Here is a 143837-nt window from a genome sequence, read left to right on the forward strand (position 1 = left end):
TGGGAAGCTGATTTCTTTCAAAGACAATAAAATGCTTTGTCGGACCATTCAGGGGACCAGCAACCCAAAATATTATTCTTAATAGGAAGTATAAGCTATTAAATATCAGATAAACTGTCAAAGTCAATTCAGAATGTCCATTTGACATAAAATTAACGTTGTGTTGTTTGGACGTTAAGGGAATGTTTATTAGATTTGGGATACCTTCGTAAACTCTGGAGCTCAGAATAATAATAAAATTGACTTTTTGTGTGCGCTGAAATTATTTATCGCCATTTGAGTAGTTGAGTCATCCATATGAAGCATTGCTCATTCTCAATTAAGCAAATGCATGTGTCAGTCACAACGTCAGTCTTAAAGAATCTCCTGCAGGTGTCAAATAATACGGGCTGTCCGTCTGCTGCTTGCTTGGCAACAATAAAAATCCCCCTCCTTTCTTGATTTGAAAAATATACTGCAAAATACATTTCTATCATCAGTCTTCAGAGATCATTTATCAAAATATTTTTGTATTTTATAACTTATAACTGATGCATTAGATATAGTTTTAGATTTTGTATTTTTGTAGTAAACCGCCTGCAGCTTTACTAATTATTGCCGAGTATAAAGCAGAATGCTAGAGCCCCCTTAAAAACAATGTTATTACATTTCACTTAATGTGTAACTGTTGGAGTTTGACTTTTACTGTTTTGTGAAATGTCTCTTATCTTGGGCAGATTTAGCACCAATCATTTTGCTTATATCCAAATATTACCCATATATCACAAAAGGAGTTTGTGTGTAACCATAAGATGGCACTAATGAACCCCTTAGGACATGGTTCTCAAATGAGGATAAAAAAGTCTTCAAATAAGATAAAACAAGCTTTCAAATAAGCTTAAACAACTGAAAATCAAGGTATTAAATTTACCCCCTTTTTCTTTTAAGAAATAGCATTCCCACTGTCTTGAAAAACGTGATTTTAAAAGTGTAGTTTCTAGATATGGAAAATTCATGTAAATTAATAAAATTGTATAAATCCATGGGCATTTTTATTAGGATATATGTTTTTGATGCCAAGCTAAAAAATATATTGTCATAAAATATTTATGATCACATAACTGGAGAAGTCACGTAAATTCATTGGTTAAAAGGAGAGGGATCCCTGGAGAAACTTTTGTCATTCTGAAACTCTTTAGTAAGAATTATTTTAGTTATTTATTATAATCTATGGATACTTCTATTAACATATTACATAGTATGCACAGGGGTCATTTGAATATTGTTGTGGATATTGGGGGGGCTTGGAGTCTCAAAGGTTGAGAAACACTGCATTGGGATGCAAAAAAAAACATACTGCACCAATACAAATCACTATGTACCCTTCATCACTCTGTTTACATTGAGGTGAAGGCACATTAAATTATGTCTTTAGTGGGGTATTTATTGAACCACTGTTAGATTACCCCTGCTGTTATCTTTATACTGACCACCTCCATATCCATATTTTGCATTTATCCTCGTATATGCACGGTCCAGCTGTCCAGAAAGGCTTTGCTGTGTGTTGCTGGAATATTTTGCGATGATCTCAGCCTCCTCCTCCTCCTCCTCCGTCTCCATGTGGCAGGGTCATGAGATCACACAGACTCTCCTCTTTCCCTGTCCTGTAATGTGGCCTAACAAGGGATCACTGTAGACTGATTCATTCCATCGGGGTCAAACCAGGGCATTCAGTATGGCACGTCTCACACATGTCTAAACATCACTGCCACTGAAATATATTGTGGTTGAAGTTTAAGTGGTTGTGGAGTGCATTAAGCACTGAGAGGTTCAGCTGGACTTTTTTCTAGTGGAAGTATATGACCGATTGAACTTTACCATACTGGCAAAAACAAATATTAAGGGAATCCTGAGAGCGAAGGTCCACAAAAGCATGTTATGTTGACCTTTTCCCTCGAGGCATCAGCCTTAGTAACCTGATCCTGTTTCAGATACAAAGCTGCACAAATAGAGTCCCTCTTATTTCATTAAAACATAAACTCTCAGTCATTTTCCCACTTTAAAAAACATTATTATGGCTGATATTTCTACTTTGTCAACAGTTTTCTTTTTATGAAGAGTAGCATTACACTGAAAGAGAAATTATGCTTTGGACCAATTTTGAAAGAAACATTAATTTGTCAAAAAATCTGTAAAAATGTACTGTATAATTTGAAAGATTTTTTTCTAATCTAAGAATACTTATATTTATTTTTTAAAGGTATTTTACCTGTATTTTGAATTTTACACATGCATTACATTGTTTTAGAGTTTTAGAGTTAATGGAAATGTCCGTAAAAATTAATAGATAATGAGCTGCCTGTAGTTTTTCTTTTATTTTACATATTTATTTTATTACAGTGAGCCATATATATTTGTCTTTCTTCATTTTTTTAACTGAACCTTAGATTTGATTTAATATTCATTAAAAAATTATTTATTAAGAACAAATACATTTATTCAAAAAGTAAAAGAAGATTATTTATTATAAAGACCATGCACTTGATATATATTGTCTTTAGACATAAGACAAAATATTACTTGATGTAGGTAATTGCATCCCAAACTTTTTCATTTGTGGGTGAGATATTCGTTTAAGATGAAACTAAAAACATTTTGTTTAATTTAGTTTACTTATGAATGAAGACAACTTTGAAAGACCTTCATGATTGAGATGTATTTTCAAAATATGCAGGGAAAAAACAGCCAAAAAGGTAAATAAAACCTGCAATAATTTCAGTTAAACTAGCCAATATGCCTGCACATCAGTATTCTGTAAAAGTACTATAATATGAAATACTGCACAGCAAAAAATATATATTTTTCAAAGTTGTTACTAAATAAAAGATTATTACAAGAAAATACTTTAGTTTTCATTTTGCAAGAAAATACTGTTAAAGTCTTTCATTTTTTCAGTGTGCTTAAAATTGATTCTTTTTTTTATTTCATTATTATTTTTCTTTTCCTGTGGGAATTATTTGCTTTTAGACAAACTGAACAAAACAGTTTTAAACTGGAAACCTTGATTTTCACTTAGAGCGATATTGAAATGCACTTTAAAGGAATAACACGTTCTTAACTTTTTTTCAGTGTGAGACAGTAGCTCTATCTAAACAGAAGTGAGCAATAATAATGGCATGTCAATTGCTCTGGAAATTTGATGTCACTTGAAGTATGATAAAAAGCCGTTTTTCTCTGACGTTGGCATAAACATAGACATCGTGGGATGATGCAGTCCAAGAACATCTAAGAATAAAATAACTCTTGACATTGGGTACTAAACAAAGTACATTTAGAATTATTTCAGCAGATTTCTGATTCATCAGCTGGACCGAAAAGATGCTCTCGGACTGTTTATAACAGGATCCATGCAACTTATGGAGTAACCATGAAAATTTGCTCTTATACACATAGCCCCTGTTATGTCTTTCCTGTGATACCACACATACTGTTTTCATGCCCATTAGTTTTCTTTTTAAATATTGTGTTAGAGTCAACATTACTGTTTGCTAAATAGTTTTCTGGCTTCAGTTAGCCTGCTCTTGGAAGCAGGAAGTAATGCCAGACGCTAAGGAGACCACTGGTACCCCAAGGAGAGTGGAAAAACACACTTAATTGTTTCCCCTTAAGGTAACCTATTCCCCATTCCTGTGGCTTGATATGGAAAGCTGTAGTGATACAAGATACTGCGTGGGCATTTTTCAATCCATTACAAATGATTCTGTTGACACCCGGGTGTTGAATCAGCAATGGAAAGAACGAATAATTGTGAAATGTGAAAAAGGCACTGAGAAAATTCAAAGGAGAGCTCACACTATATTAGCACACAATAGGATAGATATCAAATGGAATGGAATTGGGCATCTGAAGCATTGAGGTATCAAAATTCAAAGGGCAATTGGGTATTCCTTCTCCCTCTGGAGGTTTCAGAGCAAAGGAATGTGCTCTTCCCTGGATGAAGCCGAGCTGAACATTAAACACTCGGCCCCATGGCAACTTCTGGACACGGCCATAAAAAGTAATAGAAGAAACAGACCTCAACAAGGTAATGTGCCATATTTCATTTCTGACGTGAAATAACAAATACAAAATAGTGAGTAACTTAGACTGCCAATCATTGTTGAGTCTTTTTTTACTACAGATTAAACACTTTTTATGGAGATTTTCTTGTTTGTTGACAACGCATTAAACAGATGGCATTCACTGAAATGTTATTAACATCAGATAAGAATTGGAGACTGGATTTGTATTGTGTAAAATTTCAAAACCTGTAGAAACAAGAAAGATTTATGTTTATTATGTATGAAAAGGGAGATTGAAGTAACAGATTGGGAGGTTTGTTGCAAAAGGTTTCAAATAGTTCTCCAGAGGATGTCTGTGATCAAAATGTTTGATATTTTCCTCTTTGATCCTAGAATCAAATCAAAATGAGTCTCTCGACATGTGATTATAGCAGGTAAGTTATTCACATCTAACAGGCCACTCTGGCTAACATTCTGGAAAGGTTCTCTCAGTAACATTAATAGAACGTTCATTCAAAAGTAGCATTCCCATTATGTTTTCAAAATAATATAATGGAATGTTCCCCTTAATGTTGTCTTCAATGTCCACCTAACCAAGAAAAAAAAGTTTGTAAAATTTAAATAGTTGACGTAATTAGAAATAATTCATAACTTAATTGCAAAAAAGTGCAAAAGATTAATTAAACCCATGGTTAAACCAATGTCCAAACATGTTTGGCAGGCTGTATACAGTATATGATATGATATTTGACGTGGCAAGCATCTGCATCATAAAGGTCTACAGTAACATGCAGCATCCTGGATCCCTGCTGCTTTTATACAAGGAAAGAAAATCAAGATCGGAAAATAACCCCATTATGGTTCAGGTAGGATGTTCCTGTTATTCAATCAACTTCAAAAACAAAGTCGTGATATAAAAGTAAGGCTTTAATGCACATGCAGCACAACAAGGGAATATCCCTCCTCAAGCCACTCAGGAGGAATCACCTCTCTAAATACCACACAGCTAATGGAGCATCGGCCGCTCTAGAGATATGAGGAGCGCTCATTAACCACTGCTGCTAGATTTATAGGGTAGCCCCAAAATAGACCACGTGCCAGCCTTACTGTAAAAGAAAATAAGAAAGAATAGCCTTTCCAAACATAGACCATCTCCTGCCATCGACACAATGTTTACTTTAGATCATCTCTTGTATTTTTGGCAAAATCTGCTGTATCAGCATTATTTAATTATGAGTTTCTCACTTATTTATTGGTTTACAGTAGTGGATTTGATTATGTAACTAGCCACATAACTCCCACGCTACACTGTAAAAAAAAATCTGTAGTTTTTACTAAATAATTCTGGCAGCTGTTGCCAGAACAATTTTGTAAAAAATACAGAAAAACACATTTACAGAACAAAACAGGGAAATTTGAATGTAAACCAGTAAATTCAACAACACACACTGCTATTAAAAACATACTGACGACCACCATAATAACGCAGGTGGTAAACGAGAAAGCCACGTGAAGAATCAAAGCTCAAAGTTATTTTTACTTCTAAAAACTGTCAAATTAACAGCATTTTACTGTAAAATTACATGTAATGTCTGGTTAGATCTTTTACAGTTTTTCCCTGTATATAGTACAGGAACTCACTGTTAACATATTAACAGTTGTTTCTTTCAGTAGCATTTTTACAAAATTTTACAGTTAAAATTACACTTATTTTTTACAGTGTACATTAAAAATGCTTAACAAATTAACTGATGGAATTAAATGTTATTTTTGAAACCGAGTGTTTATTGTCCCATTTCCTCAACTGGATTGGAAACTTGACCTCTTTATTGTGCAATTAAATGCTTATTGGAAACTAATTTAAAAGAAAAGTTTTGCAGTAAGGCATTCTGCAATGGATTTGATGCACAAATGCCATTTGTGCTGCTTTTGGGGGAAATTGAAGAAAAGATAATGAGTTTTCTGGCTTTTTGGGGTTTAGTTTAATAAATTAAAATATTAAAAAGGCATTCTTTGTGTTGAAAGTGAGTGCCAATGTTTTGAAAAGTCTAAGCACACCTAAACCAGACATAGGTGTTTTATTAATGCTTAAATTAAGAGTGCTTTTGAAGTATTTTGATTTGACTGTTCAAGTGATGTGCGAGCTATTTTGGTGAGGTTTATCAGGTAATATTATAGTTCCAGAATAGGTGTGTTTCTTTCCTGTAATTCAGTCTTTAGAGGTCAGAACTGAGGTCCATTAGACACAGCAAGTATGCAAACCAACAGATTTGAACAATTGCTACCATATCCCATGCTATTTAAGAATTCTGATGCAATCAAAATATGGTGAATTATCAAGGTATCACAAATGCTGGGTTAAAAATAACCCAATGGGGTTTTTTTTTTGGGGGGGGGGGGGGGGGGGGGTAATGCACTGCTGGGTAAATACAGGAGAGGACACATGCTGGTTTGCTGATTTTACCCAGCAGGGGTTACACATTTAACCCATATGGCAGCTCATATTCCCTGCTAATAAGCTAGTTTTACCATATGGTTATTACATTTATTTTATTTAAAGAAAATATTTCTTTTATCGGATTGCAATTTGTTTTTGTAACGACTAATTCATTAAAATGATTAAAATAAAAATAAATCAAGTATCAACAGATCATTATTTTTTCCAATGTATATTTAGACTACAATAATGCACATTTGCACGACTATTTTTAATGATAGTCTACTACTGTACTTTTACATATAAGAATAGGTTAGGCTATTGAAAAGGCTTTATAGAAGCTATAGGCTATATTTACTTCATTTTACTTTCATTTTGCACTCAATTACTTTATGCACAGTTGTCGGTTTAACTATATTAAATAATTATAGGAGTATAACATACAGTATAGCCTATTACAAATAAAATCTTTACAAGTGAGTTATTCTATTGAGTGTTATAAGTCATGGTGTGAGTGAAAGTGTCGTGTTTCTGGTCGTCTCAAGCCCCTCCCTGAGCACCGGGGTCTCGGTATTTAAGCCGGACTCTGCCGCGCGCAGCGCCGCTCTGGAGTGCGCTTGCAGGGACGCGAGATGAAGCGCTTAACTTTGTGTGCTCTGGCTATCACCTTAATCGCGACCGTTTTCGCCGCGAAAACCCCGTATCAAGCGGTTCTTCAGCACAGCAGGATAAGAGGAAGAGCTCATGGGTAAGAGCAGTTCCGCAGGGATCATATACTCTTGATTCTTGCATTGATTATCATAAAGGCAGATAACTATTGTGTGCACTAAATTTGATTTGAAACACAAATAAAGGCCTTCTGGTTTAAACGCAACCCTACATTTGGATAATTTTCCCAACATCACTGAAAAACTTTTTCTTCTTTAGTGCATGCATTGAGCATTTGGTGCATGTTAGGAACATTTAAAGAAAGCTGTTTTTATTTGATTTGTGTTGCAGCACCAATGTTTGTGCTATGCAGAAGATTCAAGGAACAGATAAGAAGTACTTCACCAACTGCAAGCAATGGTATCACCGCAAAATATGTGGCAAACCAACGTGAGTTACCACCGATATCTTAATAAATGAAAATATCTATCTATCTATCTATCTATCTATCTATCTATCTATCTATCTATCTATCTATCTATCTATCTATCTATCTATCTATCTATCTATCTATCTATCTATCTATCAGGATAACAGCATTTTTCAAATATATTATTTTACTGTGCTAAACGTATATGAACCAGTGTACTGGATTCAATGAATAGCTCTTAGATCAAATACCATTGTCTTTTTAAGTTGGAGAGGAAAAACTCTCTCAGGACATAACTAGATGGAAAATGTTTCACCAGTTGTCATGCAAGAGTCTTTTCCCCACATTTATATAACTAGATTAAAGTTTATTACAGACTATTTCATTTAAACTACCTGAATGTGCTGAGATATTTATGTGAATAAACTTATATTGAAAAATAAAAGATTGTAATCACCTTTCTAACTGTAAGGAATTTAAAAAGCATCATCTATATGTGCTTTGATGAGCAGGACAGGATGTCATAAATGATTACTATTATCCAGGGGGATTCATCACATATATTCATATTCTAAAATAGTAGCCTTTTGAAGTCCTGAAGAGGAAATGTCTTGTTAAAGTGTTAATGAGTGTTAACTAGTGTTTCTACAAGCTTTCGCAAGTTGTGTGTTGAAGAGCACTTTGACATCTTTCAGTCAGTAGTATATATCCATCAGCTGTGTAGCTGGTAAAGTTATACATTTATACATATAGACACATGAAGCATTTTCTTTTGTATCTAGCAGCTATATAATGGAACAGTGAACAGGGTATTTGAGTTCAAGTTGACAGTAGATATAGAAGAATGTTGTGTAGTAATGGTTACCATATGTCTCTTGGTAATTGGCTTCAGTCTTCGTGGGGTTAAATTGACTAACATCCTGAACAGTGCATTAATGCGAGGCTGACAAATCTGAGTGCCGTTCTGTCTGAAAGCTCTTCAGTGCACTAAGACCTGGATCACAATTACAACTTTGTAGCAACGCTGTTTGATTGACAACCACTTGATGTCCCCACAGGGGTAAAGGGTGTTATTGGTTACACGAACATACCACAGACAAATATATTAGAGTTCAGGAGGAACCGCATATTCAGTGTCTACAATGCAGAAATTAAACTTTAAATGATAAATTAAATCACAGATTTAATAAGGGTGTAATTGAAGCTGATGTTTTGGCACAGGATATGGTGGATGCTTATTAAGCATGCTGGAATTTGGAATTGAGTCTGGAATATTTATGTGCGTCTAGATTTGGAGACATTATGAAACAGATTAATGTTGCTTACATAAGGTACACCAACAAGTGTTGGGGGTTGTTTAGTGTGCAGAAGGTATCCTAGTGTATTCTGGTTAGGTGAGACTTTGTGATACCCTATATCATGCATATAAATATTCAAATTGTGAAATATTATTGCAATATAAAATAACACTTTTCCATTTGAATGTATTTTGAAATGTACTTTATGCCTGTGGTACAAAGATAAATCATTACTCCATTCTTCAGTGTTACATGATCCTTCAGAAACCATTCTAATATGCTGATTTGCTGCTGAAGAAACATTTCTGATTATTATCAGTGTTGGAAACAGTTGTGCTGCATTATATTTTTGTGGAAACTTGCGGGTGCCTCTTTTGATCAATTTAATGCATCATACTGAATAAGAGTATTAGTTTTTCCCCAAAAAAAGGTCTTACTGACCCCAAACTTTTGAACAGTAGTTTACATTTTTAAAAAATTTAATGTTGTGGGAGAACGACTAGAATTATTTTGTCTTTTTTGCCCCATTTTGTCTATTAATTAACTGATTTTGCCTGTTATTAGTCATACATTGTTATTTTTTCTTTCATATGCCGTCTGTTTGGCAATCTGTCGTCTGCTCAAGAACTAGATTTAAAATCGCACAGGAAAATCTTGAGACACAGAAGGACTTGTTTTATTCATCTCCCCATGTTTAAACAGAGTTTCTTTCATAGCCGTCCTCAAGAAAGCAAGAAGGAAGTCAGAGTTGCTGTGGGTGCTTGGATGCTTTTAGGAAATGACTTCAGTTGGGACTCCTGAAAGTCTTGTACCCCCAAACACACACAAATCATTGAGACCAGATCTCAAGGAGTTTTCCATTCGATTTCTGTGAGGAAAAAAATGTTGAACCTTGCAGTGAAAGGATTTGCCTTACTCAGTAAAGCCCAAGGTTGGGTTCTGTGACACTTAAGTTTACTTGATTTACAGAGTTTCTTTGGGGTTTCGAAGTTTGGGGTTGGAGGAATTTTGTGGGAACAATTGCACTCTTTGTATGATTGGTTCATAAAGGTCAGTGCTGTGGAACAGGACGTTTCCAGGTCACTTGAGGAGAGACCAGTAACTTTTTTCACAAATTACTCCCCAGTGCTCTCTTTTTGCTAGCCTCCTGGTTCAGGCACTTTATTTCCACAGAAATATTTTTTGCTGAATATCAGTAATTGTAATGGTTATATTGATATATAATGGTGATAATATGATTGGATGATTTCAGCAAACCTTTAAAATATGATAAACATTTATGCCTTGTCTTTGAAATTATGCCTTGAAAATTATATTGGCACTTCTGATATAAGGAAGTGAGACATTTTAGAAGAAGCAAATGATGAATCAGATGACCACCCAGATGCTAAATATAGATTTCAACATAATACAGTTGTCACAATGCTTACTGGAACCTCTTGTCTCACCACTTGAAAGTGCACAATATGTAACTTATGTGGCCTAGCTGTTTATTTTGTCAGAAATCCATGGCTACCAGCTTTGCTTATGTTGGCAGAGGACAAACAGGAGTTGAGTTACCATCTGTTTTGATAATCAGTTCAATCTGCTTTCCTCTTCCGTGTGTTTTACAAGTCTGTGCCATGCCTGAATGTTAGGATTGTTGCCTTTTGTTTAGATTTGCCTTCTAGCTTTCCACTCTATCTCCATCTAAGATGCTGTGGGTTGCTCAAGATTGTATGCTAACAATTTGTTGAGATTAGTAAGTCAACAAACTTAAAAAAAATATAACTCAAATTCCTCCTTCTCTAAATGAGCATACCATGGAATATATCATCAAAGTATCCTCAAGTGTTCTTCACCAAAATATCTTATGTCAAAAAACTGTAAGTCATCATGATATGGGAAGAAAAAGAATTATGCAAAATAAATTTATTTTTCATTGAAGCCTATAGTCTAGTAATGGCTCTGAAATAGATTTAGTAGTCATTATTTAGTCTCAATACAAGCACTGTGTCATTGTAAAACCCTTTTTACCCTTATGAAATAATGCAATGTTTATTTCTTGGACAAACAAACCTTTTTTAGTTGTGAGTTAGTAATAGTGAACTGGTAAAAAGTGATTATGCATATAAATATTAACTGCATTAGTAAGAGATCATAAAATTTTTTCAGAAAAGGAAACGTCTAAGGAAAGCTATATGTCAATCTTCAGTAACCCAATTATTGCACCTTTGCATGGTGGTTCCTAGGAATTTCCCATTGTTTTTATTGGCAGAACTGCTGGTGTTATACTTCCCTCTCAGGAGTTTCCCTGGCCCATACCGTACCTCTGGATTCTTCAGCTACCAAAGGAAATTAGATTTTATGATCCTCTAAGACCAACTCCAGCACAGACCTTATTTATTATGGAAATACCTGGCACAAAATAAAAAGAAGAAGTACAGTATAGCTTAAGCCATGCACTTTAAAACGCATCGAGGAGTGTGTTGCTTGTCACAGTCCTTCAGCCCTCACAGTAATAAAGAGAGAAATATAGACCTGATTTCCTGTAGAAGTTCCTGAAGAACTCCCATTTCCGATGGGATCTGTACAGAATCTTCTATGAAATCCAATGAAGTGATATTTTTTTAAATTTCTTTGTAGGGTGGTCAGCTATGAGTGCTGTCCTGGTTATGAGAAGGTGATTGGAGAAAAAGGCTGTCCAGCAGGTACGTAATGATAAATTGTGTGCATAAAAAGAGGTTTGTTATGGTATAACAATAAAAAAAATTGATTTATTTTCAAAGCCCTACCTCTGGTGAACATCTATAAAACCTTGGGTGTGGTTGGAGCCACTACTACCAAGATGTACTCTGAAAGAGCGAAATTGCAGGAGGAGATCGAAGGTCCCGGCAGCTTCACATTCTTTGCTCCAAGCAATGAGGCTTGGGCTGCACTTCCCATTGTGAGTTCCCACTAGTGCATCTCCATAGATCATGTAGAAGAAATAAAGAGTTTCCTGTCATTTTAGGCAAGGCAGTGTTCCCAAAAATCATTATAACTCTAAAAACAGCAAAAAATATCAAGATAAACTCAATGTCATTTCAAAATGTGTTGTAGGAAATTCTGGATGCCCTGGTGAGCAACGTCAACATTGAACTCCTCAACGCTCTGCACTACCACATGATCAACAAACGCTTGACTTCTGACGATCTTAAGCATGGCGTTTCGTTCGCCTCCATGTATCAAGACTTTGATGTTCACATCCACCATTATTCTAATGGAGTAAGTCCAGTTTGGTTGAAACCATCAGTGCTGCTTGAACCAACAAGAGTCTTGTTTAGATGCTCTCAATGGAAATATGTTGTTTACCTATGGTTATTTAATGCTGTTGAGATTTGTGTCAACTAGTGTATATTCCAAGTGATTTGCTGTGAGGTTTTGTGTACTTTACCAATCATAAGTTTTGTTGCAGATTGTTACAGTGAACTGTGCAAGGCTTGTGAAGACAGACCAGCATGCCACCAATGGAATTGTGCATGTTGTTGACAGAGTCATCACCGCCATTACCAATAATGTCAACTCTTTGATTGACACCGATGATGACCTGGACACTCTACGGGTAGATCTTATATCGTTATTGGATCGCTGGTTCAGTAGGCATTTAGTAGTATAAATAGTGCAAAGTCCATTGAACGACCTCCTTTGCTTTTCATTTAGACTGCGGTTGCTGCTGCTGGTCTCACCAATCTGTTGGAGAACGAGGGTTCCTACACCATCTTTGCTCCAACCAATGAAGCCTTTGAGAAGATTCCTCCAGAAACGCTGACTAGAATTTTGGGAGACCCTGTTGCTCTCAAAGGTACTTTTGCTCTTTTTCAGCATGAAGCAATTTTCATTTTACTTCCAAATATGATGCATTTCTGAGTGAAACTGGATATTGAAAGAGAAAAAATGGTGCGTGGGGTTTAATTGTATCCATTGGGAATTGGCTGGATTGTGAAAAGTAGGCGTTTGTCTATAGCAGAATGGAGCCAGGTGGTTGGAAGAAGCCACTGAAAAGTAAGAGGGATTTGTTCGTAATGTCAGCCAAGCAGGAAAATCGTTTCAGAATCCAAGCAAGCTATTAGACTGTGCTAAAAGATTATGAAAACAAACGTTTGGTTAGGAATAATGCATACTTGAGAATCATGCATAATAAGAGCAGAAGCATGTAGAAAAAATAGGAACTATTTGAGTTCATGTAAGTGTAACGCCATAAAATTCCCAGATGTTGCAACAACAGTTTCATTTTTGTTTCCAGAACATTTGTCATGGTTTCTCCAGTAGCACAGTTGTGCTGATATTGTCATCTAGTCATCATTTTTTGGTCCACTTTAGATCTGCTGAATTACCACATTCTGAAGAACCTGCACTGCTCTGAGTCCATTGTGGCTGGAACACCCCTGGAGACCCTGCAGGGCACTGTGCTGGAAGTCGGCTGCGATGGCGATGAGATGACCATCAACGGCAAAGCCATCGTCACGCAGAGAGACAAGCTTGGAACCAATGGAGTCATTCACTACATCAACGAACTTCTTATCCCTGACTCAGGTTTGATCTTTAAAAGATCTTAGGGCCAGATTTGCTAAACAGGGCAAATTAGTGTGAGAGCGCAATCCCATAAAAGCACAGATGGGAGTGGAAAGTTCAACGCATGAAATAAAGAACACAGACACAGCCGGATCATATTTCTATAATGACCAATGCAATCTAACAAGAGCAGCGCACATTAGCATCTGGTTTAAGACATGCTTTTTTGGCTGTTAAATTACGGCATAAAAACCAACAAATTGGTTTTTGGTTTTAAAAACCTTAGTAAAACTTGCATTATTTTTTGGTTTACTAAAACATTATTTTTTGGTTTACTAAAACCTTAGTAAAACTTGCATTATTCATTTAAATACTCTCCTACCATAAATTTAGCTTCTGAGAGGGAAACAAAAAGTAGGTTTGCGCTGATGGAAGCTGTTAGTAACTCTGGCCTAAATGTCAATGTCATGACACACTTTTTTAATGTTAATTTATTAAAAAATGATAAATATTTTAAAAATTCAATTGATACATACAATGATTTGATTACACATATTCTATTATATACATTATATACATTTATATGTATTCATTTCTAAATTAATTCATGCTGATTTATTTATTTGTCATTTATTTATTATGAGGGCAGAAAATCAGATAATAGGAACTTTTTATTATGTTCTGATAATTTATAATGATACAAAAAGAGCATAATACAAAGTACAAAAAGACACGTGTCATGGATTGTGGCCTAATGGATAGAGAGTTGGACTTGTAACCTGAAGGTCGTGGGTTCGAGTCTCAGGTCTGGCAGGGATTGTAGGTGGGGGGAGTAAATAACCAACACTCTCTCCACCCTCAATACCACGACTGAGGTGAGACCCTTGAGCAAGGCGCCGAACCCCCAACTGCTCCCATTGGCTGCCCACTGCTTCTGGTGTATGTTCACTACTGTGTGTGTGTTCACTGCTGAGTGTGTGTGTGTTCACTGCTGAGTGTGTGTGTGTTCACTGCTGAGTGTGTACACTTGGATGGGTTAAATGCAGAGCACAAATTCCGAGTATGGGTCACCATACTTGGCCTAACCTTTCCTTTAATGATTTTTTATAAATTAGCAATGCATGAAATATGTACATTTAAATATTCAAATTTAATGAATTAGCAATACATGATATTTGCATATTTAAATATTAAAATGTATTATTGTTATTGTTGCATACATATATATTGTACATATAATTTGAAATATTTTTAAAGCTGTACTGTTTTTTTTGTTTTTTTCATTTATTTACTTTTAGCCAAGACCCTCGTGGAGCTTGCAGAGGGATCCGTTGTTACTACAGCCTCCAAGCTTTTTAAAGATGCCGGTCTTACTGATCATCTGATTGGCTCCGAGGCTTTGACTTTATTAGCTCCACTGGACGATGCTTTTAAAGGTTGGATCACTCCATTTTCTTTGAGCTACAGTAGCAACTGTGCCTTAAGAAACTCTGAAATAACTGTAATTGTGTAATTTGTGTGCAGACAAGAGTTTGGCCATGACACCCGACCTGAAGAAACTGCTGAGAAACCACATTCTCAAGGAGAGGTTTTCCTCTAAGAACCTTTACCATGGGCAGGAGTTGGAGACGCTTGGTGGATTGAAACTTAGAGTGTTTGTGTTCAGAAATGTAAGTCTTGAATTATACATATGGGAATAATTCAACAGAAACACAAATCCAGGCAGCTATTTTTAAATGAAACATTGATATCGATCTATACTGAACAAAATCAATCAATATCAATCAATGAACAACAGATCAATGCTTTTCATTTTCATGACAACGGTGAAGGAAATAAATCCTTCTTGTCTACATCTTGCATTATGAAACTCCCCATTTCCCATCCCAATCCATCAAACACACATAAGAGCCACGTTTTTTATTTCTAGCGATGTTATAGCTGGCAGCGAGGCTGGTATAGTTCAGTCTGCGCTCTCACATTTCTGCTTTGTAATGGAATTCACAGACCACCGGAAACCTCTCCTTTGGATCACCTTAACGTTTTCCATGCATCATCTGTCTTGTGAGAAAAGTGAGCTTTGAAACAAATGTGCTGATCTGTATAACCAATAACCCTAACCGTTTCACTTTGCAGAGCCTGTGCATTGAGAACGCCTGCATTGCTGCACATGATAAAAATGGCCGCTATGCAAATATGTTCATCGTTGACAAGATCCTGGCACCCCCCATGGGAACTGTCATGGACGTCCTGAAGGCAGATGATCGTTTCAGGTAAGCATAGTGACGAAAATCCTCACAGTGATGTTTTAACTGGACAGTTAAATCAATTCCGGTATCAATTTCTCACTTGAATGTCATTCCAAACCAGTATGGCTATCTACTGTATATTCAGTGCTAGGACATAAGAACATCTTGAAGTTGAATCAGATGTGGCCCCACTGATGTGAGTGGCATTTGGTCAGAAGACAGTTGCGAACAAATTGCATTTGGTGTCAAAAGGCACCAGCAAACCAAAGCTATTGAATGGTATAGTCTAATTTTATGATGTTTTTACAGTGCTTTTTGGAGCTCGACGGCCCAAATGCCATGTGCTTTTCATTATCTGGAAACAAGACAACATTTTTAAATTCACGTGTTGTATTCCACACAAGACATATAGCTGTATGGGCTTGGAACAGTATTATTTTAGTATCACTGAGATACTATTTTAGTTTATATTAATATTTTGATTCACTTTTTAATTTTATATTTTCAGTTTTTTATTTTTAGTTAAAGTTTTAGTAATTTTGTAATTTTTTAAAAATATGTCTATGTTTTTTATTCTATATTACTATTCTATTATTATTTTATTCTGTATTTATACATTTCTATATCCATTTTAGCTTTTGTTATTTTAGTGCATTAATTGAAAACTAACTGAAAATATATTGATTATTATTTCATTCAAAATTATTATTATTTCATTATATATTATTTCAGTTAGCGTTTATTTTATTTCAAGTAAAGAATTATTTTTTATGGTTTTAGTTTTAGTTAAAAAATAACTTATTTAAAAAATAAATCTTCTATCGCCTAAAGATACACTCCTAATAATGTGCATTAATGACCTCTCATCCACAGCACTTTGGTTGGCGCCATTCAGAGAGCAGGCCTGACCGAGATCCTGAACAAAAAAGGGACCTACACCTTCTTTGCCCCCACCAATGCTGCTTTCAGAGCAATGCCTCCCGTCGACCTCAACAGACTCATGAGTAATGTCTACTGTGTACCATATGTGTTAGAAAACCAGATGTTCAGGGCATGATTACACACTAACTAGTCAGATTTGTTTTGATGGGAATTCTGTAATCAGTGTTTGTGTACCTACATCTGTTGTGTTCTTGCTATTTTGTACATAGGAGACCCCAAGGAGCTGGCAAACCTTCTGAGATACCACATTGGTGAAGAGTTCCTGGTCAGCGGCGCTGTGACCTCACACACCAGAGTGAAGCCCCTGACAGGAGATAAACTGGAGTTAGGCACTGTCAGTACTCAACAATCAATTTCATCTTATTATTAAGTCAACAAATGCTTTTTAGATTCTGTATCTTTAATAGAAGTTATATTGGTACACTGCTGTTCAAAAGTCTGGCGCTGGTATGTTTATGAAAGAAGTCTCTTATGTTCACCAAGTATGCATTTATTTGATCTAAAATAAAGAAAAATCAGTAATATTGGGAAATATTATTACATTATAAAATTCTGGAATTTTCAGCATCGTTACTCCAGTCTTCAGTGTCACATGATCCTTCAGAAATCATTCTAATATTCTGATTTACTGCACAAGAATCTTTTTTTTCAGGATTCTTTCATAAATAGAAAGTTCAAAAGATCAGTATTTATTTAAAATAGAAACCATTTGTAACATAAACGCGATAAATGTCTTTGCTGTCACTATTAATAGCATTCATTTCTTCTTTTTGCTTAAATCTTACTGACCCCAAACTTTTGAATGGTAGTGTATATTTATATGCTCAGTTCACTCAAAAAAATAATATTTTTTGGCATTATTTAATTACTCGTGTGTCTCATTTAAAATATATGTGCTGTCATTTAAAAAAAAAAAAAAATTATATATATTTTGTGTACCATAAACAATAACACGAGCTTAACTTTTGAATAATGGAAGCATAATTCTTGCATTTCATTCTGATCTTTTTATCTCCTTCAGCGTAACTCCACCGTATACGTGAACAGGGTGCCTGTTGTCGAGACTGACCTGATGGCTACCAATGGAGTTGTACATGTTGTTGATGTAATCATAAAACCACTGCGTAAGTCATAAACCAGTTTTTCTTAAACTTTATGATAAAAGCAATCTCATTTCAGAGCTTCATAACAGTGTGATATTCCACTTTGTTGTAGCTCCTAAAATTATGAGTGACCAGGCTGTAGGCTCAACAATCAGACGCACCTCTGCTGCGAGGGTTAGTATATCATAAACTATTATTTACTAGTAGATCAGTGTCAATATTTAATAACTTGTTTGCTAGCTTTTTGTACATATATTTTTGTGCTTGTATTGTCAAAATAAATGAAATATATCTTCTCAATTTTTGATCCCAGGCTGGGACTCAAGTAATGAATAATGGTACGTATGCATTGTTCAATAACTTTTTTCCACATTAATGCAATTAATGAACCAGATATATTTCCAAATGTGATTGCACTGGGAAAAAAATGAAAGAGAATGAATCTTAATATACGTCTTGCTACATTACAGATGATCTCTTCCAGAAGGTCCTGAGAAGTTATACCAGCAGAACAATGTCTCGTGCCCCGTAAACATAGCTCTACAAAGTAAAACTGTGGTTCATTTTAACCTCACCACTTCAAAAGGATGGGAACACACAGTGGAGAGATAATTAAAGGCTAAGAAAATCCAGGCAACAAAGTACATAATGCTGAAAATGGAAAACAGTTCAGCATTGCAAGATTGTGACTTTTTTCGTGTGCCAAAGACCCTTGGATGAAGAGCGGTGCTTTCAAAATATCACAGATTCATGACAGCAGTTTGTTATGGCACTTCATATGTTTTGGATATTCATTCGACTTCTGTTTTGGAATTTCAGTCTGAATTATTTAAATCAGATGTTGGTTCAAGACTTGCTGTTAACATTTTGTATTTCTTTTTATTGTTTTTGTAATGATTTGGTTGTATTTGATATACCTGTAGCATGTTTGCATGGTTCAAGCTGGAACAAATGCTATTTGGGCACATAAAAAAATAAAAAATAAAGAAAACAGACCAAATTTATGTCTTCATTTCCCATGGTCTATAATGTAAACTTGTGCAGATTATTTGTTATATCATTCCAAAGATATTTTGTGAAGAACCAAAGATCACTGTCTGCATATTTCTTAATAAAAATGACCATTTTGTAGCCATAGAGTGCCCTTGAATGTAGTTTGCTCTGTCTGTTACAAGCCAATTTGTCGGTTCACTGAGCTGAGTTCACAATGTGGTGGATTGTCATAATGTGGTGATTAATGTGTGGCAATTAAAAGTCTCACTCAGATGTTCATTTAAAAGTCTGCTTGTTCTCATTATTCATGACTAAATAATTTCTCCACATTCCCTGCATGTTACTGATTGAAGTCCCCCTGCAGTCACTAATTTTATTTGCACTTACAAATTGCTTAAATAACATTAAATTAATGTATCCTTACAGGATTATGATCCAAATAGGATCATTCATTTACATATCGAAAAATTCAATAGATTTTAAAAATGGTCTGTTTTCATGGCAAGAACAGGTTGAAATCGGGTTTTTTTTATTTTTATAAAAAGCTATAGACCTATAAACAAATGAATCAACATTAAAAGTGAGATTAGAGAATAATTTATTCAATATCTAAGTGCAAATAGCATGTTTTTTAGCTATCGATGCTATTTACACTAAGTTCAAATAGCTATAGATTCTATTTACATTGTTAAAATAGCAAGATTTTCTGCTATTTATACTACTTATTGAAAATAGTAGCAATTATCTGCACCTCAGTATTGTAGTACATAATAAAACAGTACGCAATAATAAATTATAATTTTAATTCAAATTATTAAACGGATGCCACCTCATTGGGACAATAAAGCTCTCCTTACACCTACCCTAACTCTACCCGATACTTTATTTTCAACTTTTTGATTATTTCGTTCAGTTTTATTTAAAATAAATGCATTTCTGATGCAATATGAGATTTGAAAAGGGAGAAAAAAAAAGTACGGCAAAAGGCAGGCTCAAACTCGGGTCAGAAATAATGCTTCATTATCAATGCTTCATTAATAATAGGCTACTTAGTAAAAAGATGCCATTAAAAACATATTTAAAATATAGTATCTTTATGTTGTTTCTACATTAATTTGGACGTTCAATGTGAAATTATGACAATATAAATATGCGGCTAATCATGATTAATTACAGAGAAATGTGTGATTTATTATTTTTTAATCAATTGACAGAAAGCACTAATGTTAACCTTTTATAGGTTTTAGATTTCTATTTAATTTCAAATTTTATAGGGATGGCCCCTACCCCCTTGGCCCCCTTCAAATTTTCAGTTTGATAATAAGACCCTCAAATGAAACTAACTGAATAGCCCTGCTCTAATCCGTTAACATGGGTGTGGAAAAAATACGCACCACATTCACACTGCAAACTGAGTTTTTTCTTGTAAGTAAAATAACACGCGCGAACATAGACGCATTTATGTAGATCGGGGATCGGCGCATTCCCTTCAAAATGAAAGCAACTTAAATCCTCTGCATCTTCAGCGGCTCAGATGTCTGGAGAAAATGACGACTGCTATATTCATTATTACATCCAATAGTGAAGTGACATTCAGCCAAGTATGGTGACCCATACTCGGAATTCGTGCTCTGCATTTAACCCATCCAACGTGCACACACACAGCAGTGAACACACACACACCGTGAACACACACCCGGAGCAGTGGGCAGCCATTTATGCTGCGGCGCCCGGGGAGCAGTTGGGGGTTCGGTGCCTTGCTCAAGGGCACCTCAGTCGTGGTATTGAGGGTGGAGAGAGCGCTGGACATTCACTCCCCCCACCTACAATTCCTGCCGGCCGGAGACTCGAACCCGCAACCTTTGGATTACGAGTCCGACTCTCTAACCATTAGGCCACGATAACTAAACACTTCAATCGCTTAATCGGATACATCTTGTCTTCCCCTGTATCGGAGTCGACACAATGATGGACTGATGACAGTTTACTCAGGGCAGGTCTAAGTACACAACTACGTCATTCAGACAGGAATCTCAGAACAGCCTGATTTGAGAAAGGGGATTTTAAAAACCACTGGGTGGATTTTTATCATTATAGGATGGTTGTGTACACACACTTCCAACACACATGTATGTTCAAACAACTTGTATTTTGCATCCGATGACCCCTTTAAAGGTACACTAACATGTACAGTAACTTAAAGCTAGCACACATGGACTAAAAGCAATAACATTTTTATTTTAATTTCATGGGGTCTTTAAAAGTTGTAAAACCTATTTAATTTGTTTAATCATCAACTCACAATTATATGGTTCATTGCATTTTATTGTTTACATTTAGCATTGTATTTTTCCCCCATACATGAGCCTATCAGAACAGACTTGCCATTTTTGGATCCCAACCAACCACTGGAATCAAAACAAGACTGCTGGAGCTTCTGTAATGACTTTACATGGAAAGATGCCTTTTGTTTAAACCTGCCATTTTGCTTTACTGTGCTTGTTATATCACCGCATACACTCTGGAAACATTTGAGGATGGTAAACAGAGCTTCTGTACCCTGCAGCGGTCCTGGGATGGGATGGGATGTCTCAAAGCTGCCCAACAGAGCTGGAGTAGGAAACATATGTGCACAGTACCCTTTCTCAGCTGGCAGCCCAATCGAAACATTCCAGCAGCATTTTGCTCCCAGAGCAAGATACTGGCAGCCTATGTTGTGTCGCAGAAGGCAGTGGGGTTTAGTGCTATTGGAACTTGCTGGCAAACACGCTGCTTAAGTTATTATTACAGTATAGGCATGTAGCAACCAAAGGTCAATGTGCTGAAAAATATTCAAGATACTCTCATCTCCTCTTGCTAAACCATGTTTATCCACGCCGTTAAAATCATTACACCACTGCACGGAAACAAATGTCAAGTCTAATAAGTCTACATCTGTATTACATTCAGAGTTACACTGTAGGATGCCTGAGACCTTTATAAATAGTTTCCCTTTAGTATCAATCCAAAGTAATCAGACATTTTTTTCTTGTCCACCCTCTAAATTTAAATCCGATTATCGGTTTTGGTAAATTGTTGTTATCTGGCATCATCAATGCTTATTTACACACCAATTGCAACCAAAATGCATAAATCTTGTACATTTTATTGTAATTTTTTCTTGTCCACCCTCTAAATTTAAATCCGATTATCGGTTTTGGTAAATTGTTGTTATCTGGCATCATCAATGGTTATTTACACACCAATTGCAACCAAAATGCATAAATCTTGTACATTTTATTGTAAAGGGTCTCCTGTACGGCCTCCAGCACACCGACACATGGCTATTGTAGGACATCTTTGTCTGTGAAGGACCTTTCTAATGGGAAACACATGTGTGGCCATTAATGTCTCAATATAATGGGGTTTCACTCTCTGGATATCAAAAATGTGTTTAATGTGGTTCCACATCTACATTTACTGTAACTATTCAAGTCAAAAATATATAATTTGTCAGATTGAACCTGACTTCATTAGGTTACACCATTTTTAAAGGAATAGTTCACCCCAAAATTAAAACTGATGATGAAATGATGATGAAAATGTACTCATCCTCAGATGATCCAAGATGTAGTGAGTTTGATTCTTCATCCAAACAGATTTGGAGAAATGTTTCATTGCATCTCTTGCTCACCAATGAATCCTCTCCTCTGCAGTGAATGGGTGCCGTCAGAATGAGAGTCCAAACAGCTGGTAAAAACATCACAATAATCCACATCACTCCAGTCCATCAGTTAACCTCTTGTGACGGGAAAAGCTGCGTGCTTGAAACAAATTCATCATAAAGACATTCTTAACTTCAAACTGTTGCTTCCTCTATCCATAATATTTCTTTCTCCAATAAAAAAAGAAGCCGTCTTGTCTGAATCAGGCAAGAAATATGCACAGATCAAGCACTGTTTACAAGAAAAAATCAGTCCAAAATCTAAACAAATATGTCAACAGAGGACAATAGGACAACAGAGGATGGACTTTTTCACTGGAAGAAGTGTTATTGAGGATTATGGACTCATAGATTGGCCAGAAGGGATGGTTTAAAGTTAAAACACCTTAATAATGTATTTGTTTATTACAAACACACAGTAGTCTTTTTGCTTTTCAAGACGATAAAAGATGGACTGGAGTGGTGCGGATTATTGTGACATTATTACTAGCTGTTTGGACTCTAATTCTGACGGCACCCATTCACTGCAGAGGAGCCATTGGTGAACCAATAATGCTAAATTCTCCAAATCTTTCCCGATTAATTTTCTTTTTTGGTGAACTTTTCCTTTAAGGGTAAGATCAAGTTTTATAAATAACTGTTTAACGTAACAACTATACACTCTGTTCACTTTTTACAGTATATTGGTCTTTACTGAGACTTTCCAGCAGAGCAAAAATATCAGTGTTTGGCAACTTGAAACTTGCTTGGAAAATGCACAATGAAGTCAGAGCTATTCAAACATAAATGGAATTTAGGGCAGTCATTTCATGCTAGTCATAAGTTTCAAATTAAATCTTTGTATTGCATGCAGCTGTTCTCTTTTAGCTAGAGTGACAGAGTGAGTTTTCATTGATGGAAAGGCTTACAGTAACAAAACCCAGCCAAGCTTCAGTGTTCGTTCAGAAAAGGCAGTGACATAGAAGAGACAAACTGTTTCGATTTGTGAAACTGAAAAGAATAAGTCCTTCTTCTGTCCTTACAGACAGACACAGATGTTTTGGGATCTGGGTGGATGACTTTGACAACACACATGACCTGCTCTACATATGTTGCCCTCTGATTTGGCCTTTTGCTGTGTGGGCTTGACCCACAATAGCTCTCTTATATCACATGCAGGACACCCAGTGAGAACAGATTGTAGAACCAGGTTTCTAGTATCCATAAAGCTCACAGCTTGTGAAAGCCTGAGCCTTGTATGAACAAAGTCTGTGAAGATGTCTTCTGGAGACACAAAGTAAAACAGGAACAGAAATTAAACTTAATCACCTTAAACTGCACAAAAAACATCTCGCTCCACTCAGGAAGAGCAATGGTTCATTTAATACTACTGAATACACTTGCTGGCCTCTGACATTGTTGTTTGTTACTTCAGATGTCTTCAGCTGTTCAAAAACATTGTCCAAAGTAAACATGAAAAATAGTATTCTATCTTGTATATGCATTTTTATGTGTAGATTAAAACCCAAATTTTAGGAACTGTTTAAAGAGTTGTTAGCATAAATGTAAAAGATGTTTTAAAGAATTTAACAGAATAGATGAAAGTGTTCTTTTTTATTATTATTATTTTTTTGAAGAGAAAGACTGACCCCTGGTGATTACTTTAGGATGTGTCTGCGTGTTTCATTAATCATTAAGTTAGAGCAATTTATACTGTATATAAAAAGCCCTAATAAACTAGGTGTTTTCCTAGGTTTTATTTTTTTATTGATATGAACATATAAGCATGTTATTTTTAAGCAAATATTTCTCACGTTTACATTATAGGTGTTCTTGAAATGAATGAATGAATTATTTAATTAATGTTTTTAAGTAGTTATAAAAAAAATATACACACAGCATAATCTGCTGGTGGAGCTACAAGGATAAAGTGTAACAATGTGAGCTGTGATGGTCAGTCTGAGGGTCTTAAAACTAGACCACTGATGTATTTTAAACAGGGATAGAGAGCTAGTGCATAAATAGATTCACAACTAGGATGTCAACATAATGTTCAGATAAAGATTAATTACACAAATTTGAATCCACACTTACCCCTTGGCTCACTCATGACAATATCAAGATTCTTCATTCATTCACTTATTGAAAGACCTTAGAGAAACCTTGAGAAAAACTCTGGATGAAGATGTTTTCACATCTGTACAGTCAATTCAATGCAACTTAAAAAGCATCATATAGTCTGAAACGTACTGTTAAAACATATTATTTATCTAAAAACGTTCTCCAAGTGTTACCTATTACTAGATTAAACATACTACTTTTCATTTTCATAAAAGTTAAATGAATAGTATGCTTATGTATTTATTGTAAATATAATTGTATACATCCACTAAAAGATAGATAGATAGATAGATAGATAGATAGATAGATAGATAGATAGATAGATAGATAGATAGATAGATAGATAGATAGATAGATAGATAGATAGATAGATAGATAGATAGATAGATAGATAGATAGATAGATATAGTCTGATTATAGATAGATAGATAGATAGATAGATAGATAGATAGATAGATAGATAGGCAGGCAGGCAGGCAAGCAGACAGACAGACAGACAGACAGACAGACAGACAGACAGACAGATAGATAGATAGATAGATAGATAGATAGATAGATAGATAGATAGATAGATAGATAGATAGATAGATAGATATAGTCTGATTATAGATAGATAGATAGATAGATAGATAGATAGATAGATAGATAGATAGATAGATAGATAGATAGATAGATAGATAGATAGATAGATAGATAGATAGATAGATAGATAGATAGATAGATAGATAGGCAGGCAGGCAGACAGACAGACAGACAGACAGACAGACAGACAGACAGACAGACAGACAGACAGACAGACAGACAGACAGACAGACAGACAGACAGACAGACAGACAGATAGATAGATAGATAGATAGATAGATAGATAGATAGATAGATAGATAGATAGATAGATAGATAGATAGATAGATAGATAGATAGAGTCTGATTATAGATAGATAGATAGATAGATAGATAGATAGATAGATAGATAGATAGATAGATAGATAGATAGATAGATAGATAGATAGATAGATAGATAGATAGATAGATAGATAGAGTCTGATGATAGATAGATAGATAGATAGATAGATAGATAGATAGATAGATAGATAGATAGATAGATAGATAGATAGATAGATAGATAGATAGATAGATAGAGTCTGATGATAGATAGATAGATAGATAGATAGATAGACAGACAGACAGACAGACAGACAGACAGACAGACAGACAGATAGATAGATAGATAGATAGATAGATAGATAGATAGATAGATAGATAGATAGATAGATAGATAGATAGATAGATAGTTGGGAGAACTAATTCATTTGAATATGACCTCGTGTGTGTGCGCGAGTAAGCATGCACCGCGTTACTCTCTCTCTATTGGTTGTTGCACTGCTGAAGTTTTAAAAGCCAGACAGAGTGGAGCCAACTTTCGTGACGTCACGTGACCGTAGCACAACTTCAGGACAGCGGTTGTTTAACATAGCAACCAGCTGTATCCTTCCGCCTTCATATAGACTATAGTCCTAAATGCATTTGGTGGTTGTTCATTGTGTCAAGTCCGATTGTGTGCTGTACACAAATTAGGCTGTTTGTTTTTTTTAGATAATATTCACATAAATAGATACAGTATAAAAAATAAGCATTTTTGTCTTAATCTATTAAAATAAATCGTTAAAACAGATTAAATCAACTACGTAGCCTATTTTTTATTAATCTGCATACGCATTACAAGGTTGGCCATTTTGGATTATTGCTATTATTATTATTATTATTATACTATTTATTATTATTTTTTAGATCTAATAATGATTTCTGACTGTTGGAAACATGAAAACCATGACAATGTTTTTTATGTAGGCTATGCACAAATGTTAATATCAATCTATATGTGCTCCAGCACTGTTTTCTTTTTCAGTAGAATCACAATCTCAATAAAGGCAACACAGAAACAAATAACTAAATAATGATAATAATAAGTAATAAATTCAGGGCCAGATATAGCAAGCTAGAACAAATGAACACTTATAACATAATAGGACACTGTAATATTGTAATAGAATAAATAATATAGAGTTAATTTAATCACTTACAGTTACATTCACCTTCATATACCTCACCTTCACCTGATCTCATTAGAAATGGTACTTGACTGTTAGTAAATGCCGTCTAATGTTGTCCATCTTAAAACCACTATAGGGGAACCATAATACTCACATAATACAATACTATACTCCATTAATGACAGACATCTTTTGATGATCTCAAGTGCATCTGCAGGCACAGAAGAGTAGTAGGTTGTCAAATGGGCGGATGGATATGCACTCATGTGATTCGCCTCCAGTCTGTTTGACGCCAGGAGAGACGAGGGAAAGAGAGGCAGGAAAAAACTCCTTCATGTCTGTGTCTGTTAAACAGAGCAAAGGTCGACAGACGCTACACCATTTCATGAAAGGTATGCACTCTAATGATAACACATCTAGCCGATGAAGACGGTTCAGTGGTCACTTATCAACTTTATTCCAACAGGAATGGTGTTTTTCCGCCGAGAAGTGATTGGAAAAAGTTTTTCTTTTCTTTTTGTGCGGATGAGGCGAGGAAAACACGTGAACGAAGTATATTTATATTTTCTAAAAGCAGTGTTTAAAATATTTAAAACGGATTATAGACAGTTATTTTGAGGTTGTAATGGTTTTTTTGGGGTTAATTAACGTTAAACCGCAAACTTAACGGCTAACTGGCTATGTAGCAACTCGGCTAGCAGTAAGTTTTCACACAATACAGAAAAACAAATGTAACCAAATAATATATCGTTGTAAGTTTCGAAAGTTATGAAAACGGGTAATTTTATAGTAAAAGCGGTTTGAATTTAAACCGAATATCCATGTTTTGAACTCAATCCCACAGAGTTGCGGCTAACGTAGCTTAGCTTCACTCCTCGTTTATTCAGCTAATAAATATTTATGATTTCACACGAAGTCGCGCGTATTTACCTACAACCCCCACGAGGATGAAATAAACAACGGTGTACTTTAATAATAATCGGTATATAGTTAAAGAAAGTGTCTGTTCATATTCTTGTGAGGAAAGATGTGCGTGTCGTGTCTCAAAACCCAGTGTGCTGCCCACTCAGACAGCATTTTTGGGCATTATATTATATTATAGTCTCTAAAAACTGGTGTTCTGCCTCTGCTCGGACTTTCTAAACGTGTCTGTGATGCCCAAAATGCTGTCTAGATGGGCAGCTCACTTGGTTTTGCACAGTCAGCGAGACTGTCTTCAGTTATATTCGTTTAAATGCCTTGGAAACACATTGTTTATGGTTTACCGACTGTATCTGATGGGTAAAGTTTATATTTTAGCATCTGTTTGATAGTAATCATGGAGAATTTGAGCTGTGTGCAGTCTTTGGAAATATCCATAGTGTCCTGTGAGCTGTGATCATCCTTGAAACATTTGGAGAAAGATATTTTGAAGATGTAAATAGATGGTTTGGGCATTTGTTTAAAAGTTGTTTGTGTGCTCTGAGACTTGTTTATTGCTGTTTTTTAATCAAGCTTTAGAATCATAATTTTTCCTTGACCTTGGTGCACAGAGATAAATGTTGCACATTGAATGATATTTTCCTAAGTATCATTATAGCAGTTCTTTGTAGAAACACATTTGAAAGACACCGGCTTGTTTTTGACCTTGACCAAGGGGAGGTTTAGATGCGGACAGGCATGTTATATGAGATTGAATGCCTTCAAAGAGCAGCATCACCATGTTTCCTACTAATTGTTTCACTTCTGTTTCAGTTTTTATAACCATTTCTTACTGTGTAAGTTGTTGTTGTTGTTTTAAAACGTGTGCTTGGCTCAGTGTTGATGTCTGTGTAGGTTGTTTATTCAGTTTTAGTTATTTTAGTACTTCATACTATATGGAAATGTAACGTAGTTGTTTTTTGGTGTTTGGCTTAGTGTTATGTTAGAAGCATTATTATACTTGTGCATTTTGTTGTTTTAATGTTTTGAATTGTTTTAGCTTATTTTTTTGTTTTCATTTACATGTTTAGCATTGAAATGTTGTATGCATTTGTCAATTTTATTTAATTAGTTTATTTTCTTAAATGTGTGTGTATAGTATTTAGAGTTTTGACTTAGTTTTAGTTACTTTTTCGGATAAAAGCGTCTGCTAAATGACTTAAAGTTACTGGATTTCATTCTTCGCATAATAAGATTCTGGTTTATCAAAGCATAGCATTGCTTTATTTCTTTGATGGTGATGCATAAATGATCGCTTGTCAATACGACTGAACTTACTGTTCTTTTTCAGTAGTCTTCCATATGAGAGATCAAATTTATCTGTAAATTGAAAGGCCATATGTATTATGATTCATATTCATAGCTCACTTTGATGTACAATACGTACACTTTCTTTTTAGCAGAATAAAAATGAAATAAGTCTGGATTGGTAAGCATTATGAACAAGATTAAAAATATACATAACAGAAAATATGAGTGTGCCACATGATTGTTTTTTTTTTATTTTTAAATAGCTGCTTAACATGGTGAGAAAAATCCTATGTTTCACATAGTGAATCTAACATTGTAATTAAAAATTGGTTGATATACACACACGCACACAGCATTTCAAGATCTTGATCTTTAACATCTTAATAATGTTAACAGATTTTTTTTTCCAGATAATCACATTTTTTCATGGGTGGAGCCAGCGGTATTATTTTAATATTTGTTGCAATATGGCAGTAAGTCATATTTTGCTTCTGCACTGGTTGTTTTGAAGTTTCTTCTTTGCATTTTTGCAATAGCAGCATTTGTTTCCATTGAGAGCCTCTGAATATCTGCCAACGTGTAACATCTGTCCCATAGATGTTCATGTGAGCGTTCACATCTGTTGTCAATCTTGAGCTATGATCTGATCCTGAATAATATCGATTAAAATGAATGCTGCAGATGTATACCTTCAGAAACCTGTTTTTCTTAGTAGTATTTCAGGCATGGAGAACAATGGGCTGGTAATTGTTTATGTGCAGCATAAAGAGGGTCTATCCCTATTTGTGTCGATGATGTAAGGCTCCAGGGATGGAGAGACTGGATGGTGTCAAGCAATTAAACAGCCCCCTCTGAACGATTGCATCTTTGTCTTGGATGGGTGTGACGGCTCTTCTCCTTATTTAGAAAAAGAGATCTTGTTCTGGGCTTGTAAGAAAGACATATTTTTGATAAAATTGATAACTATTAACTGGTAAGGCCGTGCTTCTGTCTTGCATCTGTCGTGCTCTTAAATGTCACTGAAATGTTAGATGGCTCTTTCAATCTGGTTATTATACCAAATTGTATGCGTAATTTGATTTTAAGGATAATGCATGGGTTGAAGCCCACTAGAGGCATTGCGACTGCTTGACAGTCCTCGTAATAAATCAATTGATCCAGTAAGGAATAAAAGTACCTCTTCCTTGGTCTGGAGCTCTATTAGTGTCAAAATGTGACTCCATGATGATTTAGAAAGCTGATTTCATGTGTAATTTTGCAAATGGCACTGCTCTTGAATGTATATCATAATTATAAAGCAGCATCAAGATGCACATCTTATAATCATGTTGCAGTTATGGTCAGCCTCTTAACGTTAGTTTTTTATTATTTGGGATGAAACAGATGACTGTCAATTTTCATTTTATGTGCATATTAGCCTCACGCCAAACATTTCTTCTTTACTTTTAAAGCAAAATGTCTCTCTCCTCGTGAAATAAGAGCATAGAAAGAGTAAAAGCTTTAAGTGGGAGGCTTTTGTGACTGCTAGAAAAATCAATATGGGTAATGCTTTCTGTGCTTCTCATTTTGCAAATGGAGCAGCTGAGTGTAGAGGCAGGATGGAGATAGGGAGCAGGGAAGTGTGTGTGTGTGTGTATTGAGCTTATATATTGCTGATCGGAGTCCTGTACTTCCTATTGTTAAAGCTTCGCTATCATCGGTCCCTCAGCAATCAAGGCAGAGTGTGCCGATTACTTGTTTCTGCTGATAAGCAAGGCTTATCAGCTTTCCTGTAGCTCAAATAGTAGAGCATGGCGCTAGCAACGCCAAGGTCATGGGTTCGATTCCCAGGGAAAGCAAGAGCTGATAAAGAGTAAAAAAACTGTAACTTGAATGCATTGTAAGTCGCTTTAGATAAAAGCAGCGCACCTTCGACGGGTACTCTTCAGATTTTGGTAGCCCGAAAATAATTTAACTAGCCCAAATAAAATAAAGACCATAAATGGCAATCAAAAACATTTTCAATACACAAATATCAACGAATATCAAGGAAAGAGTTTTATTTTACTATTTATAAGGTATTTGCAGAATTCTTAAAAATCTATTTAAGGCAATTTTAAACATTATTTCTTATACCATTTAACGTATTTAAAAACCTTAAAAACTCTTCAATTTAGTTGTATCAAATTTAAGGGCCCGTCGGAGCAATGTTCCCTCTAATTTTTTTTCTTGCTGAGCAAAACTTTTCTCTATTGGACGGACATTTCGGGCACCTGAGCAAAAGCATTCTTTATACCAGACCTGTACAGCATGCACACAAAAGTGTGTAACTTTGATATTTGATAATATCAAAACTTAAATATTTGATTTGACCCTTGATGTAACTAAATGATGTAAATTTTAGGTTACCTGAGAAAACATTTTTACTGTACAATACACTGCAGTTCAAAAGTTTGGATCAATAGTGTTTTAAAGAAGTTTCTTATGCTCATCAAGGCTGTATCTATTTGATAAAAAATACTGAATATTATTTCACAAAATAATATTGTGAAATATTATTGCAATTTAAAATAAATGTTTTCTATTTTAATATACTTTAAAATTGTATTCATTCCTGTGAAGAAAAGCCGTATTTTCAGAGTCACATGATCCTTTAGAAATTATTCTAATATGCTGATTTTTAATCAATGTTGGAAACGGTTAAATAAGTACTGCTTTTTATTTTTTTTTTTATACTGTATTTTTTGGGACCTGTGATATTTTTTTTTTAAATAAAAAGTTAAAAAGAACAGTGTTTAGTCAAAATAGAGATTTTGTGTTAAAATATAAACTATTCAAAATTTTGGGGTAAAACATTTTTCTTTCTTTTTTAAAGATACTTTAAAAAAGTTTAAAGAGTTAAATTAACTTTATTCAGCAAGGATGTGTTAAATGGATAAAATTGATAGCAAAAACTTTTTTATATAAAAAAAAAATTCTATTTTGAATAAATTATGTTCTTTTAAACTTTATTAATCAAAGAAAAAAGTAACAGGTTACAAAAAAATATTAAGCAGCACAACAGTTTCAACACTGATAAAAAACCATCATATTAGAATGATTTCTGAAGGATCATGTGACTCTGAAGGAAATTCAGCTTTGATCACAGAAATAAATACTATTTTATAGGTATTAAAATAGGAAACCAATATTAGAAATTGCAATAATATTTCACTATCAATGTTTTTTCTGTATTTTTGAAATGAATACAGCCTTGATGAGCAAGAGACTCAAAGTCTAACGCAGAACAAAGTCTAAAGTCATCAAACCAACATTAGGCGTTCTAAGTTGGTGCTTTGAAGAAAAATAGACACGCAATGTCATAATTAACAGAAAAAAAAGATGAGAACGCATCCTTTCTGTAAACAATACACAACTTTTGCCTACATCTTGTGATCACTCTGCCAGGCTTTCAAACAAATAGGCTAAATCACATCATACACACGCTTATAATTCTTCATAAATGAAAAGAACATATTCAAATATGAGCCTTTGGCCTACTGTTAAATGCAACTGCCCTTATTATTGAATTTCAGTAGTCCCAGTTATGATTTATGCGCGTGATTCACGGAAAAGTGAGCAAGACACGACAGTCACAATATCATGATTATGGTAAAAAAAAAAAAAAGACATCTAACCATTATAACCAAATTAGGTTACATTTATTTTCATATTAAAAATCTCAACACACATCATTAGATATGACATTAACTTGTGTAGATTTATTTAGTGAAAAAGCTTGACTGCTTCATTTTGGCGTATATTTGTATAATTTTACCATCTAACTAGGGCTGGGTATAGAGTTCGATACTTTTTAGGCACCGACCGAATTGCCTCGATACCACAGAGTATAGAAAAACGTCTTGTCGTTCGGTACCAAATTTTGATACCTAAGGGGTCAATCTCATCAACGTCAGTGAGACCTGCAATAAACCTGCAGCACTAGGTGTATTCGACTAGAAGCGGTGCAGATTGATCAGTGTTTGACATCTGCGAGAGCGATTCGAACACGTACGAAGCAGTCGGCTCTCTATATCGCATGGTTTTGTTTATTGCACACAGACTGAAACGCATGAGCTCGCAGTGATTTCAGCGCCTGCCGTCTCACTAAATGAGGACATAAACACATGAACAAACATCTCCAGAACTGCTCTGAGAGTCACTTCATGAGCTTTTTACCGTTTGATTTGAGTAAAACTAGCGTCATATCATATACACGCATAACTGTAAAGGTATTCACGGCAACCCGTCAGAATAAAAGTTCAAAATAACAAAAATAATAATGAAACTAATAAAAACTAAACTCAGTTTTATAGCAAATTTGAAAACAATATTAAAATAAAATGAATTTAAAAATTCAAAACTATAGTAACCTTGTATCATAGTGTAGTCATGTAACTTTGGCATGGTATGTGTGAGGATCCAAGAACAGGGCTTTTTACATAGAGAATATCCAAAAACAGGAATTACGTCAGGGACAAGCGGTATGAAGTTGAATGCAGGTACTTTTTCCACAATAAATAGTTTTTTGTTTTTGTGGGGGTGACTGTGACAGGTGACTTCTCCAGTCTTGAAGACATTTGACACACTACGCATTTTTAAAGAAAAATGATTAAATACGTTTGAATGCTTTTTGCATTTTAAACCGTTCAAGTGCATATCTCCATATACTTATTAGTGCCTGCTTAGTATTACTGCTATTTTTGAAGGCCTAGTAGTTTTTTTTCCAACTGAAGCCGTCAACAGAGCCACTACCATTCAAAATGATTTTTTTTTTTTATTATTGCTTTATTCAGCAAAGATGCATTAAATGGATCAAAAGTCACATTACACTAACTTTTATAATATTACAAAAGATTTTTATTTAAAATAAATACTGTTCTTTTGAATCTATAATTAAAGAATCCAGAAAAAAAATATTAGTTACCGCAAAAATATTAGGCAGCACAACTATTTTCAGCATTAATAATTATAAGAAAAGCTGCAAATCAGCTAATTTGAAGGATTTCTGAAGGATCAAGACTGGAGTAATGATACTGAAATGTCAGCTTTGCATTACAGGAATAAATTACTTTTTAAAGTATATTATATAAGAAAGTTATTTTAAATTGCAAATAATATTTCATATTACTGATTTCATTGTATGTTTGATCAAATAAATGCAGCCTTGGTGAACATTAGAAACTCCTTTTTTTTAAAAAAAGGGTGCAGAATATCTTACCAACCCCAAACATTTGAAAAGTAGTGTATATTGAACTCCTAACATTACCTTTAATTCATCTGATGAACTGCAAAATTAGATCTGTACTCCTGGTGGAAGACAATGACATGTCAATTACAGCTTGTGCTATTACTGTCAGGGCTGGTTTGATTTGCTCCTGCTTCCGTTGTATATATGTGCCTGTACACGCAGTACAATATCGGGGAAGCTCTGTTGTACTGACGTTGGAGTGAGAAGAGATGACCTACTTTACTTACTGTTTGGAGATGTTTGGCTGCTGTTCACCCATCTTAACTGCGCCTTTGACTAACAATGATTACTGATCCATCATTCTCATTTTACATAAAGCATGGTGTGGTTTGACAGGACAAACACTGTAGTGGTCTGGGAGTGGGAAGTGCTTTGAATAGTAACATTTTGTCCCGAAGAGCCAATGGGCTGATGTTTGGCAGCTGAAGAGGTCAAGGGGAAGGGATGTGGCTACAGGAAGTGCCTCTCAGAGGTCTTATATCCTTTCTGTCCTGGTTACACTTGCAACTTTTTCAGCAGCTGTACTGTGCTCCGTTCATCTCACTCTGGGAGCTCCCCGGGTGGGCCGTGGGAGGCTGTTGCTTACAGATCCAGCGCAATGAGTCTGTTGTAGTTCATCATAACACATGACAGATGGGTGCATCCTAACAGTTATCTGCAAGACCTCAGATGTGTGCGTAAGTGATGGAGATTTACCGCCAATCACGGAGCCGGCTTTACTGACGAGATGCGCATGAGAATCGCATGCGATTTAATTGCACAGCCCTACTATGGACTATTTTTTTCTGTCCACACCAATTTTACGTTGAAATTTGTGTGAATGCATGAGGAATAGTATATATTTTACATCTGTGCTTCCCAACCTTTTTGACTCAAATGCTTCCCATTATCCACAACAATATTCAAAGGCCCTGTCATATAGGCTAATTGGTTTCCGCATCTGCTGTAATGTCAGTTTTGTTCTCAAAACATCTTTTTTTAATGTCCCGAATCTGGGATTGTTCATAGATTAAAATAAGTAAATAAAATAATTAAATTTAAATTCAATTTCAGAATTCTAAAAGTTTTAAAAATGTTGAAGTGAATTTACATGCCTTTTCCAGTTGTTTGTTTTATTTTATAGTATAAAAAAAAAATGAAGTGTGTATTCAGTGTAAAAATGCCTATGATGTTTTAAGATATTATAAATTTACATAAATTTTTCAGGTCTAGAAACTAAACCTTTCAAATTAGGTTACCTCATAGATTCTTCAAAGGAAACATATATTAATGGGGTGAATTAAAATAATAAATATCTTGGTTTTTCAATCGTTTAATCTTATTTTAAAGCTCCTTTTGTCTGGTGGGGGAACACTGTCTTACTGGAATATACTGGAACTGTTTACTGGAACCATTTTTAATCTTTTTCCACTTAATTTTAAGTTTTAAATGAAGTACAAATATTCCATGTATCTTGTCAGATGATAACATGTGGCCCTGTCCCACAAAACCAGTCATAAGTAGCATGAGTATGTGTAGCAATAGTCAAAAATACATTGCATGGGTCAAAATTATACATTTTTCTTTTATGCCAAAAATCATTAGGATATTAAGTAAAGATGATGATCAATGAAGATATTTTGTAAATTTTACTTTAGTAGATTTCAAAACTTAATTTGGTTAGTAATATGCATATTAAGAGCGTCCTTTGGACAATTTTAAAGGTGATTTTCTCAACGTGTATATATATATATATTTTTTTTTTGCACCCTCAGATTCCATATTTTCAAATAGTTGTATCGCAGCCAGATATTGCCCTATCCTAGCAAACCATACATCAATGGAAAGCTTATTTATTCAGCTTTCGGATGATGTATACATCTCAAAAATTGACCCTTATGACTGGTTTTGTGGTCCAGGGTCACATATTAGGTCATGAACGTTACATGCAAAAAAAAGAAAATAATTAACAAAAAGTATGTAGTATAGGAGATGGACAGTCCATGTGATCTTTGTCATCCTCATGAATCGTTAACATGCATTTTATTTCCAAACTGATGTCAGTTTCTCTTTTTTTGTTGCAGGTGCCCCTTCTCGAAGTGTCAGCCTCTGACCGCAGCCAGTATCTGGCATGGATTAGTTTCTAATATCCAATAGTCATCTCATCGTTGTTTTCAGCCGTAATTTCTCAATTGCCCTTTACACTAATTCTCGGAGTGGTTGTGACCCAGTTCCACCCCATTCCCGCTTCACTGCAGGCCTTCCTGAGCCCTGAGCACCAGCAGCTGCGTCCTGCCTCGACTTCCTGTCCTTGGTCGTGCAAGGCTAAGCTTGTCCACTCCCCTACCCCCCCACATACCCAAACACACACATAATTATCTTCCTGGCACACTGCGGGCCGCAAGCGCTTCAGATCCCGCTTCCTGGTGCAGCCCAGCACTATGACCTCCATGTCCAGTCTGTTCTCCTTCACCAGCCCGGCGGTGAAGCGGTTGCTGGGCTGGAAGCAGGGCGACGAGGAGGAAAAATGGGCGGAAAAAGCTGTGGACGCCCTGGTGAAGAAGCTGAAGAAAAAAAAGGGCGCCATGGAGGACTTGGAGAAGGCCCTCAGCAGCCCCGGACAGCCCAGCAAATGTGTGACCATCCCCCGGTCGCTGGATGGGCGGCTGCAGGTGTCCCACAGGAAAGGCCTGCCTCACGTCATCTACTGCCGCGTGTGGCGCTGGCCTGACCTGCAGTCCCATCACGAGCTCAAACCCCTAGAGGTGTGCGAGTATCCGTTTGGTTCCAAACAGAAAGAAGTGTGTATCAACCCATATCACTACAAACGAGTTGAAAGTCCTGGTAAGTCATGACTGATGCATTTATATTACTTCTCATGATAGATGTTTTACAACAAATGTTTTTTCATATTAAGATTTCCTTGGCACATTTAATGGAAAAGTGATAAAAGTACACTACAGGGTATTTATAGTTAGCTAAAACCATAAAAGCATTTTTGTTATTTGAAATGAAATAATTGTGACCAGGAATAAAAAAATAAAATAAATTATCATTTAAAAAAACGTACATTTATTTCAGCCAATTGCCAAAGCAACAGTTCTCATTTTATTTACTTTCATTTTCATTGGATCATTTATTTACTTGATGTACTAAAATTATTGAAATAATTAAAACTAAAACTGAAATTATAATATAGACGCATTTAAAAAAATAACAATAATAATAAAGAAATAAAAAATGTCCAAAAAAAATTACTAAAACTTTAAAACTAAATTTTAAAATGAAAACGTAAAATCTAAATAAAAAAACTGTAACAGTATTTCAGTAATAATAAAATTACACCTTGTATACTACTGTTTGAAATTTGGGGTTGTTAATTTTTTCTTTTTAATCTTATGTTCACTAAAGCTGCATTTATTTGATCAAAAATACAGTAAAAACAGTAATATTGTGAAATGTTACTATTTAAAATAATGTTTTATAATATATTTTAAAATATAATTTATTCTTGACTATAACATAATTAATTTCTTTCAGAAAATAAAAAAACTCCAAATCCCCAAACTTTCGAATGTGTTGTTTTGTTTTGTTTTTTTCAACCAGTATATCACCAGTCTTAGCAGTTTAATATTTTTTGTTGAACCATGTTAAAACTCATTTGATTAGTCACACATCATTAAATACTTATCAGCTGATTTCATCTATCTGCCAATGCAGTGTTCTTCCTGCTGATGTTGACGGCAAGCAAACAAAAAAACAAGCAAAATAACAGCGGATTGGTCAACATATGTCCCCTGCGAGGATATGTGGCCTATTATTTCCTCTGCATATCCAGAAGTATAGACCGTGTTGACTATCAGATATCCTTTGCCCCCAGAGGCCTTCTGATCTCCATAACCTTTGTTGCCCTCTGCTTAGATTGAGATGTGCGCTCTATTGAGCTTTTCAAGGGCAGATATCACATGTCACTCAGGAGAGAAAACACATTTCTGTTGAAGCCAGAAAACTGATCTGTTGTGCCTTAGCTATTACCTTGGAGCCAGAGTTGGCCAATCAGCACACAGATGTCAAGGATGCAGGGCTCTTTTTTTCTGCCATAAATATTTAAATCAGAATGATGTTTAAAATACTGTTATCTTTTCTCAGTGCTTCCTCCGGTGTTGGTGCCACGACACAGCGAGTTCAACCCTCAGCACAGTCTGCTGGTGCAGTTCCGCAACCTGAGTCACAACGAGCCTCACATGCCTCTCAACGCCACCTTCCCAGAGTCCTTCCAGCAGCACAGTGGAGGAAACTCCTTCCCCATCTCTCCAAACTCGCCCTACCCTCCGTCTCCCGCCAGCAGCGGCACCTACCCCAACTCTCCTGCAAGCTCTGGGCCATCCAGCCCCTTCCAGCTGCCAGGTACACACAACACCACTCATTAGAGCTGCACGATTAATCGTTAAAAGATCGCGACCTCGATTCAAACACCCATGCCAGTCCATTTTTAAATGATAACTATTTAAACCCATGTCTATTAAACCTTTGAAAAAAATCATACCGGAACATTCAAATCTGCGTCCGCGCTGCTGCTAACACAGAGATAGCAGACATGTTTAGGTAAGAAACAGCTTCACAAACAGTCTTTTCAACTACACAGTATTATTTTTGTCTTACAGCCATTCATATTATCACAGACACACTGGGATGAAAGTTTATAGTTCATATATAAACTTTGATGTCTATGATAGCGATCAAAGTAGAGCAAATGCCCTTTTAAAAGTAACTGGCGCTTCAAATAATGTTTGTCGATTACATTGTTTTGCCAAGTGACTTTAAAAAAATTATTTGTCATTGAATCATTCATTCAAAAACGCTTATTCATCCAGTAATGAAACAAGTTGAAGCATTTATTAGCAAGTCATTGAATCATTCATTCAGACCACTTTTTTAATACCGAAAACTATATATTTTAAATACGTATATTAAATTGTTTAATAATTCATTCAAATTAAATACACTTTTAAATAGACTGCAGCAATAATATTTTGTCACACATTTTGTTTAATTCAGAATCGTGGGAAAATCGTGATCTCTATTTGAGACAAAAAAATCTTTATCATCAATTTATCCAGAATCGTGCAGCTCTACCACTCATGAAATTGATAGATCTTTTGGGATGTTTTTGCCAATGGCAAACTGATGTGTTGATTTTCTTTGCTGCTGCGATTGCAAACGGATGTGTGACGCTGAATGATAAACCTGTGATATGACGGTGAGTTGTGCAGTGTTGATTGCTGTCAGTAAACAATGGAAATGCCAGCTAAGCAGCACACCAAAGCCCGGTGACTTCAGTCCTGCTGCTGGGTGCCCATCACTTGGCACCAGCCTGCGCTCCCTCTATTCTGTATCGAGTGATTTGCTGATGCCTGCATCCGTAGGCTGGGTGCACTCAGGCAGAACGACAGCAAATGTTTTATAGCGCTGTGGGTTAGAACTAAAGCTGGTTTTATTCATAGAAATTGCTTGATTCATCACAGCTTCAGATCTGCCTCAGCGATTAAAGTGGTGGAAGCACTTGAAGCTTTGACATTTACATTGTGAATGAATAACTGTTTTACAATATGAGCTGCTTTTTTGTGTGTTAATCACTAGTGCAGTCCCAACAGCATCAGCAATTCAATATTTAAACACATGAAAACGTTTGGCACCAAAATAAATTTATAATTTTGTTCAGCAAGAATGCATTAAATTAATGAAATTACAGCAAAGATGTTTATAATGTTACAAAAGATTTCTATTTCCTTTTTAGTCATCAAACAATCCTGTAAAAATGCACTGCAGTTTCCTCAAGAATATAAAGCAGCACAACTGTTTTCAACATTGATAATTATTAAATAAATAGAAGAAATGCTTCTTGAGCACCAAATCAGCACTGGATTAAGTGCTGCTGAAAATCCAGTGTTGCCATCACAGAATCCTGATAAGCAATCTGACAACGCTCTTCTGCTTTGGGTTCATTGAATTTGTCTGGAAATAGGGATGCACGATATTGGATTTTTGCCAATATCCGATATGCCGATATTTTTCGTCTAATTTTGGCCGATTCCGATATTTTCTTCTGTTTGGAGAAATGGTAAGAAATTGTTTAATTTTTAATTTTGGTTAGTTTTTAACAAGAACTTCTTTATTAGAATTAAATAAAAAATAATGACGGTTTATTGACAGTACATTGAAGCTTTGAAAATAACTATAAATAAATTATCAATTGCTGCACCCCCCCCCCCCCCCCCCCCAAATATGCATTAACCCTAACATTTTATTTTAGGATTTAACATTTGTAGAGGGTCTAAAACAAAAGAGTTGTAAAAATTCAGAAAATCTTTTAGAACTCACGATTTGTTTAAAAAATAAAACGCATTACACATTAATAAAGAAATCTGTATATATAAAATTATTTAATTTACTAGTGTCATGTTTGTTTGTTTGTCTTTTTCATTTAAGCTATAGCTTCTGACCATTAAATCAAAACATACTCATTATTTTGTGACATCAATTACTGCTTTATTTAATCAAGCACAGTCTAAATGTTATTTGTGTAGGCTATTTTACTTTTAATTTAATTAGAAGTAGGCCAACAGCGCCCCCTAAAGATTAAATCTCTTTACTGAACGGGCCTTAGGACCTGGGGGAGGCTGTCACTGCTGCCGCTGCACGTGCTGTTACTGTGCTTTCACAGATTAAGTGCAGCGATCTAAATCAGTGAATCTAATCATCATTCAGACAAAACTTTGCTTCAAGAATGAGCCACACTGCTGACGTGATCTAATCACTAGCACACCCTGAGCACATGCGAGTTAATGTATTCCTCTTATCTGCAAGACATATCGCATATTTTTTCATATCAGGCCAATGCCGATATTTACATTTAAAGCCATTATCGGCCGATTCCGATAATATCGTGCATCCCTATCTGGAAATTTAACTTATCGAGCCTTTTTAAAATACTTCTTGCATTAGATAATGTCTTCCAAGGATTTTGTTTAGAGCCAGAGGTGCTTTTTTTTTATTAGCCATAAACTCTTTCTGGAAGAGATTGCTTTCAAATATATTTTGCTGTTCTGCTTACTTTTTATTGGTAAAACATACTTCTAAAGCAATATAAGTGTCCAGATAATGAACAGCTCTGCCACATATTTAAACTTGCCCAGATGATAGTCAACAAAAAAAGTCAGCTTTAAATAGCTGTTGTTTCCACATCATGAATATCTGTATTATTGTACAGAGGTGGGTGTTTGATGTTAGGAATTTGCCAAATCTGACACTAAAAGGTTTCCATAAGATGCAAAGTGGCTTCCTGTAAAGAATCATCAGAATTCAGGCTCCAGGGGTTTGCAGTGGAAGCCCATTTGTTTGCAGCAGGCCTCATCGTCTGATCTCTCTGTGGTGTCTCTTTACCAGCTGATACCCCTCCTCCTGCCTACATGCCTCCAGATGAACAGATGGGACAGGACGGGTCTCAGTCCATGGAGACTGGCAGCAGCATGGTTCCTCAGAACATGCCCAGAGGGGGTAAGAAACTATTAACGTCCTATTCAGAAGTGATCCAGGTGTGATGTCAAAGAACATAAAAATAAACTCCCTCAAATCTGAGCATCGTCATGTAGCTTGTGAAGTATGTGTGTATGTCTGTCTATGGCATGTTTTATTGAGGAAATATTGGCCTTCCAGAAACAAACATTTGACTACAGCCATAAAAGTAAAAATATTTTGGCCATTCTTGCAGTTATACAGGGAATTAAGAGGTTAAAATTCACAACAGTCCAAAATCCAATTGCGGTTTTTATTTTTAAATATAGTAATTAACACACAGTTAAAAATTGATGTCTATTTAATTGTTTCTACTCCTATTTGTTTTTGAAGTTTAAACATTCAAATGGTGGCTGTCATAACTGGTTTCCATCCTGGATTTATTCAAACATACATTAAGACAAAAAATATATTGCATAGCTGCAGCAAAATTCTCCTCTCTAAGCAACATTGCATTATATTGTTGTATATATCTGTGGAGTGATTTTCACAGCATATTAAAGCGTGTTTTGAATTTTGTGATTGAAATTGACAGAAGAAAACTTTATATAAAAGTAACGATGCAAAGCTCATTGCAACTGGTGCATGGCAGGCATGCTACAAATGATGTTTAGTGAAGTTTTGTTCAAACATAAACGGAAAACAGCACGGACTAAAATATCTATCTCAAGATTTGAGAATTGATATTGGTTCATCAAAATGAGAATCAGTTTAATTTAAGAAATCTGTAGTATTACTGTAGTAAAATGACCAAAAACAGTTCACTCTTCTTCAATTATTAGTTTTTCCTCAGAAGCTTTTATTGTTGCAACCTGGTACTTTGGAAACACAAGTTTGTTTTGCGGCAGACCAAAATAAAACCTGTGCATGGCAATTGTGTAAACCCAGACAGTCCGATTAGAGGTCACAACATTTTTTTTTTTTTTAAAGAAAAGTCACACTAACCACCTCTGCAGTTAAACACATTGTCATCATGATTGAGCCTGAATTTCTAACGCCGTTGGCCTGTTGTAATCTTTAAATCCTTTTGGCCCGGTATCCCCCTCTAATCTCTTCAGAATGTTTATCTAGCTGATGTGGTGAAGTATCTGAGCAATTTGAAACAATAGATGGCTTCAGCTCAAGGTCTTGTTTTATTTTCCTCTTTCAGATGTGCAGCCAGTGGAGTATGAGGAGCCCAGTCACTGGTGCTCTATTGTGTACTATGAGCTGAATAATCGTGTAGGAGAGGCTTACCACGCTTCCTCCACCAGCGTGCTGGTTGATGGATTCACTGACCCATCCAACAACAAGAACCGCTTCTGCCTGGGCCTGCTCTCCAACGTCAATCGCAACTCCACTATTGAAAACACTCGTCGCCACATTGGCAAAGGTATGCGGTTATTATGCACAAAGATCTTGTACACCGCAACTGTGCTTTGTCACTCAATCCTGGAAATTGATTGGAAATTGGGTATCGTTTGAATTTTATCGATTCTTTCCGATTCCCAGTTTCGAATCCAATGTGATTAAGTAATGATATCAAACATTTATCCTGTGTCTCTTTTTTGCAAACCATTTATTGGAGCTGAATACCATGGAACAAAAATCAACAGGCCACATAAAAACTTGACTCTTTAAGAGCTGTTTGTGTGCAAAATAGAACTGCATGATTCTGGATAAATTTAGTTTTTTTTCTTTTTTCCCAGTGGAAGGTGTGGTTCTCTCATGATTCAGAAGAAAAAAATATTAGACAACTAAGCAAAATCACATGTAATTTATAAATGACTTACTCAGGATGTACTTGTTTCATTACTGGATGAATCAGCATCCTTGAATGAATTGCTTGTATGTTTCAAAGACAAATACATTTTAACAGACCCTTTTCACCACTTACTGGTGTAACAATGTAATCATAAATCTTCATTTGAAGTGTCAAATTACTTTCAAAAGGAGATTTACTCTATTTTAATCGCTTCCGTACATATCAGAGTTTATATCTGAACTATAAACTTTTATAACAGTGCTTCTGTGATTTTGAATGTTTGTAACACAGAAATAATGATACTGTGTGGTTGAAAAGACTGTGAAGCGGTTTCATTCGTATACATGACAGCTGCTCTCTTTAGGTCAGCAGCAGCACAAATGCAGATTTAAATGTTCAAATCACACTGGTGTACTCATACGCTGCACGGACGAACCAAGTGATCACAACATTGTGATCGCACACGAAGGTTGAGGAATGAAACATGAATTGTAATTTAGGAATAGAATCACGTTGGTATTTGAATCATGTTCGCGATCTATTAAATTAATGTCATGTTGGTGGTGACACCTCTCTTGCAACATGTTTAGCTATCACTTAGCTTTTTTGGCTTCTGATCGCAAATGCATGGAAACTTTGGAGCGCTTAGATTAGCAAGGTCTTGGCAGATCGCTATGTCACACCGGTCCTCACAGATGAAGAAAAAAAGCGCATAGGAATCGAAATTTAATTTGACAAGTATCCGATTCTGGAATCGATTTTCGATTCCCAACCCTAAGTGGGACATGACTTTAACCTACTGCAAAGCAGTATTGTTATCATGAACTAAAGCTATTAAAAACATTTTTTGTTCATTTGAATATAGCTCAATCATCAGTGAAAAAGTTAAACTAAACGAACATTAGAAATGTCGCCTTGTCAACTAACTGAAGCTGAAGTTCTAGAATTACTAATTTAACTTTTCAAATTAAAAACAATATTCAAACATTTAAAAACGTAAAAAATTAACTAGTTAAATAACCAAAGCGCACAAAAATAAACAAATTTAAGTGTAAGCTCAAAATATAAAAATAAAAGTAATTCAGAATATGAATAAAAATGACAAATAATACTAAAATAACACTGTGCCAAAGGTTTGTCAGCATGGTGACCTATAATGACAACCTTTACCCTGTTTAAGGCCTGTTGACACCAAAAAAGATAACTATACTGATAACTATATGACATGCACACCAACTGACAATAATGGTCTAATGTTTTATTATTAGCATGTGCTGTCATTTTGATTTTTTGCCAGTTTAAATGCTTGAGATCTTTAAATTCGGGTGGATTCTGATTGTCAGTGTTTTTAGCGTCCAGCTGGATGATAATTGTTTTGAAAGTGATTTGAATGATATTGTTCCTCTTGTTATAGCTGTGGTGTGGACTTCTCTGTTCTCATGAAATTAAATTACTACATTTTATTATTATCTTTATAGATATTGTTCTTGGTGTGCATGGCCCTTTAAAAGCAAGACTTTCTTTCCATCAGTTTTTAGATGATTCATGGTGGGATGATCTGGTTTAGTAACAAAGACGACAATTGTGTTAATATTACAATGATAACAATTAATCATCTCCACACCTAAAAAAGTTAAATGTTCTCAAAGTGAACGTTTGATTACAATAGTGAATCATTGTTGGACTGTATTATGATTCACTATTGAAATAAATCACAGGAAGGCCACAATGTGCAGATTTTTATAAAGCCAAATGTTAATTTTGTGTTTTACGCTATAATAAAATATTTCAGAAGTACATTTACGACGATCTCTTCTCCCTCAGGTGTCCATCTGTATTATGTTGGAGGAGAAGTGTATGCCGAGTGTCTGAGTGACACCAGCATTTTCGTCCAGAGTCGAAACTGCAACTACCATCATGGCTTCCACCCCACAACTGTCTGCAAGATCCCCAGCGGCTGCAGCCTCAAGATCTTCAACAACCAAGAATTCGCTCAGCTGCTCGCTCAGTCTGTCAACCACGGATTCGAGGCCGTCTACGAGCTCACCAAGATGTGCACCATCCGCATGAGCTTTGTAAAGGTACGAGAATCACCACCAATGACAAGCTTTCAGATGTCTATTTGCCTTTGACAGTTCAGGGGGTAAAAATGTAGTAGAAGATCTATCCTTGTGTAACCTCCTACCTCTATTTTATTTTAGGGCTGGGGCGCAGAGTATCACAGACAAGATGTGACGAGCACCCCTTGCTGGATAGAAGTGCATCTTCACGGTCCCCTCCAATGGCTGGATAAAGTCCTAACACAAATGGGTTCTCCTCTGAACCCAATCTCTTCTGTCTCATAATGAAGGGCCCTGCTGGGCTGGGAGATTTCTTTTTTTTTTTTTTCTTCTTCACTTTTGAAAGAAAAGGAGATCTTAAGGACTGAACTGTTTACACTTCCTGCAGAAGGGCGACCGGATCCTGCGGCAGTCAGAAAGAGAAGAATGAACTGGGGCTACAAGCACATCTAGCTGAGGAAAATTCTAAGCAGTGAACAAAATGGACTAACTACTGCTTTAGTAATTACCTTTCTGTTTGTTTGTTTGTTTTTTGCATACAATTGTTTTAAAATGATGCTTGTATGACTGATTTTCTCTTAACTGTAGGTAATCTAGTAGATGAAACTGACATGCTTTCATGTATCTCTACTTCACTTTACACCAGTTGAAAAATGGCAATTTCCTAGTTTCCTATGAGAATCTTTTTAATTGCTATGTTGTCTAATCCCTGTTATTTGCAAGGCATATTTTCCTTTATACGTTTACTGTTAGACTCGAAGCTCATTACAAATGTTTCCTTTTTATAGCATCTGTTGCCTTAAGGCAAATCAAAGTTACTGCTTTTAAATAAAGTTCTTTTATCTGATAAATTTGTGCTCATTTGGTGTTTTGTGATGACAGATGAAAGCTGTTGCTCTACATGTGGGCCATATGGACTGAGACTTTTAACTTTTAAATCCACAGCTGTTGGCTAGCACAATATGTTCTTGCATATGTCTGTTTTCTCCAACATAGAAAACACAAAATTAGATTTAATAAGTGTTGCATGATTGTACTTATTTTATACAAACAGATTCTGAAAGTGGAATCGGTGCTCATGGAGACTAAACTGGACATTGATGTCTGTTATTTGGTTCCCTCTTCTGGACAAGACATGGAGTGTTTTTAGTATAAGTTCCTGTGAAAATCTGTAACCCGTTCTGTACGTTTCCTAGACAGAATTACCTTTCTTGAACGTCATCTCATCTTCCTGTCATTCTTGTATGTTGCTGTTTACATCAAAACGATATGCTTTCTAGGATATAAAACAGGAGTTTAGATCTCAACAGTGAATTTAGACCACATTATAGCCATTCTGTTTAGAATAGGATGGAACCGAATAGAATTTGCTTGTCAGATTGCTGTAACTGTGTTCGCATGAGAGCAATCAGACCAAACTGTTTTCTAAATACAGAAGTGAGAAGTGTAGTCATCAGTGTGAATTTGACGAGCATTACAGTGTTACTGAGACAGTTGATCCATAACAACCATTAAAAACGCAATAACGTCTGGTCGTTTTATCCTATTTACTTTTCAATCAGAAAAGTGTAAAACAAAAATTTTACTCTACCGTTACTCTACCTGTATCGCTTTTTGTTTCTCCTCTTTTCTACTAGTTTCACTTCTGTTTCAGTTTTTATAACCATTTATTATGTGTAAGTTGTTGTTTTTAGCATGTGTGTTTGGCTCAGTGTTATTTCTTAGGATTACTGATAAACTATACTGTCGTGATTTGTATTTGTTATCTGTTTTAATTTGTTAAATAATGTCTGAATTTATGTCTGTATAGGTCTTTTATTAAGTTTTAGTTTTATTTACTTTGAGTTATTTTAATACTTCAACAAACTAAATGGAAATGAAATTATATATATATATATATGTGTATATATATTTTGAATTTATAAATGTGTGTGTGATTGTACATATACATACAGTATATATAGTTGTTTTTTTGTGTTTATCTTAGTGTTATGTTAGAATCATTATTATACTCGTACCTTTTGTTCTTATATTTTAAATTGTTTTTTGAATTATTTTTGTTTTTCATTTAAATGTTAAGTTTTTAAATTGTATGCATTTGTCATTTTTATTTAATTTCTTTATTTTTAAAATGTGTATAGGTAGTATTTATAAAGTTTTAGTTTTGGATCTGTTTTTAGTTGTTTTAATGCTACAATTGATTGCTTCTGTTGTCCTCATTTGTAAGTCGCTTTGGATAAAAGACTCTGCTAAATGACTAAATAATAATAATATCAACTGAGCAAGCAATAGCACTTGAGCACTAGAGTGCTCTTGATAATGTAATATCTGATGAACAGTGACCTCTAGTTAAACATTTCTTGTTTCAGGTTTCATTGTGACCACTTTTTATTCACACATTCGAAATGGTTAAAACGGATAGTTCCGGTCCTTGATTCTGATTTGTTAAGCTGCGTTCGAAGCTACAAACCTACACCTTTGTTTACTTTGTGTTGTTTCTGAGGATGTAATCTCCACCACTAAACCTACCAATCTCCACCCCGATCCCTAAACCTACCCATCTCCACCCCTAAACCTACCAATCTCCACCCCTAAACCTACCCATCTCCACCCCTAAACCTACCAATCTCCACCCCTAAACCTACCAATCTCCACCCCTAAACCCACCAATCTCCACCCCTAAACCTACCAATCTGCACCCCGATCCCTAAACCCACCCATCTCCACCCCTAAACCTACCAATCTCCACCCCTAAACCTACCAATCTCCACCCCTAAACCCACCCATCTCCACCCCTAAACCTACCAATCTCCACCCCTAAACCTTCCAGTCTCCACCCCTAAACCTACCAATCTCCACCCCTAAACCTTCCAGTCTCCACCCCTAAACCTACCCATCTCCACCCCTAAACCTTCCAGTCTCCACCCCTAAACCTACCAATCTCCACCCCTAAACCTTCCAGTCTCCACCCCTAAACCTACCCATCTCCACCCCTAAACCTTCCAGTCTCCACCCCTAAACCTACCCATCTCCACCCCTAAACCTACCAATCTCCACCCCTAAACCCACCCATCTCCATCCCTAAACCCACCCATCTCCACCCCTAAACCTTCCAGTCTCCACCCCTAAACCTACCCATCTCCACCCCTAAACCTTCCAGTCTCCACCCCTAAAACTACCCATCTCCACCCCTAAACCTTCCAGTCTCCACCCCTAAACCTACCCATCTCCACCCCTAAACCTACCAATCTCCACCCCTAAACCCACCAATCTCCACCCCTAAACCCACCCATCTCCACCCCTAAACCCACCCATCTCCACCCCTAAACCTACCAATCTCCACCCCTAAACCTACCAATCTCCACCCCTAAACCCACCCATCTCCACCCCTAAACCTACCAATCTCCACCCCTAAACCCACCCATATCCACCCCTAATCCTACCAACCTCCACCCCTAGATGTGGATCCAACCTCGCCTCCTGGATCTTGTGTTCTGCAGTGAGGGGCTACTGGTTTTAAAGGCACAAATTCAACAATACCTAAAAATATATTACATGTAAAATATGTTAATGTTGTAATAAATTAATTTGTAAGAAATCAACACTTCATTTTATTTAATTTCTGTTTGCTTGATGAACGGATCTTGATCTTGATGTACGGCTGTACATATTTAAAAATCAAGAAACGAAAGAACCTATTAATGGAAACGAACAAACGTGTCTAGTCGCATTGATGTAATTGTTTCGTAAGCTTTTATTTTGAAAGCTCTGCTCTGCTCGGTTCAGTCCTCTGCGCTGTCTTCAATCTACTGGCAGGAATGAACGCTCACCGGAAGTGAGGTGGCCTTTCTCGAGAGCAAGCGAAAAATAAACACGTAGCCGTCAAGCAGCTGCGACTACAAGAGACTGGAAGCGACACGACTGCTTTAGATGGAAGGATAGACACAAGACGCAGTTATTAGAAGAAGAAGCAAAGCTCAACACAAGCCATCTCTCTCTAAAGCAGAAATAGCGGATTCCTGCGGCTGAAGGTAAGAGACGCTGCGTGTCATGACTGATTTAATGTTAGCTAGTCGGCTAGTCCACTCACTACTTCAAACATATCAGCATATGGTAGGTTATAAAACATGCTGTGGCGGATTTAGTTAGTGTTTATTATCTGTATCCTTGATTAATTACAGCTGTCAGTTTCGTAGCCTTCAACTGTTCAGCTAATTGGTGCTGCTTTCAAACAGGGTCTGTAGCCAAGCATTAAACAGACCAACTTTATACAGAATGCAATGTAACTGAAGCTTAATTGAACTCATTTGTGCTGTTAGGAATGTGTGTAATAGGCCTAGTTGTTTAATGCATAGTGTAATTTGGGCCCTTTCACTTCAGGTTACTGGAAATGTCTTTTCCAGCTTTAATTTTTACAGCATCTGAATGGCCTGTCAACATTGTTTGGGTGTCATGAAGTGTTTATGCCCTCATCTTTGATTCAGTCTGAAGCTCATGTCGTTTTGAATACAGTCCATTATGATTTATTTGTTTTCTCTCCTCTGTAGTGCAAGATGGTGCGAGCCGCTCTTGTGACAGGCACCAGTTTGGTGCTGACTGGTGCAGTGGTTACCCATGCCTACTTCCTCAAGAACCAGTTCTACCCAACTGTGGTGTACCTCACTAAAAGCAGCCCTAGCATGGCAGTAAGTTTATTTAATGTCAGATCTTCATTGAAAGGCTCTGTAAACTCTGTGATTTGACTTGTCTACTGTTTCCTCGGCAGGTTTTATACATTCAGGCTTTCGTTTTGGTTTTCCTTTTGGGGAAATTTATGCGGAAGGTGTTTTTCGGGCAACTGAGAGCTGCTGAAATGGAGGTTGGTGTCTAAATTTGCAAAGTGTGGAAAGGCAGAAAAATATATTTTTGTCATTCTCATTTGCATATTGTTTGTTTTTAGCATTTGATTGAACGCTCCTGGTATGCGGTGACCGAGACCTGTTTAGCCTTTACAGTCTTCAGGGATGATTTCTCTCCTCGCTTTGTGGCCCTTTTCACTTTGCTGCTTTTCCTCAAATGCTTTCACTGGCTGGCGGAAGACAGGGTGGACTTTGTGAGTGAACACAGATTGTAAAAAAAAAATCACTTATTTATTATATTTCATATATATACATTTTTTATATATATAAAGATTTAATTGATTGTTTTTGAATACAATATTTTCATATTTTATTGAGGTTATGTCTCTTGTACTTAAACTTGTATTTATTAGTTTATTTTTGTTTTAATATATTTTTATATTGTATTTTAGATATTTATTTATTTACTTTATTATAAATATCTAATTTGTTGTTTTTTAGTATATTGTTTTCATATTTTATTGTTAGATGTAAATATTGAAAGGTTACATCTAATTTGGAAAAAGTATTATTTATGACCGTTTATATTTGTATGTTATTAATAAATATTTTTTAATAGTATGTTTTCATATTTTGTTGTTATAAATGAACACTGGGAGGTTACACTAAATTTTAAAAATATATATTTATTATATTTTTATTTTATTATAAAATTAATTTACTGTTTTCGAAAAATGTTTTCATATTTTGTTGTTAAATGTGAGGTTGCATCTAATTATTTTATATATATATATATATATATATATATATATATATATATATATATATATATATAAAATATACAATTTTATATTTATAATTTTATAAATATATAATTAAATTTGTATTTTTTTCAATTAGAAAATTTTATTTATTTTTAAAATGTTTTAATATTTAATTTTTAGATGTGAGCACTGAGAGGTTACGTCTAGTCTGAAAATAAAAATTACATTTTATTTATTTATTTTTAAAGGTTTTCATTGTTTATCTTATTTTTAGATGGAAAGGAGTCCAAATATTTCATGGGTCTTCCATTTCCGAGTTCTCTGTGAGTAATTTAGCACTGGATTTGCTTCAGCCTGTGTTCTGCAGCACCAAATTTATCTCTTACTTCCCTTTTATATATGAAACTACTTTGTGAACTCATTTTTTTGGACATGCAAATGTTTGAGCTGCACCTGTATCTTGAATTTAATGGCATTTGACATTGCACTGCCTTATTTGCACTCACTGTTGTGGTTATTGCATCATTTCATGAGCGTGTCACTCGTATTCTTGTCTCTCTGTTACAGCTCTAATGGTGTTGCTGGGCGTGTTGGACTTTCTGTTTGTCAATCATGCGTGTCACAGCATTATAATAAGAGGAGCTTCAGTGCAGCTGGTTTTTGGATTCGAGGTGAGCAACATTTTAAGTCTACTTTTAGTTTGAGTGAGATCCTGCAAAATAAATGTAATTAATGAAAGGACTATTGACCTAAACCTTATCACATGTCCCATAACTTGCAGTTGAGCAGTGTAGAAATCAGAATATAGAGTTTTTAAAATATTAATGGCTTTTACTGTAAATGCTTTCTGCTTGTTTTTCAGTATGCAATTCTGATGACTATGGTCCTCACCATCTTCATCAAGTACACCTTACATACAATTGATCTGCAGAGTGAGAATCCGTGGGACAATAAGGCCGTCTACATGCTGTACACAGAGCTCTTTACAGGTACATCCTCGAGAGCCGTAGCTTGGATGGTTATGTTTCCAAATTACCCATTCAGATTGACTGAAGTTACATTTATCCTTCAGGTTTCATCAAGGTGCTTTTGTATATGGCGTTCATGACCATAATGATAAAAGTGCACACCTTCCCTCTGTTTGCCATTCGACCCATGTATCTCGCAATGAGGTGAGTGATAAATCATCAGATTCCAGCTATGCTGGTGTGTTTTGTCAACAATTAGAACAGTTTGTCTCATGTCGTGTGCAATGTTTGTCTTTTCAGGCAATTCAAGAAGGCAGTAACAGACGCCATCATGTCTCGACGAGCCATTCGTAACATGAATACACTGTGAGTATCTCTAGAAATAATTTAAATATCTTTTAAAGTGTACATTTAAGGTTTTCTTTTACATATGTATTTTAGTATTGTCATGTTTAATTTAATAATTCATTTTTACAGTGGGCCATGCTTAATATTTGTAGTTAATTTCCTTTTTTTATTAGCATTTTTAAGAAGAATTGTATTTTTGTAATTTCTTTTTTTTTTTTTTTTTTACAGTTTAATAATTCTTGCAATGTTTTTATCTATTTCTGTTGTATATTTCATTTTTTTGTTATGCAGTGTTTTTAATTTTAGTAAATTTTTATAGTTTTAGTATGTGTTTTAAATGATTTATCAGTGTCTGCCATGCTTTATTACAGCTATCCAGATGCCACCCCTGAAGACTTGCAAGCCACCGACAATGTGTGCATCATTTGCAGAGAAGAGATGGTGACTGGAGCCAAGAAACTGCCGTGCAACCACATCTTTCACTCAAGGTTCACTTTCAGTGTTTATGGAAAAAATCAGTCTCTTTGGTGTTGACATCTGCATGCATATTCTGAATTGTTTGTTCCTCTCATTGTAGTTGCCTTCGCTCATGGTTCCAAAGACAGCAGACGTGTCCGACCTGTCGTATGGATGTCCTCCGAGCGTCCCAGCCAAACCAGACTCCTGCCCCAGCTCCTGCACAAGCACCTGCCCCTGCTGCTCCTGTTAATGCCCCCGTACCTCCACCTGTCAATGGTAAAAACACCAAGACCAGGCCGATCGAAGCTGCTGATATTTGGCTGTTTGTGCTCCGTAATCCATGCTTTCTTTTCTGTGCAGTCGCTCCAGGTATGATGCCTCAGTTTCCTCCGGGTCTGTTTCCCTTTTGGGGTCCCTTCCCTGGCGCGCCGCCTCCTGCTGCTCCAGGTGCACAGGCAGCTCCTGACGCTCCACAGACCAGCACTGCTGCAGCACAGGCACAGGGAGCAGGTCAGCAGCTCTCATCTGTTCTGCCTCTCTGTGAAAAGCTGGAATACCCATCATTCTCATCATAATTGTCACATGGTGTTTTGTAGAATCAGGAGCCAGCAGCTCGACCCAGCCAAATGCAGACAGTGCCTCTGCTGCTCCCGGAGCAATGCCTGGATTCCCCTTCTCCATGCCTCCACCTTTCCCATCAGCTCCATGGCTGCCGATGCCTCCACCTCCACCCTTTAGTATGTTAGAGCAGTCAATTATATTAATTAGTGCTGTCATACGATTAAAAAAAAAAAAACGTTTTTTTTTTTTTTTTTTTTACATAATATATGTGTGTATGCTGTGTATATTTATCATGTGTGTATATATAAATACTCACACATGCATGTATATATTTCAGAAAAATTTTATGTTTGTATAGTAAATATATTTATTTATAATATAAGTTATATGAATATAAATATAGACATGTAAATATTTTCAAAATATATAATGTATGTGTGTATTTATATATACGTAATAAATATACACAGAACACACACATGTATATTATGCAAACAAAAACTTTTATTTTGTATGCAATTAATCGTTTGACATCACTAAATATCATACATCATTGAAAAAATTATATATTTGAGTAATCTGTGACCCCTGTGTTTATTAGTGTCATCCATGCCGCCGCCTCCATCCACTCTGTCCACCATGTCAGAGGCCGAGCTCCAAGAACTGGAGCAGGAGGGCAGGCGAGGATTGGAAGCCAGGTTGCAGTGCCTTCACAACATCCACACATTGCTGGATGCCGCCATGCTCAACATTCACCACTACCTCAGCACGGTGGCTACGTTAAGGTATGCAAACATGGCCTGAGGTGTGATTAAAAAAGTGGCACGTCCAGTTCCTACTTCTGAAATCCCCGTATTTTCTTCTTTCTTTTTCACTTTCTGTTTAGTCCTCCAAGATCAGAAAACAACGCTGGTGAGACGAGTACATCAGTGAATGCGGAGTCCTCTTCCTCCACGGGCAACACGGAAACTCTCAGTCAGGAGAACGAGGCTCAGAGCGGTGAGTAGAATGATGCCACAACTTCTCGAATGACTAGGTTTATATGTGTGCGAGTGTGTATTTGTGTCTTTAGTGTCACATGATTGTTCAGAAATCATTCTAATATGCAGATTTGCTGTTCAAGAAACATATCTTATTATTATAAATGTTGAAAATAGTTGTGCTGCTTAATATTTTTATAGAAACCATGACCATTGCCATTCAGAAGAAATGAGATATATATATATATATATATATATATATATATGTGTATTATGTATGAGTCATTGTATTCTCATTCATAGATGGATCTGTAAATGGAGCTACAGGCTTTTCTCCACCAGAATCAACCACAGGAGTGGACAAAGACAGGAAGGAGGGAGATGAAGATGAGGATGATGGTGAGCCAAATGCCGCCGAGTTGAGACGACGTCGCCTGCGTAAACTAGAGACCACTAACACACCTGACCACTGATGACGTGATCTATTTAAATCGTGAATTGACTTCTGACAGTAGAAATGCTTCTTACAGACTCTTGGGCACTTGGCATGTTGAGATGTCAGATTATCTGAGGAAAGTTCACGAGTTCTTAGATGTTAATTGAAATGAGGCACATCAAGGCACTTCCCGCTGTATGGAGGATTTGTCAGTGTAACATGTACGGAAGATACCACGTGAAGATGGAAAGGATAAAAAGCCTTGCACCTTGAAAATCCGCTGTGACGTCTGACTCGAGTACTGGTGAGACTTTCCTCTCTGAATGCGATTTCTGTCTCTGAGGAACACGGTCTGTTGATTTCTTGTGCACTTAAAATTTGATGTTTTCCCATTCTTTGTGTATTTTCATTATTTCTAGTGCTACGTCATAGATTCTTTTCCTAGATCAACTTTGGTTATGGTTAAAAGATATTCATGAACCAAATATCTAAATTAACTTGCTGTACATAATGTATAAAGTGTTTTAATAGGAGGATCTGTACATACTGCACAATAAATTGTTCAAAACAGACATTATGTCTAGTGAGTTCATCAACCATACACAACCGTTAAAAATTTTGGGGTCCGTATGTTTTTTAATAATAGGCTAAATTTATTTAGCAAGGACTCCGTTAATTAAGTTAATAAAAATATATTGTTACAAAAGATTTATTTCAAATAAATGCTATTCTTTTAAATCCTGAACAAAAATATCAGTTTCCACAAAAATAAAATTAAGCAGTTGTGCTGCTTATTTTTTGTGGAAGCTAAAACAAATGTTGAGCAGCAAATCATATTAGAATGATTTCTGAAGGATGATGTGACACTGAAGACTTGAGTAATGATGCTGAAAATACAGCTTTGATCACAAGAATAAATTAGAAATAGAAAACAATTATTCTCATTTGAAATAATATTTCACAATATTGTTTTTACTCCATTTTTTTTATAAATGCATCCTTGGTGAGCATAAGAGACTTATTTTAAAGGATTTAAACAACATACCCACCCTGAACTTCAAAAATTCAAATGTAATGAACATTAAGCTAAAAATTATTTTAATTGGATTAGATTTTTATGACCACATGGTGAAATATTTTTTTAGTGAAATGCATTTTCACAAATATTAAGTTTCTAAATTCAGATTTCTCTGAAATCCTGATGAGACTAATTCTGTTTGCGCCACATATATACATAAACAGCAAATTACAAATGAAACTGTTTAAATTCATTTATTAAAATATATTGTCAAATATCAGCACACGGTTAGTAACAAAATTATTGCTTTCTTATACACCATTTAAAATGGAAAGTCATCATCCCACACAAAAATAACATCAGTTAATACATCAAGGATACGCTTATAAATTATGAAAAAAAAAATGGTGTAATAACTCTTATAGAAAAATCATTAACTGGTCCCTTTTTATCACAAGCATCTAGTCTATTGTGGTCTGCTTTAAAAAGCCAAGGTGCAATTTCAGAAGGACAGATGCTTCTGATGAATATTAGTGCAAATGAACCTATTGAGCTACTCAACAGGAAGAGGTAATGCTGTACTATTCCCTGAGAAGATCTCTGCAGCTTTGCATAGTGGTCAGGTCTGCGGAGTGGAGTAAAGAGAGTGGTGCTGGTTGCTCTGCTGAGTCCGGTTGAAGAGGAGTGGAGTCGTCTCACTAGATCCAAACCAGCTGTTGGGTGCAGAGTCTTGGTTTAAGCACTATATTGTAACTGCTCCCTCAAGCTGTTTTAATGTTAAATATCTGAGCTGTCAAATAGCCTGATACCTGCTATGAGGATTGATACTATGACTCCAGAGGGAACCTGTGTCGTCACCCATTCCACGAGGATCGTCAAAGAAATATGTGCGTGAGCCTCGTGTGTTGCACATCGCTGGGCTGTAGTTCTGAAATAAATAAAGCAAGCAGCTCAATGATGGGACACTCATTTATGGGCCCATTTTAATAAAACTCATTTTGATATACTTGTGGGGATTCAAATATTTTAAAGCATTAAATCAAAACCTATTTTTCGAAAACGGGACCAGCATGAATACAAATTTTACATTTGGCAGATGCTAAACTAAATTGTTTATTTTTATCATCTTAAGTATTTTTTTGTCATTGACCTAAATGCAAAAATGTACGCAACCGTTCAAAAGTCTTTTTTTTTTTTTTTAAGATCTTATTTGATCACAAATACAGTAAAATATTGTGAAATACTACCATTTGAAAACTTTATTAAAATATATTAAAAAATTTAATCTTGTGATGTAAAGCTGAATTTTCAGCATCTTTACTCCTGTCTTTAGTGTCACATGATCCTTCAGAAATCATTCTAATATACTGATCTGCTGCTCAAGAAACACTTATTATTAATGTTGAAAACAATATTGTTGTTTATTATTTTTGTGGAAACCTTAATACATTTCTTTCAGGATTATTCTATGAATAGAAAGTTCAAAAGAACAGCATTTATTTAAAATATTATTTTTAGTAACTACATAAATGTCACTTTTAATAAATTTAACGCATTATTGATAGAAAAAACTTTTTTTTAAAAACTGACCCAAAACATTTGAACGCTAGTGTATTAAACTAAAATGACATGCAATAAGCATGGAAAAATGCATAATCAGCAAACCTTTTCTCGAGGAGGCTGGCGAACTCTGAAGATGAGAATGAGCAGGCTGGTAGGAAGCAGCTCCCAAATGAAGAGAACAGCACCGAAGATAATGTAGCCTCTGTCTCCAAGCTCACTCTGAAGATCAGCCTTTGAAAACAACACCAAACATCACAAACCGACCAGTGACAGGAACACCTTTTCATTAGCAACCAATGTAATGCAACTGCCCACCTGATCAGAGATGTTGTACCAGTCATAGTCAAAGGCCTCAACTTTATGATTCTGAGACAAAAACAGCACAGCAAGATTGTAGCATGCCCTGCTAGAGAAGAGCAAGATGACACCTGCCCCCAGCACCGCAGTCCAACAAAACCCCTGCAAGCAGAAGACTTCATAAATAGCTGCAAATAACCTTTTTGGTACCAAAGTTTGTCATTTTAAAATTCCAGTCCCATAATATTCCCAATGTCCCAGTGAAAAAGTATTTTCGTCTGAATCAGGAAAGAAATATGCACAGATTAAATATGTGGGTGGATTTTGACGTGAGAGGACAACAGGAGAAGGACTTTTTCACTGGAGGAAGTGTTATTATGGATTACAAACTCAGAAACACGCAGCTTTTCACTTCACAAGATGTTAACTGATGGACTGGAGCGGTGTGGATTATTGTGACGTTTTTATCAGCTGTTCGGACTCTCATTCTGACGGCACCCATTCACTGCAGAGGTTTAGAGGATTGGATACTATTTCTTTAAGCACTTGCACAGTGTGTACCTTGCTGCGTAGATAAGGGGTGGTAGGAGGCGAGGATCGAGTTAAGAAGAGCAGAGATGTGGCCAGACACACAGCTTCCAGAATGAACAGTAGGTCATTAACCAGCACTCGAACCAGAACCAGCCTCCAAGTATTGTCACCAGCTCCACCGGAAGCACCATGCTGTCCGAGGCTTGCGCAAACTAGATTGACACACAGGAAGATGACGCTCACGGTGACATACACACACCGAGCCGCCCATCTAGAAATCAAAGTTTACACACAAACACAATTCTCATTAAACACATAATCAGATGTTATCCATTAACATGCTAGTGTGGAAATCCACTCACAGTCCTTTCCTGGGCTCGATGCTGAACACGGTTCGAACTTTCAGCACCTCCTGTCAAAATGAAACATTGTTATTAAGTTAGTGGCCTGATATGAAAACATACTCTTATGAATCTTTCTTTACAACTTGTCTTACCTGAGTGAAGTAAAGGTTGAAGAGACTCAGTGTGAAGAACTGTAAGCACACTGGGAAGCAGTAAAGGAGCCAGTAGACTGGAGCGGGCAGGTGGTTGGCCGCAAGGGCATTACGGAAATAAAACGAGAAGAGTGTTGTGCGAAGCGCTGCCCAGAACAGGCAAAGAAAAAGAAAAACACTCTGGTAACTCCATCGCTTATGCCGGTAGAATAACATCAGCCAAAGCTGAACGTATACGACTAAAAACAGACCCCCATAAAGACAAGTGTAAAGAACCGTGACGCCTAGCTCTACTGAAGGGGCCACGGCTGGTTTCATGGGGGAAGGTGGAACTGGAGTGTGCATTATGATGATGGTGAAAGATTAAAATAATATAATCAAAGCTTTAAAATCAAATCAAGCAAAACTGGTGCAAAATGTCAATTAATCACACTAACAAAAAGGAAAAACTAATTTCGTGAGTTACTCTGTAATATCCTGTCACATATGATGAAGCCAGGATCAAACTAAGTTACACGAAGAAGAAAAAAAACTCTTTTTGCTCGTATCAGTCAACATGGGATGTGCACCTGCAAAATAAAATCAAAGCATTAAATGGAGCTAAAGTAAGCACAGCCAAGCTTTACATAACAACAGCTACTGATATCAATAACACCATCTCCATAATCGAAAACAAAGCATATTAAGTCTGAAACCAGTCATTTAGTGTAACTGTAACTGATTATTGACAGCCTGCGTTTGTTTATTAGCTAGCCCTGTTGTTGTTCATCTACCGGATGGATTATACCGCCCAATATTATAATACTTTTAAACTGTTTAACTAACTCTAACAGTCAAACATTTGTGTTAAACTGACTTTAGACTGATTTAAAAGTAGCTAGCTGAGTGGCTAACGTTGCTGGATTGAGTTTAAATCGATTTGCTAGTTCACAGATCGAACCGGTTTTGATATAAATATGCGACACACATTTTTAAAACTGCTTTAAGTATTACTAAAGTGAATTCAACATCACCTTATAAATGAGTAAGATCGTGTAACCGACGTAACAAATCCGATAAATCCTTTCCCTCATCACTAAAGTCCCGTTCGTGTCTGTTTATGCGCCGCGTTATCAAACCAACTCATCGCTGCTGGCGACATCTAGCGGTGCATGCTAGTGAAGAAAAATGTAAACAAAGGCGTCTTCCTCCTCCGGCGAGACCACGCCCACCACACGCTTCCGAACTGAAGTACTGATAGCTTTATCTAGTGGGCGGGGTGTGTGGGCGTGGTTTGTCGTGTGCCCGGGCGTGGTTTACAACGCACTGGGCGTGGTTTGCAGTCTTGCAGGAAGTTAGCAGACTGTACTGAGAACAGGAAACGGCGGTTAGTTCAATTTTAAACCGTCATTTCTATCTGTCATCATCAGTTATACCTGTATTTTCGCAGCAGTACATATTTATATTCACAGGCTATGAGTCAGAGGTGGTTTGTAACGTAACTCATATCGTGTTAGTAGGCGAGGTTCTTCCTCTCTCTCTCTCTCTCTCTCTCTCTCTCTCTCTCTCTCTCTCTCTCTCTGTGTCTCTCTCTCTTTTTCTTCATTATACCGCACTGTGTGCTGCAGCCACGTCGCAGACAGAGACAGCATCGCCCTTATAAACCTTCAACTGGACCGACAACTTTATCCCCTCGCCTGACAGCGTTTACACATTTTTATTTAGAAATAGCTACTCGTTACGGATAAATAGAGAGCAGTTCTTCGCTGTAATCATGGTGAGTATAGCCTGCTTGCTAACTTGTGTCTCAAACTTGCAGGTTTAGTGTTTAAAAAAGGTTACAAGAGTTTATTTAGCGTTTAAACATCGCAGTTTGTCGTACACAGTCTCTCCTGACTTCTCTGAAGGTTTGTTTGATCCAGTAATTGCTACTTACTCGTTAACCAGTCTGCTAATAAGAGAAAATAGAGATAATTACACAGTATCTATCTACAGTCTTTGCCCTTTAAAAACAAAATAATTGCTAATAATATACATATATTTATACCAAAATATAGAGTGTGTACACAAACAAATAAAATTGTGTATACACCAAGACAATATATATATATACACACATACATACAATATATCATATATATACTAACTATCTATTTATCTACAGACTTTGCATCTTAAATACACTATTTGAACCAAAATGTACATATACATTCGTTTATATAATGTTTTTGCATTCAACTAATCCTATAGGAACCAGAGGATGTACATTTCAGATCAGCAGAACATTTGATAGATGAGGAAGAGAATGAGAAAGCAACATTCGAGAGGAAGGAGGATGGAGAGGAACACCGTAAAGCAGGGAGACCACCGTTGTCCCGCATCCCTACCTTTCAAAGCTCCCAGGGCCGCAAGCGAGTCACCATCCAGAGTGCAGAGTCATCACCGAAGACGGATGGATCTATCCAGCAGGGCCAAAAAGAGAGAGCTGGCTCTACAGAGGCTGGAAGAGTGAAACTGGCAGGATCTGGAGGGAGAGAAAAAGGACTGCTAATCCCATCGGCTCGTTTACACACAAGCCTTGCTGATGTGCTCTCTCAAGGTGATATCTCGGGTCACGCCTCCGCTCTTTTGTCTCCGAAATTAAATCAATCTCTTGATCAAACGCCTGAGATTACAAAAGACTCTGATCAGGTTGATGTGTCACTAAAGCGACCCCCACTCAGGAACGTCTATGAGACCACTAATCTTGTCGTAGAACCTGTTTGTGAAGTTGAAACTGCAAGCGGAGAGACCATCTCAGAAGATGAGCAGATGTCGGCGCAGGATGCCGTCGTAGAGGATCTGAGCTCATGCTCCTCTGTTGATCAGCATGAGGTGTCTGATCAAGCTTGTGAAGATACTTTGAGAGACGACTTTGATAATGGAAGTGTAGCCCAATCACACTGGACAGAAGAAAACAGTGAGACAGAGAATGATGTAAAATATGTGGAATGTGTTCCAGATAAGGATGATGGATCCATACTTAGCGGTCAAGATAAAGCTGCTAAGATCCAGAAACCTTCAGATAGTAAAAAATGCTTTAAAGAAACACAACAGGGAAGCAAAACTGCCAATACTACTCAGACAAAACAGGCCGAGACCAAAACATGTACACCCTCCAAGGTGAGGTGAATCATATTTCGTAACATGAAATGTACAAAATTAATGGTGTTTGCAAAAACAAGAATGCTATTATTGTTCATACTAAGGGTTAGGGATTTTAGCACACCTCTAATCCTAAATAGTAAACTTCATCAAGTATTGTTTCGTTGAGGAGAGACGTGTTATTACTGTTTTAAGTGAACAGACATACAATTTTTCATACAATAAAATGGATTTTAAACAATCCCTTGCATTTACCTTGAAAAAAGGAGTCACACTTCTTACTCGGTATTCATCTTGATTTCCAGTACAGATATCTAAAAGATACATGTACTTGAGAAACAAAATTACATGAGATAATAAGTCTTGTTTTCTGACCAAATTGATCAAAATAACTATTAATTTATCTTTATTTATTTATTTATTTTTGCTTAAAACAGAAAAATGGGATAAGAGAAATAATCTTGTTTTTACCTTTGAATTAAGTAAAAAAAAATTGCCCCATCATACCCAAGGTATTTTTCTTGATTTAGGCATAAACTTCCATAATTTTAATGCATTTTTCAGAAAAAAAAAATATTTTGAGTCATTTAGCTTGTTTAGATATTTTTATCGGACAAAACTAGTAAGTAAGAAAGTAAAATACTGCAGTACAAGCCAGTATATATACAGACCAGGATGTTTTTCTCTGGATTGATTTGTCCTCTTTGATTTGCATACGTATACAAATTTTTGAGACTAGTCGCCTCAAGTATTTGTTTCGCCATTAAATCACAACAGAATTTCAACAGAAGAGGATATATGAAATTAAACAGCCACAAAACAGTCATTTCATCACTAACAGACATATACATATATGTTGTTGGAAAGATGTTTGCATGAGTAAACAAAGTCTTTAATTAATTTAATATCACTGATTTTCTATTGTTTTAGCAGACAAAAGGAAGGAGCTTTTCCCTTTTCTGTCTCTTGCCCACCATTCTCCTCCTTTTGGGTGGATTTGCATCGCACATCTGGCAGTATGGAGTCCCTAAATCTGTGTCACACCTGATGTCACAACTGGAGCTGCACTGGTTGGAAAGTTTCTGGATGCCTCAAGAGACATGCATTTCTGACTGTAGGTGAGGGAAACAGGTCCTTTTCATATTTTTAAGTATTTAAATGGCGAGTTTGAGATGTTAATGTGTTTCTAAACACTCCTTATCAGGCTTACTCTTGTTGAGAGTGTCCCTGAGGGTCTCATCTTCCCTTCCGGCTCGCCACACCTGCCGAGCATTTCAGACACTTGGACTAATCTATTAAACAGAGCAAACCGCTCTGTCCACATTGGCGCTTTCTATTTCACACTCCGAGATTCAGATTTGGGCCTTACCGAGCCCTCGTCTGTGCTGGTATGTTGTGTTGTGGACATCAAGGCTCTAGAACAGGGGTCGGCAAGTAAATTTAAGGATAATTTAAGATATTAATTGATGAAACCAGATGCAACCAGAATTGCCTGTGACTGACTGTTACAGTGTATTTTGTTACTGGTAGTAAGTGTTACTCTGTGTCATTAACAAAAAGCCACATTTGTGTGGCGGTGTCCGATCAGAGTATGTGAGCGGAGTGGAGCGTCAACAATTTCCCCTCCAGAATTGCGAGTTTATATCTCAGAATCATGTCTTTTTAACTCGCAATTGCGAGTTTATATCACGCAATTCTGAGAAATAGAAAGTCAGCTGTCAGCTGAAAATATTCAGAAGGAACATATAAATTCCTTCCCGCTCGTGTCCACTGCAGTCATCATAGCCTTCACATTCTTTCTGATTTGAGTGATCCTTTTCTATCTAGCTAGCTAAATATGTTTAACATGTGAATTCTTGCTAAATATGCAGTTATATTACGGGTCGTTGGCATGAATTGTACTCGTGATGGAGCGCTCTTGGAGCGAGTGAAAACCACGACGCTCCGACTTTTAAAAAATCCGCTCCTCGCTCCGTTCAAAATCACACTGCTCCGCTCACATACTCTGATTGTGAGTAACTGTCATGACAGATCTATTTCAGAACCAGCCGCTTTAAAATAATCTGGCTACGGGTGTGGGCCAGATATTGCTGGCAGGTCACCTGTTGCCGACCACTGCACTAGAATATTTGTTACCTGCATATGATGATCTAATAGGATAATATTAATTTTGATTATATTAAGGCATTTCATTTAAATCTTTTGTATAGGGCAAAAAAGTGTTCAACCAACTGAAGCAGCTGGAACCTAAAGGAGTGAAGTTGAAGATCGCTGTAAACGCCCCTCAGCCATACATGGCAGACACAGATGAACTGGTAGCAACAGGTACAACAAAGTGCCTGTTGCACATGCAGCATGTGAAAATGTATACATTGAGAATGGTGAATGGATGTTATGCAGCTTTTTTCCCTTTAGCTTTCATGCTTTGTGCTTTCTCTTTTAGGGGCTGAGGTCAGAGGAGTTGACCTGCAGAGCGTTACTGGAGGCATTTTGCACACCAAACTATGGGTTGTGGATAAGAAACACATGTATTTAGGGAGTGCAAACATGGATTGGCGTTCCCTTACCCAGGTACTTCTAAAAGCGACTTTGTGTGTCATTATCTGACTGGACAAAAGGTTTCTGTTGACATGCAAATATGCATGGTCAGTGTGCATGCAGGTATTTGACATGTAAATGTGTTGGCTAGTTTTATTTTATATTTAATTTTAATTATTTATTTTATTTAGTTTTTATTCATTATCCAGTGCAATGTATTCGACTGTGATGGCTAAATGGCTATTAATCAATCCAAATATACATGCATATGCAGTAATATAAATTTTTCTAATAGGTGAAAGAAGTTGGAGTGTCTGTGGAAGACTGCAGCTGTCTAGCACAGGACGCCTCACGGATATTTGACGTGTACTGGGACGTTGGAGCTCAGAAGAATGGTTCTCTACCTCCTTTCTGGCCGGGCCGTTTCTCTGCTCTCTCCAGTTCTAAGTACCCATTAGCTGTTAAATTCAACGGTGTCCCTGCACGTGTCTATTTGTCTGTGAGTTATGTTTCTCTCACAAGTTGACTTCATTTGTTTGGTCTGGTTTTTGTTTACCACAATCATAATATGTTTTCATTGCATGTTTTGCAATAATTTTATTCAACCTGTTCACATTTCCACCTATTCTCTGGCTTTAGTCCTGGCTGATTTTCATTTATTCCATGTGTCTATTTTTCATTTAATGTATTGTGAAATGTTGTCTTTTTGTCATATTATCACTTTTTTCACTGCAGAAAAACTGCTTTTTAATGAATACATTGCATGGACATTTCATTGATTTCTAAACATGACACATGCATTTTTAGTGTGTGCAGAAATGTGTTCTAAATATTACATGACAGTGTTTGACTTGTTCTTGTAGAGTTCTCCTCCTCCTTTATCATCACATGGCCGTTCTGACGATCTTTCAAGCATCCTGTCAGTAATTGCTGATGCTGAGCGGTTCATCTATGTGTCTGTGATGGACTACCTTCCCATGTCCCAGTTCACGCAGCCCATTCGGTAATCTTTACCATTTAATATTGAGTCAGGGTTATTATACGGTTATTATATTTAACTAAAAGCATTACAAAAAAAATTACTTCTGTATTTTTTTTAGTTAACTAAAATAAAATAAATATAAAAAATATATATATTTTTTTATTTAATTTCAGCTAGTTGCCAAAGCAGCTTTTTATTTATTTTGATGTACTAAAATAACTAAAACTTAATCAAAAATTAATTAAATTATATAGACATTAAAAAAATGGATAAAACACACAAGTGTGTGTTGTCACAATGTGATGACAAATTCACTGAAATTAAGCTAAAAATGGAAAATACAAAAATAAAACCTAATTTTATTCGACTAGTTTAGACCGCATGGGAAATATTATTGTGCCTGTGTATATGTTTTCAATTATCTACTATGTTTTGATGTATTAAGATAACTAAAAATAAAATGAAAAAAAAAAGAATACAAACTATATAGACATTTTCAAAAATTACCAAAAACAAAATGACTAAACAATTCACTAAATGTAAGAAATAAAAAAGTAAAAAAATATGAAAAATAATAAATATATATATATATAAGTATTTCAGTTAATAACCACTGGGGGTAATTTAGAAAATTCAATACATTTGCATGTACTTAGTTTTATAAGGCAATATATTACTGTGATGTTTTCATTGAATTTGAATGACTTTGATGTCATTAGGTTTTGGCCTGTCATCGACTCGGCCCTCCGTGAGGCGGCTTGCACCAGAGGTGTTGAGGTGAAGCTGTTGGTCAGTTGTTGGAGTCATTCTCCTGGTGCCATGTTTGTTTTCCTCCAGTCTTTATCGGTCCTTAACAAGCCCCCTCTGAGCTGCAACATTCATGCTGTACGTTTCTGTGTGCTCTTTACATCTTCTACATGCATTGTTTTTTATCCAGCCATCACTGGTGATTTAATGTCTAAAATGTTTCATTTCACAGAAAGTTTTTGAGGTGCCTTCAACACGAGAGCAGCAGAGGATCCCGTTTGCACGTGTTAACCATGCCAAGTACATGGTGACTGATCGAGTTGTTTACATTGGTATGTTTGCTGTTTCCTCTCGACATGTACAAATTTCACAGCATGATCTCACTTGCATGCTTTTCCATATTCCAGCAACCTGACGGCATGTTTGGCACTGCATCACAAAAAACCTGCCAACAGAAACAGTCAATGTTTACATTTGCAATTAAATCGCTGTGAATATGAGTTTTGGAATAAAGCCAATGTCAGTTACATAATCCTGCTATGGTGACTGATTGTTATATTGTGTTTTACAGGAACTTCCAACTGGTCTGAGAATTACTTCACCCAGACGGCAGGGGTTGGGCTTGTTGTGAATCAGACAGGCTCTGCAGTAGGGCAGGGCCAGCAAACCGTTCAGAGCCAGATGCAGCAGATTTTCCAGAGGGACTGGAATTCAGAATACGCTCAAACCCTCACTGATGTTCATGCAGAGCACTGCAGCGGAAAAAAGCTTACATAATATACCACGCTCTTTAATTGTTATGTTGCTATACACTACGATTGAAAAAAATAGAAACATCAGACACCAAAAACTCAAAACCCTGCGGCATTCCTGCCTACTGATAACTTATTTATGATGTGACATTTGCCAGAATAAGGACAAGGTCCTTGAGCAAGCACTGATCTCTGATGTTGAAGTGGTTAAACATGCATGTAAATGAAATATTGTTGTAATAGGTGCCTTGGCTTTAATTACTGTAAAGTTTGTTTTCAAATTAAACTGCCTTTTCAGTAAGAAAATGCTCGTGTTCTGATGTTTTTAATATTTAGATTAAGTCATTTTTTGATCTTATATATATATATATATATATATATATATATATATATATAGTCAGGTGACACAGGTACTTATTCAGTTCTACTGATAATTGACATTTTCAACAAAAAGAGAAGTTACAAAATCATTTAAAATGTCATGAATGTGTATATGTGACATTTTATTATTCAATATAAATTAAAATATCAAAACCAACTGCCTTACGAAAACAAACCGTGGTTTTATTCTAATAAAAGCGTACTAAGCTTGGATTTTGGCGTATTGTTTACCACTTGTATAACCACAGTTTTACTACAAATACGGTTTAAATATGGTTAGTGAAGCAAAAGCATGGTTAATTTGAGCTTACCATGGTTTAACTACAATGCTTTTTTCATATTTATGTGTAGTAAAACCACGTAAGGGTTATAATGCCCACATATGCTGCTCATAAAGCCCAGTAAATGCTGTCTATGCAGCAGCTCGCTAGGTTTTGAAACACAGCCCGCGTCTCCTCGCAGGAAGTGACGCCGCGGAGGAAGGAAGACGTTAATAATGGCAAGAGAAAGAAGCCTAGCTTCATGGCTTCACCCTCAAACAAGTGTAACTCACAGAATGCCGGTGTGTCACAGAATACTCCTACTTTTATGGCTACTCCACTTTTCTTCCGTATATTCCGATATAACGGACGGGAATACGGAGCACTTAAAGCGGGAGCACTCGCTCATTAAACCATATCAGGGTGAGTAAGTTAGCCGCTAGTCCTGCTAGTGTTTGTTGATGTCCTTTAGCCACACGGTCACTAAAGTGTCTTAAGTTACCTAAGTTATTTTCCAATGTCATGTGTTTCATTGGGAACATGTAATGGGGATATAAGTAGGCTACTGTAGAGTCTTAACAGTGACAAATCAATGTAAACAAAACTAGCCTTTATTTGAACAGATGAGGACAGTTTATAAAGAAATCCACCTTACCAGGGAGAGCATGAAGATTGTCAATACACTATTTAATGGGGAAATGTGTATATATATATATATATATATGTGTGTATATGTCATAATACTGGGGTCCAAATATCTGAAAAGCAGCGAAAAATCACATTATTATTTATCATGCGCACAAAGATGACATTATGACACGTTTACTCCACAGGTTTGTGTTAAAACCTGATGATCTTGTTCTCCAGCATTATGTGAGGAAGACCTAAAGAGTATCTTATGACAAAAGTGTCACAGACACCAAATATTTTGTATTTGTTTTATATCATAAAAAATGTATTTAATCCTAATACTTTGTTTATTTCCAGGTGCACTGTAATATATATATATATATATATATATATATATTACATTTACTTTAAAAACTGTGAGTTTACTGTAAAAATACTGACAGTGCTTCCAGTATTGCAGGCAGCTTGTATATTTTACAACTTATATAAATTATATATTTTATGTGCAACTCAGTTTTTGCAATAAAGATAGCCTTAGATGCTGACATGGCAATAAAAATAAATTACTACTACTTTATATTTTATTAAGTGATATAATGTTCATTATAAGTGTCCTGTCAATAAAAAATGGCCAGTACTCGCAGGAGTATTGGTCATACACACCATCAGAATAACATACGACACAAAACATAATGAAATAAATATTAATTAAATAACTTATGTAAAGCAAAACCCCTAATGTAGATTACTGATAACAAAAATAAACTATTTAATTTTACAAAATCATGTGTGATGTGTCACACGGCAGCTTTTTTCATTGTAAATTATATGGTAATTCATAGTATTTACTTACAAAATTTACAATTAACTAATTATTATAATTGTTTTTGCTGTAGCATTTTTTACGTTTATTTTATTATTATTTTTTACAGTGTATTAATTCATTTTTGAATCCTAAATTTTCATTGTGGTCTCAGGCTTTTGCACCCGTGTATGTGATGAGACTTTTTTTTATTTATTTCTTTTCTACAAATGTTCTCATAGCTTATAGCGTGTGTATAGGCTTCACTCCAAATTACTAATACACTGTAAATAAATTTAGCAAAAATTATATGATCCTTTATGTATCATATGTCAGGTGTTGGAACAAGTCAGTCAAGTCAGTGGGACTTTTGGGGAAGTACTTTAGTAACCAGCCAGTATGTGCGTCTGACTCCGGATGAGAGGAGCAAACAGGGGTCCATCTGGAATACAGTGGTGAGTAAAACTAAAACCTACCAAACCAAGCGGTGACCAACTTGAACCGATGCAAAATCTGCATGGGGAAATCTTCCATCCTACTGAAATGACTTTGAATGCAAAAAATGGTTAATGTGATGCACCTTAATGCAAAATGAAGAATGTTAGTTTTCTCCGCTGCAGCCCTGCTATTTGAAGGATTGGGAGATGCATGTGCAGTTTAAAATTCATGGATCAGGAAAGAAGAATCTGCATGGAGATGGTTTTGCCATTTGGTACACGAAAGAGAGACTACAACCTGGTAAGTCTGTGAGGGGAAACTGAAAGTTTAGATCCCATTCAAACTCTTTCTCGTTCATTTCATGAATTTAAATGTGATGCGTTATAATGCTGCCTATATATATGTGTGTGTGGTCCACGCACACGTCTGCGATCCATCTGCAAGTCTGCTCTTTCTTCCCTGCAGTTGATTGTGTCATACTTTCATTTAGGCCCAGTCTTTGGAAACCAAGACCAATTTTTAGGCCTGGCTATTTTTGTGGATACCTTCCGTAATGATCTACAAGGAATGGATGTAAGTGTGCCGTACTCATGGATCCTTCTTTCTCTGCAGGCACCGTGTTTGGCAGTAGTGCCAATTTCCTTGGGTTGGCCATTTTTATAGACACATACCCTAACGATGAGGTTCCGGATGTGAGTTGAGAGATGTAAAATATTTGTCTTTTCTTTGTACCTTCATTTGAATGAAAGCTTTGCTTTATCATTATGGGATGAACTTGAGATTAGATACAAAGATATCTATTTCCAAAAACACTAGTATTGATGGGAATACTGGATTTGTGGCATGTTTGTTCTGCTTCTGGTCATCGGCTTTATCCTCACTTGGAAAATGATTTAAAAGGGATAGTTTGAATTTGATTTATTTACCAGGTATTATTTGCATCCAGAAAACAATACTTTGAGTATAGAAGAATATCTTTAATTCAAACTATCCCTTCACTTTTTTTATTTGCTATATGTTCTGAATAATCAACATATAGCAACTATCTTTCAACAGTTTTGCCAAGTGCTACAAATAAGCAATGCTTTCTTTGTTTTGCCTGCATCATGTGGTCCATGTGTTTTTTACCCTCATCATTCATTACTTGTCGATGAAGCATTTCATTAAAAATATTTACAGTGTTTATTGATTTGATTTTAGTAGAATGCAGTGACCTTTTATGAATTTAGATCATTCTGTTTTACACAATATGATTCATGAACAGCTGGATAAGGGTAGAATGTGCCATCCTTTAATCATTTACATTGCTTTTTTGTGTCAGCAATTAGGCAAAAATCAGTGTAAAAAATTACATTCATAATCTTTGGTCCTCCAGCGCTCGTTTCCCTATATTTCTGCGATGGTGAATAACGGCTCCCTGCCGTACGACCACGGGAAAGATGGCCGGTCGACTGAATTGGGAGGTTGCTCTGTGGAAGTCAGAAACCGAGATCATGACACATACCTGGCCATTAGATACTCCAAAGGCAGACTCACGGTAAGATACTGCAAATACAGTGATAAAGAATTTTTAAATGTTTTTTAAAGTCTCAAAAATACAGTAAAAACAGTAATTTAGTGAAATATTCTTAGCATTTAAAATGTTTTCATTTTTAATATATTTTTAAATGCAATTTGTTTCTATGATGGAAAAGCTGATTTTTTTTTTTTTAGCAACCATTACTCTAGTCTTCAGTGTCTCATGATTATTCTAATATGATTTGGTGCTCAAAAAACATTTTGGTTACACTTTACATTTGGACTGTACTATCTTTAATGTAAGTAGACAACGATTTTATTCAGAAATGGGTTTAACTAACCAATGCATTTAAATTTTTTTTATTTTTTTTGTCTCGTATTAACCTTAAACATCTTATAGTTTCTATTTAATAATATGACTATTGTTATTTATTCCGTTTTCTGACATTGTGTTAAAAAAATGAGTCAATGAATTAATTAAAAGCTTTACAATTAGGCTCCACTTAACTTAAAACAGTTCACATGACCTAACAAAAATATTTTTAAAGCATTTATTAATCCTAGTTAATGTTATGTTTAACATTTACTAATACATTATTAAAATCAGAAGTTGTATTGTTAACATTATTTAATGTTAAACTACATTTGTATATCACATCTATGTTCTGTTTCCACAGATTATGGTAGATGTGGATGACAGGAACGACTGGAGAGAATGCATTGATTTCGGAGGCGTCCGCCTCCCTACAGGATACTATTTTGGGGCTTCTGCGGCCACAGGAGATCTTTCTGGTAAGTGTTACTTCTAAATCTCCCTTAGATGTCCACAGTGATCCTGATGCCTTTTGCCAGACCTCACTGATACTGTTTGCTCTGTGCAGATAATCATGACATCATCTCTATGAAGATGTACCAGCTGATGGTGGAACATACTCCTGAGGAGGACAACCAAGACTGGACCAAGATCGAGCCCAGTGTTAGTCTCCTCAAGTCACCGAAAGGTAACACAGCTGATATGTAGTTACAGACATATTGTTGGCAGATGGAAAGATTTTTCACTTGTCATGTTCACATCTTCTCCCCCAAAACAGACAATATTGATGATCCGACGGGAAATTTCCGAAGCACGCCCCTCACTGGCTGGAAGGTCTTCCTCCTCCTGCTGTGCGCTCTGCTGGGAATCGTGGTTTGCGCCGTTGTTGGTGCCGTAGTCTTTCAGAAGCGTCAAGAGAGGAACAAGAGGTTCTACTAAACAACAGGATTTCAAGAACTCTGGAGATTGTAGGTGAAAAAAACAAAGCATTAATGTGAATTTTGAACCGCTGTATACATGTGGATATTATTGAACTGCTTGACTGGAAGGAACAATGGTTTGAGTCTAAAGAGTGGGATTTGTGGCTTCAAAGAAACGTTTCTTTATGTTGGTCTTTCTGATTTGGGCCTGCTGAAGTAAATTACATATTTTCAATGCGGTCTACAGTAGTACATCATAATGTTTGTGTTGTACTCTTTAAATACTTAATTTAGCTTCATTCTCTGTATCTTTGGTGGTTTATTTTCTTATTGTCCATCTACACATTGCTTCGTTCTGCCCTGGAGTGCTGATTTGTTTATAACCTGTGTGATCTACTTAAGAGGATTTTAATGGACTGCACAAAAAATCAGACTGATAAAGTGTCCTCTTAATGGATCAAATCAATGTAAATATTTTAAATTGTTGCCCTAGTCCCTTTGCTCTATGGCATAATGATTGAGCCTTGTTTTTTTTAACCATAGGAGTTTTGAAAATATTGAACCAAAAAATAAATTTTCAGTTGTTTTATTACTGCAGGGTAACAAGAGTTCAGCCTTATGCGAGTTGAGTTGTTTTTCTTACATCTTTCTGTTAATTTGGCTATTTCTTTGCTCGTCTCTAAGAAATTATTGCAATGCACTGATTAACAGTTGTTTCTGAAAGAAGTTCACATTTAAATGGGCAGTGAATGTAAAATGATGCTTTCGGTGAGAAAATAAAACCGTTACAACAGTTAACTAGTCAACTGTTGGTTTTCCTTTTTTTTCAGTTGAACTTTTTTTTTCTTATTTTGCCCTTAATTATTAGGACCCAATTTGTGCCGTATTCATATTAAACCACTAGTGTTCAAAAATAATTCATAATAAAAATGTGTCACTAACAATGTTTTTGTTCAACAATATGGTCAGGATTCAGGACATGTACAAAATCATATAGTCATGATATGTTTATCTCAAGACGTTTCAGAGTCTCGTCCCAAAAAATGCTTTTGTGCACCGAAATATGAAACTTAAATAGCTTGTACCTAAGCATTCATTACTAATTTGATAGCATCAGATTCAGTTAGAACAATATAGTGGTGTTCAAAAATCCTCAGCTGTAAAAATCACGGACTCTATGGATTGTATCACTCAGCTTTGTTTTCATCTGTCTATTTATTTAATTTGCGGAAGGGATAGGTATATGTACAGAGGTCACTAATCACCTTGTAGGTAGACTGAAGAATCACCCCTTTCTTCTTTCTTGCCTATGTGGTGATTAGATTTTCTGTTTTGGACTGCTGTTTTCCCAGCATTCTCTGGACTTGTTATTGAGAGGCTCTGCCCAGTTTTTTTTTTTTTTTCATGGCTGAAAGTGTCATGTTAGAGCTTTATAATTGTTGTATAGGCTTCTAATAAAGCTCTCAGTGCACTGCACACTAGAGCCAACAGGCCGGTATCTGGGCTGCTCATGACTGTTGTAAAATAACTTTTTACAGTATTCACCAGGCTTCTTCCCTGTGACTGCTCAGTGGGTTCAGTCCGGGCTATTTCTTGCCTGTCACTGGAGCTGTCATGCCTATCATTAGAGCTGTTTTAACTGTGCTTTGCCAGGACCTTAATGGTCATGTCTTGGCCCCACATGATAAACATCAGTTTGCCCATGAGCTCTGAAAAATTCAGAGTCACTAGGGCATTTTCTGCATCGTGGCGGCATTGAAAGGTCACAAAAGCATAGCCACCAGAGAGTGGTTGGTTCTTCTGTCTCTGCACACTTGTACAATACACATGGGGCCGAATGGGAGGAATACTGCATGCAGCTCTTCTTCGGTCATGTCTGAGTGCAGATTACTCACAAGCAATGACCTTGGTTCATCAGAGCTGTTCTCTCTGGGCTCAGTCTGTTCTTTGTTTTTAGGTTCGCCGTTCTCGCCACAGACCTCTCTGCGTGGCTGCAGTTCCCCAAAGTCTGAGAGGGCATCATATATGGCAAACCTATCCCTGTGTCTTGCCAGGATCTTGAAAGTCATGTACTGGGCCCATGTGGTGCGCGTTGGTTCTCCAAAAAAAATTCAGAGCCACGAGGGTATTTTCTGCTTCATGGCGCTGCTCAAAGGTCACAAAACCATAGCCCCTGTCTCTGCACACTTTTACAGGACGGATGGGTCCTAATGGATGGAATATTGTATGCAGTAATTGTTCGGTCACATCTGGGTGCAAATCATTGACAAGCAATGACCCCTGGTCTTTTGGTTGACCGTTATCTTCATCTGAAGACCAATTGTAGGACGTTGCCATTTTGATTGTCTGTCAGAAGATTCTACGGAAAAGCAAAAAAAGATTCTTCTAAAAAAGCTATTACTACAAGCACACATGCAATGGAGATGCTTCAGTCAGATCAATCAATCAGTCAAGCAAATGATATAAACCGACTGCTTTGCAAGCCCTAGAACGTTCTAAAATTCTAATGGCTGTGACGTCACGGATCACGTGACATTCCTCAGCAGCCAAAAAATGGAATGCTTGAGAAAAGAATGTTTCAGTGAGACAACATGAAATAACGAGTTGCTGTTTTTACAATGCAAACACAGGAAGCCGGCTATATGTTTTTAAATGTCAATATTTGGAAAAATCAGGCTGTAAATAAATTCATACTCCTCCAAGAAAAAACAACTAGTTCACACCAAACTTTGTCAACATGATGCCAATATACGGAAGATGTTAAATTGCGAACGGATTTGGGATATCTTGAACAGTGTGGCAATGGTGATTTATTAAAATAACAGTAAAAAAAAGAAAGCAGTAATTTTATTGTATCTTTAAAGTGCAGCTTCCAAACACTTAAAAAAAATGTACATACGTAGAACAAGTCATTCTGAGGAAATATGAGTCATTTCATGAATACACAATACACTATGGAGAGCAGAAAATTAAAAAAACTATCAGACATCTGATGTCGCTCTGGGTCGGTGTATGGGTGAGTGTGTGTGTTGAGTGTGAGAACATCTCTTTAATCACTAGAAAGAAAAAAAAAAATCAGTACTTATTTATTTTTGCATTATACCTTAAGAAATCTCTTAGGCCTTATCTGTTTCTGTCAGTCTTGGGGACAAAAAATAAATAAATCCAAGAACCAGTTAATTTGTAGGGCACTGACAACATCATTTTATATAATTAGGTTAATAATTATGTTAATTACAACATTAAAAAAAAAATCTAAAGATACATACACGTGGTCTTATAAATTTTTGTGCTGCAAATAATAATTTGATACTGACCTATGATATCCTGTGACATGATATTCATCTGAATTTACATGAATGTAACAGTAAAACAGTTCAGCTCACAGATGAAGACTAAGCTGTAATGCAGGCAAAATATTTCACAAATGCTTATAGATCAATAAAACCTTTAAAGATGCTTATGAATCATTAAAGGTTTAGGTAACACTTTATAATAAGGTCTCATTTGTTAACATTAGGGAATGCATTAACTAACAATGAACAATATATTTTTTACAGCATTTATTAATCTTTTTATTGTTAGTAATAATAGTCATGTTCAAAAGATACAACTTTAAATTTTAATAATGTATTAATGCATTTTGGACTTAATTAACATTAATAAATACTACATACTGTTCATGTTAATGTAGTTCATGTTAAATTATTATTGTAAAGTGTTAAAGTTTCATATATTGTTCTGTGTGAGTTGATGGTTTGGATTAACCCTTTAATTGCCGTATCCCTTGAAACCAGACTGCCAGAGGTTTACTGTAATAAATGTTTTCCTGATGCCACCGGGGTGGCGTTTGCACTGTCGGCTTGGGCCCGCCATCACTGCTTGCAGCTATATTAGTATTATTGTTTTTTTAGTTTTGTACTTAAAACTACATTTTCCAAAGTCCCTGTTCTTTTTGAAGATATTGTTTATGATTTATATTTTGTTCCTATAGTGATAAAAAAGACTGTCCTAATTTGGTCAGCCGTTTTACTTTCTGATTGACAGCCGAAGTATGCAACAACATAGTAAAATATGAAAATTAAATAAAGCAAATTGATTCTTAAACTGTGGCAAGTAATCGCGCTGAATCCCTATAAGCTTGTTAAATCGTATCTCAACTTAGTTTTCCCATAAAGCCGATAAAAATGGATTTGTTACAGTCATGAAAAATGTTGAAAAAGATTCAATTCACTCGGTTGAATCAAAATCCCCACCAGTACATAAAACTACAATGACCGTGAACAATCTGGGCAATGCGTTTTCCGCATCTGATTGGACGGTGGCCTGCGATGGGTTACGTGGCATTGGAGTTTCTGCGCATGCGCAGTGCGCGTTTCACCGGCAGTGTCAAGATGGTGGCGGTCAGAATGCAGTTTACACTTTATTTGGTGTTGTTGTTAAACATTTACAACAGTTTTGTGTCTGCGTTGTATTTTCATATCGGCGAGACTGAAAAGAAATGCTTCATAGAAGAAATACCGGACGAAACCATGATAATAGGTAAGTAGGAAAAACAGAATAAGCTAACTTTGTACTGCACGTTAATGCTTAGCCTAGTGCTAACTAGCAGGTTTGTCAGGTAGAGTTCATTCTTTGGCAACCAGCTTGACTTAAACAAAATATAAGTTAGAAATTAGCTTTTTTGTAGGTTTTACCGTAACGTAGTCAAAATAACATTTTAATAGACATGCATACTGCACCGAGAAAGCAACAGTATTAACTAATACGCTTTTTTATAACATTGAATGAAGGTAACGCTATAGTGATCCATCCTGCTGGACTAAATTAGATGAAGAGATGAATTATGAGACATGAATCTGATGTTGAAATATCCTGAATGCAGTGACACAACACCAAGTGAATATGACATAACTTTTCACTCTAAGATAATGACTTGCTGTGTTTAGTCAGGTATTTTTGTCAGTGGATTATTCTGAAATGACTTTAATTTCTTTCTTACAACTATGTGAATCTGTCTTAACCAGGTAACTACCGAACACAGCTCTATGACAAGCAGAAAGAAGAGTATTTGCCTGCAACTCAAGGACTTGGGATGTTTGTGGAAGTGAAAGATCCCGATGAGAAGGTCTGTCTGAGTAATAAAAGTCAAGCATGTTTGTATTTCGTTGTTCTCATTTGCTTATGTTTTTTGGGGTTTCAGGTGATCCTGTCCCGCCAGTATGGATCTGAGGGCAGGTTTATCTTCACCTCCCACACACCGGGAGAGCATCAAATCTGCTTGCACTCAAATTCCTCCAAATTTGCTCTTTTTGCTGGAGGGATGCTTGTGAGTTTATTTTCTTCTGTTCTCCTTAAACTATATTTATAAATACGCTGCTGAATAGCAGAATACACCATGCAAATATGTTCCACGCAAACTGACAAAACATTGTTGTGAGGAACTGAATGTGTTAATCCATAAAACTTTTTGAATAATTAAAATTTAGTATTTAATTTTACATTTTATTTTAAATAAAGGATAGCATATATAAATGCAAGGAAAATGTCTGTTTTAATGTTAAAAATAATTTTTGCCAAAATAAAATATGGGTGAAATAATGTTCAATTATAATGCAGCGTAACCCATATTTATCTAAAAAATAAAACATTATTATTCCGAACTGTATATATAGAAGAAAAGGGATCATACTAAATTTGATTACATTTTAAATTATTTAAAAACTTGCTGATAAATGAATAAAACCTAGTGTTTTTTTTAGGAGATTGTCATAGACTGGTAATAATTAAAAATTACAATAAATTAGTTTTGGGGGGCTGCACTGTGATCCTTAAATAGAGGGTTTTAATGTCATCTAATAATTCTTCCTCTAAATGTCCATGACAATATTTGTGGTATATTAACTAGTGTTACACCGAATTACATTTTAGTAGGTATCTTCTGTAAATCATGGTAAAAAGTTATGATGGTCATTATTATTTGTAAAAAGAAATATTACACAGGTCACAATCTTATGTACAAAATCTTTATTACACCTTTTTATTATAAAAATATTATAATATACACACACACACACACAATTACAAATGTATATTTTTTCTTTTTTATGGTGTAGAGCACCATCTAATATTCAGTGGCTACCTATTCAAATGGCTTTTGAATTTTCCATACAGCGTGTTCACTTGGACATCCAAGTTGGTGAGCATACAAACAACTATGCAGAAATCGCTGCCAAAGACAAGCTGACGGAGCTGCAGCTGAGGGTGCGACAGCTGATGGAGCAGGTGGACCAGGTCCAGAAAGAGCAGAACTATCAGAGGGTAAGTGCTCTGTAGGTTTGAGAGGTAAAATCCAGGTTATACAGAACTAATGATCGAACATTTGTCATGTGTGCATAAGAGTGATCCTAATCTGAATTTTCTTGTTCTTCCAGTATCGTGAGGAGCGCTTCAGACAGACCAGCGAGAGCACCAATCAGAGGGTCCTGTGGTGGTCTATCGTCCAGACGCTGATCCTGGTGGCCATTGGCTTTTGGCAAATGAGACATCTGAAGAGCTTCTTTGAGGCCAAGAAATTAGTATAGAACTGTAGTCTGATTTTTTTTAAAGTTGTGATGATTGTCAGTTGATACAGTACACACAGCATTTTGAAGATTGCCTGCTTCATGTGTGGTCAAGACTGCTGAAAAGTCAACATGCTCTCAGTTTAGTTCCCTCCCTAAATTGCCCTCTTTTATCCTGCATTGAGTTTTTTACGCTGCTCGTTTCAGTGCCACACCCCATGTAATGTGAACCTAGTTTCTGTTCAGAAACGCATTACAGTTTGTTACTGTTTGGAGGTGATAGGCACTCAACAAAGCAGTTAACTGGATTCAAAACACAAATTGCGTAGTGGTTACCATTTGTTATAGCCCCGAAACTTGATAAAATAATCTCTGACATTAGTTTCAGAAAGCCGATGAAGACACATTAACTGGGCTGTGAGTGTGATGTTTTTCCTAAATGACCTTGGATTATCTGCTTAAACATTTATAAGACAAAAATAACCGAGTTTATCCTGGTGGCAGGTGTAAATGTATTCTGTTGTTTGGTTATGCAGTAATTAGTATGATATTTAAAGTTGTGCTCAGAGTGAATGTTTCTTGGTGTTTCAGTTTTTATTCTTTATACAATTGGTTGTTTTCTTTTCTATTGCCCCTTTTTATTTTTTGCTGTCAGGAACACTGATCGAGTTCATATTAGGCCTTCTTCCCTTTTGATAGCTACAGTTTGATGTTGACCTCAGTGATTTTGAATAACTGGTACATGTTTGAAATGTATATATCCAAATAAATGGCCAAATGTAGTTATCAAAAGGTAAAATGTTAAATTAGGAGTACTTGGCACATTGAAATAAATGATATCAGGTTTTATATTTTTCATGAATACCCGTTAGCTATTGCCTATTACTCTGAAAGAGTTTTTCTGTTTCCTTTGAGAGCCGTCTAACCTTATCTTACACAAACATTATCATATTTTCCCCATCTTTTTTCCTATTGTAAGCTCCTCAGGTTGATGTAGAGATTTCAATGGTTTATTCACTCTTAAATTGATCTGCCCAGAATACACTGTAAAAACAGCAAACGATATTTGTGATTTCAGATACCACAGCTGCTGTCATAATGTGTTTTCTTTTAAAAAAACAAGTTGTTTTGAGTGTTTTGTTACACGTAGATTACTGCTCACTGAATTGCTTTGCCATCACATTTGTATGGTTTAACTTTTCTGTTTGTTTTTGGTCATTTTAGTTTGTGAACAGCCACAGGGAAATGGGTTGATTTTTTTAAGGGAAAATTTATTGGTGAGAAATCTACCCCATAATTGCACTCAGAAATAAAGTTTCCCACTCTCCCCAGCTTTGGCTCAGTTGTCTTCATAATGGTTTGGGTAAAACAACTTCTACAAGATAGGAATTAATTGCACACCTTGACCATATTTGGCTAATGATATAAAACACTTTTGTTGCCAGTCATCATACAGTACAATAATTCACATTTACTAACTAATGCCATTTTCATTACATAGATATATTTAATTATTTAAACCTTTCAGAACTTTATGTATGCTATTTTATTTACTAGACTATATATATTTACCCGTTTCAGCTAATAAATGTAAATACAACTGTTTTATGAGCTAAATGAAGATGAACGCAGAACACGAATAACTAAAGTAAACACCTTAACTTGCGTAATTAATATAATAAACAGTGCTTTGTGCCTACATGAAGCTTTAATGGAGCGTGTAATATTCCTATGACGTAAAAATAGTCAGTGAATCATTTTAACCGGTTCATAAAAATGAACCGATTCTCAGAAAAGAGTCAGTCATATTTGTATCTTTTTATTTATTTTTTTATTATTTTTTTGCACCACTGTCCTTTGGTTACCTTCGCTTTATAACTATTAAAATATTTCTAATTATGTTTCTAAATTAATTGTACCGGTCAGGTCAGGAAAGCATAGGAACTTTATTCCGTTCGTTGTTTCCGGAGGAATATTTCAAAGACGGACGGTTGCAGCCAGCGTGTGATTTTTTCTTTTGTCACAGTTGTCACTTAAGTTTTATTACCGGCAATGACACGCCGTATAGAAGAAGCAGAAACCATACAGTATTTTTGAGGCATGTGAAACACGTCTAAGTAAATCAGACGGATGTGTTAATCTTAAATTATCACCGCGAGCTCGTGCGCTTGTTTTTTTTGTCGCACCGTCTTGAGCGACGTGTAACTGAACTCATCAAATCATTCATAACAGGCATGAACTAGGCTTATGATCGTGCATTACAGAGGATAGAGTGATTGGCATCGTATCTACTATGAAATAAATCATTGAAGCCGAGCGCTAGGAAGAATGGGGTTTAAAGTGGCAAGTCCTTTGTGATGAAAGAGACAGAAGACACTTTGATTTTAACATGTAGATGACATGATCTCTATCTCAAAACTGTATCAGTGAAGATCTCACGATCTGCTTGCGTGGTACAAAGATGATGTACTCTTCAAGAAGAAAACCTGTGCTGTATTTCAAAGATGAGAGAAGGTAACCTCTCTAATGTGTGTTTTATTCCAATATCATCCTATTGCTGTAGGCATTTGCAGGTGGGTTTGCAAAAGATCTTAGCTTGCTAGTAGTTGTTGCTTCATGCGTTTCATCATTTCAAGAAGTGAAAGTCAAAGGGTGCAGTGAGTATTTTGAGATGTGTGTAGAGTTTTAACCCTGTAGACAATGTTTGCATGATGCATTATGCCTCATATAGTGAGAATATGGAGCTCAAACACATCAGTTTTATCCAGAGACCCAAACTGTGTATTATTATAACAGTAAATAAGATCAATTACATAAAATTAATAGAAATCCCTCTATATCTCCTAGTAATATGTCAAAGATCAAAGCTCTATAGTTTTTATTTTGTGTGGCAAAACTTTAAATATGATACATCAGGCTTTTGATAATCAAGTAAACACAAGTTGCATCAGTCCAGTAAATGCTTATCTTGAAATATTATTAACAATAGGCCTGTATGTAATTCTTACATTTACTTCAGGAAAAAAATCTGTAAAGCAAAATGACTAAAAGGCCATTTATTGGCTAAAAATGTGTAAACTATCAGTCAGTAGTAGTAGATTGTGTACTACAGGTTTTTAAGAGAGGTTTTAATCATTTTGGTACTTTATAGGCGTTATAGGGTTAAGTCTGATTGAGCAAGATGCATGATCAACAATATGTTTGTCAACCAATGTAGCTAATGCTTGCAGTTGTATATTGCTTATGCTAATTAATTTTGATCGACTGGTTCTCTAAACCTCTTAGTGTAAACTTTTTGTAATGTACTTCAATTATGACATAACTAGAGTTTTATTACTTTTAGGCTAGTATTTCTGTTAGCTTTTAAGTCACGTGCAGACATAAGCATTTAAAATAATTTTAATAATAATAATAAATAACATTGTATTAATTGTAGAGTATTTCTCCTCTTGGAAAACTCACCAAAAGTATTGATGACTCATCTTGCACTCATTCGTTTTGTCCAATCAAATGCTGTCTAGAATTGCGAATGTCCTTCCCACTAATTAAAGGTACAGTCACATTAGTTAAATTTCATGGGAAAAAGCAGCCTTGTCAACTGTAGCAATGTATGAAGCACAGCTTAACATGAAAACAAGTAACTTTCTGTTGGACAGCACTGCAAATTTCCATAATCAACATGTAGCTGTTGTGAAATCTGCATAGGGAAATCTCTTGTGCTCGCATGAAATTCCCAGTTGCTTGGATCACTATTGAAATGACTGGATTTTGCACTCAAAAATGTGCAGAACAATGATAAATGTGACTGTACCTCACTTCTGATTTGTGTTTGAGCACTAATTCCTGTTTTAACGGGAAATAAGTCAGTTTCACGCATCAAGCATTTAAATGGGGGGTTTAAAGTGTATGGGGGGCTGTAATAAATGTTTTCTTTGCAGGGACTGTTGTGGTCCATTTATTTAGCGCTTGAACACCGTTATGTCAGGGTGAGTGCAAATATTTTGAGGTTTCACACAAATGTATTTGTCTCCAGTTTTCTGTCGAGGAAATGCACCGTCTGGAAGCTCTTTGGGCTCTGCATGCTGTTTGTTTTGGGCTCTCTTCTTTGGGTGCAGCTGACTTGTTCAGGAGACATGAGCCAGACGACTGGGTACAGTCACCTCCCTCACCAGCCCTGTCCTGTAGAGAGACGGTCCTTGTCAGCTGATGACCCATCCTGGGGCCCTCACAAAATGGCCCTCATTGTGCCATTCAGAGAGCGCTTTGAAGAGCTGCTTATATTTGTCCCTTATATGCACACTTTCCTCAACAAAAAGAAAATACGGCATAAAATATTTATTGTAAACCAACTGGATCACTTTAGGTGAGTACCTTTCATTGCTGTAGTAGTGTAGCTCCCAGAGCTGAATTCATATGTATGTACAGTGGCATGCGAAAATGTGAATAATTTTAACAAAATAAGAGCGATCATACAAAATGCATGTTATTTTCTATTTAGTACTGTCCTGAGTAAGATATTTGACATCAAAGATGTTTACATATAGTCCACAAGACAAAGAAAATAGCTGAAATTATTAAAATAACCCCATTCAAAAGTTTGGGAACCCTTGGTTCTTAATACTGTGTGTGGTTACCTGGATGATCCACAAGTTTTTTGTTTTGTGATGGTTGTTCATGAGTCCCTTGTTTGTTCTGAACAGTTAAACTGAGCTCTGTTCTTCAGAATTTTTTTATTTTTTATTTTTCTGAAGAACAGAGCTCAGTTTAACTGTTCAGAACAAACAAGGGACTCATGAACAACCATCACAAAACAAAAAAACAGTCGTAGATCATCCAGGTAACCACACACAGTAGTAAGAACCAAGGGTTCCCAAACTTTTGAATGGGGTTATTTTAATAATTTCAGCTATTTTCTTTGTCTTGTGGACTATATGTAAACATCTTTGATGTAAAATATCTTACTCAGGACAGTACTAAATAGAAAATAACATGCATTTTGTATGATCGCTCTTATTTTGTTAAAATTATTCACATTTTCACAGATTCTACAAGTTGTAATGCCACTGTATTTGTTCTTTTATTGAAAGCAGTATCCATTGCACAACAATTAATATTCATGCTTTTCAGGTTCAATCGGGCCTCTCTTATTAACGTTGGGTTTATGGAAAGCGGTAATGACACAGACTACATTGCAATGCATGATGTGGACTTGTTGCCTCAAAATGAGGCTCTGGACTATGGATTCCCAAAGGAGGGTCCCTTCCATGTGGCCTCTCCAGAGCTTCATCCCTTGTATCATTATAAGACGTATGTTGGAGGAATCCTGCTGCTTAGCAAGAAACATTACCAGCTGGTAAGAAACCTGAATACTTGTGAGTATTGAATACTGCTTCTGAAGAGAATTCATTTGCAAATTACAATCGCTTACCAATACAACCATCATGTGTGTCTGAAGTGCAATGGCATGTCAAACCGCTTCTGGGGATGGGGAAGAGAAGATGACGAGTTTTTTAGAAGACTAAAAACAGCTGATCTTAAGGTACTTGAAAATGTTTGAAAAATTAAAAAACAGATGTTATCTTTAACTGTATTTCAAAGATCATTGTGTATTTACCATTCAAATATCTGCAGCTTTTTAGGCCAACAGATATTACTACAGGAGCTAAAACATTTCGACACATCCATGATCCAGCCTGGAGGAAGAGAGATCAGAAGCGGATCGCTGCACAAAAGCAGGTAAAACAAATCTGTACTTTAAAATATGTCTACCTCATGAAATTCAGCAACATTATGGTTATGTATTAATCATATTCTACAAAAAAAGTTTGATTTTGCTTATTAAAATGTTTATTTCATATCTTTTGATGTCATTTAGCAGACAAAGGTATAGTAAGTATATATTTGATCAACTTTTCAAAAGTTAGATGATTAGTAAGATTAATATATTTAGCATGAGTGCATAACTAGAGACATTAAAGACATTTATGATGTTACGAAAGGTTTCTATTTCAAATGCTTTCTTTTGACAATATTGAAGATGTATATTGGAAAAATGTGTAACAGTTTCTGAAAAAAATAACGTTTAGCATTCAACATGTTTGTTGAGCAGTAAATCAGCATATTAGAATGATTTCTGAAGAATCATGTCACAATGTGAAAATTCTACATATATTAAAATAGACGACAGTTATTTCAAATTATTAAGTTACAAGTTATTAATTTTTTTTTACCAATACTAATAATAAATAGTAAATGCTTCCACACCTTAGTCTGGAAGTTGATATGTTGATCTGGCCCCTGGTTGTTTTGTATAGTACTATTTTACTCTTTACTTCAAAAACTATGTCTAAAAGGGTGGTATTTTATGTATTTGAGGTCTGAGATATGGGAACTGTGAAGAGAGAGAGGGCAAACATTTAGCATTTTAGGTCAGCATTGTCGTCTGATCAGACAATATTGTCTTAAATAGCCTGCATAGCACTTCATTTAGGATTTTGACCAAATGTATTCAATCTTGATTTTTGTAAAATGTTGCAACAAGATGTTTTTTTTTTTGTGACGATTACAATTTTGGACATAAATACGTTAAAGTAACTATAAATGAGCATGCAAAGCAAATATCCCCCTTACCTGTTTGCATCTCTGCTCTCTCATGACACATTGTGGTCATGCAGACCCCTGTCCTAATGTTTGGATTTGTGTCCGTCTGCGTTTGCAGGAGCAGTTTAAGGTGGACCCAGAGGGTGGCCTGACTAACCTCCGCTACAAGGTGGAGTCCAGACAGGAAGTGACCATCAGCGGAGCTCCATGTACTGTCATCAACACCTTTCTAGAGTGTGACCTCAGCCTGACCCCATGGTGCCAGATCAGCTAATATGCTTTAGCAGGACCTGTAAAGCCAGAATGATTTGCATTCTCCTTCTGTGGCGGCAGGAAGTCTTTCACAGATTACTGGTGCCAGTCACACTTGAAAAATCACCCTGATCGGCTAACCAAAAGGACTTGAACATGTGACTGTGGGAAAATAACTTTTCTCTAAGTTTTTATTTTTATAGGACAGTGTTGTTGGCTTCATCCATGATGAAGCGCTGCCTCATTTTTGAACTGAACTATGGACCAATGTCAGGTACTGCACTGAGTTTGCATCATCTACATTTCAAATACGAGCATCCAAATGTCCGATTTTTATAATATTTTAGTTGTAGCAGTGGCCTGTTTTGGACCGTTTCTCTTAGTGCAATTGTGAGTATTTTGCTCAGCCGTGTCTTGACAGAATTCTGTTTCTTTTCGCTTGAATTCAAAATCATGTCTTCAAAAGGACAATATTATATATATATATATATATATATATATATATATATATATATATATATATATATATATATATGATAGGGTTTCGAGGGTACTTGGATTGTATTTGCACATTATTAAGTATTTATATAAAAGCAAAGGTCTCCTAATTTCAATCTTTGTACTTTCTCCCATGTTTCAGATGCATGGAATGCTGTTACACTCACAGGATTATATATAGATCTTATGAACTGAAAGCATGAAGCTATATCCAAAAAACATCTTGCAACGCAAATGTTAATAAAATTCGGACTCTACATACTTTTTATTGGCAATGCCTGAAATTAAACTGTGAATCAGTACTCTGTCCAAACTAAAGTGTAAACCACTGCACAGAACATGTTTGCCAAAAAATAAAGAGAATATGACTGTATGACATTGCAATTACTGTCTTCATTAAAATACAGGGTACTACTTCACATTCACCAGCAGAGCAATGTCAATAACACTGTAATGCATGCAATCTGAGTATTATTTCACACAAGAAAATTTGTTGTGTACATGCAATTAGTACACAATGCTGTTGAGCTCCACGACACTGTACTGTTAATGAAGTTCACGGTGCTGGGTTTTAATGAGCTGTTGCGTAATTTCCTTTTAAGCAAATGAATGGCTATTGATTGTCATTTTAATGGGCGTTTAAGCCAGGTAAATTGAACAAAGGGTCAAAAGTTTGGACACACTTTGCTAATTTTGTGAAGATAAATGTCTCGTTAGCTTACAAGCCTTCTAAAGTTGTATGTTCAAATGTTTTAAATAATTATAATTTTAAGTAATTAAACATTTAACATATTTTTTGCCGTGCATTAATTTTTTTTTTTTTTTTTTTTAAGAAGAGCTGGAGTCCAGAAGCTTAAATAAGCTTAAATAAATTTTTTTACACTGTGCTTTTTCCATAGTTTTAATGACTTTTACTCTAAAATTCCGAAATAATAATATGCTGAAATAATTGTGTGTATATATAAGTTCTTAAACCTGTTCAAATGTGTAAGTAAATGGTCACTTTAAAGAATAACACCTCAATCTGTCCTCCTTTGTCAGTGAATGTTCATCTGAGATATTGAGCATATGTATTTTAGTGTGCGAATCTGGATTGGCCCTTTGTTTACATCAAGTTTTAATTTGTCCGAGATGTTAAAATGAGAGGTCTTTATGTGATCTGCAATGTAACTGATTTCTTTTAGGGAAAAAAAATACTGCTTTCCACGTCGAACCAAAAACACAATATGATGAGCTGCAACTCTGATGGACGAAACCGCATTATGATCGAGTTAGTTTAATTCACTAGCCTATATTTTATTGAGATGTAACGATGAGATTTAAGACAAATTATAAATGAAATGTGTCCTTTTATTATTGCTTGGACAAAATGCTGCATGTTTCTTTGTGAAAATGAAATTAACACTATAATAATATACTAATATAACATTTCCATATTATTTCTCTTTTGTTGGTTTTGAATTTGAGTGCTTCTGTTGTCCTCATTTGTAAGTCGCTTTGAATAAAAGTGCTAAAAAATATAATGTAAATAAAACTAAACCCAAATAAAATAAATCTCTTCATATAAACAAAATAAGGCTTTGTCTGTGCTCTTTCCGTTTAAAATTAAAGGGCAACCGCTGCATTTTAATCGTGATCCTGCATGCATACCCCATGTTAATTTGAATGCATTGTTAAGCAGTAAATAGTATCTTTCAATCCATCGATTTTAAAAACATGGCTAACTCCTTCAGTATGCTGTGCTCTGTGTCTTCAACAGATCAGTGCACTAGAGGACGCTGTTTGTATAAAATGCATCCACTTGTGCTCTGGTAGCCTTCACTGAAGACTGACACAAGCCTGTATCAGTTCAGATTGAGACCTGCAATACATTTATGTTGTTTAGTGAAGATTCGAGTGCCACATTAAACAACGATTGTGTGCTTAAACCCTTGCATCCTTAATTAGTTATCCTCCTTTACATATTTACATGCAAACATTGTTGAATGTATTTTTCAGTCATTCTATTTTTTATCATGATCATATTAAAACTTAAAATTGTTTTACTGTGAGAACCTGTCCTGTTTTACAAATTATGTTACTAATTCTGGCTTTCATTGTCATGTAATATTTCTATATCATTTATTAGGCTGCTACTTATTTTTAAACCAAACCCTGCATCAAAAGTATTTACGTTAATCCATATTATATGCAACTTTCTGTTTAAAAAAAGAATACTTTGCACATTTCTGCAAATAATGCATTCAGCAATAAGAAAAGAGTTTGATGTCTATTAACATTCCTAATAGATCTGAGTTCTATACATAATTTAAGAAGTTTTACAGCTTAATTCAGTTTTTTTGTAATGTATCTTTCTGTACATTTTTCATCGTGAATAGCTGAATTCAGAAACGTGCTATTTTTTCATCATGTTCCTCAAGTCAATAGCTATGGTCGTCTGTTTAATTTTAAGCTCTCGGAGTCAGCTAATGACTAGTAAAATAACCAATCTTGGCTTCTCTGTGTTCAAAGAGGGTTTAACACCAGTTAGTTCCAGGCAGGGGAACAATAATCACATTTTAACTCGGCTTCACACCCAGAGTGCTTACAAAAACTCCAACTGTTATAGCCTCTCAGCTCTGCACAATCTGCAATCAATTGCCAGAGGCAAAATTAATAGATGTTAATGGCCATTTGTATTTGAGGCAAAGGGGACAAAATTGGCCAGAGAAAGCTATTAATTATATGCAGAGGGACTGAGAAAGGAGGGCTGGAGACGGGCTGCTTTGGGGCTCAATGAGGCCTGTGCCCTGCGTGGTTCACATGGGTTTCCGCTGGGTGCATTGTGAAAGGCCTGAGCAGGGGGGCTTTTGTGTGGCTCCTGAGCCACGATTGTTCCTTCTCAAAAGGGTGACATCTGTCCAGGGTTTCCGAGACTCTGATCCACCCCATTAGCCTCCATCCTCTCTCAACAACTTATTGCATTTGTAACTGACAAATGAGACAAGGAGAGGCACTCGAGACATGTCAAGCCGCGAGATCAATGCCTGCTTGCCTTGATCTGTGTCTGCTTCATTAAGACACCTTCAGAAACTAGTTCAGATTCCCGAGTTCTCTTTCTATCCATAAAATAGAAATGAGTGCTGGATCAAGCATCAATTTAAGATTTCACTGACAAGCTCTTTATGATCACTCAATTTCAATTTCTTTCTATTATTATCCTCACTTGTGAGGAACATCCTTATAAAGCTAATTAAAGGATATTTCTTACTAGAGAAGATAATAATCATTTGATACAACAATAAGGGTTAATAATAGAACTATAATGCTGCTAATGATAATAATAATAGGCTAATAATGACATTTATTATTAGGCTATTATTATTATTAGTTGCTTTGCTTACTATTTGTAGGCTTTAATTCTAATTCGTTTTTTATTTGAATGCACCACAAAATAAATAAAAGATCATTCGAATATGCATTAGAATATTTTAAAATATTTAATGTAATTAGGACTAACATAATAAAAAAATATATTATTTTAAACAAAATATTTGAATAATTATGAACGCAAATAACTAGACCTATTTCTATTAAAATAGATAAGCTACGTTTCATATATATAAAAAGTAATAAATATCGTGACGAATTCATTTATAGAGATAGTAAATGTGTTTTCTTTTACACTATAGAACACATTTATGAAACCCTTTCACGTGTTCAAAAAAAAAAAAACTAATAATAATAATAGAAAGAAATAACAAATAAAAAATAGTAATCATAATGCAATGCAATTAAATAAATTGTAGCCTAATGCACAGCATAACCTGATCATGACATCAGAAAAAAAGGTTTCGCCTGTCTCATTTTTAATTTAGGTCTACCCTGGCTTTATAGATTTAGTTTTGTTGTGGTTGAACTCTTTCTGGTCAAATCCTGAATTTCTTTACACGACACAAAATGGCTCGGCGATCTGCGCATGCGCACCGCACCTCGCTGTCGGAGCGCCGCAGGTAGAAGGTGGTTCATGACAATCCTCGGCGCACAAGCTGACGGATCATCGATCATCAGAGCTCGCAGCTAATGCATCGGAGGAGCTGATGCCTGCTTCAGATGACACAGCTGACGGTGCACGAGTTTTGCTCTGATCAGGACATGAATGAGATTGAATTCATTTGAACAGAGCCTAATTTGCTATTGGAAGTGTATTGCATGCTAAGAAATTGAAGGAACCAAAGGAAACGTATGAAGTTATGGATTGTAGATGGACTATATAAATATTATATTTTTTGACTCATCGCTTTCAGAGTGACAGGCTACTTGTTGACTGTTTTATTTTATTTTATTGACTGAGTATTTTTTTTTAATAACCCTCACAATGTTCCAGCACAATAAGAAGTGCTTCACCATTGAATCTCTTGTTGGTAAAGACTCCAATTCCTCAAGTGCCGCCGCGGACGAGCCCATCAGACCCACTGCTCTGAGGTTTACTGAATCCATGCATCCTTCTCCCTTCGGGAGCTGCTTCCAGAACTCAGGCAGGACATTGTACAGCAGCAGCCCCGAGATGATGTTCACAGATCCGGCCACTCACTCTCTGAGGCACCTCCAGATCCCCACACAGCCCTTCTTCAGCCCCCATCAGAGGGAAACCTTGAACTTCTACCCGTGGGTGCTGAGGAACAGATATCTGGGACATCGATTCCAAGGTGAGGATCTGTGCTCAGTTATGTTGCCGACGAGGATGCAGAGAAAATATCCAAATATTGAAAACAGTGCAGGCCTATGAAGTTAAAAACAGCTTGACCTCTTCATGCATTAAAATAAAAGCAACAAACACGAACAGATTTTAAGTAGCTTATGAGCATGCTTTCAGCACTTCAAAGGTATTGTATTGATTTCAGTGTTTTATTTCAATAGGCCTGTTATTTAATATATATATATATATATTATATAGGCTATAGTGATGCGCACGGGAGAAGTCATTAATACCTTAACATTGTGCTTTATTAACGTTGTACTGAATATTTAAATTTTTTTATCGATTTTATCGAAAATATTCAAAATGATGAGAAAATTACGCCGTGCAATTGAGATTTCTGTTATTAATAAATTGACTGTAAATTGTTTAAAGCGCTTTTTTTTTTACCTCTTTAACCAATAAACACGACTTGCAAAATAACAATCGTTATATTACGAAAGACCGCTGCTTTATTTTGATTATTACATATTTAGGCAATATATATTATTATTATTTTTGTTCTGTTTGAATTATTCTCAGTCCTCAGTGTACAATATTATTATAATAAATAATGGATTGTTAAAACATTATCGCAGTTGCAATAATTGTTAAGTATAAATTGATAATAGCCTACAGATATTTACCTGCTTTTATTAATTAAGCTTTACTTTAAACATAGTTCAGCCGTTTAAATGTTACTTTTAATAGAATCATGTAAACATCTGATCTAATTTTAATTCTAACGAAGGACCCACATTGTACTGTTATGCACTGTATTTCTACATCGTTTTTTAAAAAGTTGGATATACATAAATTATTATGATAATTTAATTATTTGGAGGGGACAAAAATGAATTACTATTACATGTTGAAATTGGTATGAGGTCAATTTGCTGCATGCAACTACTCTCTTTTATGTTTGTTATTATATTTTCTTGTTATTATTAGGATCATGAACATTTACAGCTCTTAAAATTATACTGTAATAAAAGCAAACATTTATAATACTGTTAAGGACATATGTTAGTGTTTTAAGCAATTATTTGCACAAGCACATACTTTTATGGATTTATTCTGGAAAATCTGCCTTATGTTCTTTTAAGAGTTTAATTATTAATTTGATTTAAATTTAGTAGCCTAAATTAGGCTACTTCAAGCTTCTTTAAATTGTAGCATATACTATTATAGATTTGATAGTCCTGTTTGCAGAGTCCTTAAAAAGTGTAATCGATACTGGGAGGTCTTATTTACCAGGCAATTTGTTAAAGCAGCTATCAGTAGCTCTGGCCGGTCTGTGAGGGTCCTGAGCTGCTCCACAGCCCTCGAGGGCATTGCTCAGGTAATCGGTGGAAGTCAGAGGTTGTTGTCACTATTACTCACTTCAGGGGTTCAGATAGAGCTTCTTTGTTTACACACAGAGCCGATCCACTCACTGATGGTGTCCAATAACTTAGAAAACTACTGTTTAGACAAGACTAAATGCAGCCGTGGGGATTGGGTGGGAAAGGATGGCCTAATGTGTTCATGGGTTTTAACTCTGCCACTTCCTGAATGAGAAAAGAGATGCGTCCATGTCCTCGGATCCGTCATGCGGGACAAGATAAACAGGATCCCAGAGCGGCCTGCTGTTGTACATGAGCAGGGGTTAGTGTTATGGGTATGTTTCACAGACTGTGACAGTGCCACACTGATGCACTTTTCTGAGATTTGTGTGCGATCAGGTTACAATACAAATCTTCCAGAGGTACAAACACCGTCATCAGCAGACTCTTTCATTTTTAGAGGCTGCATTCCAACGCATAATGTAGTAAACATTATGATCATATCAGTTAAGAACTATACATGCACTATATATAATTATATAACCCTAATAATAACTGTATATTGAAAAGATGAAAAAATATTTAAAAAAAGGATTATTGTCTGAGATTAATTTGTTTCTTCAAATTTCTTGATTTTTTTTTTATTCCTATTAAAAATCTAATTATAAAATATAATTTGATAGGTTTGATAGTCATGTTCTTCTTCAAAAAGAGTAATCAAGCTGGGAATATATATATATATATATATATATGTGTGTGTGTGTGTGTGTGTGTATACCTATATACACACACACACACACATATATATATATATATATATATATATACATACATATGTGTGTAAAGATGTATATATAGACGTATATGTATATACATGTATATAGGCTATAGATGTATTAACAGTGGTAAGTAAACAGTAAGTTTTTACGTATTATACATATTATAATATAATTTTACGTAATTTTCTTCAAAATTTTGAAAAAATAAAAGGTTTATTTTGAGATGAGCTAAAAAAAAATTTAGAGGCTTCATAGCATAATGTAATAAATAATGTAATATAGTAATATATATATATATATATATTCACGTAACACACACACAGCAAGAGACATTAACAAAGTGTCATATGCAGACTTTTAACACTGTTGAATATAATTTTTTACAGGCCTTATGCAAAAGTATAATGTAATAGAATAATATAACAATGTAATAATAATAAAATAAAAATCATACTAGCATTAAAGTCGTGTGTGTGTGTGCTTATCAAGACTGAAAAATTAGAGGAAGGCAGCGTCACAGGAACACATTCTGTAGGAGAGACCAAAGGGTCCAGTCTCTTTCTTTCCCACTATAGGCCACCCTTCTCCCTGCCTCTAATGAGAACAGCACTGACAAGACCAAGCTTGTTTGTGCCAAGGGAATGATAGTAAAGCTGATCTGGGTGCCATCTGGTTCCCTTTTCCTCATGTTGGGGGCTTTCTTGCCGTGGATAGGCCAGTGTGTGTTTGAGTCCAAAGCCCCGGAGGGTCTCCCAGCTCTTCAGGAGGCTCGAGTCTCCGTCAGTGTTCTGGCCTGCCAGTCTGATCCACCACCTCTCTCTCGAGAGACGCCGAGGTGATGCCACACATGCTGATGATGCCAGACCGAGCGCACACTTTGATGCAAAAGTTTCGAAAAGTTGCCACCGAGCTGGGTTTCGGTTGGTTGGCGCTCAGCGCACCTTGAGGAAGGTTTAAGGAGGGCTTTTCAACACCTTCAAACCGCGGAGAACTCATTATTTACATTCTTGCACCCGGCTCCCCTCATTTTTGCATGGAGGTATCTCCATTGTTTTTGCCTGTGGTGTTCAAAGCGTTTTCAGCACGCCAGCTGAAAGCAGTTGTCAATGACAGTGCTGTGACAGAAAATGTGCACCTTTTAGTAAAATAGAAGTAAAGGTCGTACATTATTAGGACCTTTGGAAAGCCTCTGGTAATGAAGGCTTGCATCGTTCCGTGCATGCAAACAAACACCCTATATGTTGCAATTGGCCAAAAATGTGTTGTTTTTTTCGCATTGGGATGCGTGTAGACGACATATTATTTTTAAGCAGGATCTGCTGTGGTTGAGGCTGAGAGTTGAAGTTGCTTCTGTGTGATGGCTTAACGCTCCTCTGAAAGGAGTCAGTTCAAAGCTATTGTCTGCAGATAAAGGGTTGGTTTCGGAGTTTTTAAAGAGACTTAAAGTCTGAACAGCCTTATGCTAATCCGCTTTTCATCTTCTGGTGATGCCATTAGTGAGCTATTGTGCTCAGAATTGGTACATCACTGTGCATTCTTTGATGATCAGTGTTAAAATTGAATGGCTTCTGTGTAAATTTAACTCTTATGGCTTACTCTTTGGATTTGGGTTAAATTAGTTTATCTAAATTTGTGGTTAGAGGATTTAGTCGCCTTTTGGAACTGTGAAAGTATGTCTGGATGACTGAATATATTTCATAACTTCCATTTGATATGTTAATATACTTGTAGCAATTGCAGTTGACGGCCTTTGTGGCCTACCAGCCGCATTCATGACTCCAGCCGATGCTCAGAAACAGTCGTTATATCGAAGCAAACATCTTTTTGAGACGTTTGCATGTTACCGATGTACATTTGCGGTTGCACACCTGATGCGAACGTTGAAACATTTTGGTTATTTTTTCATTGACAAAAGATCATGGTCTGTCACTTCTGCGTGCTTCACAATCCTCCCAGTAACCGCTCCGCGAGAATATTTTGTTTATACGTGATTGCGGTCATCATCTTTCTGAAGATTCTTTCAAGCATAGCTCTCCAAACACTAAAGTGGTCACGTAAATTACCCATCCATTTGTTTATGAAAAATGTTTTTCTCTCTTTGTGTGTTTGCAATAAACGGCATTGGGACTCTGCCCTCCAGATGTTGTCTGGGGTCGCGCGAAGATCACGTTCGGCCTGACGCTGATGGAGATGAAATTTTACTATTCCCTCATGTTGAATATAATCAACCCAAATGTAAGGGATTTAGATTTGCTTAACTGACAATTAGCATATTCATCACAATTGTTTTACATCTTTTCAGCCACGGATGTCTATTTATATTTTAGCAGCAATATTTCAAAGCCTTGCATTTGTATGAAAATCAGGATAATGCCACATTATGAGGGCAGAAGGTTAAAGACTCGTCTGTGAATGCACGGAAACGTTGAGTGATGCGGTGTGAACACACTTTCCATCAGCCGTGTCTGGAACAGACCTGGAATTATTCAAATCGACTCATGTGGCTCAATTAAGACATGCAATCCTGCACCTAATGTCTGCATTGCTGTGCCTATGTAAAGCACTTATTTTGTATAAAAGCATACAGAGTCTTTGGATAATACATCTGCTAAATGAAGACATGTTGATGTAATGGTTGCCGTAAGACAGATATTTTAATACTCTAACATAATTTTATGAATGCACATGTAATGCCATACAAGTGTGGAATTCAAATTTCAAAAGCAATACAATGATGTCTTTGTGATATCAGCAGAAGGTTACTAAAAATGACAAACACAAAAAAATTATTTTGACACTTAAGTCACTATTAAAAATCTTTAAAAGGTTTGCATGTGTGAGATTTATTTTTTTTACATTTTAGTATTTTTTAAAACCCCAGTACCTGTCCACTTCCTAATTATTATTTCTCAATTTGTTTTTATATATATATTTTTTTTAAATTATATTTTCTGTTTTTAAGCATTTTTGTAAAGTACATGATTATTTATTTAAAATCCTACTATAAAATTGTACACTTCCAACATGTACTTTTTAGTTCTCTATTTTTAGTTAAAATTTTTAAAGAGATTTTTAGGTTTTTATTTATTTATTTAAAATCCTTATAAAATTGTACACATCCCAATTAAGATGCACACTTTATTTCTCTATTTTTTTTCAAAGAAACCCTTACATTTTGATTTAGTCAAAATTCCTATAAAATGATCTACTTCCTAATTAACATGCATCTTTATTTCTCTATTTTGTATTTTTATTTTTGAAAGAAATTTTAAAAACACACTATGAAAAAATCCAATAACTAATTAACTTGCACTCTTTACTTCTTACTATTACTAATACTCTTGCTATTTTTTAGGATTTCTTCCAATTATTTTAAAATATTTATTTAAAATACAACTATAAAATTATCGACTTCCTAATTAACATGTTCTCTTTACTTGTTGTCTCCAGGTGACGACGGTAGCCCGGAAAACCTGCTGCTACACGGACCTTTCTCTCGCAAGCCCAAGCGCATCCGCACGGCCTTCTCCCCGTCGCAGCTGCTCCGGCTGGAACGTGCCTTTGAGAAGAACCATTACGTGGTGGGAGCCGAGCGGAAGCAGTTAGCCAACGGGCTGTGCCTGACAGAGACGCAGGTGAGCAGATAGAGACATCAGGGTCCATCCCTCCAGCGAACACGGCTGCATTCCACCACACACAAACACACACACACACGGGACGTGAACACACATTTACTCATCTAGTTTCCTCACAGGACGGAAGTAATTCATCATTCCTCGCCTTGGGATAGGCCATATAAATTCCAAAGCATGTATGCAACACTCAATAATTGGTTATTTTCACAGTCGTCTGTACATACTTATTTGTGTAGGATTGTTAGGCTTGAGCAATACCTGGGGTCCAACAGTCTGAGGCACTTTTGAAAACCTGGAATTTAAAATCTGAACATAAAATAAGAAACATAAAATGTGACATAAAATAAGAAATACGTTATATTCTTCACTGGTGGTTTTAGACTTTTAGACACCTGCTGTGAATCTTTTAAAACAAAACTCAACTTTTAATCTTTGAAATGAGATATTTTGTTTTTTAAATACTGTTTTATCCATATTTTGCTACATTCAAACTGTCATACTGATAATATAATCTGTAATTATTTTTAATTACAAAAATGCAAGACATTTCAGACTTTCAGACACCTGCTGTGAATCTTTTAAATGAGTTATTTTGTTTTTACATCTACTTATTTTAGATGTTTTTAACACCGTTTTAAATGTTCATTTTTAATTAAACTTTATTTCCAAAATTTTAAGATGATAATAAAATTTTGAATTGTTTTTAATTATAAAAATGCAAAACAGAAGCATTTTCTCTGATGGTTTAAGACAACTGGCCACTTGCTCTGAATGAGTTATTTAGTTTTATTAGTTATTTTGGATGTTTTAACACACTGTATTCTGATGCATTTTTTAAATTAAGAATGCTAATTTTTAATAAAACTTTTATTTCGAATGCTTTTAAACATACTGTTTTAAAAACTCACATAGTATATATATGTTTTCACATATTGAGATTGTAAAATGAAACATGATTTCCTCACCAGATTGAGAGATTACGTCAACAGTCATATTTCAAATGAGCAGCAGGCATAAGCATGTTTTTAAATATGGCATAATAATATACCGTGAAAGTATTTTAATAGCTAACACAGTACGGGCGAGATTTGCTTCCCAGTTTATTTTTGAATCAAAAAAGAATAAAAACACGCATTTAAAAAAATATTACTAAGTAAGTGTTATAAAAATGGCCTCTCTTTGTCACTCTTGTTAAGGTGAAAGTCTGGTTCCAGAACAGAAGGACCAAACACAAGAGACAGAAGCTGGAGGAAGAGTCGCCGGACTCGCAGCAGAAGAGGAAAGGTAGTCAGCACGTGAGCCGCTGGAGGGTGGCCACTCAGCAGGGCAGCTCTGAGGACATTGACGTCATTTCAGAAGACTGATATCACACGGCTAATAAACATCAGTCATGCTGATGGATCCCTGCCACATACACAAAAAAGCAAGACATTCTTCAGACTTTGTCATGAATTGAACTCGGCTTGTAAACTAAGGAACTGAGTCACAGTCGGCTCATCATGCACAGCTGAACAAAGACTCGACTGGAAGACTTCTGTATGCAATACACATGGACCTCTTTGTTTTGGATCACGTTCCATCTCAGAGCAATGAAGACTTTTTGTATGCTTTCTTTTGTTACACTTCTCTCTTGCTCCTTTGTTATCAGTCAGAACATTTCCATTATAAAGTAGTATATCGGACGGGAAAGGTAATAAAACCACTTTAATGAATAGATTGATAAATGTTCGTAGTGTTCAATTGCTTTAGACGTTCAACGGCCACAGTCTAATAGGTCTATCCAGTGTGTGAATCAAATATCACTCATAGATGTACTTCTGAAAAACTGGAGGTTTGTATTTGACAAAATGTCATTAGTTTATGAACCGGGCAAATTTAAAGCGGTGAAAAATACCCTCGCGGTCTTTCTAGAAAATCACTAGCGCAGTTTCACATTAGAAATGGTTCTATTTATTCTGAACGAGTGGACTTTTCTATGCATTTGAGCTCCAAACCCAAAATTTGATTTTGCGTTTTACATCCGGGTTAAAGCTTACAAAAGATTTTGCTTGTATTGCGTGAGAATTATTATTTTTTTAATGGCTCTTGAACTGATGTCAAATATCAGTGAACTAGAGAAGCTTAGAAAATGCTTGAATTTCTTTCTTTGCTCAATTAAAATAGAAAAAAAAAAAATTCTCAGTCTAACCTCCAAGACCCAGAATGGTTTGTAGCACTTCATAGCAGATTGTTTCTTTACTGGGTATCCTTTAAGGTGAAAAGCACTGTAATCCCATCTGTTCGTCTTCATTGTTCAGGCATTTTTTTGTTATGTGCTTGTTAAACTTTTTTTCTGCAGACTATTAGATAATAAAACTTTAACTTAATGTCTGTTTGGAAATGATTTATTCCTTTGTTCCATTATTGTTTTTATTACTATTATGTTACATCGAATAGATTTGATTAAAGCATAAGTTTTAATATAAGTTGCTTTTGTATACCTGAGCAACTGCAGCTTAATTAATTCAGTTACGCAAAGCAGACGGGTATCCCTACTCAGAAAGACTCCCAATAATAGTGTATTTACATGCTCACACAACATATAAGTGCTTGAACGTGAACGGATTTCCATGTGCAAACATTCAGCTGAAACTGGAGCAAATCAGTACAGTCTTTCACTTCTGAATATGTTTCTGAATTTTTGTAGCATTTAACCGTTCACTTATGTGCATCTGATCATGTGCTTGCTCATTTAAATTTACATATATACACATATATGTTTCAGTAAGCTGGAAATGCATCCATGTCACCTTTGTGTGCTGTAATTTACACCTGCTGATCCTTAAGGCCTAGAGTGACAGAAATGAATTAAATCTGCTTCTCTGCATCACCTCAGTACACACAGACGTTAATACAAGCCTCATTATCAGTCGCAATGCCTATAAACTGTGAAAGATAATATAAGAACAATCTATTCATATTCTCTTTAATTAATGGAAAAGTCTCCAGGATAAAAACATACGCCGCAACACTTCAGAAAGCTTAATTTAAACTCAAACACCCACTACATGAAACACACCACCACTCATTATAGTGTAAACAAAGGCTGTTTCTATCATACCCATTATGTTTGAGATAGCCAGGTATTTAGGTATGTGAAGCGAAATGAAATTACAAACAATGACCCCGTAATAAATTGTGTGTGGGTAGAGTCAAACTTCACTAATGCAACGTATAACCAGCGAAGTCACAGTGTTTGTGTATGCAAAATGACCACTCTCTGTCTGCATGAGTAATGATGGCATAGACAGGACGTTATCTCTGTCAAGCACATGATGATAAATAGGAGACTCTGAAGACAGCAAGAGTGATTTCAACACAGATCTGATGCAACATATGGCCTAATACCCAGTGCAAGAAGAAATTGTGTAAAATAGTTTAGACTGACTAATATGCTGGAGTCACTGTATATCAGCCATTCTGCCTCCGAATATTCCTCTGTGTCAAAGCACACAAACGCTCATTAATCTTATGAGGGCTATATTACTTACAAATATTTCCGACTAGCTACCTGCCCCCATGTGTTGCCATGGATATGAAGAGGTGTAAACAAAAGAACAGATGGTTGAAAGCATGTAGGTGTAGAGAGCAGTCTGTGATGTTTCCCAACTATGTTAAGTGAAATAATTCATCTAACTTACAGTAATTTGATCTGGACCGATGCCAAGCGTGGAGTGGGCCACCGATTTGGCTTCATCGAGTTAATCAAAACTAGTTCTGCTGCCTGCAAACCGAGTCTGTCCATGAGAACTATGATAGAGATAACTCATAATTGGTCTTTGTTTTCTAGAAAGAATTTTCACTCAGAAATTGCTTGCTGATTTTTACAATTAGAAAGAAATGGCAAGTAATGCATTGAATTAAACATCAAATTTTGAGGTACGAAGACTGAAATAGTAATTTCTTATGAAACATAATCCAATAATTTTTTTATTTACAACTTCGAAAAAACATGCATTGTTGAAACTTTAGTCATTGTGTTTAAATCTCTTTCCTATTCATTTTGAATGCAAAATTGGTCATTGAGTGCATTTACTAAAATAAGACATTTGAGAAATAAATATACAGCAGGTATTTTTTTTATGAATTTGCAGCACTTCCATAAATTTGGATAACTTTTATCATTTGTACACTGTAAAAAAATATATTTTTCAACATAATACAAAGACAACAACAAAAATACTATATCAGTTTTAATTCTTGAAAATTGGACATAATTGAGTATGTTGCTTGGTGTTTCTTTGTGAAATTTACAAGCAGTTTCTTAGTGAAACCTGTTTTATTTTATAAACTTTTATTGCAGTTTGGTGATACTTTAATAAATAAATAAATAAATATTAACAATAAAACATTCATCAAAAATATTGAAAAAATTTATTTTGTATTTTTATTTATTTATTTATAAATAAATAAAAAATTTATTTATAACAATAGTTTTCAAAGTTGTGAAAAAAAGTGGTTATTTTCTCTCTCAATATCTCTTTCTGCTTCAAAATTTTATATTGAATTCAGTGTGTTACTGATGTTTCTTTGTAAATGTTCACTAGCAATTTCAGTTTTTTTTTCTGGACCTATTTTTTTTTTTTCAGTGTGGAAGATAAAATTGATAGTCATTTACTGAATATGTTATTGATTTTGAAACAATTTCTTTATAAGCTGGTGTTCTATTTAAATCTTCATCTCCGTTGGTTAAAAAACACCCTTATCTAGTTGTTTATCTATCTACCAGTGACTCATTTGCCTCATTTGTGGTTGTATCAACTGCAGCTGAGTAATTACCATGTGTTTAGAGGGTGAGAACATACAGTACCTCAGCGAGGCTATAAACATTGTCACTGTTCAGTGTTGTATGTGTTTTTAATTAAGTATTCATAAAATTATCCGATAACTGCGCAAATGATTAAACTAAACAACATGCTGCTATTATGGGTTGTCATGATTATAACAGCCAATGGAAAACAAAAACCAGATGGAAGGTGTATTACTTTTCCAAAGCAGAATTATTTGGGATATGATGGACAAAAGGCATCCTTGTACATCCTTGTGTCTAGATGACAGGATAATAATTTGGTATGTGGGTGGGTAAGCTGGAATTGGGGATGTTTGGACGTGAGAAGGAGGAAGTACATATGCGTTTGAGTCTATTGTGCAACGTAGAGTATGGGAGGGACAATGTCACACATATTTTTTGAAAATTACTCTTTTTTTTTTCCCAATCTTTTTTTTAGGCGGTGGGGGGTTATATGTGCTGCATGTGATGATACCATGACAAGAAGCAGTGTGATTTACAACACAAATGATATGATAATTGCAGGCTGGCAACTTTCAGGAGCTAGTTAGCCAGTTTTATGGACTGGAAGAGCTTGTTTCCTCTGCTGCCACCTGTTTGGTCTGCACCGATTGGCTGCGGGGCACTTGAGAAAAGGAAAGCAGCCACCCAATTATAGGGTACTTCCAGTCAAGTCTAGAAGAGTAATTGATTGGTTTTTGTGAATCAGTGTTAGGAGCTCTAATTAATGCACAATGACTGTTACCGATCCAAGATCCATGCACTAAACCGAAGACGCTCATCAACGGTCACATCGATCTTTCAAAAGTAAATTGCTTTTGACATTGTGCTTTCGCAACAATATTTTGATTGGCGAGGCTTTCTTGTGTACCCAAAACAGTCAGTGAGAGTTTCTGTTTTGATTGCAAATATTTAAATTATTGCAGACATGCCGCTTTGCTTCTTTGAAAACATACCAGCCTCTTTTGTGAGTGTCTGTGTGTTTGTAAAACACACAGACAGAGTAATTACACAGAAACATCAGTTAATAGTGTGTTGCGTGGACAAAGACAGCGAGGGAGTCATTCATATGCAATACTTCTTTGCAGATAGAAATCTACCTTGTCTTTCACATCTCAGAGCTGATGACACCTTTGTTCATCAATCAAAGCTCTTGTTTGTGTGATATTTAACATTTAATAATAACAATTTTGTATTAAATATTGTATAAAAGTAATATCAAACTAGCAATCATAACGTAGTTTAAAGGAATAGTTATGCTGAAATTGTACTCGCTCTTAGGGCATCCAAGATGTAGATGAGTTTGTTTCTTCATCAGAACAGATTTGGAGAAATATAGCAGTACTTGCTCACTAATGGATCCTCTGCAGTGAATGGGTGCCGTCAGAATGAGAGTCCTACAGCTGACAAGAGGTTTCTAACTTAAAATGATTGCTTCTGGCTAAAATACGACTAAAAGTCCTAGTCGTCTCATCTGAATCAGGAGAGAAATATGCACAAATCGAGCATGCGAAAAAGTGGATTTTGATGTGAGAGGAAAACAAGGGATGGACTTTTTCCACTGGAGAAAGCATTATTAGGGATTATGAACTCATATTTTTACCAGATGTGATGGTTTAAAGGGGTCATGTGATGCTTTTTTAAAGACCATTATTTTGTGTATTTGGTGTAACTGAATATGTTGACATGCTTTAATGATCAAAAAACACATTATTTTTCAAATACTGTACATTACTGTAAGTCCTCTATGCCCCGCCTCTCTCAAACGCGTTGTTTTATACAAAGTCCCTCCTTCCAACAAACGCAGTCTGCTCTGATTGGCCAACTGGCACAGTGCATTGTGATTGGCCGAACACCACAAGCCGCGTCGGAAATGTAACGCCCCTTTCCATCACGAGCTTTAGCTTTCAAAATAAATGTAAAGACAGTTAATAGTGGCCTTAATTTTACCATCAGTTCAAGCCTGTGTCGGGGAACAGACAGACACTGATGCTAGTATGTCTTTGCAAACAACCCGCGATTAAGACGATTTCTGATGGACTGTGCACTCCGCTGTGATGTGAGACACTCAATATTTCCACATCGTGATGTAGACATGTGGGGGCGTGTTTGAATGAGCCGTTTTAAGGGGCGTGGCAGAATCTTAACTTTTATAAAGAATATCTCTTTGGTATTGAGACTTTAGTCTTTGCAACTTCAGGGATCTTATCTATGCACAATCAGCTTGTAACACTCCAAACAGAAAGGAAAACTTGAAATCGCATCATATGACCCCTTTAATGTTAAAACATCTTAATGATGGATTTGTTAAACATGCAGATATTCGCTTCACAAGTTGTTAACTGATGGACTGGAGTGGTGTGGATTATTGTGATGTTTTAATCAGCTGTTTAGGCTCTCATTCTGACGGCACCCATTCACTGCAGAGGATCAATTAGTGAGCAAGTTATTCATAATGCTGTATCGTTTTCCTGGCCCCATTTCTCTCGCCTTGCATTTTTTGTCTTTTTCATAGATACACAGTGGGTTTTCTGATGTGTGAGCTGTTGCTCGTTTGCTTCATGCGGTTCATGTAGAAAACTCGACGCTTGATTCCTTGCAAACAGCTTGAGACACTCCGACGTGTGTGTTAAAAACAGAAAAAGCAGGCCCAGCAGATGACTTTGACTGACAGCTGATAGAATGACACTTACGGCGTTTTGCTTATACCAGAAACAGTTTTGCATTGCTTTCACACAGACCTGTGACTAATTAAGTTAATCGACTTGTAGCCAAAGACGATTGTGCATGCTCAACGTGTGTAAAAATACTGCAATTCTACAGTATCATATCACGCCGATGATTAATAAACATTGATGAGCGCATTTCTTTCCCTGCCAACGCCTCTCCTCCCGGCTCATAAAACTGACGCGCGTCCCCATTGGCACTCACCAGACAGCGCGAATCAACACCCGACAGCAGGTTTTCTCCAATGTGATCACGCATCCCCTATTTGTGTTCTAGCACATTACTATTTAAGGGGCCCAGTCTGGTTCTGGGTGCAGAATTATGATGAAAAGCGGTGCATCAGCATCACGGGCATCCGGTTGCTGTGACTATATTTATCAATCCCTATATTTACGCATGACAGTAAGGAGACTGACCACTGACAGTCACATCAGACCGAGTGAGATGAGAAATTTACACCACATCAGCAGCTTACACTTCTCTCTGAAGGTCATCATATGCTGAAAAATGTTGTGAGATAAAAAAAAAAAGTTCATGTGTTGTGTGCCCCCACAAGGCCATCAATAAGGCCCTGAAAATATGCCTACTGTAAATACAGAAATGTATTGCTTTTGACTGAATAATAATAATAATAATAATTAATTATTATTATAACTTCAAGATGTTGTATTTTTTTTTGACTGAACTAAAGCATAAAAATACCATGTTTGCAGATATTTAGGAAACATGCTTATACATTCTTTTCTTCAAAAAACATTGTTACAGCCAGTAATTCTACTTTGAAATGTGCATTCCGTGTCAGAATATCTGTTTTTGTTTTTGTCCATGTGATTCCGCCCATGCCAATTTACCCAATAGTATTTCAACACCCCGGGTTGCCAGTCGGCGGACAACACAGCAAACTTCAGCCATGAAATCCAGCAAATTCGTCATGAATTGGTCATGAAATCTCGACCAAAAAAAAATATTTTATAGGCTTTATGACCAGATAAGGCAGATAAATAACCTTCCTTTGTCAATTGGGCTTGTTCCAGTTGCTTGTCCTCAATCCAGTTGCTTGTTGGGCTTGTCCTCAATCTGGCAACCTGCGTAAACTTCTAGTCTGTGGAGGAGATGGCTGGAAACAATGCTTTCCAAAATGTTGAATTTGGACTACAGCCCTCATTTTGACCGTTAGATGTCAATATTAGCCGCTGCATCTTTAATATTGTGTTGGATATCTTTAACATTATTGCCTACTTAAACTTCGGCCTCATGCTGCATCAAGACCACCAGACCGTGCAAAGATTTTTCAACAAAGCATATAAAAGAAAAAGCCATAAAATAAGTGGGCTACCATACAGGGGCGTCATGCATTCATTATTTTTGAGGGGGCACGAGTTGGGTGGGGGTGGGGGGGGTCGTCATGTGATACACAGCAGCCACAACAGCACTTATGTTTTACTTTTTCTTTTTTACTTTTTATTCAAAACATTCCCAAACGCATTAACTGTATCATAAAACATCTTGATTCTCACCTTCATAGATTATGTTGATAGTGGGTGATGGTCAAAGTAATAATGTAATCTATTAACTATGCACAAAACCTGTCTGTTTATGGGTGTCATGCCATAGCATAGGCTATTTTTAATACGACTGACTTTATATTTAATGTGAATTTAACATTGAAACTTAATGTGAATGAAAGTTAGGCTACTACTTTCATTGTAGCTATAGAAAGAGAGCAAAGAGCATTTACATTATCAAAGCACATTTTGAAGTCTAGGCTAGTTCAAGCACTCTCAAAAACTCCCATTAAAATCAATGAAGCAGTTTACATTACGAAATTAATATCTTTCAGATTCGTACACACATTTTCACTTTGTTGTAGAGAATTCACCAGAAAGAGGTATTCAGTCAGAGAACAAGTGAAGATTTTTAGCGATGACTCATCTGAACGCCTCTGATTGGTCCTTGCATTCCTAAGCTCAACAGAATCGTATCTGATTGGTTATAATGTGCAGCGCTGTAAAAACACCTCTGTCTCTGGCTAGATTTGTTTTGAAAGGGGGATTCTCAAGAGGTCATCAGTGAGAGTTGTCGTTAAGGACTGTCCGTGTTAATTGCTATCCTGTTGACTAGTTCAAACAACTGTTTATTGTAGCAACAGTCTAGTCGCCAAACTTCTGTGTTTATGGACGTGACCTGAAGACCAAACATGGAAGTCACCGCGAAATGTAAATGAATAGATTTTCCGTAGTAAATTTGACAGATTTGAGCACTATGTTTTGAACTTCCCCAATTTCATTATTTTTTGGCCAAAAATCTAGCAGCTTTAATATTATTATAGTCAGTGGGCTACTATAATTATGTTATTATATTAAAAATATTAATATAAAAAGCAGAGCACTACAGAGCGCGTTCTGTGACAAGTGATGTTGATTTAAATGTATAGAAAAATGTGTTTCATACTTCACATTCTCATTACATTTTCAGTCTCTGAATAGGCCTATACATATTTCCATATGATAAAGTATGCAAAAAGCAGTATAGGCCTATGTCAGCTGAGGAAGCTGTCCAAAGACCTAGTATTCACGATATAACCTTTGTCCTATTCCATTGTCACAGGATCTAAAAAAGCTTAAAGCAATATATATACTGTATGTATATCAATATCTATCAAGAAACATCAATATCAATCATGCCACATGGCGAATGTAGAATAGAGTGTACTTCATCAAGTGTTCAGAAGTTAATTCTGTGCATACTCATGAAAGTACATGTTTTTTGCACATAGTAATTATCCCCTTCCCCCTTTTCTTAAAGATGAGCTGAAAAAAATGATTAAATTAATTGCAGTTATTTTAATAATTTTATATGTAATAATATAAAATTTGACATTGTATTTAATAATATTTATGTATTTTATAATATAATATTTATTCATTTAAAATATAATACTATTTATTATATTATTAATTACCTTATGTTTAACAAAGCAAAATTTAAATCTTTGCATGATTAACAACAACCAGGATCCTGAAAAAGCTGATGACTGACTGCTGGTCTGTGTTGCTAAAAAATATGGAAAAGCCCAGTCACTGATTTATTTCAGGCTGTGCAGGATGATATCTATTTAGCTGGAGGCTAAGGCCCGCTCTATGTAAAGCTTTCGATTTATAGCCATAGATTTCAGTAGATGTGGAAAATGTGTGGTCCCACCAAAATAGAGCGGATGAAACAGCATCTATGAAAAGCATTAGCCTCAAGTGTGCATTCAAAGTGTTAAACTCGGAGGTATGGTGTGAGAGACTTTTAAGTATCTGACACTTGTTTCACAACGCTCCTTAATTGCTGCTTTAAGCGCAGAAGAACGTTTTAATATCAGGCCTTGGGTTAAGACTACGTTCCTCTACACTTCATGAAAAGACATGGTATTTCCCTATTATCTGCTCCGTCTTGAATGTCGCTGTAAAATTCCACCTCATACGTTTTAATAAGCTGCAGTTAGCTTGTGTTGTCTGCTGAAAATAAGGCTTAAACATGGTAATCCAGGAAGGAAAATTGAGATGAGCATCCTCAAATGGAGACTAAACATGAAGCTGTTTGAATTATGCTGCTGTTTGAACTCGACCTTGTGACTATTAGCGCAATTCAGCCCCACAGTTAGAAACATCTGAAGTAACTAACCTCTCTAATGTAGCCAATAACACAGTGATTAATGCTGATTAACAAACTTTTACTAAACAGATATAATAAGGCAGGAGCACCTTTGTCATCTAAGGCAAATTTGCATTATGGTATAATTTCACCATCTCTGCTCAAAGGTGTCAGCGTTTACTCCAGTGTTGCTAATTAATTTTCTCCCAAACAGGATGGTTTTATTCAAATGAGCCAATCCCTTCATTAGCACACCTGTGCTCTGCTCCCTCATTAAAATTGGAATCCTGTAAATTTTTACATCCGCAGACAGTGGCTCTGTTACCAAATATTGAGCAAGGTAGCACTGTGTTAATTAATGTTATAACGAGTTGGTGAGTCAACGAGGACTGATTTGCATAACCTGTGCAAAAACAAAACCTGCCGATGAGTATTCGCTCGGTGCGATTGTCTCTTCATGAAATACAGTGTATTGCGTTATTTTCTACCCTCCGGCCCACTAACACGCACGCTGATGCCCTGTGGAGAAAAACGAATAGCAGGAAATATCAAAGAAACAATGGTTCATTAAAATACGCTTCATAAGTCACACGTTGTCAGAGAGGAAATTGATATATGTATGGAGGTATTTAATAACCACACAACAAGCCGTTAATCCGTTATTGCCACAAGCCGGTGTGGCAATAACCGGTGACTCTGAATCACAATCAGTAACTCAATCCTGTAAACTGAATAACTCAAAAACATGTTTCATGTAAAAACATTACATAAAAAGTAACAGGGTTCACAACTGTATATATAAATATATTTTTGTGTCTTTATATTTACATAAATACGTGAATATATTTTTTTAGATATTTATATTTACATAAAAGAGGCTTGTTTATTATTGTTATATATTGTTTACATTTTACACACTCATACAGACCCACCCACCCATTCATAGAATGAAAAATATGTTAATATGTTAAACTATATTAAATATATATAAATATAAAATGTTCCATTTATAATAAATATTTAGCATTATTTATATATATATATATATTATGTTTAATAATAATTATACATTTCACAATGTAATAACTTCATGTTATAATATTATTGTATTATATTATTATTTTATGTTTAACAATGCAAAATTGAAGTCGTTACCAAAAAACAACAACGTGTATCCTGAAAAAGCAGTAGATGACTGACTGCTGGTTTGTATTGCTAAAAATATTGAGTCACTGATTTATTACTGATTAAATACTTGATTTTCTTTAGTCAATTGCGGCATTCTGTGATCAGTTATTTGTGCCGACTGTCTCAGGCAACCGATGTTCTTCACTGTCTACTCTAATCAATATTTCATGTCAGTTTATTTAATTATTTTTCAGGTGTAAAAACTCCTTTCTGAATGATAAAAGACCCATTTGCTTGCTTCTTGTTGATTTTATTTTGCCATAATAATTGGCCGTCTCATTATCTCCTATGCATTACTAACAAGATAGTAAGATGTTCATCTCTGTCCAAAATCTCAATCATTCCCTATGGCATCACAGATTGAGACGTCAATCAGGCATCTCCTTTGTTCACTCTAATAGTCCTCAGACCAATTGGTACTGGCGCTGTCTAAATTGGTAATTTGGACATGGGTTATTTATTGGTTATTTGTTTAAAATGGACTGCGGGCAAAGAGCAGGCTTCTTCCTTCCCCATAAATTGTCTTTTGTGCGATGTCTCCTGGGTGCACGGTGCACTCATGCATGCCAAGTGGGGTGTGGTACCCACGTCCTGCAAATTAGCAGGCTTATTTCCATCTGAAAGTTTGGACAGCTCAGACCAAGCGTAGCAAGCGGGCCTAAAGAGGGCGGCCATGACCACTGCGGTTGGGCCAGAGGCTGCTCTCGCAATTCAAAACAGTTGACTTAGTTATTACAACTAGGGATTACCCAAATAGTTTTACCATGCTCTGTTAGGTTTGGCTCATGTAACACCGGCCGGGATTGGCTGCGGAGAAGCTTGTTTATTTAACGTCTTCCGTGCTCGCTCGCAGGGGGTTCGGTAAGGTGCGCTACCGATCCTCATTGTTTTCACTGCTGTTGACAGAGAGGAGCTGAAGATTTGACACAAGCATTAGCAAAGAAAGCACATACATCATTACAGTGACCTTGTCAAAGCATCAAAGCGAAAACACCAAACAGAAAGAGCGTGCGCCATATATACCAGCCGCGTGCTAAAAAAGACTTTTGGCAGAGAATGATTCATCATATGTTTCTGCTAATGAGAAAGTAGGAATCCGTGAGGCTCTTTGCCCGAGAAGTTGGTTGCACAGAATCTTGGCACGAAACTGCCGGTGTGTGATAGAGTTAAATAAATGCACTTAAAGTTGTAATCATAAGCATATGCACCACAGTCTGTTGTGTTATTTTCTAGCACGCTAATCACCAAAAAGCAAATTTAGTGCGTCCTGCCTGTTAAAATTCTGGAAAGACTTCACAGTTAATAATTCATAAGCACTTGCTAATCTCACTGTAGGAGTCTAATTAACGCATCATTAAAAGCATAATTCTGATAATTATAATTTCTCACTTTTTAAATGGGAGCGCCACAGAACCGAGCAAAGCGAGGAAGGGTGTCTGTGCAGCCAATTTACTCAGTGAACCAGATGCCAGAAAGGAAAGAGCCCCAAGTTAGGGCGCACACGTCGGCCGGTGCTCCCCGTTTAGATGTTTTGCCTCACGTTCACTTCCATTCAAGTGATAATCCCACTAAATGCGATGTTGACTCTGATGTTTGGCGTAATCGGATAATTAAAGATGACTTAAATAATATATCTGAAGATCCGATTATCAAAGTCACACCACAACTGTAAAGAAAGGCTAATTCGCTTCATCGGGGAACGTTTTTAATGCGGGGAAATATTGGTGTAAATGACTGCACCTCGCAGTTCATCCTCCTTTTATTATGTGTGAGAACGACCCCAGATGTTTGTGGCGCGGCAGCCGTCCAAATCAATTATTCCACTCTCAGCATGAATTCAATTCTCCTGCACTCATCAGAGGTGTGAATAGGTAAACATCACTCTATCCTCTTTTTCCCTTATGATGCAGCACTGCATAAAATGAGACGCAGGGGTTGTGCGGCTCGTATATATAGCGGCTGATGGTGTTGCTGCCGAGCGGGGTTAAATATGGCGCTGATTTCCCTAATGAAATGACACAAATTCACAGGCCTGTTACAGATGTGTACCCTTGTTGATGCTCTCTGAAAGTGAACGATTAGGCTCTTCCTTCTCATGCTGTTTGATGGAGTGATTAGATCAAATATCCACCTTCTAAAGTGTCTGATGATCCGAAAGTCTGTTGCACACCTGCGTCGGGCTTGATGGGACTTCACGTGATTCAACCTGAATAAAGATCCATTGTATTTGCTTTCACACCTGTATGCGATGGGGAGGTGAGAGCTTCACCACCTCAGGTGTGGGAAGGATGTCGACTTTCTTTTGTGTGCGAATGCGTGTGTTGTTGTGGCTCTGTTTCTTGCGTGTTTGTGGCACTTTCCATTTTGGTATGTGTCTTACAATCAAAAACTGAGTTCAAAACAAAGATGAGACAAAGAACAGAACTTTTTACTGAGGCCTTGCTGATTTCTTGAAAGGCATCTTTGAGGCGTAAGAACATTCATAGTTTAATCAGATTTAAAAAACGTACAGTCTCATGAGATGACATCAAAATGAACATATTTCAGTTTTTATTTTTAACCCTCTGTCATTAAACAGACTGGTACCATTTTCTTTATGATGCTCTCTTTGCATGTGTAAGGAGCAGCAGCGCCGAGCGCCTTCTCCAGCTCCACTCACATGCTGACTGGGTTTTCTGTTGTGTTAAATATCATTTTTACCTCCCCATCCTTCAATAACACCCTCTTTGCAGAGCCTGTATTAAATTGTGACAGATTCATAAAGCAATCCAGGCTGAAATGTGCTGCACAAACTGTTAATATCAGACTGAAACGATCACTGGCTACATTTACGCATACATCTGATTACAGTCTGATTATTGTTAATAACCAGCTTAAGGATTCAGCAAATTAAGATTTATGCATGATATGGACAAACCTCTTCAATCTGTTTTACATGCTTCTTGCTATTATTTTAGTTATTCGGTCAGAGTTGTGTAATACTTGAATTGGTTCGCCAGTACATGGTATGATTCGGTTTGTTGGAGTTTACCGATTTTTACTGCTTGCATAAATTCTATAAATGCTGAATGCATAAAAAAGCATAATTAAGCATAAATAAATTAATAAATGTGACTCAGTGGGTAGTATGCGCCTCCATACATAAATAATAATAATAAAAACATAATGCCTAATGTCTACGTCTATTTAAAGCTGTTGCATGAGCTCCAGAAATGAGAATTATTCTGTTCTGTCAATGTTTTCAAACCTGTCAATGAGCTTAATAGGTTTGGTTACTTTAATTATAAGCATAATCACATTAACACAATCACTGTATTCAGTTTAGATGCTACTAAAGGATGTTTCTCGTGAACCAGTAACCAAGGTTATTATAAATAAATGAAACCACGATTAAAAACATTTTCAATCATTGAAATTAAACTGACATATAAAATTGAATATTGAGTAAATTGAGTAAATTATAGGAAAATTAGGAACTGAAATAAGTTACGAATAAATAAAAACTAAAACTGAAATAAAAATAATAAAATGTAAATAAAAATAAATAAAATTAGTAAATAAAATTAAAACGAAAACAGAAAATATAAAAATGAAAGCTAATTCCAATTATTAATACAAACAATACTAGTATAGAAACACAATTAATAAATATTACTAAAATACTGACATTAAAAATATCATATCATAGAGTAAGTAATTTCAGCTGTTTAGTTTCAATAAATGCACTTTTTGGACTCGAAAGGAAGTTTTGAATTGAAGAAAAGTTACAATGTTTTTATACTTCAAAGCTATTTTCTCAGAAGACAACATATGACTTGCGTAATGAGCATTTAGTCATCATATGAAGACCTAAGTAAGGCATAACATGCAAAAGTCTTGTGGATCAGAGGCGGTCGCAGGGATATGATGTGACATGACAGAACTGTTAGGTGAGGAACAGAAATTAACGCTCTGAATGACTCAGAGGAGCAAACTTCAGAAGCTTTAGCATGTGTCTCTCTCGCCTGAGCTGTGATTTAAGGCACCTTACTGTCAGCTGGAAGACCCTGAGGGTGACGCTGATGAAAGGAACTGAGGTCTGGGTTGCTATGGTAACACCTGCGGACTTGTTCTTGAATGAATGATCCTGATCACTAGTATTTTGGTGTTCCCATACAGGACAGTCTCAGTCTCAATTTGTCTTTATGAGAATGAAAATGCTTTCTGTGCAATCTTACACCGCGCGTGACCATGCGTCACGCGGATACATTGTCTACGTTGTTTGTGCTTTGATCTGAACATAAACAACATATCCACGTGATGCAGCTGACACAGAATAGCATACATTGTTTACATTCAGTGGATACTCTCCAAAATGGCGCAAGGGTAACACGGAGGAGACGAATTGTTGAATAAAGTTCATAAAATTACGGTTGAACCCCTGATGTTACATGGATTATTTTATGGATCTCCTTGCTATGTTTCTGGACCTTGATCGTGTAAGGATCCTTGCTGTCTATGGGAGCTCTCGGAATGCATCAAAAATATTTTAATTTGTGTTCCGAAGATGAACGGAGGTCTTATGGGTTTGGAACGACATGAGGGTGAGTAATTAATGATAGAATTTAAATTTTTGGGTGAACTATCCCTTTAAACGACTGTTAAACAAGCATCTATATAGTGTGTAAATTCTACGGTATATAGTATGCATGCATGTAGTATGAATTTAATCCAAACATTACTTTCGTCATGTTGTTATTGGCATGTGACTAGTCTCGCGTAGCCAGACATTCAGACTGACGGCTGAAGGTCTGGAATCCATGGCAGTTTTCATTGGCCAAGGCCCGCCCATGAGGCCATTTGACCGACATGTCAAACAAACAATCAAGATTTTTTATTTGTCACATACACAATTATACAGAGTATAACCAGCAGTGAAATGTAGGTCAGGTCAGGTCCGCTCCAAGGACAGTGCAATTATATAGAATACAAATATGAGAAAAAGAAAAGTAGAAAAAAATAAAAGAATAAAAGAAAATAAAAGATAAAAAATATAAATATAAATATAAATGTGCAGGTCAGTATGTTGTTGACTTAGATAATAATAAGAGGAATGTGCAAAAAAATGTGCAAAAAAGTTGTACAGGGTATTTAAATAGCAGCAATATGAGGTAGAAAAAATTATGAATAGCTTATTGATATAGTGATGTTAACATGGAGTCATGTGATGTTATGACACAGAGTTAGAGTTTAGGAGCCTGATGGCCTGGGGGAAGAAGCTCCTCCTAAGTCTCTCAGTTTTTGCCATCAGGCTACGGAAGCGCTTACCAGATGGAAGCAAAGTGAATAGACGGTTACCAGGGTGATTTGAGTCCTTGATGATTTTGACAGCTCTATTTTTGCAGCGTTTGAGGTAGATGTCCTGCAGAGAGGGGAGAGCAGACCCTCAGCTAAGCGCACAACTCTCTGTAGTGCTTTGCAGTCCTGATTGGAGCTGTTTCCATACCACACTGAGATGCACTGAGTCAATACACTTTCTATGGTCCCTGAATAGAAAGTTTTCAGGATTGCTGGTGAGACCCTGAATTTCCTCAGCTGTCGCAGATGGTACAGTCTTTGCCTGGCTTTCTTAACCTGTGTTTGGATGTGTGTAGGCCAAAGCCCCTTTCACACTGCACATTGGTCCCGGAAAATTGCCGGAGTGCCTTCTGTGTGAACGCAACCACGTCCCAGGATTGATTCCGGGATCGATCCTGGGTTGGGGACCTAGTAACACTGCCGGGTTCAGTCCCGGAACAAGCGCTGTGTGAGCAAAAGCCGGAGCCAATGCCGTAAAGGCTGATGACACGCGTTATCATGCGACTCTTTTACCGGGTGTTTTGAAGGCAGATCAACATTCACACAACAAAAAATGTGTAAACTGGAATGAAGCAGCGATCGGAGATCCTCACTATCCGCTCTGAAGCTGAAATCGTTCGTCAGTTTCATTTTTTTTTTTTTCGCCAGTTTAGTTAAATGTGCACGGCACATTATACATGTCACATGAAATGTCACGTGTCTTTACGGGATCTTTACGGGTTGTGTGTGAAAGCACGCACAGATTCCAGAAAATCACTGGCAGTGTGAATGAACCAAAATCTAACGATCCGGGAACAATTGCAGGAACACATTACCCCATTACATAACTATTTTCCAAGGCTGCATGATATATTAAACCCATTTAAAAATCAGAATTAAGCAGAATTGTGAATACACAAAAGCTATGATTTAAATAAATAATTATATGTGATGCCGTTCTATCACAGTACGCGCTTTAATTATTTCCATGCGTGTAGGTTAAGCACGTGCGTCTCACAGCGGCTCCATTCACAGTAATTCAGCAGAAACTGTTATCATTTACATGTGGAGCGACTCAAACTCATCTCTGCATGTTGTTGTGAGTTTGTGTTTACTATAACGTTCATCTGGGGACGCAACGTGCGCCATTTCATCAGAGTTGTAAGGTAAATCATTCATAAATCTACACAAACACAGGAGAATATATCGCGATTTCAAAATAAAAGCTCAAACCCTCACTCAGAGTTTACACGGTTTGATGTCCACATATTCATTTAATTACAGTGGCTATAGCATTTCTGTCCTGAAGAAATGGCCAAATGTTAAAGATTAAGTTGACATTTGAATTAAATGGTGCTTGGTCAATATTAAACAAGGATTAGTTCGCGCAGTAATGTGTAAAAACAATCGTCAGGCCGTTGGCGCCCAATGCAGGCCTTTATTGTTATGTGTAATACATATGATTTCTTGCTGATGTATTTTAAGTCATTTTAAAAGCTATTGTTCACTTCTATTTTTATTACCAAAAAAATATATATATTATAATTATAGGGCCCTATGAAATCCGTTTGATTTACAAATTCATTTTTTTCCATTTTAATTTTTCTATACTCTGTTTTAATGGTTAAATTAAATTTTATTAATCAAAAAGCCTGTCTCATTAATTAAGTTTTATCTTTATCAAATTCTGTTTTCCATTATTTTCTGGATTCCATTTGAATGGTTCCATTACATTTTAATAACCAAAAGCATCTCCAATTAATTGATTTTATATTAATTTTTTTTTTTTAACTGCACATTTACATTTTTCACCTAAATAAATTCTGGTAAATAATATTTCTGGTAAATACTCCTTTAAAAAGTGTTTTTTGATTATAATTGTATTACTAGAACGCGTGGATATGTTGTCATTCTTACACTATAATACTGAACTTTGATTTCAGTGATTTGGACTATGAGATGGATACTTGCTTCTTGCACTCTGTTGCGCTTTACTTTTGCTTTAAAAAAAGGAAATTTGGATTAAATTTGGTTTGGTAAAATATTAAGTAAAATTGTAGATTTTTTTGTGTGAAATTAATCGTTTAGATTAATCAATTAATTGATAAATTAGTCGATAGATTAATTGAAATAAAAATAGTCGTTAGTGGCAGCCCTAGATACCACGATCAAAACTTAGCATATAGAAAGTTTGAGGTTGAATATTCATCCAAATGACGGTGAAAACCAAATTATTTGTGTGTTAAAATAACATTTGTGTGTTCAAAATGTGAAGAAATGCTAATATTACTATACTGGCCATCGGAGTGAACCAACCCCGTGACGTCGCATGCGGTGGTACTGCAAGATGGCGGCGCCTTGCTCCAAAAGCTATAACAAAGCAACCTTTTTTCTTTAAAATGGTTACATTAATCATGTTTGTTATATATTTTTTAATCAAACTGGAAATCACTTTACTAAATAATGTAAACTTAACTGACTGCTTCACTTCCACTTTAAAACCAATGTTACACTGTGTCCACACCGGACGCGAGCGGCGTGACAAAATACTATAGAAGTCATTATAATCAGTGATGCTGTCTAAACTGGATGCTGTGCGGCACGACAAATCTTCCACAGAAAACTGCTGCCGCGTTCTATTTATGACGTGCTGAAACAAATTTCAAATGATTTTCAACGGTCGCTTTGTTGCGTCCGGTGTAGGTAGACTTTAGCTGTTGCGGTGCGGCACGTCCGGTGTAGACACAGTGCTACCAAAGTCCCTTTAAGGCAAGTCATGTCACTCGGCGGCCTCTCGGGCATGCAAGTGCAGCTCCTATCTCTTTGAATGGGGAAACATCAAATTCTCCAAAACTGGTCGCAAAGCTTACGATTAAATTTGAAATCACCAAGGAAATCTGACAACAACTGTATCAAAAATGTTGTTTATTTTGGTCAAATCGCATTTAGAAAAGCTTATTTCTCAGGCTAGACCCACCAGTGCACATGCGCAGCCCTAGGTGCATGTCTCAGAACGCCGACTGTTTCTATAGCAACCGGGACTTCTATCGGCAGATGCAGTGACGCACTGACTTTACCGATTAGCGATTGGCTCTGTGGCTCAGAAGGCGGGGCTTCGTTCGATAGAGTGGCCATATTGAGCGTTGCATATTTCCCCATTCAAAACTACGAGTGACACATCTTGGGTATTCTATAGTCTTTGGTGTTACTCACCTATCGAGAAGAAACAAAGCAACCTCTGCGTCTGATCGCAGGCCTTCCGCTCCTTGAGTTCTCTCCAGCGCTGGAAAGCTGATCCGATATTTACACGGGTCCTACTTCTTGCCTTATCGTTCTGCAGATGTTTTCCTCTTTTGTTTTTTATTCGCCATATCTATCTTTCTGTCGCTCGACTCGGCTGTTCATTCAATGCTCTCTCCTCCACATCATGAGTAGACACGCCCCTTACTGCTGATTGGCTACAAGTTTGTTTTGGTACTCGGCCCCGTTTTTGACCTTTAAGTTTAAGTATCCTGAGCCCCCATTTATGACACTTCCAGTGAAGTGTAACACAAGGATTTCCATAACTATTAACAACACTTAATATGCAGGTGATAATCACTGACTACATAATGAGCTCCTTCCCATTTCCTCTTTTGCACTTAAGATAAAGCATTTACACATATTAAATCTTTTGAAATAATTGATGTCACCCCTAAAAGTTCATGCTCCATTAGTGGGTGATAGTGTACAACAGAAAGGGCTGTGACATCTCAAATGCTCTCTTAAAAAGCCCTCAGTACCGGGGCTGCTGCTGACACAATGTGGGCTGGCTGCAGACTCACGCTTTGCCGCAGCTACAGATGGCAAACGCTTGTCCAGCCCTGAATCCTCAGTACAAGATGGCTGGATTGGCTCACATCTCTCTATCGCCGTCTGCACACGTTAAAGACAGCCAGCTACTCAGCACATCACCATGCAGCAAACAAACGGAGCCCACGTAAAGCGGGTCTCTCGATGCACGGTGTCACTACAGCGGATCCGCGTTCATCTGTAATGCTTGGGCTTTAAGTGCTGCAGGCACTTTGTTGGCATGGCTGAAGTCTGTATTGAGACAGGAGGCCCACAGCTTTCTGTGACTGACAGACAATGATGATGTCATCGCGTGTGAAGGACTCTGACCTGAACAGAAGAGGGAGGCTGGTGCGTGCGACTCTCCCAGCTGAGGTGCCTGCCGGTGCAGATGGACAGGGGCTGGGTGTCGGTCTCTGTGTGGGAGAGAGGAGAGCTGGGAACAGGACAGAACTGGAGACGTGCTTCAGTCCTCGATCACCTCTCAAGATTTCTGTGTGCCTCTGAAGGAAGAGCAAACCACTGTGTTGGAAAATAACAGGCCCAAATCGTGTGAAAGATTGTTTAACTTTCAGGAAATTGTATTTTCCCACCTCAGACACCGAGTAATAGAGCGGTAACCAACATAAACATTGAGGGGCCGACCTAGCAAGACATGGCTCTTCCAATATACCATTAGTGGTAAACCAAAATGGGTTTTCAATCAAGTTGCGTTTATTTATATAGCACTTTTATGCAATACAGATCAAAGCAGTTTCAGATTAGGGAAATTACAGTGTTAATGTTGTAAAATTCCTCAATTATAAAACAATTCAGTTTCAGCTGTAAAGCAGCTCTATTGTGTAACTTTTCTGGTCAATTTAGTTTAATGTTGTTTCTGTAAACCCTTCGCTGGGAGTTTGAGTGACAGGCGATCTGACCAATCATAAAGCAGAATCTGCCATTTTTGTCCAACAAACAAATCAGACAAGAGTAGATTACCGTCGGTGGACTTGAACTTGAAAAATGGTGTGTATTGACATCTTAACACGGTTGAAACAAGATACATTCAGATGTTCATTCATGTTTATTTCATGCTATAACTAGTAAAGAGTAGGAGATGATCAGTTCACATGCCACTTGAACTGAGGCACTAGCAATCTATCATGACACATTAAAGGCACAAAATGCTATTTATTATTTGAATTTCTTAAAAAAATTACAAAATTTGAAAGCTGAGACTTTGTTTCATACCAAAAGCAACCTGATCTGTGTTGTGTGTAGGCACATTATCAGTTTCCTCTTTGCTCTGCGATGTGACTTTTCACTGCGAGAGAGCGCCTTGGCTCGACGGACATAGCAACAGTTACAAAGGGGGGCGGGTCTTTGTGAAGGGTTAAAGGGGTCATCGGATGCCCATTTTATACAAGTTGAGATGATTCTTTAGGGTCTTAATGAAAAGTCTGTAACATACTGTGGTTAAATTTCTCAATGGTAGTGTAAAAAACACCTTCTTTACCCTGTCAAAATCAGATCTGTCTTCAGCACGCTGATCTAGTCCATGTTTCTTTAAATGTTAATGAGCTCTGCTGACTCCGCCCCTCTCTTCCGTGGAGTGATGAGCAGACCATAGATATGTATAGGATCCCTATTCGACCGCTATAGATACGTTGACGCATCAGCCATCTCGCATTCACCATAATAATCAATGAATATTCAAAGATATACAAGCGTATAACTTGCTGTTGTAGACGCACACAGTCAATGCGCTCAAAGATTCACAGACGGTTCCAAAAATGGCGGATGGCTTACGTATCGCGGCCCATAGAAACAGTCCATAATCAGGCATCTAGGTGTATGTACCTATGGAGCATACTAAACTTCAGTCGCAAAACTGGATAACTTGCACATTATTAGGAAAGGCGATTTGCAAAGATTCATAAAAACCCTTATACTCACTTCTTCTGTAGATAAAGCTGGATCACGAATGATAACATAGATGCATTTATGTAGATCAGGATCGGCGCATTCCCTTCAAAGCGAAAGTAACGTTAATCTTCTGCATCTTCATCGTAACTGACGACTGCTATATTCATTATTACATCCAACAACTAAACATTTCACTCGCTTAATCTGAGACATTTTGTCTTTCCCTGCATCGGAGCTGACACAATGATGGACAGCTCTCAGCTCTCTCAGCTCACTCAGGGCGGGTCAAAGGTAAGACGGCTTGTCAGTCAAATATCGTGGGAGGGGCCTGTGCAGAACTATGTCATTCTGACAGGGCTTTCAGAACAGCCTGATTTGAGAAAGGGGATTTTAAAATAGGGATTTAAAAAAAAAACACTGGGTGGATTTTTATCATTATATGATGGATGTGCACACACTTCCAACACACATTTTTGTTCAAACAACTTGTAAAGTGAATTTTGCATCCGATGACCCATATGACTCAGTTTAATAGTGTCAGTGTTGCAAAATTTGTGTCATTATCCAGTAGCTGGTTCTATACCACCAACTCACAACACTAGATGTGTTGCTAAGGGCTTGCCAAGTACAAATATTAACTTTACTAACCATAAAATGCTTCAGTATGATAAATTGTATAATATTTAGCATTTTGCCTTTATTAAGTAGTTCTCAACAAGGAGCCTTACATTTGGGGTGCTGCAGGAAGATTTCAAGTAATTAAATTAATCGTGTTAAAATAGTTTAACTTAATTAAAATGTTAAAAACACAAAAAATCAAGATGTAAATTGAAATCATTCCCAGCCCCCTACAACAATCACATGACTTCAACATCAATGTCATTAGCTTCTAAAGACTCATTCAATGTTAATTTCAATTCTACATGTTTCAAATAGTTAGAACAGAATAGTTTGCAGTACCATGAATATAAACACTGTAAAGTCTAGTAAGCAGATTAACCTCTAGTCCCATTTAGACACTTATGAGCTACCGCCTTTATCAAGACATGTAAAAGCTTTGAAAATCACGAGTGGGCTATTACTGCTGTATTTCATGTGGTAGAGTGAAGTTTGTGTTAACCACTGACCTGATTTCAGGCATTTAATCGAAAAACCACAGGACAGTGGAACTGGATATACTAAAATGCTTGTGCATTTCTGTGTTTTAGCCTCCACAAATATGTCCTCCCTGCAGCACTTGTTAATTAATTTTATATTTCAACACTCCCAGTTTCTGTTAATACAAATTGAAAACAAGCCGTTTTGCGGTAATACCGGAGGAAGTATTTTATATATCTAACAGAGTTGAAACATTGAGCTTTACTAATTTAATGCGTTAGCAAAATGAAATCATACCCCTGTTTGAATGTTTTGGTGAAATAATGATTTTAGGCTTAAATAGGCCTCATGATCTTAGGATGTGAATAAGACAGATGTGTTTAACCTCATTGATGCAACCTCTGTTTTATGCTATACAACATCCATCACAATACATAAATACTATGAGATTTCTGTGGTTACTATGCCTTTTTTGATAGAATATAAATCACATTTTTCCTGGCAGCTGATGCCAACAGCCCCCAGTCCCAAAACCCTTGAACCATGCTCACATTACAGCGATGATGTTGCAATGATTTAATGATGACAATTGTTACCGTTCACATTGCTTTGATTGCTATAAAGATAACAGCAAACAGCACTGAGATTCCTGCTTTGCAGAAATGACAAACGTGAGCTTTACAGAACAAAGGCAGCCTTTGCATCCGTCGACTGATAGGGAATTTTAATTACTTCAACACATTCAGTGTGTGTGCGTTTTTTTTTTTTTTAATTTCTTCTGTTCTTTGTTGGTTACCCAAAACAGGAGAAATTAACCACAAAAATCTAACACAATAAGAAAAACAAGACAAGAAAGTGCTGTGCGGTGTGTGCAAGAACTCACCTACTACCCTAAAGATAATAACACAGATTGCTTTCCAGATAAAAACTCCTAATTGCTCTCATAAAGCATTGAGAACTTCTCAGAAGTTTTAAGCTGTGATCAATTAACACTGTTGCATGGTGAATAAACAAAAAGAATCCCCTCAGAAACAAGATCTGCCAACTCTTTTCTATCTTTCATTGCGATTTTCATGTCTTTGGAAGCACTGTGCTGTCCGGGAGGACATTAGTGAAACTTCAATGCTGGAGCAAAATTCTGAGACTGGAGCAGCGTTGTTGTAGTGGATGATGCACAAATTTAAGAGAGACAGAAAAGCAAAATGAGCGTTTAGCCGCGAGTGTGAATTGCCTTTCGCACCAGACAGATTTTCTGATCCCATTATGGCTCCAGCTAGCGTTTTTAGTGCAAATTTCTCAGTGCTTGTGTGGATTGCACATGCTCCCGATGCCTAATGAGGGAGCATTAGCCAAGGGAGAAGCAGTAATTAGAGCAAGCGTCAGAGCTGAGGACAGATGGCATGCAAAGACAAGTCTTTTCCTTCAGACTTATTGTCCTTCTCCTATGAGGGATGTCAAGACACGCAGCTTTGATTCCGGCTCGTGATACTTTTGATACACTAATTACAAAACAGTTTACTTTGAGGAGCTAAAAGGAGGATTACCTTCAATACCGGAATTCTTATTCATCTTAATAATCTTTTTACTTAATAACAACTGAAAGTTGAATCTATAGAGAACATTTCCCAGACCCACACAAAATTATAGTCAGAAATAGCCATTTTCTGTGGTTGGATTTAGAAAAATGATTATACACCCTTGTAAACCTCTACTGACCAAGGTTTTATTTACATCTCAATATTTCATATTATATATAAAAACAATATGTTATGTAATTTTTTATGAACATTTACATCTTATAACTTATAACTTATTTTATAGATGCCGTTAGAGAGCACATTTCACATTTGGCAATTATTTTTTTTCCTGGCCAAATTAGATTACAAATATATGCCAAATATATATTATATGTTAGAAATGAAATATTTGTAAACAACAAGCCTTAGTAATTAAAACAATATATTAAAACAAATATTTATTAAAATATTAAATGCATAATGTTGCCATTTTGTATACAATTTTGAAATATTTATTTATTTTATTTAAATTTATGACCCACATAAAATTATAGCCAGAATCTTGGATTTTTTGCACAAAACAAAACAAAAAATAAAAAAATTCTCATCTTAGGCATTTTTTTCAACTAGTAGACAAACTAATAAACACTAACATTTTGAAATGTCTTTTTTTTCATGCCTTTGAATGCATTTGATTTATACAGCCTGTGTTCGGCGAGTAGCATGTCTGCCATGTTAGTGGGAAAATAAGTAATTTATTTATCTTTTCAGAATTCATAAAGGATGATGTGATTATTTAGTTTTGACTGTACATAATTAGCTTGAGATTATGGCATAATTTAATGTGCTTTATTAGTGTATTGTTTATGGTAATTTATTGTTCATGTACTCAAATATTGCGAGACGTTCTGCATTTGTCAATGGCACATTTGGGTCTCTAATTAGGTTGCATGGAGTTGCGAAGAAAATTGTTCGAAGATGATGACAGGCCTATCAACATATCTCAGAGGTTTATGGGTAACTTACAGTGTGAGAATGTGACTTGGATGACAAACACAATGTGATGTGCCCTGTTTATGCGTCTCAGCGTGTATTAACATTCGTGCACGTGCTGCTTTCGCAAGCTGTTTTTATGGCAGTGACGACACACACTCGCACATAGGCGACTGTCAGGAGGCTTCTGTTTGTATCAGAGCGAATTCATTTTTTACTTAAAGCTCAATATTCACACAATGCACTTTGAGCTTCTCCTATTACTCACGCGGGTTCAGGTGCCAGTTCAGGTGTCTGTGGTGAAGGTGTTATATGGGTTGTGTGAAGCTGGCGCATTAGTAAAGCAGGCCCAGCCCTCTCTCACCGGATGCCATGCTTTAGGGAATTCTTTCTGATTCACACATATTCCCCCAAGCATCTCTCACTCCGTCTGAAGTCACTGAATCAGCACTATGTGGATTTGCAGGGCCCTCGCTTCTCAAAGAGGCCTGACAGCTTCGGCTTTCATAGCGTTTTAATGTGACATTCTTGCGTCGTATTTTGTTTATTTTCCTCTTCCTTCATGTCGGGAATCTGCTAGCGCCGTCGGTCCGGCTTACACACCTGCAGCGCCCCAGGGGAAGAGCCCCACACCCCTGACGCTCTTAACTTCGAGGAAACGAGGAACACTTTGACGTGAGGAACCTTTCAGAGATCACAGAGTGTGGAGTTATTACCCGGCCGTAACAAAACACTGTCGCTGCAGTTCCGCCGCTCCATTTAAACATCAACCAAACCTGTCATCTCCAGCCAATTTTCAACAAAGTCAAATTGGCAGGAATTAAATTTACAGTGCCACACTTAAAATAAGGGAATGATGTTTAGTCTACAATCCCAATGAACGCCTTAGTGTTTTTGCTCTCCGTATCAAATGAGCTTGATGCTTATACGGGATTAATTGTTGTTTTTGGAATAACAGTATCTGTAGCTGCTGGTTTGTTTGTGTGTGTGCGTTTGCACACGGTAACTTTTTTTTTTTTTTTTTTTGCGTACGCATGTGTGATCTGCAGCACCTGGGACATCAGGCACAACAGGAACGGTCCCTTTCCCAGAGTGCCGCGCAGCAGTGCCCGCCTAGCTTTGGCACCTCAGCTGTCAGCCTGCTCTGCTGATGAGGAGAAGGTGTGGGGTGATGAAGCCGATAATGAAGGTACCATCTTGTTGTCATGACAGATTGTTTGCTCTGGGCTTTCCGAGGTGCCGGCGAGCTCCACCAAACTCCATGCCCCCTCTGCCTCGGGGCTTGGCACCTCTGCCGGGGAGAGGAAGGTATTTTTACCCGGCGTGCAACTTTCCACACTCTTTGCCCAGAGCAGCTATGTTAACTCTGAATGATAATATTTTGCCTAATGACTGTGTATTTTGTAGATGTGCACGTGTTTAAACTGTAAGCGCACACACAAAAGATTTTACTTTGAAGAGCGTGCAAAATTAAACTCATTTCTTTTTCGCAGATTTAGATTTACTCCGAAATGGTTTCACGTGGGGTTTCTCGCTCTCTCCGAGGAGCTTTAGAGCTGAAGCCTCTGAATGGCAGTATCTGAGTGAGCCAAGACTTCAAAAGGGGGCTTTGTGAAATCTGTCAAGTATTTGCCTCTAATGAGAGTTTGCCCACTTGATGAGGGACGCCCACTTCCTCTGCTCTAAATGCCATATTCATTACCTGCTTGTCTCTGATATTGTGCTCTTTGTCTCTGACTTGTTGTATTCTTTATAATCTGCCACTATAGATCAAAGTGATCTGATCTTTATGCTCCCTAAACGTATAAGGATCCTTACAGACGGGTAAAAACAGAGGAAAGACTAACTAACTAACTAACTAACCAACTAACTAACTCTAAAATCTAAGTAATAAAACATATATAGACCTTGACAGAAGGTTTAAAACTAACTAAAATGAACTAACTAGTGAGACGATATCTATGCTTGATAGTCTAGAAACAGGACAAAAAATAAAACCAAGATTATACTAGATTTACAAAATAAATAAATAATAATTCCATGTTTCAGTCAGTGTGATACTTGCTGTTTCTTTGTAATTATTTGTGAAATTTACTAGCAATTTCTGAGTGAAAATTATTTCTTATAAATTCTACACCATTTTTTATTCAGTTTAATTAAATGCATAGTAAGCTGATGCTTATTTTTTAATAATAACAAGAGGACAAGAGCACAGCTAACTAACTAACTGTAGAAGTAATTAATAGTGATCTGATCATAGGCAAACACATACTGACTCTGGCAGAAGGGTAGAAACAGGAAAGACTAACTAGCTAACTAATTAAGTATAAAAACTAGACCTTGACAGAAGGACTAAAACAGAGGAAAGCTAAATAACTAACTAGTGAGATGATGTCTGTGCTCGGTAAACATATAAGCAACCTCACAAAAATGTACAAACAGGACAAAAACTAACTAACTAAATAAGTGTACTGAGGTTTATTCCTGATAACAACATAATGGCACTGACAGAAGGATTAAAACAGAGCAGAGCTAACTTAACTAGTACTCTGATATTAGGTAAACACATATGGACCCTGGCAGAAAGAGAAAAGACTAACTAATTAACTATAAAAACTAACTAATGAAGCATATAACTTGACAAAAGGATTAAAACACAGGAAAACCAAATAACTAAATCACTAAATAGTGAGATGATAAACACAAAAGCAACCTCACAAAGGTGTAAACAGCTCAAACTAACTAAGTTAGATTTATTTCTGATAACAACATAATGGCACTGACAGAAGGATTTATAACAGCAAAGCTACCTTAACTAACCTTTAATAATTAACTAGTAATCTGATCTTGGACCCTGGCAGAAGGGTAGACAGAGAAAAGACTAACTACCTAGCTAAAAAACTAACTAATCAGCGACAGAAGGATTAAAACAGAGCAAAACCAAATAATTAAATAACTGACTAGATGATGTCTGCTTGACAAACATATTAGGAGCCTCACATAAACTAAATACATAAGTGTACTGATTAAAAACATAATGTCCCTGACAGAAAGCAAAGCTAACTTCCCTAATAACTAGTGATCTGATTGTAGACACACATAGTAATCTTGGCAGAAGGGTATGGGGAAAATAGCTAGCTAACTAACTAACCAGCTAACTAACTAGTGGTGTGATTTTCTGATTGATAAACACATAGGCACACTGAGCGAAGGGCAGGAAGAGCTAATCAAGTAAATAAATAAATCCTAATAACTTTTAGGGCATTAATCCCACTAATGAAATGAATCATTTGAATGAAACCATATGCAGAAGCATCTGCTTTCTCTGACTCTTAACTTGCTGAAAAGTCCAAACTATCTCCAGAGTCTCTCTTGCAGCACACCAAGCACTGTTTTCAAATGGAAGGGCCATCTGTCCTCCGCTCTTCCCTTGCGAGGGCTTTTCTTGGCACACAGGGATGCTCTACCTCCACCGCCGACACTCTGAAATAACTCTTCCAGACAACTCCCAAAAGTGGTGGGATATGGACTGTGATTGGACGTTCTGTGTGTGTGAAAGTATTTGGAGAAGCATAGATCTCACACTAAATGTCACACAAAGTGAACTGCCAACATATGACTTGAAGTAAATATTTTCTCAGGCATAAATTCATGTGACCAATTAACTCCCAATCTGTTTCAGCTTTTGATGCAAAAAAAGGAAGACAAATCTAAGAATATCTTCTTAAATATCTTCATTTCCTGAATCCTTTATGTCCGTTCCACCTGTCACAAAAGTGAGTCATCAAAGCCCTGGGGCTTTCAGAGGAAGACAGGCTTATGTAGGGACAACTAAAGGAAAGCTTTAATCTGTCTTCTTTTCAGCTCCTGAATGGTTGAGAGCTAAAGAGGCCCGTGGCAATAGGATGCATGAATGAGATCGGACTGGACGGTCAAAAACTGACCCATTTCTCTGGGTAATTAGACATTTTGAAAGTTAGAAAAAAAAATTAATAAAAAAAGTAATGAGCCTATTAGCAGTCAGCCATGATTAATTTATTCAGCAATAGTGTAGAATAGACAGATTAAGCGAGTAGTATTTGTCTGGTCATGTGATCTCAGAATGAGAAAGTGTTATTTTACTATTATTTATAGTAAAAGAGTAGGCTATTTATTAATTTTGTATTTTTTTAGATTTTAATTTTATATTTTTAATTTTAATTTAATGTGCTTTTGTCTTTTCTATTAGGGTTTTTTTAGTACTATTTTAGTAATATTTAGTACTTCAGCTTACTTTATTTCAATTAATTGCTCAGCCAACATTTCAAATTTTTATTAACGTTTTAATTTTTTTTATAAATTGTTGTTTTATTGTATTTCAACCCTATTTCAATTCCTGAAATTATTTTAGCAGTTTTGGTGTTAATTAATAATAGCAAAACAATATCAGTAATGTTTTAGTACTTCAGCTTACTTTTTTTCAGTTAGTTAAAAATATTGTTTACATTTTAATTGTAATAAAAAAAAATCTAATACCTTTATTTAATTTAATTTAATTTTATTTAATTTAATTTAATTTTATTTTATTTTATTTTATTTTATTTTATTTTATTTTATTTTATTTTATTTTATTTTATTTTATTTTATTTTATTTTATTTTATTTTATTTTATTTCAACCTTATTTTAGTTCCTGAAATTATTTTTGATCAGTTTTAGTGTTAACAATAACAACGCTGTTATGAGGTGACCAGGGTTATTACAGTTAACTAAAACTAAAATACAATCTAAAATTAAAACCATAAAAACATTTCACTTCTTAAAATAAAATAAATGTTAACTGAAATAAAGTATGAAAGTCGTTTTATTTCAGCTAGTTGCTAGTGCAACATCTCATTTTAATTTTGTTTAACTAAAACTCAAATAAAAAAATAAATGTTTATGTATAAATTAAAACTACCAAAAATGAAAAACCCACAACAAAATCACTGAAACTTTAGCTAAGATTAAAATAAAATATATTAAAATAAAAATGTATTCAAAATATGAATAAAAACGATAAAAGTATTCTATGATAGCACTGGAGGCAACCCGATCCATAATAAATAAAGTTTTTAATTATGCTAAAAAGACTGAATTGTTGATCTCATGTATATTATTTTAAAATAGTTCCATTAATTTATTTATGTGTTAAAATGAGGACGATACATCTGTTTCACAATACATATGAAGTGCACCTTTAACTAATCTTTCAGGGCATGTTTTCATATCACACTCCATGCCATGAAAGCGATGAGCAGATGAAACCCCTCACTGAAGAGCTGAAGGCTAGGAAGCGATCGTGAGCGCTGTGCTAATCACTGCTGATAATACCACGAGCTCCGGTCCTGCCGCTCGTAATGAGCGAGTTGTTTTGGGAACCTGGGATGACGGCGGCTCCTGCAGGTGTCTATTGTGTTGGCTCTCCAGGAGAGGTTTAGGAGTGGGAGGAGTGGCGGCTAGTTTGAAAACCACCACTAGAAAAGGAGCAGGCATGGATTAGCTTGTTCCCAGCAGTATGGGGCTATTTTGGAGGTAACGTCATTAGATGGCATTAAAGCGATTCACTTTTTTCCCCTTTATGCCGCAGTCTTTCCACAGTGAGGGGAGGATTAGAGTAAAAGCAGCTTTAATTGACAAACCACAATCATTATCGATTTGCCTTCAAATAACGTTATCCTCGATGATGCCCTACATAAATGTCTAGCTTTAAATCCAGAGAAAACAAAGTGTGTTGTTTTCATGTTCTGAAAGCGATCCTGAGTTTCTCATGTTTAGTCAAACAAGGTTGATTGTGTTTCGCAAAATCCGTGTATCTGAAATTAGTTCAACATCCGAAGTAGCGAAAATGCCAGGTTGTTTTATGTTGTTCTAATGGTTCCTACTTCAAACTTTATTACCTGGCTGAAAAATTACGATTCGCCAATTACAGCCATTAGAAGTGAACTATTTTGCTTAAGTGAGGCAACTTTAGTGTTGGCGTAGCGGGAACAAGCAGCGCTGTACTAATGTAGCCCTTCATCTCTCTAGAGCCACGCTGTAATTACAGCATGATTAAGAGGCCGGGGCTGATGAATGTGTTTCTAAGTGCCCCATGCTGTGCTGCTGTTGGGCCCAGCATGGCGATTTTAATTGATTCAGGCTAATCAGTGAGCAGAATTAAAACAGTCACAGTTGTTTGGAAGAACAAGAGAGCAGGTCTGGGCACCAGGATGAGTGAAACCAGCAGAAGGCCTGATCCGTGCTGGAACGGCTTTCAGCCCTGCATAAATTACGGCGAGGAGGCGCAGCATCGCGCCTGGCAGTTTGGTGAGACAAATGCGAGCTGCTATTGTTTGTTATCTGCAGAAAGACTGCTCTGCCTCATTTTTATGCCTACACAGGACTATGTGTTGTCTGTGCGAAATGATTTGAAATACAGTGGAAGTGAATTGTGTGCGTGATTGCAGTGGGTGATTTGATTTATTAGCTTGATTGCTTTGGCAACGCACAGAAAACGTCCTATGGAGTCAGTTTGAAGATTTCTAATGATTGCAGGGTTGTGTAATGTCAAGCCGAAGGAGTCTATAAGCTCAAAGCTGACAAGCTGAGTAGTCTTTAGTTGGTTTAACCCCCCTGTTGTGGCTGTAGTGTTGGCAGGGGGCCCTGCTGCTCAAGAAGAGGAAGTCCTGATGATGTCCGTGACAGCAGCCCTCAGGGCCTGGACTGGAGCCAGAGAGTCCATAATGACAAGCACTCAGATGGACCAATGACTTCACAGTACTTAAATTACAACCTTAAATCACTGAAGGGGTCAACTGTGGGGGGGGGGAAACGCCATGGAAGGCAGAGAAAGTTAAAGCAGGTTGATATCTTGTAGAATCTAACTTTTAGATTAGATTTGCATGGAAGGTGTTGAAGGAATAGTTCACCCCAATATAACTACTCACCTACGTCGTTACAAAACTGTATGACTGACTTTATTCTACACTGAAAAAAGCAAATACAAATGCTTCTATCCAGCAAAAATAAATACAATAAAAAAAATGACCAATAAATACATGTGCTAAAATATGTTTAAAAATATATTGATACAAATATATTTTCTAATATGTGTGTATATATATATATAAATATATTTCTAAACATATTTTGACCTATATATTTAAGTCCAAGACAATATATTCACATACAGTAAAAAACAAGTTTATTTGAAAATACTTAAGAATGTAAAAAAAAAAAAACAATACAATATTATAATATATTAAAAATTAAACATTGTTATATCATTATGAATCTAGTTTTGATCTCTAGTAGGCTATTCCATCCACATGTGCATTTATGAAGGTTTAAACTAAATATATTTAACTAAATAGGTTTCAAAAATATATTTAATTGAGCTTCACTGTTTACAACATATATTTATTAATAGTTATTTGTTGTGTTTTGATGCTAAGAACTCATCTTTTTGCCCTTGTTGATTTTGCCCTGTTTTTTATTTTTGTGTGCTTTGCGTTGAGGTCTTAATATTTTTCGCAACATTTAGTAGGATGATTGTACTTTCACAAACAAAGATAGCATAGTTTGCTAAACATATTAAGTGTCTAGTAAGTCTATTTATTTGGCTTTAAAAATGGTGGATCGGTTTATTGTTTTAGTAATTGAAAAATATTATATATAATATAAAATCTTTGCCTTGCCTTGAATTTATCGTCTGAACAAAGCTTTTGCATTTAGGGAACAAACAAATGTAAATTGCCTATTTTGTTGTTATTTCGAAAAATTATTAAGGATTAATTGGGAGAATTTATAAATCGCAAATTGTCTTGGATTTGTAACTTTTCCCAGCTGTGTATTTATTTATTTATTTATTTATAATGTGTGCAATATAAAAGAAGATAGTTTGGAAAGTGTTGTTTTTGGTCCATGTACAATGAAAGTCAATGGTCAACTGTTTATTTACCAACATTCTTCAAAATATCTTCTTTTGTGAATGAATATCAAGTTTGGACTGACATGGTGAACTATCCCTTTAAATAGTGAGGATACAACTTCAAACGAGTTCCCCAATTAGTGAATTTACTCTATTTGTGTCCACGGACCAGCTTGGAATATAGTTCCCCAACAAACACGACGTACAGTAAAGACAGATGTTTTGGCTGTGAGCACGTCGTCTGCAATAGATGTTGGTGATCTAATGAGTGAAGCCAAGCTGGCTGTACAGATGGCCGTCCTGAGGTGGCTATAACATCCAGTAAGTAAGATGTCATAAGATCTGCCTCCAAGGCCCCCATTAGAAGAATCATACAATTAAACGCTGTTTAGAAACTCACTGTTACATATGTACCCGCAGTGTGGCACTTAAACACCAATAAATAGTGCTAAAATGCTGCATAATTAGTACGTTTAGATCATCTAAAGGTAATTCAAATGATGTTCATTATTGCAATTCTAATGTGTCTCAGAAGACGAATCGCTTTAGTGGAGCTCTAATTTAATAACCAAATCTCCTCCTGACCAAGCTAAAAATAATAAAAAGTGTGTTTGTGAAGTACAATTTAGAAATGACTAAAGTGAATGTCAGTTGCAGTTTGCAACCTATTGCCTCTGTGATGTAGTGCAACAGGGTATTGAGAACTAATGTAGATCGGGACTTGATTTTATCCATCAGGCATTGATTGGACCCTGAAAACTGGGCGTTACAAACAGTTTCTGTTGATTGCATCTGAGGTGCAGTCACATGTAAATGCATCTAACTAAAGATACACAATCTTTCAATGCTGTTTAATATTTTTTGGAACCTGTGATAAACTGTTCAAGACTCTTTGATTAATAAAAAGTAAAAACAAAACACTCAAGGATTTTGTATTAACATGCACTCATAAAATGTGCACAATAAGGCACAGAACATCTAAGATAATAATATAATCCATCAGCCAACATCTAATTGACATCAGTGAAAAAGTAGGTTTATTTCCAGACAAGTAATTACATTTTGATTAAATATTACAAAAAAATAGTGAAAATATCATCTCAAGTTTAGAATGAATGAATTTATTTATATATTGTTATTATCGGTGTTACAAGTATTTCTCTCAACATGGGGACAGGAGCGCTGTGACTCAATAAATGGGAAAACAAAGTAACTGGCATTACTTATTTGAAAAAGTAACTCAGATATTTTCTTGTAAATTAAAAAGCAATGTGTTACACTGTAAAAAATTATCGTGATTTTAACAGTAAAAAACTGTGAAAATGCTACGGTAAAAACCTGTTACATGGTTAACGGAAAGTTCCTGTAAAATTTACAGTGAAAAACCGTAAACTGACGTTCCCAGAATTCCCTGCGTTCCATTTCAAATTCTGTTTGAATTTGACGTTTTTTCTTTGAAATAACTATGTTTCTTCTTAGTTTTTTCTTATCAGTTATGTTTATTAGGGTTGTATGTTACATCTAATGGTGTTAAATTAATGTTTATAGCATATTTCAGTTTAATGAGTCTCACCATGATGGTGTTTAGTGCTTGTGTGAATGACACTGTGCACCTTCTGTATATGCTATTGTTTAAAAGTTGCTTGTGATAGGCTTTGGCTCATCATGTGACTTTCTCATCATCACCTGCATTTGGTAGTTATCAGTGCAGTGTTTCAAAGGAACAAAACAGATTTCAGTACTTTAATAGGTTGGTATATTAAGGTTATATCAGTTAAAGAAATTACGGTATTTAACTGTAAATTTAAGTTAAAACTGTAAAACCTACAACGTTGCTACCGTATTTTTTACGGTAGAATTCTGGCAACCACAGCTGCCAGTTTTTTTACCGTAAATTTTACGGAATTTTTTTTACAGTGTACTTTACTAGTTACTTGAGAAAAGTAATCTGATTACATAACTTGCGTTACTTGTAATGTGTTACTATTACACATTTTTATTTACATGCACTTATGAAGCATGCATAATAAGACAGAACACATAGGAAAAAAGGCATTTTAATCTGCTAACTTAATAATAATAATAATGATCAAGGCATAAATCACAATGCCATTCGTCAATCTTGCTGCAAATAAGTCTTTATGCAAACCCACCCCCTTTACAAACAGACACACACATTCATCACACCTGTACACACACAAACACACTCCTCACCTCCCCAGTAGGTCTGTGCACTGTAACAGGCACACCTGGAGACGCTCGAGTGCTCCTTGTGTGAAGCCTGCATTATGCTAATTGTGACCCACGGGCACTGTGTGAAGGCTTGGTATAATTATCCGTGTAATTGTCTCGTATTTTGTAAAGTGCCAGATCGTTTAATTCAGGATTAACATTTCTTTACCTCCAACGGCCAAAGGCTTTACTTTGACTCAAGTCCTCACCTCTCTCCCCACCCATTGGGAATTTAACAATATTCATACATTTGATTTTCATGCTGCCTCTCTTATTGTTTAGCATGCTTGATTTACTTATTTGGTTTGAGTTTTTTTTTTCTCTTGTGTTCTGCGAGGAGAGGATTTGACGTGTGCTCTTATAAAGGGAGATGACAGACCGGCTTTCATTTAAGGCAGCATCAGTTTTCACATGCTTCATGCCTTAATCCTTCAACCGTTTTCCCGTGTGGCTGTTTGGGCTGAGTTTTCGCTCGCAGCCACTGTTTCCAACAAAGCCAGAGAAGCAACCGCAAATTTGGTGTTATTAGTCTCTGTAACTCACTAGCGGTGTGGTTTGTTACCAAAGCCGAACGACATTGAAAACTGCTCTGACACTAAATGACGTTTTAGCAGCATGTCAATTAGTTTCTACAGATCCTCTGCATGTTGAATTAAAAAAATAATAACTGTATGTTTCATGTCACTTTCCACTTCCTGTCTGTTTCTGTGATACTGACAGGTGTGGCTTAAGCTTTTAATATAAAAAGTTTGGTATGTGGCCAAGGCTTTTCGTCTCTTGATAATTTGCAGTGTCTATCCATTGTGACATATACCAGTTTTATTTCAATTGCACGGCATCAACTCTTCTTTCTTTGAGTGAGCGACATGGTTTTCTATTAATTTCTCATGAATGTCCCTTCAGGCACAGACTGAATGATTCTTTCAAGTCTAATTATACGGTTACAATTATAATCTATAAACCCGTATGTCTGGGCTCTGCCCACCACCTGTCTGAAAGTAATAGCTGAGTAACCTAAGATTGAGTAAGGTAAAAATAGGTCTAAAAAAACCCAAATTGCATTGTTTTAAAGTCAGCATGAAATACAAATTCACCCTATATGTTTTCTAATAGCATCTTATTGTGAACAATATATCGTTGCATTTTTAAATTTTAATAAAATTCTCTGGCAACGTCAGACCTCATTTAGGCTGCCTAAGGCTTCTGTCCCTGTCTAACAATCAACTGCAAGTTTGCAGATCTGCCTTTATCCAATTAACAACAAATGAACAGAACCAACAGAACCCCGTTCTACATTAAGAGACTAATATGTCGTTCCACTGCCAAATAGATATTTTCTATAATAAATGCATATGCATTTTCAAAATATTTTTTAATGACTTTTCAGTCTTTTTAGTGGCGATTCGACAACGAACCTTAAAGGAATAGTTCACTGAAAGTGAAAATTTGCTTAAAATGTACTCACCTTCAGGGCATCCAAGATGTAGATGAGTTTGTTTCTTCATCTGAACAGATTTGGAGAAATATAGCATTGCATCACTTGCTCACCAATGGATGCTCTGCAGTGAATGGGTGCCGTCAGAATGAGAGTCCAAACAGCCGATAAAAACATCACAATAATCCACACCACTCCAGTCCATTAATTAACATTTTATGACATTAAAAATCTTCATGTTTGCAATAAACAAATCCATCAAGGCGTTTTAATTTTAAACCCTCACTTCAGATTAAAATTCCGAGTCCATAATCCATAATAACGCTTCCTCCAGTGAAAAAGGTACGTCTTCTGTTGTTCTCTCACATCAAAAGTGTTTTGAACTGTTTTCGCTTGAAGCTGTTTGATCTGTGCATATTTCTCTCCTGATGCAGACAAAACGTCATTATCACTGGAGAAGCAATATTTTAGAGCTCTCGCATTTTGGAAATACGCCTTAAAGATGGATTTGTTTCTTACAAAAATTGATCTAAATCTGTTCAGATGAAGAAAGAAGCTCATCTAGATATTGGATGGCCTGAAGGTGAGCAAATTTTCATTTTTGGGTGAACTATTCCTTTAAATATATTAAGCGAAATATACTAAACAACAAATGCTTCACCCTGTAGACTGAATAATGGTGTCTGTGAACCAATTCTTAGTTCCCAACCCTAACTACAAAAGCATATTATGTTCTGTACATTGCTTCAGTAGTAACATTGCCGTGTCATTATAAACATCTGCAACTCGGAATATGTTGAAATTATATGCTGAATATGATGAAATGCATCATCGCAACCTTCCTAGAATATATTTGTGAATTTGACATGAAAATCACTCAAGCATGCAACATCTTATTTCAACTAATCTGACAAATGAGCAGTCTATCGAAATGATTAGGCCTCAAGCAAGACGAGACACACTGTGGTGTCTCAGGTGACAAAACTTTGACAGGCACTGAAACACCTGACATTGAGGAGTTTTTAATTTAAACATTACTGGGTAAACAGTCTATTGTTTGCTGATGGAGGCTACGTAATTCAAGTTTGGACTTGAAACACCCTCACTATAAACTGTACATTTATTAGCGTTTGCGCTAAAGTGACTCAGCTCCCCCTGGCATGCTGAGTTTTCACATTTCCCAAAATCCACGGTAATAGTCGTTTGTCACCTTGATTTACAGTGAATTACAAGCATTAAGAGATATTTGATCTCGTCAGCCTGTACAGAGCGTGCAGAAACGCTGTCTTTCAAACGTCTGAAGTCCTGACATGCTTACAGGTCATTAGAGAGGAAGCAAAGTTGGAGAATTTTCCCATTCATTGAGGGATGATGGCATACAAATTGCTTGACTGAACATGTCAATATATAAAAGAAAAAAGACAGACACCACATAGGTCTACTGAGCTCTGATATCTCTAGGATGTTGTTCCAGATTTCCAACACGTCATAAACCTGTTGTACCTTCTGTATGCTGTGACTGCCAAATCATCCTACAGAAAAAAATAAATAAAAAAAATCCTCATGCTGTGTAAGAGATGAATCCTGGGTTCCCTATCAGTCAGTCACGTTCGACGTAACGTCAGTGTGACTGACTAATGGGAACTCGCTCGAGAGCCCAATCACCTTCGAGTGTTAACAAAACAAGCCAATGACAGTTGGCGTGCGTGTTTCGCCACGCGCACCCCGCCCCGCAGTGCGGGTATAAAAGGAGAGCGCGTGCAAACGCACATCAGCTTTTCGCTTCGGAGCCGAGCCTTGCTGCGAATCTCCGAGAGTGTACAAGACAGCTGACGAGTGTTGGTGTTACGGCGCGTCAGCGGAGGTTGCGATCCAGTGCTGCTGCTTCATCTCGGCGTGCTGCAGCTCTCATCCTGCGGTCGCGCTGCGACCTCTCCTGGGCGCTTCAACACTTTTCTAAAAGAGCAAATTCTGAAAGAGCTCCACGAGCGACGGGCGTCTTTTTAAAGATGGCTTCCCGCTCGTGTGTTTCTGGATGTGGCCGTTTCCTGGCTTCATCTGATGGTCACGATCGCTGTGTCTCGTGCTTGGGCTTTCAGCACGCTGAGGCAGCGCTCGTGGATGACTCATGTTCTCTGTGTGGGAACATGACCATCGCGATGCTGCGCTCCAGATACCTCCTCGTCAAGCGGGGGGGTATCCCCCTTGCCATGCCCCGTTCTAGTTCCTCCGGTTCTCGGAGGGCTACTTCGGCTCATGGTCAGGGTGACTTGAGGATCACAGTGAGAGCTTCCCCGTCGAGTGCGTCTCCGCGGGCCTCTCACTCCTCTAGCGCATCGCACCGTCTGGGGTTTCCGGACGAGTTTGTGGAGTCCTCGGACAGGGCGGGGCCCAGCATCTCGTTCGGAGCTCCAGCAGATGACAGGATGTCGGTCACTGCATCGGGGGATGAGCTAGGTTCTGGAAATGATGATTCGGCTGCGCTGCCTCCATCAGGAAGAGTGGTGTTGACCGAGTCAGATCCAGAACTGACTGCTATGCTTTCCCGGGCCGCTGAGAGCATCGGGCTGCACTGGAGGCCTCCTCCTTCTCCCGAACGCTCAAGGCTGGACGATTGGTTCCTGGGGGCGCAGGCCGATCGCAGGCAACCGCCTCCGGTTCCATTCTTCCCGGAAGTGCATGAGGAGGTGACTAGGTCTTGGAGGGCACCTTTTTCTGCCCGAAACAGACCTAGTGCCTCCTCCGTCCTCACCACCCTCGACGGTGGGGCGGCCCAAGGGTATGTGGAGATCCCCCCAGTTGAGCGCGCCATTGCAATGCAGCTCTGCCCGCAGGGCGCTGCCGCCTGGAGGGGTAATCCACGCCTTCCGTCCAGGGCCTGTAAGTTCTCGTCCGCTCTGACGGCCAAGGCTTACAGTGCTGCTGGACAGGCCGCTTCCGCCCTGCACGCCATGGCCCTCCTGCAAGTCCACCAGGCCAAGGCGTTAAAGCAGTTGCACGAGGGTGGTGCTGACCCAGCCGGATTGCAGGAACTGCGCACAGCGACGGACCTTGCCCTACGGGCGACGAAAGTCACGGCGCGGGCCCTGGGTCAGACGATGTCCACGTTGGTGGTCCAGGAGCGCCACTTATGGCTGACCTTGGCGGATATGAGGGAGTCTGACAAACACCGTTTCTTAGACGCCCCGATCTCCCAGGCCGGCCTATTCGGCGAAGCGGTGGAGGGCTTTGCCCAACAGTTCTCCGCCGCACAGCAGCAGACAGAGGCGTTTCGACACATCCTGCCCCGGCGGTCCGCTGCTGTCTCCACCCCACCGCCGGCTGCAGCCCCTCCGTCTGCTCGTCGCCGAGGGCGCCCTCCTGCGGCCTCCACCTCCGCTCCAGCTCGGCCCCAGCAGCAGCCTTCACAACGGCCGCAGCGTGAAGCTGGCCGCAGGAAAGCGGCGCAGCCCGTCTCTGCCCCTGCCAAATCTGCGAAGCGCCAGGGCAAGCGGCGGCCCTGAGACGGGCGACCCGGAGTCTCTGGATCCTGCTCTTCAGGAGATGGTGAGTGCACCACTCCTTCCCCCGGAGGAGGGCCGGGTGGAGAATCTTTTGTTCCCTTTTTATGCTGTTCCGCCACTGGCTCTCCAGCCAGTGGTACCCAAAACCTCAAAAAAAGAGCAGTTTCCTTTTTCTCCGGGTCCCAAGAGGGCGAGGATGGCAGTGCACGAGACCCCGTCTCCACACTCCCGTCCCCCTCTCCTTTCGCCTATGAGCAGCAGGGTCCGGTCCGAGGACGCGATGCCTTCTCCCGCGCCCCCTGCTCAGCCTTGGAGCCAGGTAAGTGTCGCACTGCACACTCAGACCCCACTTCGGAACGCACTGCCTTCCGAGGCGGGCCCCTGTGCTCCACTTCGCTGCCCCGCCGCGGGTACGTCCGTGGCTCCCTTGGTCCCGCTTGTACGGTTTCTGGGGGCCTGGCTAGCGCTCCCCAGGCCGTCTCGCTGGCTCATGAGAACCATCAGACTTGGCTACGCGATTCAGTTCGCCCGGCGTCCCCCCAAGTTCAGGGGCGTTCGGTTCACCTCGGTGTTGAGCAAGGATGCCCCTCTCTTGCGTGCGGAAGTCGCGGTCCTGCTGGCGAAGGACGCGATAGAGCCGGTCCCTCCAGCCGAGATGAAGTCGGGGTTTTACAGCCCGTACTTCATTGTACCCAAGAAAGGCGGTGGGTTACGACCAATCTTGGACCTGCGCGTCCTGAACCGGGCCCTTCACAAGCTCCCGTTCAGGATGTTGACGCAAAGACGCATTTTTCAATGCATCCGTCCGTTCGATTGGTTCGCAGCGATCGACCTGAAGGACGCGTACTTTCATGTCTCAATCCTGCCTCGACACAGACCGTTTCTCCGCTTTGCGTTCGAAGGACGAGCATATCAGTACAAAGTCCTCCCCTTCGGGCTATCCCTGTCGCCTCGTGTCTTCACCAAGGTCGTGGAGGCAGCCCTTGTTCCATTAAGGGAAGCAGGCATTCGCGTTCTCAACTACCTCGACGACTGGCTCATACTGGCCCAGTCTCGAGCACTGTTGTGCGATCACAGGGACACGGTGCTTGGCCACCTCAGCCGGATGGGGCTTCGGGTCAACTGGGAAAAGAGCAAACTCTCCCCTGTGCAGAGGATCTCTTTTCTCGGTATGGAGTTGGACTCGGTCAACCTCACAGCACGTCTCTCAGTAGAGCGTGCTCAGTCGATGCTGAACTGCCTGGAGTCTTTCCAGCGCAAGACAGCGGCTCCACTGAAACACTTTCAGAGGCTCCTGGGGCATATGGCATCCGCAGCCGCTGTCACGCCGCTCGGGTTGCTTCATATGAGACCGCTTCAGCATTGGCTTCACGACCGGGTCCCGAGATGGGCATGGCGACGCGGCACTTACCGGGTCTCAGTTACCCCGTCCTGCCGTCAGACCTTCGGCCCGTGGTCGGATCTTGCTTTTCTTCGGGCAGGAGTTCCCCTAGTGCAAGTATCCAGGCACATTGTTGTCTCAACAGATGCCTCTGCCATGGGCTGGGGAGCCATGTGCAACGGGCATGCAGCTGCAGGGCTCTGGACAGGGTCCCGGTTGCAGTGGCATGTCAATTGCCTCGAGTTGCTAGCAGTATGGCTTGCGCTGCGCCGCTTCAAAGGGCTGCTACACGACAAGCATGTACTGGTCCGTACGGACAACACTGCGACCGTTGCGTACATCAACCACCAGGGTGGTCTACGCTCCCGTCGCCTGTCGCAACTCGCTCGCCATCTTCTCCTTTGGAGTCAGAAGCATCTGAGGTCGCTTCGCGCTGTTCATATCCCTGGCGAGCTCAATCGTGCAGCCGACGAGCTCTCACGTCAGCCCGCCCTTCCGGGAGAATGGCGACTCCACCCCGAGGTAGTCCAGCTGATTTGGAGACACTTCGGGGACGCTCAGGTAGACCTGTTTGCCTCCCCGGACACGTCCCACTGCCAAATGTTTTACTCCCTGTCCGAGGGTACCCTCGGCACGGACGCGCTGGCACACAGCTGGCCTCGGGGCCTAAGCAAATATGCGTTTCCCCCAGTGAGCCTTCTCGCGCAGACCCTGTGCAAAGTCAGGGAGGACGAGGAGCAGGTCCTCTTGGTGGCACCGTACTGGCCCAGTCGGACTTGGTTCCCAGAACTCATGCTCCTCGCGACAGCCCCTCCTTGGCAAATTCCTCTGAGGAGGGATCTCCTTTCTCAGAGAGGGGGCACCCTCTGGCACCCGCGTCCAGACTTGTGGAATCTCCACGTATGGTCCTTGGACGGGACGCGGAGGTTCTAGGTGGGCTACCTCCATCGGTAGTAAACACAATCACTTCAGCTAGAGCCCCGTCTACAAGACACGCTTACAGGCTGAAGTGGAACCTGTTCGTCGATTGGTGTTCTTCCCGTCGGGAAGACCCCCGGGGATGCCCGATCGCGGTCGTGCTTTCTTTCCTGCAAGATGGGTTGGAGCGAAGGCTGTCTCCCTCCACCCTCAAAGTGTATGTCGCCGCTATTGCCGCACATCACGATGCAGTAGACGGTAAGTCTGTAGGGAAGCACGACTTGGTCGTCAGGTTCCTCAGAGGGGCGAGGAGGTTAAATCCTCCGCGCCCTCATCTGGTACCCTCTTGGGATCTCCCCTTGGTCCTGTTGGCCTTGAGGGAGGAGCCCTTTGAGCCTCTGCAGTTAGTAGAGCTTAAGTTTCTGTCATTGAAGACAGCGCTCCTCACTGCATTGGCCTCGGTCAAGAGGGTAGGGGACCTGCAGGCATTTTCGGTCGACGATTCGTGCCTAGAATTCGGGCCGGATGACTCTCACGTTGTCCTGAGACCCCGGCCTGGTTACGTGCCCAAAGTTCCCACCACACCCTTCAGGGATCAGGTGGTGAACTTGCAAGCGCTGCCCCGGGAGGAGGCAGACCCAGCCATTGCTCTGCTTTGTCCCGTCCGCGCTTTGCGCACTTACGTGGACCGCACGCAGAGCTTCAGGACCTCAGACCAGCTCTTCGTCTGCTTCGGGGGACAGCAGAAGGGGAAGGCTGTCTCCAAACAAAGACTTGCCCACTGGATAGTCGAGGCTATAGTCTTGGCCTATCAGGCCCGGCGCTTACCGTGCCCCCTCGGTGTGAGAGCACACTCTACAAGAGCCATTGCTTCCTCTTGGGCGTTGGCGCGGGGCGCCTCGATAGCAGACATTTGTAGAGCTGCCGGCTGGGCGGCACCTAACACGTTTGCGAGATTTTATAACCTCCGTGTAGAGCCCGTGTCCTCCCGTGTACTTGGCTCAGACGGCCAGTAGCACTGGGACACTGCTCGGTGTCAATCCCGCTTGCTGCGCCATTCCCCTCTACGGACCGGATACGTGCGCCTTGTTGCTTCTCAGTTCAGTTCCCCATGGCGAACCCTGTTGAAGTTCCTCCCGCACCCTCGGCAGTCAGGCGTGGCGGAACGCCAGACGCCAGGTCCAGCACTCGTGTGTTTGCCCAAGGTCAGCCCTTGTGCTGGGCTAGGTGCCCGTGTGTAGTGATTCCCCTTCGGGTGGTCCCACATGTGTATTCTTCCACGGTGCGGTTCCCCTCACGGTGAGCCCGTGTCTTTCCCTGGCAGAGACCTTCTGCCGTCTCTGCTGTGTTGTTATCTCACCCCAGGCTGGCTGAGTCTACCTCAGAGACTTCCATATGTAGTACTGCCCTTGGTCAGTCCATATGTGTAATTGCCACGTGGTACCTCCTTACGCAGGATGTGGCTTCCGTAGCGTTCCCCTACTTGTGGTACGCTTTCCCAGTGTATCCATACCCACTGTACGGAACAGCAGTGGCTGTCATCCCTGCCTAGGCCTTGTCCTATCTTCCACCCCAACTGGTGTCGGGGACTTGCCGGCTTCCGCAGGGCACTGGAGGGGGTCAGCAATAGTGGCGTTTTCCAAGGGATCCCATTAGTCAGTCACACTGACGTTACGTCGAACGTGACTGACTGATAGGGAACGTCTCGGTTACGTATGTAACCCTCGTTCCCTGAAGGAGGGAACGGAGACGTAACGTCCCGTCGCCATAGTTGCTGTACCACCGCTGTACGGCCGGGGCACACAGTCTCGGCTCCTCAGCGAAAAACTGATGTGCGTTTGCACGCGCTCTCCTTTTATACCCGCACTGCGGGGCGGGGTGCGCGTGGCGAAACACGCACGCCAACTGTCATTGGCTTGTTTTGTTAACACTCGAAGGTGATTGGGCTCTCGAGCGAGTTCCCATTAGTCAGTCACACTGACGTTACGTCTCCGTTCCCTCCTTCAGGGAACGAGGGTTACATACGTAACCGAGACGTTTATGAAACTCGCTGTATCCATTAGCAGTTACATGACATTCTGCATGTCAATATCTTTGATTCATCCGTGTTTTTTTATTTGCTTTGGGACGCGTCCAGCATCAAACAAATGCTCTTTGTCAGTGTTTATGACACTGTATGTTTTTGTTTCCTCCTGATAGGTGACTGACAACTAGCATGTTACCATCTGCACTGCGTGTTTCTAAAAACACTCCAGTGACGCAAAAGGCATCCTGCTGCAGTCAAATCAACTGGCATAACAACTATAGTTGTCAGTAACAGTGGTACAGATCGTACATCTAAATATTAGTGGCTCAAACTCCTGTTAAAGAAAAAAATCAACCAAAGTGCTTTCTGAAGTGTCATTTTTCAGCGCTTTATTTGGACTAGTGGTTAACGATCACGGTGGACGACTTTTAACTGAACTTTTAAAGAAATATTTCAATTGCAAATTTTGGTAATGCACTCTGTGACTAATACAATGATTGCAGACCATGCTGGAGCCAGACTTACTTTAATGTCAAACCACCTCCCATCAAGCACTTTCATTGCATGTTCACATACTTATTATATTCTGGAGAGACAGGAACTTGTTGCTAGCTGCTAGTCTATTTTTTTTTTTAAAGGTGTAAAGAAAATGCAAATTACAAAATACAAATTACTAACACAATGGCACAGTGACAATGTGTCTGTCTTTCTTCTTTCCACTACTAGGTATTAGTCTATTACACATAAAGCTGTTTCCTTTAAATAACAAAAGGTTATCATAAATAATTAAATTAAAGTTAATTAAAATAGTGGTTTGGCAAATTTTTGAAGGTATTTTTTTTCTATAGGCACAATCCAAGTCTTGACTAAAAATAAATAAATAAAGATAAATAATAATTTATGTATTTATACAATTTATATATACATACAGTATACAGTTTATACTTGTTTGGCAGTTTTTTGAAGGTCATT

General features: G+C 37.2%; 9 protein-coding genes across 20 annotated transcripts; 8 read left to right on the forward strand and 1 right to left on the reverse strand.

Annotated features, from left to right (window-relative positions):
• Positions 1-7002: 7002 nt before the first annotated feature.
• LOC306883056 (transforming growth factor-beta-induced protein ig-h3-like) lies at positions 7003-18959 on the forward strand. The gene is made up of 17 exons (XM_079438124.1): positions 7003-7225; positions 7477-7575; positions 11479-11543; positions 11622-11779; positions 11935-12099; positions 12290-12436; positions 12535-12676; positions 13195-13407; positions 14685-14822; positions 14911-15056; positions 15523-15659; positions 16509-16639; positions 16787-16911; positions 17599-17701; positions 17793-17854; positions 17994-18018; positions 18151-18959. Exons 1-17 carry the CDS (start codon positions 7110-7112, stop codon positions 18210-18212), a joined length of 2034 nt encoding a protein of 677 aa, XP_079294250.1. The 5' UTR covers positions 7003-7109; the 3' UTR covers positions 18213-18959.
• A 7826-nt stretch (positions 18960-26785) lies between these two features.
• LOC306883572 (mothers against decapentaplegic homolog 5) lies at positions 26786-47539 on the forward strand. Of its 5 annotated transcripts, none has more exons than XM_079438939.1 (8): positions 26816-26919; positions 26994-27079; positions 36071-36830; positions 38136-38393; positions 41433-41543; positions 42712-42933; positions 45130-45386; positions 45507-47527. In XM_079438939.1, exons 3-8 carry the CDS (start codon positions 36428-36430, stop codon positions 45648-45650), a joined length of 1395 nt encoding a protein of 464 aa, XP_079295065.1. In that variant the 5' UTR covers positions 26816-26919; positions 26994-27079; positions 36071-36427; the 3' UTR covers positions 45651-47527. The 5 variants fall into 5 exon arrangements, with proteins under 5 accessions (XP_079295061.1, XP_079295065.1, XP_079295062.1 ...); XM_079438936.1 differs by having other exon boundaries at positions 26994-27057; XM_079438935.1 differs by lacking the exon at positions 26994-27079 and having other exon boundaries at positions 26786-26919; positions 45507-47539.
• Positions 47540-48816: 1277 nt separating this feature from the next.
• Positions 48817-55292, forward strand: LOC306883788 (E3 ubiquitin-protein ligase synoviolin). The gene is made up of 16 exons (XM_079439273.1): positions 48817-49396; positions 49913-50050; positions 50131-50223; positions 50305-50457; positions 51242-51290; positions 51535-51638; positions 51830-51956; positions 52040-52139; positions 52236-52301; positions 52655-52771; positions 52861-53018; positions 53103-53252; positions 53339-53479; positions 53905-54088; positions 54190-54302; positions 54587-55292. Exons 2-16 carry the CDS (start codon positions 49919-49921, stop codon positions 54754-54756), a joined length of 1857 nt encoding a protein of 618 aa, XP_079295399.1. The 5' UTR covers positions 48817-49396; positions 49913-49918; the 3' UTR covers positions 54757-55292.
• A 683-nt stretch (positions 55293-55975) lies between these two features.
• On the reverse strand, positions 55976-59773 carry LOC306883004 (integral membrane protein GPR137-like). Of its 3 annotated transcripts, none has more exons than XM_079438048.1 (8): positions 59638-59754; positions 58625-59193; positions 58491-58540; positions 58159-58399; positions 57616-57759; positions 57403-57531; positions 56547-56665; positions 55976-56450 (listed from the first exon to the last, which is right to left on the reverse strand). In XM_079438048.1, exons 2-8 carry the CDS (start codon positions 58967-58969, stop codon positions 56357-56359), a joined length of 1122 nt encoding a protein of 373 aa, XP_079294174.1. In that variant the 5' UTR covers positions 58970-59193; positions 59638-59754; the 3' UTR covers positions 55976-56356. The 3 variants fall into 3 exon arrangements, with proteins under 3 accessions (XP_079294174.1, XP_079294173.1, XP_079294175.1); XM_079438049.1 differs by having other exon boundaries at positions 55977-56466; positions 59638-59753; XM_079438047.1 differs by having other exon boundaries at positions 58625-59773.
• Positions 59774-59884: 111 nt separating this feature from the next.
• LOC306883501 (5'-3' exonuclease PLD3-like) lies at positions 59885-67069 on the forward strand. 3 transcript variants are annotated; one of them, XM_079438798.1, is made up of 11 exons: positions 59885-59990; positions 60854-61765; positions 62681-62865; positions 62952-63135; positions 63958-64072; positions 64191-64318; positions 64581-64784; positions 65149-65288; positions 65987-66152; positions 66247-66346; positions 66586-67069. In XM_079438798.1, exons 2-11 carry the CDS (start codon positions 61415-61417, stop codon positions 66789-66791), a joined length of 1779 nt encoding a protein of 592 aa, XP_079294924.1. In that variant the 5' UTR covers positions 59885-59990; positions 60854-61414; the 3' UTR covers positions 66792-67069. The 3 variants fall into 3 exon arrangements, with proteins under 3 accessions (XP_079294924.1, XP_079294922.1, XP_079294923.1); XM_079438796.1 differs by having other exon boundaries at positions 59927-60380; positions 62678-62865; XM_079438797.1 differs by having other exon boundaries at positions 59927-60380.
• A 533-nt stretch (positions 67070-67602) lies between these two features.
• On the forward strand, positions 67603-75018 carry LOC306883502 (vesicular integral-membrane protein VIP36-like). Of its 4 annotated transcripts, none has more exons than XM_079438799.1 (9): positions 67606-67830; positions 69176-69294; positions 69460-69577; positions 69768-69850; positions 70653-70814; positions 71473-71587; positions 71677-71796; positions 71887-72076; positions 73986-74854. In XM_079438799.1, exons 1-8 carry the CDS (start codon positions 67644-67646, stop codon positions 72045-72047), a joined length of 1065 nt encoding a protein of 354 aa, XP_079294925.1. In that variant the 5' UTR covers positions 67606-67643; the 3' UTR covers positions 72048-72076; positions 73986-74854. The 4 variants fall into 4 exon arrangements, with proteins under 4 accessions (XP_079294927.1, XP_079294925.1, XP_079294928.1 ...); XM_079438800.1 differs by lacking the exon at positions 69768-69850 and adding an exon at positions 69890-69969 and having other exon boundaries at positions 67629-67830; positions 73986-75018; XM_079438801.1 differs by lacking the exon at positions 73986-74854 and having other exon boundaries at positions 67603-67830; positions 71887-73514.
• A 1341-nt stretch (positions 75019-76359) lies between these two features.
• On the forward strand, positions 76360-79922 carry LOC306883503 (transmembrane emp24 domain-containing protein 9-like; the record flags this gene model as incomplete). The annotated part of the gene is made up of 5 exons (XM_079438803.1): positions 76360-76570; positions 77056-77156; positions 77232-77357; positions 78203-78349; positions 78463-79922. The coding sequence occupies 5 exons, from the start codon at positions 76360-76362 to the stop codon at positions 78610-78612; spliced, it is 735 nt and encodes a 244-aa protein (XP_079294929.1). The 3' UTR covers positions 78613-79922.
• Positions 79923-80551: 629 nt separating this feature from the next.
• On the forward strand, positions 80552-86962 carry LOC306883317 (beta-1,4-galactosyltransferase 7-like). Its single transcript, XM_079438494.1, has 6 exons — positions 80552-81105; positions 82625-82954; positions 83719-83944; positions 84047-84130; positions 84223-84327; positions 85310-86962. Exons 1-6 carry the CDS (start codon positions 81053-81055, stop codon positions 85463-85465), a joined length of 954 nt encoding a protein of 317 aa, XP_079294620.1. The 5' UTR covers positions 80552-81052; the 3' UTR covers positions 85466-86962.
• Positions 86963-89962: 3000 nt separating this feature from the next.
• Positions 89963-98761, forward strand: LOC306883100 (homeobox protein EMX1-like). The gene is made up of 3 exons (XM_079438194.1): positions 89963-90629; positions 96213-96397; positions 97594-98761. The coding sequence occupies exons 1-3, from the start codon at positions 90299-90301 to the stop codon at positions 97759-97761; spliced, it is 684 nt and encodes a 227-aa protein (XP_079294320.1). The 5' UTR covers positions 89963-90298; the 3' UTR covers positions 97762-98761.
• The last annotated feature ends 45076 nt before the right edge of the window (positions 98762-143837 follow it).

The sequence above is a fragment of the Barbus barbus genome (assembly GCF_936440315.1).
Source record: "Barbus barbus genome assembly, chromosome: 17".
Lineage (NCBI taxonomy): Eukaryota > Metazoa > Chordata > Actinopteri > Cypriniformes > Cyprinidae > Barbus > Barbus barbus.

What these genes read in the sequence shown, in the direction of transcription:
- LOC306883572 (XM_079438935.1), top strand. Translation starts at nt 36,428, where the DNA reads ATGACCTCCATGTCCAGTCTGTTCTCCTTCACCAGCCCGGCGGTGAAG. An exon ending in CAGCCCCTTCCAGCTGCCAG is followed by an intron (nt 38,394 to 41,432) that starts GTACACACAACA and finishes TCTCTTTACCAG; the next exon opens with CTGATACCCCTCCTCCTGCC. An exon ending in TCAGAACATGCCCAGAGGGG is followed by an intron (nt 41,544 to 42,711) that starts GTAAGAAACTAT and finishes TTCCTCTTTCAG; the next exon opens with ATGTGCAGCCAGTGGAGTAT.
- LOC306883100 (XM_079438194.1), top strand. Translation starts at nt 90,299, where the DNA reads ATGTTCCAGCACAATAAGAAGTGCTTCACCATTGAATCTCTTGTTGGT. An exon ending in TCTGGGACATCGATTCCAAG is followed by an intron (nt 90,630 to 96,212) that starts GTGAGGATCTGT and finishes TGTTGTCTCCAG; the next exon opens with GTGACGACGGTAGCCCGGAA. An exon ending in TGTGCCTGACAGAGACGCAG is followed by an intron (nt 96,398 to 97,593) that starts GTGAGCAGATAG and finishes ACTCTTGTTAAG; the next exon opens with GTGAAAGTCTGGTTCCAGAA.
- LOC306883501 (XM_079438796.1), top strand. An exon ending in TGAGCTGCAACATTCATGCT is followed by an intron (nt 66,153 to 66,246) that starts GTACGTTTCTGT and finishes TTCATTTCACAG; the next exon opens with AAAGTTTTTGAGGTGCCTTC. An exon ending in TGATCGAGTTGTTTACATTG is followed by an intron (nt 66,347 to 66,585) that starts GTATGTTTGCTG and finishes TGTGTTTTACAG; the next exon opens with GAACTTCCAACTGGTCTGAG.
- LOC306883056 (XM_079438124.1), top strand. Translation starts at nt 7,110, where the DNA reads ATGAAGCGCTTAACTTTGTGTGCTCTGGCTATCACCTTAATCGCGACC. An exon ending in CTTGGGCTGCACTTCCCATT is followed by an intron (nt 11,780 to 11,934) that starts GTGAGTTCCCAC and finishes AATGTGTTGTAG; the next exon opens with GAAATTCTGGATGCCCTGGT. An exon ending in AGACCCTGTTGCTCTCAAAG is followed by an intron (nt 12,677 to 13,194) that starts GTACTTTTGCTC and finishes GGTCCACTTTAG; the next exon opens with ATCTGCTGAATTACCACATT.
- LOC306883502 (XM_079438801.1), top strand. Translation starts at nt 67,644, where the DNA reads ATGGCAAGAGAAAGAAGCCTAGCTTCATGGCTTCACCCTCAAACAAGT. An exon ending in GAAAGAGAGACTACAACCTG is followed by an intron (nt 69,578 to 69,767) that starts GTAAGTCTGTGA and finishes ACTTTCATTTAG; the next exon opens with GCCCAGTCTTTGGAAACCAA. An exon ending in TCTCCTCAAGTCACCGAAAG is followed by an intron (nt 71,797 to 71,886) that starts GTAACACAGCTG and finishes CCCCCAAAACAG; the next exon opens with ACAATATTGATGATCCGACG.
- LOC306883788 (XM_079439273.1), top strand. Translation starts at nt 49,919, where the DNA reads ATGGTGCGAGCCGCTCTTGTGACAGGCACCAGTTTGGTGCTGACTGGT. An exon ending in GTACACAGAGCTCTTTACAG is followed by an intron (nt 51,957 to 52,039) that starts GTACATCCTCGA and finishes TTTATCCTTCAG; the next exon opens with GTTTCATCAAGGTGCTTTTG. An exon ending in GCCTCCACCTCCACCCTTTA is followed by an intron (nt 53,480 to 53,904) that starts GTATGTTAGAGC and finishes TGTGTTTATTAG; the next exon opens with TGTCATCCATGCCGCCGCCT.
- LOC306883317 (XM_079438494.1), top strand. Translation starts at nt 81,053, where the DNA reads ATGATGTACTCTTCAAGAAGAAAACCTGTGCTGTATTTCAAAGATGAG. An exon ending in TATTTCAAAGATGAGAGAAG is followed by an intron (nt 81,106 to 82,624) that starts GTAACCTCTCTA and finishes ATTTGTCTCCAG; the next exon opens with TTTTCTGTCGAGGAAATGCA. An exon ending in GCAAGAAACATTACCAGCTG is followed by an intron (nt 83,945 to 84,046) that starts GTAAGAAACCTG and finishes GTGTGTCTGAAG; the next exon opens with TGCAATGGCATGTCAAACCG.
- LOC306883004 (XM_079438047.1), bottom strand. Translation starts at nt 58,969, where the DNA reads ATGCACACTCCAGTTCCACCTTCCCCCATGAAACCAGCCGTGGCCCCT. An exon ending in TCAACCTTTACTTCACTCAG is followed by an intron (nt 58,541 to 58,624) that starts GTAAGACAAGTT and finishes TCATTTTGACAG; the next exon opens with GAGGTGCTGAAAGTTCGAAC. An exon ending in GCCAGCCTCCTCGAGAAAAG is followed by an intron (nt 56,666 to 57,402) that starts GTTTGCTGATTA and finishes TATTTATTTCAG; the next exon opens with AACTACAGCCCAGCGATGTG.